The sequence below is a fragment of the Canis aureus genome, chromosome 20, assembly GCF_053574225.1.
Source record: "Canis aureus isolate CA01 chromosome 20, VMU_Caureus_v.1.0, whole genome shotgun sequence".
NCBI classification, from domain to species: domain Eukaryota; kingdom Metazoa; phylum Chordata; class Mammalia; order Carnivora; family Canidae; genus Canis; species Canis aureus.
In genome coordinates, this window is record NC_135630.1 from 38,892,034 (window position 1) to 39,036,212 (window position 144,179).

Below are 144,179 nucleotides of genomic sequence, written 5' to 3' on the forward strand. Positions count from 1 at the left end.
TCTGTGGAGTCCAAGGTCGGGCTCGATCTCATAACCCTAAGATCATGACCTGAGCCAAAATCAAGAGTCATTTGCTTAACCAATTGAGCCACCCAGGTGCTCCAGTTCTTGGTCCTATTTTAAGGTTTCTGTTATTTTTTGGTGAGAACTTTTATTTCTCTGTTTTTTTTTTTTTTTAAGAGTATTTGTTCTCCCTTTTCAGAGCTAGTTAGAATTTTAGCTTTAAAGTTGTTGTATGATTGTTCTAACATTTGTTTGATCTCAGGGATGGCATCTATTGATTGCTTTCCTCCCTGAGAGTTGTATAAGTTTTTCTGGTTCATTGTGTATTAAGAAAATTTGGGAATACTGTCTATGTTGAATATTATGATATTAGACTCTGCTTTCTGTTTAAAACATGTATGTGATGTTGATTAGTTTTTGGTTTAGTAGTCAGTCTGGTTAGGTTCAGACTGCACATCTTGATCCACTTTTTAAAAAAACATTTTATTTATTTATTTGAGAGAAAGAGACAGAGAGAGAGAGAGAGAGAGAGAGAGAGGCAGAGACATAGGGAGGGGGAGAGGCAGGCTCCATGCAGAGACCCTGATGTGAGACTTGATCCTGGGACTCCAGAATCACACCCTGAGCCAAAGGCAGATGCTCAACCGCTGAGCTGCATCCCTTGATCCACTTTTTTTATGCGAGCTCTTGTTCTAATGTGAATTATTTTTTCAAACTCCTTGCAGTGCTAATTCCAGTCAGTTTCATGCATATGCAATTTCAAGGGTAACTCCTGAACCTTATATGCAAATTTAAATATGCCTTTTCTCTAGCTGCCTCCTTTCCATTATCCCCTATACCTCTCTCCTGGTTCCCATAGTTCCCTCTTCCTGGGTTCTATCCCACAGGCTTCACTAAAGAGGAGAAGGAGTCTGCTTCTTTTCCTAACACTTACTTGGTTGTACTACACTACCTTAGTTGCTCGTGGGGGAGCAGAGAGATCCTCATTCTCTGTTGGTGTTTGCTTGGTGTACAGTGAAAAGAACTGATATGAATCGACCCTGCAGAGTTCACTGCCTTCATACCAGCGGGGGGATGCAGGGATGCTGCCTTTTGCTGCCATTTGGTTGGCATGAAGTTAGGAAACCAATAAGACTCTGCCCCACAATGACAGGGCAGGGAAGGAAAGGGATCCCATTTCTTTGCTGGCACATACTTGATTCAGGGTGGGGACATTCTGAGGACTCTGCTTATCAGGGTCCACACCAGGCTTGTTGGCAGAGTGGGGAGAATTATACCACTTCTTTGGTACTGTGCATCTGTAGTAGAGCAGGTAAAGTCAAGAGTTCTGTCTCATGGGAGGCCCCTCTTTCCAGTCCTCTGGCTGGAGAGAGTGAACTTTCCTTGGGATTTTGTTTGTTTGTTTATACTTGTGGACTATTCTGTATTTTGGACTGCTTTAGCACTTGAGCTAGGATATATAAAATGCAAACATGTCTCCAACTAATTAACCACTTGGTTATGCCCTTATTCTCAAAATCCTTTTCTGGTCCACTGCTTTTTTTAAAAGATTTTATTTATTTATTCATGAGACACACACACACACACACACACAGAGAGAGAGAGAGAGAGAGAGGAAGAGAGGAAGAGAGAGGCAGAGGGAGAAGCAGGCTCCATGCAGGGAGCCTGACGTGGGACTCGATCCGGGGTCTCCAAGATCATGCCCTGAGCTGAAGGTGGCGCTAAACCACTGAGCCACCCGGGCTGCCCTGGTCCACTGCTTTTATTACCTTTCAGAGTCTTCTGATAGTTGATTTATGTATTTAAGCCAAAGTTTTAAATTGTAGCTAGTGAGAAAGATAGAGTTGAATGTGCTTACTGCCTTTTGTCTGGAACCAGACATTCCAAACCTCTAGCATGGGTAGACTCTAGTTGCCGACTTCATTTCTTTTCCACTCACTGTTCAACGCACTCCAAGCAACATTTAGTCTCATTTCCCCACCAAATCTTTCACCAAGATATCTAGGATTTCCATAGTGCTAAAGTCAACCAGATTTAATCTTTCAGTAGAATTTGTCATTCTTGAAACAATGTCTCCCTGATTTTTGTGACACAGTAATCTATAGTTTTTATTCTACTTATGTAGTTGTTCTTCCTCTAGCTTCTTGGAGGATCACAATCCTTTGCCTAGCCATTAACAATTTTCATTCTTCAAGGCTCACCACTAGACATTCTTTTATTTTATTCTCCTCTCTGTCTCCCTCCACAATTTCATCTGTGTCCAAAGCTTTCATAACCATCTATATATAGATGGCTTATCAACTTATATCATCAGCTCATATTTCTCCTCTGAGCTCCCGACATTAATGTCCATCAGCTTCCTTGATGTCTCAATTTTAAACTCTTCATGTCTGGAATGGTCTCATGATCATGCATGCAAAGTTTGATGATTTCCAGTGACCCTTATCTATCCTGTTCTGTGGTTATCTGACATTCTTCTTTCTCTCAGTTATCAATATCCAGTGTTTTACAATTGGTTTCACCTCTTAAATATCTCCACGTATGTCCATATCTCTTTATCTTCATGGTGATGATCCAAGTTTAAGCCTTATCATCTTTTACCAGGATTATCACAATCATCATCTTTTAGCATATTGCCCTACATTGCATATTTTCTCTTCCAATCAGGATGAGCTCTTTAATAGACAAGTCTGATCATGCCAGTCTGTGTGCTTAAAAGCAATTTGCTTTTAGGATAATTTTTATCTTAGACCACAAGACCTCTTCTGATTTGGTCCCTGCTTAACTCTCCAGTTTGATCAATTAACTCATTCCTGCACTCATCCGGTAAATATTTATTGATTGTCCATCATGTGTCAGCAAAGTGTTCTTATTGCTATATAGCAGTAAACAGAACGAAGTCCTTGTTTGTATGGAGCTTATATTCTTGTGGAAGGACAAATACACAAAAGGCCCACCCAGATGAACAGTATGGCATTTGTCGATGACTGAGAACATGAGAACCTCTTGATGTAAGGGGATCGTGGGGCTGTTATTTTAATAGGGTTGACAGGGAAGTTCTCACTAGGAAGGTGACATTTGGGAAGGGACCTGAAGGAAATGACTGGGCAAGCATGCCAACACCCGAGAGAAGAACATTTTAGGTTTAGGGAACAGTCTGTCAGAGCTTCTTCCACATTGTCTCATTCCTTCACCATTTCCATGCATTGATTCGTGGCCTGCTTTTGCACCTAATAGTCAGCACCTGTATATCTGTCAGAGGGTTACCCTCCGGCTGCCACAGCCTGCCTTCTTGAAGTGCTTGGTAATTTATATCTCTCCAGGGACATCCTTTATCCAGGAACTGTTGGATGTGATGAGTGCATGAGTGTAGATATTTAAGCTCCCCTGTCCCTAGTCAGGAGAACTCTGGGTGTGACCTACCTTATCTCCAGGGGTTCTTTGCAGGATTAAGACAGTTATCCTCTGCAAGAACTTTTCTTGACATCAAGATCTCATTTGGTTTCTCTTCTTTGGTTTCTCATTTCTCCATTTCCCCACTTTTTTTTTTCCTCCTGAGAATGTTTTCTAGTAAATTCCATTCATTAGGATTATTGTGTTAGGGATTGCCCCTAGAACACCCAAATGAAGTCAGATGCTATATGACATATAACAAAAATCCTGCATTGGTTTGAAAAAGAGAATTGCAAAAGTAGAATCAAATCTTCACATGAAATATAATAGTAAGAATTGTGGAACTAAAGGGCTAATGACACATGTGTCTTGTCATTCAGGGCCATATCTGTGTGTGAATTAAAGATTTGTATGGGTTAGGTCATGGCACATATCAACTTGCAATAAATAGATCACTAGCAGCAGGAGTATAGTAGTAAATACATAACGAGAAATTTTTATGTTCCCAAGTTCAGCAATAACTGCATTAAGTAACTATTTAATCCAGATTTCAATAGCGTCACAGTTCTCTTAGAAATTTGCTTCACAAGGATACTGGAAAACATCTTATTAAAACGCCATTAATAGTATTCACTGGCAGACTTTAGATTAAGTATAAGATTGGGAACAGGGCCTGGAAGTTATTAATATTGTTTTGTAGACTATAGTTATGCATATAGTCATTCTTAACCCAAGCATTACAAAAACAGATTAAAAATAAAATTGGTTTTGGGGTTACATGTCTTTTTCTCTTGAATGCAACAATGGTCCTTTAATTTCAGCAGAATTATATAACATGTTACATTAAAGTTAATGTTAATTTGAATTTTATTAATTTCATACTTCGTATTTAATTTAAATATGGTTTATATTTGTTGCATATGAGCTATCAGCATAAGGACTTTATACCTTATTTTATATCTCCATATTTTTAAAGTAATATTATGATAAAAATAGAGGCAAGGTATTGGTAGTCTCAATAATTTATTTCATTAAAAGGGGTCCATATATTACTGATGTTTGAGAAACACTCTCTAATCCATTTAATTGTAATCCATTTTAATTTAAAATGTGGTCCTTGAGCCAGTTACAAAGTTTTGGTCCCCAGCCAGACTTGCTGAATCAGAAACTCTGCAGTTAGAGCTCCAGCCCTCTAGGTGATTTTGATGAGCACTAAAGTTCCAGAACAACTGCCCTAACCCTTTCTCTCCTCCTCTGTTTGTACTCTCATCCTCTCTTGGGTTTCTCTAACTATACTCCCCTACACAGCTGGGAAGGTAATCTTTCTAGAGCATATTTATCACCCCACTTCTCCTTTATGTACCTTAGTGGCTTAGCCTCTCAAAGACAGTTATCTTTAAAATGGAAATAATAATGCCCTCCATCCAGTTGTTGAGGGTAAGCATAAAGTAGGCATTAATTGTGAGGGTCACTTTTTATTCTTCTCCCCATTGCTTTTGCCATTAGCAGTAGCACCCTGCCATTGCCTAAGGAATTAATTATACATGTTTTGTAAATTTGGGAATTTACGACCATATGAATTTTCATGGAAGATGATAGCCAACTTTCCATCCTCCTTTGTACTGATGTTAGATCTCAGATGTGCCCGCCTCTGACTGAGTTGAGAGTGAATGACTCCAAGTAGCAGAGAAGGACCCGTGTTGGCCTGGTCATGTAGCAGTAGCAGTGGCACTGGTTTTGGGGAGCAGCAATGACAGAGTTTCTAATGGTGTCCACTGTCCGGTACTCGCAGTGTCTGTGGGAGAAGCGATGAGACAAGGGTGTGAGCCTAGGACTAATTTTGAGGATGATTTTGGCGGTATCTCTGGCTCCTTAGCTTCTTTTTTCTTGCTTGCCTTCTGTGCCTGATTTTCCAGGATTTGAGGAGATTCTGTGAGCTGTTCCTCATGTTTTAACCTTAATTTTTTTCTTGGGGGTAAATCGCCTAATCACAGTAACTCTTGCTTCTTTATCTGTGCCTATGACGTCCTCTGTCTGGGAAACTCTTCCTGCCACGTTTTTTGCCTGGAAAAATCCTATATATCTTTTAAGACCCATTAATTCTAGCTAGTGGTAATTTCTCACTATTGATGATTAGATATCTAATAGGTGGCTTTCTTGTTTTCTGAACAAGAACACTGAAATAAAATACCGAGATACTTAGAAAAGCAATTACTAAAAATAACAAAACTTCCTTTGGCTAGTAAACCAGTAGGACCTTTCTTTCATCTATCATTTCTGTAATTGGTACTGCCTGCTTTTTTCCTGAGAGATTTATGTCATTGAGGCAATTGTCATTGTAATGGAAGATAATAATACATTTTAGCGTTATGACATACCTAGCCCACTATATAATGAGGGGCCTGGAATATGATGAAGATTACTGATAAGAGGAAACAATGTACAAATAAAACCACGAGGTCAAATTGTCTCATAATGTACTCAGGCCCAGTTCTGGGTACAGTGCTTGATTTCCAAGATATTTTCCATCCTCTCTCATATGTATCAAGCTGTGGAATTTAGAGTTCTGGCCTTGGACCCTGTTTAGTCTGAGGCAACCTGATCATCAGTGGTTTAGGAATCTAAATTTAAACCAATTGCACCTGATATTATACTTGTCTAAGTGAATATGGCTCAATCAGACTAAAAGACTTGATTCTTGTTTCCTCCCCACTTTATCTATCTATCTATCTATCTATCTATCTATCTATCTATTATCTATCTATCTATCTATCATCTATCTATCTATCTATCTATCTATCTATCTATCTATCTATCACCTATCTATCTTCCTGGACAGGAGACATGAGGCTTCAATGACCGTCATGGACCAAACTGCAACCTCACATTTGAAGCCGACACTATAGACAAGCAGAAAGAAAAGACAGAAAAATATCTGGGTTTGGTGACATTGAACTACTAATCCACCAGCCTTGAATCCTACCCAATGCAGGTCTACTCCACAGAACCATATAATGATTTTACTTAAGCTTTATAAAACATAAGCATAACATAAACATAAACATGAATTTTATTTTTAGTTTATGCATTTTAATTTCTATAGAACAAAATGTGACTGGAGGCCTTGAGGTCCTTAGTCTGAACTTACTGATATTAAAAACAATACGTCACCTTTAATAGTTAAGGCAGTTTGAAATTTGTGTTTTTTTTTTTTTTTAAGATTTATTTATTTATTTGAGGTGGGGAGGGAAGGGGCAGAGGGAGAGAATTTTCAAGCAGAATTCCCACTGAGAGTGGAGCCCAACATGGGGCTCATTCCCATGATCCATAAGATCATGACCTGAGCCAAAAGCAAGAGTCAGATGATTAATCAGCTAAGCCACCCAAGGCAGTTTGGACTTTGAATTTCAAAGTTACTACTCACAGATGAAAAGAGTCTGATATTCACATAACTTGTGCCTTATTTTGTCGCTACAAATTCTTATGGCTTCCTGTGTTGCATTGATACCTGCTTGAGAGTAGATCATATATGTGTCATTTTTGTATAGCTTGGATATGGCCTACTACCTGATACAAAAGGATTCCTGAATTTGGTCAAATTCGTACATTTATGTTCTATTTGTCTGATTGCATTTAATAGTATTTGAGAAAAAAGACAATGTATGACAACTTTTTTATATCTCTGGAACCTATTATAGGAAACACACTTGATATAATTACTTGTTAATAATAATTGATAGTAAAGTTATCATTTATTAATGATACACAGTATATGTCAGTTGTGACTCCGAATACTTCACATATTTTAACTCATTTAATTTCCACTAGTGATTTTCTAAGCAATAATATCTTCAGTTTGCAGGTGAGGAAACAGTCTTAAGAAAGTACTGACCTCTCCATGGTCACACAGTTACCATAAATATAAGACCATGATATCTGGCTCGTTGATAAAGATTATAGTGATAATAATGTAATAGAAGTTTTTCCTCCTATGATACTATATAATTATATAACTTTATTCCAAGAAAATAAATCTGGGCTTCAGGGAATTCATGCTCAAAAAATGAAGATGAGCCCAATGATTTCATCCTTGCCCCAGGCACCACACTCCTACTCAGAAAGTCAGCAAATGGTTCAAACCACCTACTCTCTGAGATGGTCTGAAAACCCAGTCAGCAGTGCTAGATGCCAGAGGGGCAAGAATCAATGAGAGCCAAAGTGCTGATGAATATGTTCATGTGCTGAGAAGTCATTTACCAGGACCTTCTGCTATGCTCCCATATCTCAATAAAAATGAAGCATGAGGCAATCACACCAAGATACCAATGTCATATCATCAGTAACTCAGTCATGCAACAATACTTACCAACTTCATATGCCCAACAGTGGGCCAGGCCCAGCAGGAGGCTGAGGAGAAGTAAATGGGCTTGCAATGCAACTGGGGAGATGAATAAAATATTCAATGGAAAGATTCCTAGCAAACAAATGCTAAATGCTAAATGAATAATATAGGGACGAAATATGAAACTAAGGTGGCTGCAGGCCGAAGTGATTAGAAAAAGCTTAAAAAAATGGTGGAGCTTGACCTGGGCCTTGCCAAGCAAGAAATATGCAGAGAGGCAGAGAAAAAAACACACCAAAGCTCACCATAGAGATCACTATGTGGCAAAGTGCTATTAAGAAAGTGGAGTGAGAAGATCATTGAGTTAGATGGAGGGAGACAGACTTAATGATGTGGAATTCCAAGATAAGGTGTTTGGAGTTTATCCTATAAGAGTGAAGTTTCTAGCAGGTTCAGGGCAAAGAGATAATGTGAGAAAAGAGAAGCAAGACTGACTTGCTAATGGCTTTCTCAGACTTAGGTGTTCCGGTGTGACTAAAACTTTAACAGTATTTGAATAAATGTGGGGTCCCATAAGACTAATACCCCAAATCTGCTGGTATTCCTCCCTCCTAGTTACCTCATTTCTCCATAATCTTTCTGAGTCTTCTGGACTCACAGTGATTTGTTCTGCTTTTCTCCCTGATGACCAGGGTGGCTAGGAAAGGTTAATCTCTCACAACTGCCATTGCTACCAGGGCCAGTACAACAACACAGATGCCTCTGACGTAGGTGTCCAGTATTGTGTTGAGCTCTGCTGGCACTGTTGTTTTTGTCATGTGAAAGCCACTCATAGAAGTGGGCATGTGGCCACCTCCTTCACCCACTGAACCTTTTTCCATCTCTTTATTGAGTGCTTTATGACAATAAGATGGTCATCTTCTGTCTCCAGGCTCAGAAAAATGACTAGATCAGCCTGAGATCTAATATCTCATTAAACATGATCTGGGCTTCTAATTCTAGTCTTTTCCCTAAGGGCAAAAAACCCAAAATGAAAAACATAAAAACCTTGTGTAAATTGGCTCCTGTCACCTTCAAATATGCTTAGGTACAGGTATTTGCAGACATGCCCTCAAGATTGGGCATGTTCTGGTGGGGAATAGTGCTGGACTAGAGACTCAGTGTTTACATTTGGGAACCCTTCTTACCAGGCTCTAAGTAGTCGGAACACGATCTCCTTCTCTCTGCGGCTGTACCCATGCATTTTACAAGCATTACGTCTTCTTCTTCCCAGGTATGCTGTATCATGAAAGTGCCTACATCAAGCAGCACCATGGGCAACTGTCTCCAAACCCAGTCTCCTGCTGGCCTCACCCATAGAGGATTTGCAGGTCTAAGAGGCAGCCAGTCACTGACAACATCATCTCATCATTTTTCAAACTCATGGTTCATCAAATTCCAAGCTCATAGATTCTACTTGGCTTATAGGGAATAGGATGCTCTAAAGGGAAATGAGACTACTTGGAAGAACTGTGGAGATGAAAAAAAAAAATAAACTACATAAAAACACACATTGGGGACACCTGGTTGACTCAGGTGGCAAAGCATCTACTTTGGTAAAAAAAAAAAAAAAAATCTGCTTTGGGCTCAGGTCATGATCCCAGGATCCTGGGACAGAGATCTATGTTGGGCTCCCTGCTCAGTGGGGAATCTGCTTCTCCCTCTCCCTTTGCCCCTCTGCCTGCTTGTGCTCTCTCTTTCAAATAAATAAATAAATAAATAAATAAATAAATAAATAAATACACATTGATCTCTGATGTATGTTTCCTTCCAACTTTTAACTTTGACTTTACAAAAAAGATTTCCGCAGCATCTGGATTTAACCTCATATCTGATCCATAGAGGTTCTCACCTGCTCTGTGTTATCTGTAAATACTTCCTTCAGGCCCTAGAACAGAATTCCCCTTGGCCTTTCAAATGCAGGATCATAAATGAAAAATGACTGGAGTTATATTATCTGCTTATATCAAGGGTCCCATTAGGTTTTATATACTTCTCGTTGGCTTCAACTAAGCATCTACCACCAGTATGATGAGGTGGTTTATATTCAACAGGTCATTAGATTCAAAACTCTCTTAGTACTGACTTTATTTCTGATTAATTTCTGAAATTGGTTTTCAGTTGCTTAGGGTTCTTTTGGGAGAAAATAGGGGTGACTATAGTTGCAATAAGCAAAGATCTTTATCTACCCTAATACTTCTTAAATATCCAACCTCTTCAGTGCCATTGCTAAGAGGCCTGACAAGACAGAGATTACTGTGTGAGGTCAGCCTCTGCATTTCAGGATGACTCTACGCAGATATTTGTCATGGTGGAGCAGGAGGCACACCATAGTGTTGTTAACTGATGGAATGTGACCCATGTGCTGTTTACACTGGCATCACAGTTTTGATAGACTATGAGGCTGGGTCTAACCAAGCAGAAATTTTTTATCAATGGATGGGTTAGCAATCTGGAATTCAACTAATTACAAACAAACAGGGAAGCAGGGATTCAGAAACAGGAGGTAAATAGATGTTAGGTCTGTCTGTCCTAAACTCAGTAGGTGGTAGGAGGAGGAGACCAATAAGACCTGAGTGTAGCCATGTTGTGAGGGAAGCTAGACTATCAAAATCCTTGTATTCTGGTTGTTTTAATTCATAGCCAATACTTTTAGCCAATGAATTAAGGATCCTAAATTTCATGATATTCTTAACTAGGTTTGGTACAGCATGAATATTTGAGTAACCAAAACACACCAACTTTTGAAGTGCTGAGGCTATTGGCTTCTGTATATGTTTATACATTTATACACATTATACAGATATGTACACATATATATGTGTACCCATCCCTCTTACAGCCCTGTTGGCTGATGGAGAAGACCAGGAAGGTTAGAGCTTTATCATTTGCAGAGAAAAAGAAAACTCGCAACTCAGTGAGCCTGCCACCATCCTAGAATCAGGATTGGAGTCATTTCTCTATGTATTACATGTCCCCATTCCATCTGTGATCATTCATCAATTCAACAGATATTACCAAGTGTGTATTACACTCTGGTTACTCTCCTGAAAATTACAGATCCAATTCTGAACAAGATGTAGTACTTCCTCTCCAAGAACTTAGAGTCTCCTGGGAGAACAGTCACATAGGCAGGCACAGGATTGGTACAACATGAGAGCTGGGATGGCGGACAGTGCCCTAGGGACAGGTAGGCAGTTAATTCAGTCTTTGTAGAGTCAGGGAGTCTGGCAGGGGTAGAATTTTGAACACACTGTCCTCTTCCTACTCCCCGTTCTGCTCACCAGTTTCAGGAGGACCTCTTAGATTAAAATCCCAGCTTTGGCCACATTCTACATGTCACACTGGGGAGTCACTCGTCCTCTCTGTGCTCTGCTTTCCTCATCTGTGAAATACTGATGATCATACCACAAAGTGATGTGCAGATTAAATGAGAAAACAGAGGCCAAAAAAAAATGTAAACATGGACGGAATAAACCCTGAATAAATGTCAATTGTCACTGCTGTTTCTCTCACCATTGGTACTACCACTGCCCTGTCTGGGACAGGAAAGACCTCTATCATGGGAAAAATGGTCTATGGATCCAGGTCCTTCTTCTCCAGGGTGTTCTTTCTTCATCTCAGCCTGATTGTCACCAATGCCAGTGTTGTCACCATCCCCTAAACCCCTAACAAAAAGGAAACAGACATTATAACTAGAACAAAATGCTTCCTCAAAAAACATTAAACTACTCCCAATTACACAAAAATTGATTCTTCTGTCTTCAGGGAGATAGAAATAAAATAATGTAGCTGAAAGAACTTTGAGGAAAAAGTCTCTTGACCAGAGTATGCATTATTTTTATATTAGCAACAGGATTGCCACACTTTCGATAGGCATAATACATTCGAAATTCTTTTATTTCTTTCAAAGAGCAGCAGGTCTGGAACAGAGAAACCGAGGAGGAAAACAGCCTCACCCAACCTGATAGAAATTGGACACAGAGGAGCTGCAAAAGGGGATTTGTTCCTGACCCACAAGAGAGCAAAGAGCAGGAACACCTGAGGTTCCAGAGGCCACACTTTTATCAAATCAACTTCTAACAACATTCTGGATAATGGCTTTCCTGAGAATCACAGCTAAAGGAGCTTGGGACGTTAAAAATAACATCAGGACTCCAGCAGCACAAGCTTTGATCACTAACGAATCCAGTGTTCCTGCTATCCAAGTGACTAAGGCGGCTGTCCTTTGAGCCTCTGTGTTTTCAAGAACAGACAGTTGTGAAATGACCCAGCCCCGGTCCGAGGGACATGTGCTTGAAATGCATTCATTCTATGGGAGAAAGGACCTGGCGGATGCTGCTACTGCAATGGCCTTTCTCTGCTGCTTTTGGCATTTCGTAGGCCAGGCTATCACTGATTATCTAGGGATTCAACAATGGCCTCATTCTGGTATCAATCATTTTGATTTTGTTGAGACATAAAACTCTTTTTAATTGAAACTCTGGACTGTGGGACAATGAATGAGGGAAACAGAAGGTTGAACACCAGGCATCCTTACTCTTTCTCTTCTTTGGGCTAGAAAGGAAAGAGCCTAGAAGAGCGCTCTCCATTGCAAACCGGTTGCTTTTGAAAGTCAGGTATTATTCCAATGATGGGCCATAACTCAAAACATTAGTTTTCTGTCTTCATGAACTGCCTTCTGAGTTGGTTTACAACACTCACAAGTGAACCAGTCTATGTCTTTACTAAAGTCACTTCTTATTCATGATTCTTTAAATTGTCACCTGCTGACTCCAGTTCCAAACAGCCTTAAGTTGGCTCCAGGAATCATATCTTCCTTAAAAAATATGATTCAGCATCATTTAAATATACTGAAAAGGAAGTTCTTTAAAGGTAAATGCAGAAGACTAGTTCACAAAAGTCTAGACCACTGTCAACATCACTGGAAAAAATACATAATATATAACCTACCAAGATAGTTACTTTGAAGAGGGGAGCTCTCATTGTTGATATATATGTCCTGGTGTGTTTGGTTAAACAATATTATGTTTTATGACCATATAGTCATACCTTAAATGTTAGTTTGTCTTTGTCTACAACAGAAGGTGACTTATTATTTTATATCTGTTTGCCATGTATATTTCTTGAATTTCTGGGAGTTAGGGACCTGTAGCCTGACATTTTGTAAGTCTTAGGAATGTACTTGTTTCATGGCTATACTATCCCTTTGATGCTAAAAAAAGCTGCTACCATCCAGCAGTGATGCAATTTGATTCATCATATATTTGAGGGAAATTTGAGTGCAAAAAGATAAATTAAGGTACATGATAAAGATGTTTTACCAATTTATTTAGTTATATTCATCTATATTTCTCAGTCTGGAAACAAAGTTGGAGAGAGGGTAAGAGAAAGAGAAGTAGGAGGATGTGGGAGAGAAGGAGGAAATAAATGAATTAATTTTAAGTCTGCAATGATCATTTTATCTTAGAGCATGAAAATTTGATCTCTAATAAACAATGCTTTCATACTTGAGGGATGAAGTTTCAGAAAGCCCCCAAATTATCTATATTATCTATGAGATTTACAGAAAAAGAATTTCCCCATTATCCCATCTTCTCAGAGAAAATATCCTAGACATTTCAAACATAACACATGGTTAATAAAGGAGGAAACCATTCGAATATAAAATACTCTACAAAGAATTCAGTCTCAAAGTTGATAGGAAAGCACTATTGGAATCAATTGCCAGCCAAAAATACTTGCTGAATGCCTACTCTACTTATGCTGTAGAGTCTATGTAGCCACACATGCCCAACATGTGCCCAAACCTAATCAATTACCAGAAATGGCCCCACCAATCTCAAGGATTCCATCTCTGAACACTTTCTATTTTTTCTAGAATATTCTCTGTGGTATGTGTACTCTAACAGTCCTTCCATCTATTACCCTGACCACCTTTCCAGTGTCCATTGCCATTCTTCTGTCATGCCTCCTTACCCAGTTTCTACTTCACAGCTCTTCAACACTTTCTCCTTTCCCTTGCCTTGTACTTCCTGACAAGAGCCTAACTGGTGAAATCCAGCTCTCTTACCACTGGGTTCCTGATTGCAAGCAGCTGTACATGGATAAAAAAAATACATAGCCAAGCGAACTGGTCTAATGTTAAATAATCACCACTAATTTTGAGCTGCTCATTATTAGTCTCACTACATTTCCTTAGTCAATTTACTTTCCTATCCTCCAATTTAAATATTTTATACCATTTTATATTTCCCCTCACTTTAAGTGTTCAAAACAGGCTCTTCAGCACCTTACTCTCAGCTAATATGCTTGCTTTTTTCCCCCTCATCAAGAAAATAGATTATATCTTCTATTGAATTGGCGATTGCTTGCCCTTTGTTTTTGTTGCCAACCTGTAAACAAATCATGTGAACGGTAGATAGACCCAAGACTGCATGTGAGTGAATGTGACTGCCCACTACCTCCATATTTCCTCCCAGAAATCCCTGTTTGTTCAAACAACTTGAACACATGGAGGCATCTATCAAGTCAGAGGAACTCAGAAATAGAAAGACTCACTGCCCCTCAGACTTTTAGCCAGGGGGCAGCCACAGCAATACTCAAGGTTCTATTTCACTAAGATATAAGGAATTTCTCTCACATCTCAGGCTTTACCTTCAAAACACGTTCAAATCTATTATCTCCACTGCACATGTCTTACTCCAAGCCACCATCATCTGTGAACTGGATTATTGCAGAAGGCTATATTTCTATCCATTCCTAGCAGCCAAAATAATCCTTGGAAAGCAGGAGTCAGGGCATGGGCTTCTATTGCTCATGACCTTCCAATACTTTCTCATCACCTTTGAAATAGCACCCTAAGTCATTATGACGGCCACACACATGATTTGCCTTGGTTGTGTTTCAAATGTCATTTCTTACTCTCCTTCTCCCTCTGATCCAGCCATACTGGTGTTCTTGTTATTGCACAAACACACCAAATATGCTTGTGCCATTCTTTGTGCTTGTTATGCCTTTACTAATTAATTATTGTGCCTCAGCTCCTCACATGGCTCATCTCTTATGTAATTAAGATCTCTCTTTGAATATCGCTTCATCAGAATAGTCTTCACTAGCAACTTGTCCAGAAGCATTTCTGCACTCAAATACAATTACTCTCATCTTATTATCCTGCTTTATTATTTTCCTTAGCACTAATCACTATCAATGATTGTATATTTATTTGTTAATTTATTTATGTTTTTCTTATCCCCTAAGATATAAGATCATAAGGGCAAGAACTGTTTAACCAGTGAATTCCTTGCATTACAGTAGTGCCCATAATATCTTAGGCACTTGGTGAAACATTTGTTGAAGAAATGAACAAGTTATTAGCACTTTACTTATTCTGTCATGTTTTCACCAAAACACTTTGAATGAATTATCTTACGTTATTTTTTTTTTTTTACATTATTCTCTTACATTATTCTCCCCACAAATTTATCAGGTAAGTAGTGCAGAGATTATTGTGTTCATTTTTTTAAATTAAGAGAACTATGTCTCAAGATTTAATATCTTGCCACCCAGCTTATAGTGGCAAATCTGGACACCTGTCTCCAGAGTCCTGGTTCAGTTACCATGTTTGCCATTCTGAGCAAGGCTTACTTCCATAGTATATTTTAATGAGCAACTCCAGGTCACTTTGCAGGACAAATGTTCTAGAATGCTACTTGCATTAAAAACATGCTTCTCCACTCCACATGGCTTTTAAATATTTATGGTTTTCTAGACAAAGTATGATTACAATTCCCATTAGAAAAAAAGGAAGGTGAAAGTAGTCTTACCGTTTCTTTTTTTTTAAATAATATAAATTTTATGGTATTAAAGAGCATTTTTAGCATGATAAAGGACCTCTTCTTCCAAAACATCATCTATACCTTAGCCCCTTGTCTCTTCTGTCATGGAGATTTAGTTTGAGAATAGTTATACTCCCAATTTTATTTGTCCATGGCCCTTATCATGTACTTAGTTCAGAAACACTGCTAATTATTGTAAAGTACTTTCTTCAGTTTAATGCCACTTAGCCACATATTGCTGGCAGTTTCCACAGCAGACTTTCGCTTAGAGTTTCCTCTCAACTGTAGGATGCATGAACAGTGAGCTGTTTTCCACCTTGCTGAATGAAGACATGGGAATGTGATTCAAACAACAATTTTAGCTCAGCAGTTGACAATAATTTTGAGGCCACCAGCAGCCTTTGTCTGCCTGCCATGGTGTCCTAGAGTTTTCCAATGCATCATGGCAGTAGGTGGTAAGCAATGTGCCTTTCAGTGCTCCCAATAAAATTTTGACAAAGACAAGGCAGGCTCTCATCACTCATGGTCAAGTCACAGATAATGACACTTGAGGGATGGAATAGTTAAGTATAATAAAATCCTGTGACTTTGCCTTCCCACACAACTTGCTGCTGTGCTCATGTTCACGAACAAGCTGTCCTTCCCTTGTACTCGCTTTACTTATAGCTCCCAGTGGGGAGCAACAGAAATCACATTTTATATTTATACTTCCTGCTGCATCATGAATATTTACATCTTTTTTGCATTTCTCTGCCATTAGCATTCACTGTCTAACTGGTTAATGGATAACAGTTAGTACCACAGAACAAATGCTGAGTGCATTCAAAATTCCAAATATTATAATATAGTAGAAATATGCTCCTTTGCCCTGTAAGTGGACTTTCCTAGGTAATCTTCTGTCATTAGAGGGCATCTATAATTAGTGTTTGATTTTACATTTTACAGCAAGGAAGGATGTTTAATATTCAGAAATGGAGGCTATCAAGGTAAAAATGAATATTTTTTTCCTGTTACATGCTTATATCTGGACAGCTAGTGAGACTCATACTGGTCTCAGGAGAATGTAGTCTTGGTCCCTGCCCTGTATGACAAGGGGACAAATATGATGGAGGGAGATTACTTTTGATTACCAGGGAATAGGGCTATTTGTTGGCAAATATTTTGTACTGTGCTCAAACATTCCTGGTTCTTTTTGCAATTCTGGATGCCTCTATATCCACTGATAATTTAAGAGTGATTTATTTGTCTTGAAAGACTGTTCTTCCTTTCCTTCTTCCTATCTTCCTCTCCTTCTTCCTCCTTCCTTTTTCTCTCCTTCTTTTGAAACTTACATTTCATGGAGAGTCCCAGCTTGAGAAGACGCATAAGTAAGATAGCAACCTCCACTGCTTCAGGACCAGTTCAGCAGCTGGAAGTTATGGATCCTCAAGCAAATCTGTCCACCTCTTTCTTTTCATAGGAGAGATTGAGTCCTGGACTTTGTCAAGGACAACATTGCAAGTGAGTAGATGCAGCTGCTCATACCTCCTTAGCTCCCCAACACCTCCCAGAGGTATTGTAAGTTTAGTTAAAAAAACTTGCATGGATGGAGGCATCTATAAGGTCAGAGGAGTCCAGAAATACAAAGGCTCACTGCCCTTCAGACTTCTAGCTAGGGAGCAAGCACAGCAAAAAATTGCTGGAATGTTTCTTAAATTATTGCAGAGGACTGTGAGAGGTGGAAAATTTCCAATATTTTTTCTCTGAGGCCATTCTCACTCTGATAATATTGCACCATAAAACTACAAAGCAATCTCACTTATGAATAGTAATATGAAATTTTAAAATGAAATATTATATTAGCAAATGGAATTCAGCAACGTGAAAGAAGACCTTACTACAATTAAGAGCAATTACATTAGGAATGCAAGGATGGTTCAACTTTCATAAATCTATTAATAAAATGTGCTGTTAATAGGGATCAGAGGAGAAAAGTAATATAATCCTTTCACTATCTGTGAAGAGTATTCTAATATAGTATTTGATAAAATTTAGTAGACATATTGCATAAATACTCTTAGTCAAATGCTTATAGAAATAAATAAATACTTCCTTTATATCAAACCAGAAACCAGAATCTTGGTTAACAATGAAATATTAGTGGTTAACAATAAAATATTAGTTTTGTAAGTACTAGGTAATACAATTAGATAGGAGAAAGAAGAAGAGGTATAAAACTGTAAGAGGTAGAGACAACATTGTGATTATAGGCAGATGGTATGATTACACATTTGAAAACACCATGAAATTAAATAAAATTATTAAGGGAAAGGATTTAATTATTTAGTAGATTACAAAGTTAATATTACAAGGTAGTATTTTTCTCTAAAGATCATAAATTAGAAAATATAACAGAAGGAAAATAATCTCATTATAATGGTCATGACAGTTATAAAATGTCTTGGAATAAAATTGATAAAAATATACAAAACATAAATAATAGTGAAAGGGAATATAAGGGAAGGGAGAAGAAATGGGCAGGAAATATCAGAAAGGGAGACAGAACATGAAGACTCCTAACTCTGGGAAATGAACTAGGGGTGGTGGAAGGGGAGGAGGGAGGGAGGTGGGAGTGAATGGGTGACGGGCACTGAGGGGGGCACTTGACGGGATGAGCACTGGGTGTTATTCTGTATGTTGGCAAATTGAACACCAATAAAAAATAAATTTATTATTAAAAAAATATACAAAACATATAAATGAAGAACTTTAATTACCTACTGAAAGACATCAAGAATTTGATATTTTTACAAGATTAAACTTTTGTATTCCAGAACAAGAGGGTATGAAAATTTAACAGTGTAAAGATATTATCTTTAAATTGTCCTATGAATGTAATTTAATACATATTTTTAAAATGGCAATATTAATTTGTTTGGGAAAAAGATGCAACTTTTGTATGTTTACATAAAAAAATAAGATAGGAGAATAGCCAAAATATTTCTGAAAAGAATGGTGATCTTGTCATATATTTTTATTAATTGAACTTTGATGCAGATATGCATCACTCATCCATCTCATCTATTGCCTGTTTATTCGTGAAACTATATGAAACTGCTGATTTCCAACCCTTTCTGACCTATGAAAACGGCAGTTTCATATGGTTTAAGATCATATGTTGGTGGCATTATGAGGCACCTGGCTAGAGGTAGAGCATGTGATTTTTGATCTTGGGGTTGTGAGTTCAAGCCCCATGTTGGGCGTAAAGCTTACTTAATTAAAAAAAGATACGTAGGTGGTATTTCACATCAATGGGAAAAAGACATCAGTTCACAAAAAAGCCTTGAATTGCATGGAAACCAATTCAGCCTCACTTATAATTAATAAAACTTGTGTTTAAATATAGCATTTGGAGATGAAGAAAGTAAAGGTAAGTGTAAATACACATTGTGTTGACAAATGCATGAGGAAACAGACAATATTTTACATTCTGGTGTTTAGATTGCTACTGACTGTTAGAAACTGCCATCAATAGTTTCTGTCAAAAAATGCACAGTTTTTTTCCTTATTATTTCCCTTTGAGGAGTGTATCTTACAGATGCATTTAAACATGTGTGGACAATCTATATAAGAATATTAAGTGTTGCCTTGTTTAAAATAGCAAGAAAGTAGAAAACAACCTAAACGTCAATCAATCAGGGGATAGGATGAGTAAATTTGGAGTGTGTATATTATGGAATGATATGCAGGCATTGTAAATAAGGTAAACACATACATGTGCCTTTACATATATATTTCTAAGAAATAGTTAAATGGAAAAATGCAAGATGTAGAACAGCAAGAATAGTAGATCCTCAGTTGTGTACAAAGTTAAAAGGAATAAATATGTAATATATATTCTATATATACATACATATGATATATATACATATGCATATATCTACATATTATGCATTATGTACATATGTATATTATATAAACATGCACATGTGTGTATATTTACATATTATATATTATATACAATACTTCATAATACTTTGCACTACTTTGTAAAGGCTATTTCTGGAAAAAAGACATTGAACTCAGTAATAGTGGTTATTTCAGAGAGAGAACAAGGAAACAAGATCTAGAGTAAGAACGAGACAGGCTTTTCATGTGATTCCTCTCTTATTGTTTGAGTTTTTATAATATTACTGGAAAACACCAATACTTCAAAAGAAAACAAAACCAAAATATATTTGTCATATAAAATTTTGGGAGAAATTTTTGCTTTGTTTTGAACATTAGAAAAGTTTGATGTATATGTAGAGAGCCATTTGTATTTCTATTACAAAATAAAAGGAGTTGAAAAACAATTTTGATATAGGAAATTAACATTAGTCAATAAATATCACAGCTAAAAAGATATGTGTCTTCTCTCATGATTACCACTTCTTGAGTTGGAGGGTGGGGCAGGACATAATGTTCCTAATGAGTCATAGGAAAATTATCTGATCTATTTTCTTGGTGAAAACTTGCTGGCCACAGCATGCCTATTTTCCTGTGCCCCACAAACATTTCTGTGAATGGGGGTATACTGCCCCAGGCATATTCCAAAACCCACATATACAGTTTGTATCTATCCTTGAAAAAAGTGTGTTGGGAAGAAGTCTGAATGTTGAGAAATCCCTTTTTACATTTCCTTCTCACTCTGCAATAGTAGCACCAGCAGGACTGGAAAATAATGTTCGAGTCTGAAGGCACATACGGTAACTACAGAAACCTCCTTTGATACTTCTGAAGTCATTTTAAATGGGCCGTCCATTTGTCTGAGTCGTACAACTCATCCAGAACCTAGTACAGTCATCTATCATCGCCCGCTGATCACCTGTTCCTCCCATGATCTTTGTGTTTGATCTTGGCGACATTAAGCAGCATGGAGAGCAAAAGCATCATTGGGTACCCTGCCACCTGCCCTCGTCAATCGACTTGATGGAGAGAACCTTTTTATTTGCCATTTACCCACTGCCAGAGAGGGTATGCTGGGGTGAGTAGTATATGTCTGAAGAGTTCAGCAGGGGGTTCAGCCTGCAAAAAGATAACCAAGTTAAAACACAGAAAATGGTAATGCTTTTAAGCAAGGAAGTGATGTCAAACACCAGGTGATCCATTTAAAGAATGGAGTTCCACTAAGAGGCTTGTACAATCGCTTCATGGGACATCTTCCCTCTTTCCTTGAAGGGTCAGCTTGGTCTGGGAGCTCCTCTCAAAAGACTCAGCAGGTAGCACCAACAACTCCCTGGCTAATAAAGAGCTTTTTCTATTTCTTTTTTTTTTGTTTCCATCTGGACTCTGATATTTAAGTAATCGCCCTGTGAAAAGCAGTTTATGCCAGGGCACGATCATCTGCCCATGCAGCCAAGGTCAATAGCAAAGGAATTGATGCCTAGGGTAGTCGATTGCTGGGGTTGGGTACACTGCCCAACAGTGGAAAGCTAGACTGGGCTCAGGGGAAATGAGGAGTGGTCTATAGGGGAGAGCCACTGTGGTGGCAATTGAAGAGAACTAGAAAATACAAGCGTCTCTACCTTTCTCATAGTGAAGCACTGTGCTCCATGGCACAAGAAAAATCAGGGCCAGACTTCTAAGCACATGGACCGGAAGTTGTAACCTAACATTCTCCAACCCTGTTTTCTTCAACAGGTTTCAATGAAAATGAAGGAACTTGTGCAGTAAAGGGCACCCTGTCTTCAAGTTTCCAAATCAAACTCAATACATAGAAATATATTTGAAAAAATTTCCAGTTGGAAAACAAAGTTGAATTTATTCCAGTGATACCAAATTATTCTTTCTAGAATAATCAATATATGCTTGTTATATCAAAAGAGATACTATTTGTGGCATATTATAGGATTCAACATATCTAAAATTTAAATGGTTTTATTTTAAATTAATTAAAAGGAATGTGTGTTTCTGCTGTTGCAATTGAACAAACTAACCAAGAAAGTCAGATCATCCATTTTGCAACATAATCCAGGCTACATGGAGATGGTGGTGTAGGTTTTGTCTCTGGTCTCTGGATTAGTCTCTTACTAAAACCTCAGTTCATACATTGTGTAGATGGAGATGGGCACTGACCTCTGTAATTGGACTAGGGACCAATGAAGTGAATGCCCTATGCAGTAATTCTAGGAAAAGAGGGTAATGAAGGGAATTCTTCTTCATCCTTGGCTTAGATACATTATAAGTCTGTTAAGTGTGGACATTTTCCATCTTCTCATTTGGCTATCATCCTAACTGAGACTTCATCAATGCTTCATTAAGAGCATCCAATCTTAATACTTTAATTTGGGGAAATAATATAAAATTTCTTGCTCTTTAAAATATGCTACCCAGAAACGTCTTTATGGATTTTCTAATAAGAAACTCAGCATGATTTTCACATGCCATGATTTCTGTGCCAGAATGTCTGGTATGAAGAAAAGGTTGTCTTGTTTTGTGTAGATATACATAGAAATATACATATATATTTTAAAATATATGTATCAATTATCTATTTTTTATATATGGGTATGCGCACCCAAGCACACACATATGTGAATTAGTCGCTGAAAAGAGCAGCCCCTGGCTCAAAATACAAACAAAATTTCTATCTCCAGAGTCTTCTCCATAGATGGTCCATAATCTTGACTTTCCTGCCATCACTCTGCCTGTTTTACTCCGGCTCAAACAAAACCAATAATTTCTTTCCATGGTTCTGCTGAGTAGAACTGTGACATCGTGGCATTTCTGATAAGAACGTTACCAAGGAAGAAAAAAGCCATGGTGAAAATGTAAAAGCATCCTCTTTCCGGTGGACAGTCTTCCACTCTCTAGCTCAAAGCTGCTGGTCCATCCTTATGAGGTTCTCTCCTAGAAATTACCTTTCTTGATTGTTTGTGAGAAATAGATACCTCTTTCCTCCTACCACAAGGGAGTGACATTTAAATATCATGTTTCTGCTACCTAACGTACCTCTCCAGCTCCAACCTCACCTTGAGGACACCTGATACCTTCATTTAGCAGCCCATCGATCTTAAAAACTCCTTTTCCTTTCTCCCCAGGCTCTGCAGTCTTCTGTTTAGTAAATGAGGCCACTACCTAATTTCTCAGGCCAGAAACTCAGATCTTGCTTTCTCCACTTCCTTCACTGCTCATTCCAACAGTGAATACATGTGTACATGTTCACGTAGACGCCTGCACCTCATTTGTCATCAAGTCTTGGGGATCCCTCTTCAAACACGGATTTTGACCTTGCCTCTTAGCAAGTTCTCTGCACCATTATCTGTCAATTACTGAATTCATCCCCTAACTGTATTCACCCTCTCCTTTGTGTGTCTGCAACCTGCACTCCATCTGAGATGTAAGCATGATCTTCCTGACCTAAAAAAGTGGCTCACTGCATTCTTCTTTCTTATTTTGAAATAATTCTAGGCTTGCAGGAGAGTTACAAGTATAGATGGTTCCCATAAAATCTTACCAAGTCCCCAGCAATGCTCACACTTTACATAACTGGGGCACAATTACCAAGTTGTAGAAATCAGCATTGGCACAAGCCTGTTAACAAAACTGAAGACATTTAAAAAAATTTCTCCAGTTTTCTTACTGATGTCCTTATTCTGTTTCAGACTCCCATCCTCGATAGCATTCTTCTACTTGAAAGCTTACAAGGTTTTCCTACTGTACTTAGAATAAAATCCCAATTTTTAATCAGAAAGCTCTGCATGCTCTCTGCTTGGCCTATCTTTACAATTCCAGTTTTCTGAATTCTACCCTTTATTACGCTTGACCTTACTGGACATCTTTTGGTTCCCTGAATACGCTGAGCTGTTCCGCACTGTAATGCCTTTGCACGTCTGTTCCCTCTGCATGGGATGCTCTTATTCTGGTTCTTTGAGCTCCCAGTTCCTTCTCTTCCTTTGGTCAGCTTAAATATCACTTTTACCAACAGCTCTTATTACATAGGTCCCCTAGGGCCTTCTCCATTTCATCTATTTGCTTATTTCTCACATAGCAATTATTTTACGCTTTGCAATTGTTTTTTCAGCCGATTTCATTGTTATCTGACCCACTGGAATGCGAACTCCAGGAGAGAAGGGATCAGGTCTATGTTGGTTTTCTCTCGCTGCTATAATAAGCTGCCATAAACTTTGCAGCTTCTATGAACATAAATTTATTAGCTCACAGTTTTGTTTGCTAGAAATCCTGTAGGTTCAGCTGTTTGTTCTGCTCTGAGTTTCAAAAGCTGAAATCGAGGATCTGATGGAGCTGTATCCCTTGCCGAAGGCTCTAGGAGAGAATCTGTTCCCAGGCTCTTTCAGGTTGTGGGTAGAACTCAGGTCCATGAGGCTGTAGGACCGAGTTCCTGTTTCCTTGCTGGTGGTCAGCTAACGTCACCCACTGTTATGTTGTAAAAGCCACTTGCATTCTCTGGCCAGTGGTTCAATCTCTCCTCAAAGCCAACAACATCAGGTGGACCCCTGCTGATGCTTGGAATCTCTCCTTCCCCTTTTCTATCTCATTTCTCTGACTTCAGCCAGGAGAGTCTCATCTTTTGAGGGTTCATGTGATTAGATTGGGTCCACCAGGCTAATTCTGGGCTCCATTTGTTACATGTAGATTTGTTTTCAGTTTCTTGAATTGGCAAAAGTTGAAGTGGGGATTTCATTAAGTGTATTTCTGTCACTTTAGCTCTTTCTTATTTTGAAACAAGCCATGTGTATTGCTGAAAAAACAGAAATCGTCTTTTTCTAATGTAGATTTTCTCAGCTATGTACTGTCTCATTCTCTGTGCCATTTGATCTGGGCATAAGACAGGAAAAAACAACAACAAGAAAACCCTAACTTCTTTGGTGAATTTTTGTTTGAGAAAAGCTTTTTAGGCATTCTTTAGTTTTAAATGACTCCCTTTGACTTGGTCTTGACATTTCTTCCTTCTTTTCCATCTTCATCTCAGCAGGTGGTGTCAGTGTGAGAATTAAACACAGGAAGGGTATGGTCTGTTGCCTGTGTTGGTTCTTTGGCATTTAAGTGTGTATCGGAAGCCTTGTGACCTTGACTATGACCATCTACCCACCCTACTCTTTAACCTCATGTACGTATCTTTGGAGGCAGTAGGATAAGTTGAAGAGAATGAACTTTTTGTCATCAGCACCTTAAATTGAAATTATGGCTCCAAGCGTGAACAGCCACCCATCCCTTAAAATGCTCAAGCTTCAATTTCCTCACAGTGACGGTCCTTTTCTCACAAAGATTAGAACATGTCATAGCTCCTCAGTCAATTCAGAAAGAGTCTGGGAATAGAGGTTTTCCCATACATTTTTGAATCCCCAGAATCCATCAAATGCACTTAGACTTGGAGTGGTACATAAAGCTTTGGTCAACAAGGGTTATCGTTTGATCTGGTCATGGGAGAAGACATCTGCTCAGAGGTAAGAATCAGAAAGATTAAGTAGATAGGATGAGTAAAGGAGAGATAGACGCTTGTCCACATCACTGAGTCCAGAGAAGGAAGTAAGAGTGGATCCATGGAGAGATTTTTAATCAGTTCATCTCTTGCTTGAGGAGTTGGGGGTGGGGGGTGGGGCAAAATGTTTTAATTGGGATTCGCACCCTTCCTTGGCATCTCCAATCACGAGATAAATAGATTTTAGAAAAGGGAATACTATAGGGTGGGGGGTGGGGGGTGGAAGTAGAAAACCAGAGAGAGAGAGAAAGACATGGAGAGAGAGGAGAGAGAGGGAATAGCTAACATTTTTCTTTTTTTTTTTTTTTGCCATATGTTTGTTTTGTTTTTTTGTTTGAAAGATTTTATTTATTTATTCATGAGAGACACGCACAGAGAGAGAGAGAGAGAGAGAGAGAGAGAGAGGCAGAGACATAGGCAGAGGGAGAAGCGGGCTCCCTGCAGGGAGCCTGATGGGGGACTGGATCGCAGGTCCCTGGGATCATGACCTGAGCTGAAGGCAGACACTCAACCACTGAGCCACCCAGGTGTCCCTTCCATTCATTTCTGTACCTGCCCACACTCCTACAATTTCGCCTCAGGGAGCACCCTGCTTTTCATCCAGCCTCATGTTGCTAACTTTTATAAGGAAACAACATGAATCCCTGAGGCACTCCTCACCCCTCACTGAAAGAAGAGTAAGCTTCGAGAGGCCAGCCTCATCAGACCTCTTCACAAAGGCACAGGGAACATATGTGGCAGCAGGAGCCCGGAGAAACCCTTCTGTCACCCTTGTGAACAGAGTTGGCCTCAGAAGCCCCAGAGAGTCCTCATCACCACCAGTGTAGAAAGGGGCGTGGGGCTGTGGGGGAGTGAGCAGGTTACAGATCTCTGATTTCTCCAAACGGGTTTCTGGTAATGTAGGAAGAGATTATACAGTTTTGAATAATAAGGCCTGCTGGGGTAAGGTGAGGCCAAGTCAGGGGAGGTGAGTGAATCTGTACTTAGAGCAAATGAGCAGAAACCCTGGCAGCTAAGATACACTAGCGTGTACTTTTGTTTTTCAAAAATAAGCCCATGTCTTTGCTGAAGATCAACACCACAGGAATCAAAGCTCACTGCTGACAGATAAGTATGTTTAGAAGAACAGTGGCTTGTTGAAAATTTTGACTGGGGAAAAAACACAGATGATTTCTTGAAAACAAAAAGAGAGATAAGATGTGTAGATTCAGTTGTTTTTCCTAGACTGACCCAACCTTGAGAATTGACATTATGTCTATGCAAGAACTTACTCAGGGCAGAATTTGGATGCTATCACTATGTCTGTGTATGTTTCAATCTGAAAAATGAAAAATATATTTAATTTTTGGGATCCTTATAAGATACTGGTTTTCTGTGGTAGGATCAGGCGTCTGGTATCCCTTCTCTTCTCAGATATCACCTTCGTCAGCAACATTAGTGCCTGGGAATCCTTTTCTTTCTTTTTTTTTTTTTAAGATTTTATTTATTTATTCATGAGAGACATGAGATCCCAGGACTCCAGGATCATGCCCTGTGCAAAGGCGGGCACTCAACCGCTGAGCCACCCAGGTGTCCCATGGGAATCCTTTTCATTTACGTCTTCTCATGGGCAGAAAGGAAGGAACTTCACAAAATGCAACCATTAGGCTACTGAGCAGGACTAAAGGGAAATTTGTCTTGATTCCAGACAGAAGATTTAGATAAAAATGTTAAGAAAAATATCAAATGTGGGAGTCCTTGTCCCCCTGTAGCTATCCCTTGTGGCTGTCATCTACATGCCTCTCAGGTACATCTGTAGACACGCACACATGTAAATTCAGGACCACTAGGTTCTTGGATTGGAGTTTGCATCAGCAGAAAATAGAAACAGCAATGAAAGCGCAAAGTTCAAGTTCCCATATTCCCTTACTTGTCATTTCTTGTTTTACCTATGATTATCTTGAATAGGCCCCTGAAACCCAGAAACCAAGGACTGATTATGTACCATGGTAGCTCCTGACTGGCTCCAGAGTTACTGGTGTTCTCCTCTATGCTTTATTCCTCAGGGCCACCTTCCTTTTCTGGCAGGTTCCTGTTTGAATTTGACCCTCCTTTAAGGTGGTTTCAGATATGGGAACCTAGCTGGTAGATTTCCTCCTGGTGTGTGCTTGACTTAATTTCTGGAATGACCCTTGGCCTTGGAGACTCTGCCTTAGACCACAACTGTGGATAAAGGGCATGGATACTCTAGATCCCTCACCCTCCCTGTGGCATACTCTTGGGATGGGGTCCCTCCTTAGTCTTTTTAAGAAGGGAAACACAGGTAGAATGAATAGTTACCAGTGTCCAAGGAACTGAGTTGGTGTGAGTGGATCAAGCATTCAGTTTCAGTCCTTTGTTTGCTTTTAGGATCTAGAGGCTTAAACTTATTTATCAGCAGAGGAAAATTGCCAGGAAGAAGGGAAACATATAATGTGAAAAAGAAAGGGAATTATTAATAGGAAAAACTCCCAGAGAAAGCAGATGGGAAGGCATGTCAAGCCGGAATACCCTCCTGAAAAGAAGAAACACACTTCTCATCTAATAGAAATATAGAAGATGACAATGTATGAAGATATAAAGAAATTGAGTAGGAAAGGAGCACAGTAGATGATATTTATTTTGACTAGCCTTAGTATTTCCTAGGGATAGTGATTTCAGATTGATATACATGGAGGCTGCACCAAAATTCAGGATAACTCTAGACAAGGTCTGGAATATCTTAACCAGTATATCCCAGGTTTAATTCATTAGTGAATAAAATGTTCCACAAAATCTAAATGTCACAAGCACCCAACTGTTCCAGCACACGAAGCCCAATCTTTTCCTATAACATCTACATCACTTACTTCTTCCAAAGATGCCTGGGAGGGTCATGCAAGTCCATGATGAGGGCAGGGGTCGGGGGGCAAGAGTATCTTCTCACAGGAATCAAGATGGCAGGCTGGTGGTCCACTGCCACCTTGTCCACACTACTCATCCCTAGGCTCTCCCCTCCTCTACATTCTTTTGCTTTCATTGCCATATTTTGCAGTGGAGTGGTGGCAAACCACAGAGAAGCTGCTGGGCCCTTGTGAATGGACTCTTTATAGCCACTGATTTCTGCTTCTCATGGCACACACAGACTCTAGTGCAGAGAGGAAAGGAGAGTAGATTAACAGAAAGCCAGCTCAGATCAGACCTAGAACTACCAGCTACTTTATCTTCCATACTGGCTACTACTAGTTCAGTCCATTCTGCCAAGCTTTTCTCAAAATGATTTTCCTTAGGAGTCTCATTATCTTGTTTTTTGTTTGTCCTTCAAGAACTCTTATTCTAACATCAGTATATACTCAAAGGATAGGCTAGATTCTTATCAACAGGACTCCTTGACTCATGTCAATGGAAAGATGTGGAAAGATATCTATCTTAGGGACTCAGACCCAGACATGGAACAGATTCCTAAAGGACCACCATTGTTTTGACTGAAGAGTGTGCTAACAATGCTAATTCTCAAATGAGTATGATGAACTCATGTAATTTGGTGGGTGGGAGTGAAATGAAATGTTGCTGAGCTTAATTCTGACCCCTTCTGAGAAATTAAACTTTTTAAGGGTTAGGAATGAGATACTTTCTTCTGAATTAACTGGATGTTTCAGTCCTATGGAGTGGTTCTCGAAGCACTCCATTATTGTCCATAAGAGTTGGGAGAGCAGTGTGGAAGAATGCCACAATTCCAAGATTTAGCTCTACACAGGTTTGGAGCTAAAATATGCACTTCTTTTGTGTTCTGGAAAATCCCAAAGACATTGACATACTCTCAAACTATGCCATCTCAGGTTCCTGTAGAAAAAATATCCCATCCCCTTAAATGCACAATTCAGTATTTCGAAGCCCATGATGAAATGAGCCATAACTCAATACAATATATTAAAACACGTGATGAAACAGCCATAGTGAGTGAGTCAGTTCATAAAACACAATAATGGAATGAGATTCAGATGAACTTGAGGTAATAGAATTATCATACAGGATATTAAATAAGCCTATTTTAGAAATAAGACAGCAGAAGACATGGGAAGGAAACAACATATTCTAAAAACAGTGGGAACACATTTGAAGAGAAACCTAGAAGATACACAAATGGAAATCATCATCATTCACATTAAAAAACTTAGTGGATTAGATTATAGAAACTAAGGAAAAAAGCAACAACCTGAAAGTTAGATCTGAAGTTATGAAGATTGGAGCACAGAGAGTCAAATGATAGCAAACATGAAAAGGAATTAAGAGATATGGAGGATGAAATGAAGACAAACACACATTCAATTGAAGTAAATGGCTGAAAAATTTCAGAATTAATGGAAGACATGAGTCACCACATTTAGGAAGCTAGAAATCTCCAGTGTATTTATTGTAGATTTATTGCAGTAAACTATAAAACATTGAAGACAAAAGAAGCTCTTAAGAACAGTCAGAGGGAGACACAGATTACCCGTGATAGAAGAAAAAACTAAAATTAAAGCAAACTTCTCAAAGTAACAGAAGGCAGAACAATGTGATGATATCTTCAACTTCTTGAGAAGTAAATGCCAATCCACATTTTTGTGCCTTGACAAATTGTTGTTTCAGAACAAGTGAAAAATAGAAATATTTTCAGAAAAAAGAATATGAGTTTTCCTTGAGTTGATCTTTGACAATACAGCTTTCAAAGGATCGACTGTGGGAAACTGAGTCCAAAAGGAATAACTAGAGGGTGAAAGAAATGGTGAACAAAGAAACTGATGAAACATGGGAAATCGAATAAGCGATGACCATAAGGTAATAGTAGTAGTGGCATAATAAAAAAGAATAACATTTAATTCAGGAGTTAAAAAACAATATTACAACAAAATATATCACTTGGCAACTGTGACAGATATGAAGAAAAGGTGATCAGAGTTGAAGTATTCTAGTATACTTAAATTGTGTGGTAGGAGATGTTGTTTCGGATCAGACTCTGTTGGGTTAAACATGTGTGGTAGACATTTAGAGTGCTCCACAAGATCTCAGCTGTCCTTCCCAAATACTTACTTACTTACTTACTTCCCAGTTCCTTCACAGTTTGGAAGGGCCAAGTGATTACTGCCAGGCAAAGAAATGTGACTGAGTGTGGCGTGTATGTAATCACTTCAAGGCTAACTCCTGCCAAGTCACTTGCACAACCTTTTTCCTCCTGTGCCTCCAAACGTCCTCCTGGCAGCCTGGGCGGTCTCTGCATAGCAACAAATGAATTTTGATGGGTTAAATCACTGAGATCGAAGGTTACTTTTTTTGTAGCATTGCTAATTTCACCCTGATGAGTACCGGATGAATGTTTAACTTTAACTGTAATTGCGAAAATAATCTAAATATATGATACAAATTCAAAAAAATATGGGGAGATATTTTGAAATGAAGATGGAGAGGGAGGAAAACTGCAAAGAAATCAGGCTAATATGTATAAGCTTGAAAATATGGTAAATTCAAGTTTTTTATGTACATAAAATACATAAAAATACGTAGAGAAATGAAAGCACATGTTAACTGGCAAAACAGTCCAGTTAAGAGACAAAGGTTATCAAGGGAGTGTTAAAAATTTAGCTATCTGCTGTTTATGTGACACTTATCCAAAATATATTGAGGTAGAAAAATTGAAATTAAGATTCAAAAAATGACATATCATAATGAACAAGCAAACAGACAAAGACTGGTGTGGCTCTGTTAATATCAGGAAAAATAAAATTTAAGGGAAAAAAGTTATTAAGGATGAAACAGTTACTACACAATTATGAGTTTCAATTCAAGAAGATACACAATTCAAAACTTTAATACCATAGCAACAAAACAAACACTGTATGATAAATTATGAAAATATGAAAAATTGATCATCCTGTTAGGAGCTTTTATTTATTATTATTATTATTTTTTCTTAGAGAGAGAGAGATTGAGAATGGAGGAGAGGGCATCGGAAAGGGAGAGAGAGAATCCTAAGCAGGTTCCATGCCCATTGTGGAACCTGACATGGGGTTCTGTCTCATGACCCTGAGATCACAACCTGAGCCAAAATCAAGAGAAGGATGCCCAACTGATTGAGCCACCCAGGTGCTCTCTGTTAGGAGCTTATAATACATCTCTCCAAGAAAGGTTAGATCAGATGAACAAAACAATATCAATGACACAAAAGTTTGGATCACCCAGTGTACAGAACTAAAGTAATGGGTGCAAAACTTGATACAGAACAATTAGAGAATATTCCTTTCTCTTACATGCTCATTAAATATGTATGCAATTTACCTTATGAGGCCTTAAACTGTCAAAAAATTAATTCCTGGCTTTCTACAGACTGCATTTGCTAACTAAAATAAAATTCAATCTGATATCAAAAACTAAACTATAACTTAAAAGAGACCTAAAAGTTTAAAAGCACACACACCTAAATAATCCATTACTCAAAGAAAAATTCATAATAGAAACTAGAAAATAATGAAAACAATACCTTACAAGACTGATGTGTATAGATGCAGTTTTTAGGGAGAACATATGGACATATGTCTTTGTGTTAAATGACATCTCATTACTTAGGAAAAAAGAAAGATTGAAATTTAATTGGAAAATCATCCTAAAAAAGGAGTTTTATAATAAAAGAACAAAAAAACAATACAAATACTGTAGAAAAAAATGTAATACAAAAATGAGGAGAAATTAACAAATTAGAAGAGAAATTAATATCAAAATGTTAAAAGTTAATTTCCCCAAATCACTAATAAAATAAGTATCTTTGTGACAAACTGGATCAAAAATTAAATGAGCTTTAAGAAAGCATATGTTTATAATAATAGTAATGAAAGAAAGACATAAGTATAGGTAGAGTTGTGATTCAAAGAGATTAGAGGATATTAATGAACAATTTACCCCAATATATGAAAATGTATACTGGATAGTTTCCAAAAAATTCTTCAAAACTGATTCAAGAAGAAAAGTGTAGTTACCATTTTTAAAAATTTTCATTTGTTTCTTTTTTGAGAGACAGTGAGAGCGTGAGCAGGGGGAGGAGCAGAGTGGGACAGAGAGTAAGCGGGAAAGAATCCCAAACTGACTCCGTATTGAGTGTGGGGCCTGACATGAGGCTCGATTTCACCACCCTGAGATCATGACCTGAACTGAAACCAAGAGTCGGTTACTCGACTGACTGAGCCACGCAGGTGCACAAACGTAGTTACTTTTTTTTAAATTATAGCTATATCCAGAATTAAATACCTATCATGTTAAAAAGGTTAAATATACCAATTAAGACAGTTTTACCAGTAAATTCTTCCAAACATTCAAGGAAGAAATAATATCAGATTATAGGGGAAAAAAAATCACACAATGTATTTGATAAAGTTTTTTTTTTTTTTTTTTTTTTTTAAGATTTTATTTATTTATTCATGAGAGACACGGAAAGAGAGCCAGAGACACAGGCGGAGGGAGAAGCAGGCTTCCCGGGGAGCCTGATGCGGGACTCCATCCCACTGATAAAGTTTCTTAAGCTGGATGGCAGATCTAGAAAATGACATATTAAGAACTTCAAGAAACTGTACCAACAAAACTAATAACATGAAGCTCAAATTATTTCATGAACATAGGTGCAAACTCAAGTCAACCACGTAGCAAATACTTCTATCAATATCTGTATCAGATGCTGCCATTTATCTCTCAGATCCCCCATTCAAGACTAACACTATTTTCCCAGCTATCAGGAATGTTAGCTTTTGACAACCCACAGCTGAGTTGATGCTTCACCTAAGGTTATGTACCCTCATTCTGGTGTCAGCCCATATCCGATGACTGGTCAGTGCCGCGCGGTACAAAGGCCCTTACCTCACCTGGAGACAAGTCTGGAGGGCAGTCCTGGCTCCAGCGCCATCTGCAGTTAACTTCGGGAATGGAAGATGAGTGAGAGATGCGGATTGGTACCTATAGGGCTCCCAACTGTACTTTTAAGATTCTACTTCTTAAACAAAGTGGCCAGTACTGAGATCTTCATTATATTATATGCTATCCCTCTGTGTGTTTCTGAAATATTTAATGATAAATAAATAATTTTAAAATAAACTGATATCAAGAGCTTGTGTTTTTAACCAAATAGATGAGTTCACATTCCACTGATTTATCTCGTTGTCTCATTAACTTGACAAATCACAACTCACTAATCCTCTGTTTCCTTACCTATCATAAGAATAAGAATTCTATTTGCCTCTTTACAGTGTCTTTAAAGAAGCTCAATGTATGCAAGTTAGAAAATGAAATTTGGGGGAAGAGAAGATCAGCAGAATACAATGTTGAAGAGATGGGAACAGATATAAAACCAGCTAGTGTGGAATTTATTTATTTTTAAATTTTTATTTATTTATGATAGTCACAGAGAGAGAGAGAGAGAGAGAGAGAGAGGCAGAGAGAGAAGCAGGCTCCATGCGCCGGGGGCCGACGTGGGATTCGATCCCGGGTCTCCAGGATCACGCCCTGGGCCAAAGGCAGGCGCTAAACCACTGCGCCACCCAGGGATCCCTAGTGTGGAATTTTAACCAGTAAAGTTCATGGAGAGATTTGAGCTCTGTAGTAATTATCTGAAAAATTCAGAGAAGAGCAATAAGCGTATGCATTGGATGACGGTAGAGTAGTGGTCTCCTTTGGAGACGCTTTTTTTTTTAAGGAAAATGGGTGCCTAGGGAAAATTCAAAACACCGTGTGGATGAGATGGTGGCAAAACATTTATAGAAAGACAGGGGATCTCAGGAGGATTGACTGGCTGATTGATTGATTGATTGATTTTTAAAGTATAATTAACATTAGCATTAGTTTCAGGTATATAATATAATGATTCAACAATTCTATACATTTCTCAGTGCTCATCAAGATAAATATACTCTTAATTCCCCCCTTTATCTATTTTATCATCCTTCTACCCCATCCGCTCTAGCAACCACCAGTTTGTTCTCCATATTTAAGAATCTACTTTTTTGTTTGTATTTTTTTCTTTGCTTGTTCATTTGTTTTGTTTCTTTAATTCCACATATATGAGTGAAATCATAAGGTAAGTGTCTTTGTCTAACTTATTCGACTTAGCATCATACCCTTTAGGTCCACTCATGTTGTCACAAATGGAAAGAAATCTCATTCTTTTTTTATTAGCTGAAGTTTAAAAACAATTAAAAAATGTTTAGATTCTTAATTTAAAAAAATTGGAAAAATGAGTGGGTCCTGCTACAACAAAAACAATACATGAAAAAAATAAAGTTTAATTTACAATGAAAAAGGCTTTACAGAGAGTTGGTGCAAGAATTGGTTGGGAGAGATATGATCTGTAGAAGGTATATAAGGATGAGTTTGTAGGGCCCTGGTGATGGCAGGAGGTTGCACACAGAAAGATAAGTTTGGAGACCCAGGAGGGCATATGTGAGAGGTAGAAGGAGGGGTTAGGGATGTGTTAGTGTTAGTTTTGAGATAGTGGTAGGGATAGGGATGTGTTAGTGTTAGTTTTGAGATAGTGGTAAGATCTGCATGGATTGGACTGGGAATGGTGTTGGCTATCCACCCCTTCTTCCTCAGAGTCTAGACTGGAAATTTCCTTTCTTGGCTTGCTTATCCTGTTAGGACAATGCAGACATTCAGAGGTAAAAACTGTAGTCCTATTGGTTACCTTTGACTTTCATGTCCTGTGATACTAACAAGAGAGAAACCTAGACTGTCAAATACCTCTCAGGACACTGACATCACATTCTTTAACTTGAAGAGATATCTTTAGGCTACAGAGATTCTCAACCCTGGTTACACATTAGAATCCCTTGGATGTTTAAAAAAAATAACTGTGCCTAGGCAGCCACCCTCAGAGATTCTCAAATATTTGTTCTGGAGTGGAGTTCTACAGTTCTATTTAAAAACTTAGGGGATCCCTGGGTGGCGCAGTGGTTTGGCGCCTGCCTTTAGCCCAGGGCGTGATCCTGAGACCCAGGATCGAATCCCACGTCAGGCTCCCGGTGCATGGAGCCTGCTTCTCCTTCTGCCTGTGTCTCTGCCTCTCTCTCTCTCTCTCTCTCTCTACCATAAATAAAATAAAAATTAAAAAAAATAAAAATTAAAAAAAAACTTGGCAAGTGATTCTAATTTGCAGCACTGATAGGGAGACACTGATTCAGAACCTCTCAACTCTCAGTCTACCTGCATATAGCTTCTTACATCTGATCCTGAAACCATAAATTCAAAAACTTGAAATCTGGGGACTGGATCTTAGAATTGTAAGTGTCCTCATGGACTCAAAACTTGAGAACCACTGCCTTAGGACTGAAACATCTGTTCATTCAGAAGAAAGTATTTTAGTCTTAACCCTTAAAAACCATTTAGATGGGGAGTACCTGGGTGGCTCAGTGGTTGAGCATCTGCCTTTGGTTCAGGTTGTGACCCCAGCATACTGGGATGGAGTCCCACATCAGGCTCCCCCGAGGGAGCCTCCTTCTCCCTCTGCCTATGTCTCTGCCTCTCTCTCAATCTCTCTCTTTCTGTATCTCATGAATAAATAAATAAGTACAATCTTATAGAAAAAAAGTTTAGATAGATTTTCCAAGAGGAAACAGAATGAAGCCCAGCATCATTTTATTTGATTCCCACCCATCAAATTCCATGAATTCAGTAAGCTCCTTTGGGAATTAGCATGGTCAGCTCACTCTTCAGTCAAACTGAAGGATGGTCCTTTGAGAATCTGTTTTCAGAGATCTTTGAGCTTGGCTACAATAAAGGACTTTGGCTCTAACTGGCATCCTGTTCTCTGATTTCTTTTCTCAAACAAACATTTGACTTCACACAGAGCCTTTACTGTTGATCATAAAAAACCTCTGCTTTGTTGGTTGGCTGCCTAATTGAGTCTCTCTTCTCATCAGACAATCTGTTACTTCCTAAAGAGTGAGACTTTTGAAACACACACATGATAAGAGCAATTGCCTTTTCCTCAGGAGTCCTTGGATGTGTAAGCTCAACTCACAAGACAAGACTTGTCTATATCGAAAGGACACACTTCGGCAATAAGCTTCAGTCTAGCAATGGAATGACTGAATGACTTGTTACACACTCCAGAAATAAATGTCAATATAACAAATAGAATTGCTGAAGTACCTTCAATAATATTTTAAACTGTATCTATACAACAGCTCATATAGGAAAATAAGCTCTAACATATTTCTTTGGTGAATGAAGAGTATGAAGTTTGGAGAGGTAAACTAATTTAGTCACATAAGCTCAGAAACATAGTTGTGTGATTGAGACTTGAATCTAGTTCATACTGAAACAGAGTCTGGGTTCTATTTACATTAACACATTGCCCTGTGCAATATAGTGAGGATTCCATCCTGAAACTCAGTTCCTGAGTTTCTTTGTAGAAATTGTCAGAGTTTCAGTTATCCTATCTATAAAAATGCAACTGTGTCTAGACAAAGGATTACAAACTAAAAACTTTCCAAGTACATCCAAACTAAAACCTAATTTTATTTGGAAAACTCATGTTATGTATGCACTTAGGAAGGGTGTGGTAGTCAATACTACTACTTTTTTAAAAAAAATTTATTTATGATAGTCACACAGAGAGAGAAAGAGAGAGAGAGAGGCAGAGACACAGGCTCCATGCACCGGGAGCCCGACGTGGGATTCCATCCTGGGTCTCCAGCATCGCGCCCTGGGCCAAAGGCAGGCACTAAACCGCTGCGCCACCCAGGGATCCCGTTAATACTACTATTAACCAAACACATCTAACTCACCTCCTCTGACACATAATTAGATTGCTCTTCTTCACTCCCTTGTATTTATTTATATCTGTGCAAGTTGCTTTGGCCAATTAAACACAACAAAGGTGAGAGCCAGTGCACAATTTGACACGTTCTTGTTTTCTGTGTGTCACGGTAAGTGACAGCATTTGAGATGGTGGTTGCTTCATTAGTCTGGGTCAAGGAGTGAGAAACATGGATCAGAGTCCATAGCCAACTCATAGCAAACATGCAGCATCAATAGGAAATAGCCATATACTGTTAGAAGTTTCTAAAATTATGGAGGTTGTTTGTTGCAATAGCATATGCCAGGCTATGCCTGACTGCCATAGATAGAGATTGCTGCCTAGTAGTGAGTTCTACATTACAACATCAAAAATCCAAAATTAACAGCAATCATAACTGAATATCCGTTGCATTTCCCCTGGTTATTTGGCAAGTGGTAAGTAAACGTCTATCAAAAGCTAGAGGACTCGTTTTCTATCTTACTCAGTAGCAATCATTTGGTAAAAATATTACCTGCAGTAACTGGAAGAAGTCAGAAGACAAATACTAGTACCAAGCTATCACATGAAAGAAGCTCTAAAAACATCAAGTCGTTTGAGAAAAGAAATGAAAGGGAATAGAAAGAGTTGTGAAATTCAAGGATTTGTAGCATTGGAAGAAGTAGTTGCTTCTTCATCCAGAAGAGCTGAAGCATAAAACCTAAAAAGCTTTTGAAAAACAATTGGCTAAACTCAGCCTTACAACAAGGATCAAATGGAGAGCATGATTGGACTAAGATGATTTGGTGGGACTCAGTATATCCCTTAATTGGACAAATTGGCTCAGAGAAGAGTGGACAAGAAGGGCTTATTGAAACTTGCTGTGCTTAAATTAAGGTCCCTACAAATAAATCAAGAATGCAGGAGTAAGAATCATGGGGTTGAGAAAGTGAACACGCACACACAGAGACCACAAACACACACACGTATATACATAACCTAGGAAGTATAACTAGAAAACAACTCCAAAGAGTTCTGATTAGGATATAATACATCATTGGCTCTCCTGACTCTCAGCTTTGTGTTTGTAGATCTTAGTATTTCTCAGCCTCCAAAATTGTGTGAGCCAATTCTGCATAATAAATATTTTTTTCTTTCTCTCTCTATACATCTTATTGGTTCTATTTCTCTGGAGAACCCTGACTAATATTCCTTACAAATTTTTATGAGAGTTATATAGCCAAAGAAGCTTGCAGCATGTACTAAGCAATGTGTGATCATATTTATTGGAAAATGCAATAAAATGTAAGCTGATTTTGAAAACATTATCACTAATTATATTATTGTTATTTAAGAATGCTAGCCAGGATCTCAGAGTTCTGGGATAGAGCCTCATGTCTGGTTCTCTGCTCACCGGGGAGTCTGCTTCTCCCTCTCCCTCTCAAATGAATAAATAAAATCTTAAAAAAAAAAAAAAAAAAAAAAAGGAATCCTAGCCAGTCTGTGAGTGCTTCCCACTTTCTTTGGTCAATCCAAGTAAGTGTGTTTTTTTGGTAATATTAGCAAATATTATTACCTAACTAGTTGAATTGAAGGTTCATCTTCTAAGTGCTTTGCTAATATCTGCCTGAGTTATATTTAATAAATAAAACAGCAAAGTCATTCTTTCAATTTTTTGAATGATACTTCAAAAACATCAGAAAATCACCATTTTAAAATGTGTACTCTGTGTATCTAGTAATGACTTCTATATTCCATCTGAGTTGTGAAGAATATGTATTAAGGGTATGTCAAACAACAAAAATGTACTTTTCTGAGGAAGAAATTTGTTTACTGTGGTTTTTCTTGAGTAGAGGTTTAAATCACCTCAATTTAAATCAAAATCAGCTGCCACATATTCTTAAGTCTATGAATAAAATATTGGACAGTGTACAGAGTGATGTCGATTAAAATTACTTTTGTTCTTTGCCTCAAACTTCTCTGAAAATTTGCCAACCTCTATTTGCTCATTACTTACTGTACACTAACGTCATTTATTTCACATCATCAGAGAGTGGGGCTTGACCCCCAATAAACCATGTTTCTAAAAAAGTTAACTAACATCTTTTTATACTAAACTTTTTTAAAAATTGCCATTCCTTTCTTGGATGGGACGCTTATTAACTACATAGCACTCTAGCATTCTTTAAGTACTGAAGATACGTAAGCACTGCAATGCTTGTTCATGTTCTTGCTAGTTCAAGGTCAACTTTGACAAATTTTCACTTTCATACTCCACAGAATTACAATGCAAGAACTCTTTTTTTTTAAATTTTATTTATTTATTCATGATAGACACACACAGAGAGAGGCAGAGACACAGGCAGAGGGAGAAGCAGGCTCCATGCACCGGGAGCCCGACGTGGGATTCGATGCCGGGTCTCCAGGATCGCGCCCTGGGTCGGAGGCAGGCGCCAAACCGCTGCGCCACCCAGGGATCCCCAATGCAAGAACTCTTGAGGTAAGTGCAGATCTGCTTGCCCTTACTCTAAATGATCCCAAGCTATTGAGTGTTGCATTTCTTCTACTAGATTCATTGTTCCTTACCCTATTGGAAGCAATTTTTTTTTAAGACAAAGAGAGAGTGTGAGTGGGGGCAGCAGGGGGTGGGGAGAGAGAATTTTATTTTAAGCAGACCCCATGCCCAGCATGGATCCTGATGCAGGGCTCCATCTCCCAACCTTGAAAGCATGATCTGAGTGGAAATGAAGAGTTGGATGCTCAACCAACTGAGCTACCCAGGCACCCTTCTACTGTAAGCTATTTTATCCATATGCTGTCAGTTCATCCAGATTTTAGTCATAGATAAAAATCAGTATGTTTACTGTGGAGAAAGAAAGCAGAAAACTCAGTGAGAAAGTGCTGAGAAAATTTTTCTTAAAGATTTTATTTCATGACTTATTTGCCAGATTGTTGCAGAAGCTTTAACTGTGGTATTTTTGTGTTAGTTCAAGATGACTTTTGTTGTCATTGTTATTATAGGGGTGGGTTAGTTTCTTTGTTATTGTAAAGTTTTAAGCATGTAGGGTCCTTTGCAAAAATTGTTTAAGAACTGTTGGTCTAACACATGTATGTCCTACAGTCTAACCTCATGATGCTAGACGATGCTAGTTTTACAGGATAACCTAGACGATGCTAGTTTTACAGGATATTACTAGGTGATATACAAAAATAAGGCTTTGTAGTCAAAGAAACTTTGAAAATATAAAGTTAAAGTTATTTTATTACAGGACACTGATATGCAATTTTGTACTACACATTTCTATTTGCAGAGTCATGAATATGATGATGCACATCATAGATTACCAAGAGAGATCACTGCTAGGATACCCATATCTTGTTGACCCAGTATAGTCTTGGATCATATATGTTATCAATAATAAAAGCCCTTACTCACTCTTTAAAAGAGTTTTTAATAAATTTTGTACTCCTTCACTCATTTCTCCCACTCCCAAACCCCCACCTCTGGAAACTACCAATCTGTTCTCTGTACCTATGAGCTCGTTTTTTAAAAAATAATTATTATTTAGATGGCACATATAAAAGAGATTATATAGTGTTTGTCATTCTCTGTCTTATTTTACCTTAGCATAATACCTTTGCAGTCCATCTATTGTCTCACAAATAGCAAGATTTTATTCCTTTTATATGGCCAAATAATATTTCCTGTGTGTGCCTGTGTGTGTGTGTGTGTATGTGTATCACATAATTTTTTTTAATCCATTCATCCATCAGTGTACACTTAGATTGTCACCATATCTTGGCTATTGTAAATAACGCTGCAATAAGCATGGAGGGGCATGTATCTCTTCAAGTTAGTGTTTTAGAGTTTTCAAAAAAATAACCAAAAGTGGAATTGCTGGATCACATGGTAGTTCTATTTTTACTTTTTGAGGGCCCTCCATACTGTTTTCCATAGTGGCTACACCAATTAACATTCCCACTAACAGTGCATAAGTGTTCCTTTGCTCCACATCCTCCCCAACACTTGTTATTTTTATCATTTTGGTCCTGGGTGTGAGACGAGAACTGACTGTGGTTTTGATTTGTATTTCCCTGAGGATTAGTGATGTTGAGGATTTCTTCATGTCCTATTGGCCAGCTGTACGTCTTCTTGGAAAAAATGTGTTTAGACTTCTGCCAATTTTTAAATTGGATTTTCCTTCCTTCCTTCCTTCCTTCCTTCCTTCCTTCCTTCCTTCCTTTTTCTTTGCTCTACCCATTTTTTAAGGTTTATTTATTTATTTGAGGAGAGGGACAGGTGCAGAAGGAGACTCCACACCAAACTCAGAACCCAATGCAGGGCTCAATCTAGTGACCCTGAGATCACAACCGGAGCCAAAAACCAAGAGCTGGATGCTTACCCAACTGAGCCATCCAGGTGCCCATTATTTTGAGTTTTTATTATAAATGGATGTTGAATTTTGTCAAGTGTTTTTTCTGTATCTATTGAGATGATCATATAATTTTTATCCTTCATTTTGTTAATGCAATGTATCACATTGCCTCATTTGCTGATTTTGAACTATCCTTGCATCTCTGGAATAAATTCCATTTGATCATGGAGTATGACTTTTGGAATGCATTTTTGCATTCAATTTACAAATATTTTGTTGAGGATCTTTACATCCATGTTCATCAGAGATACTGGCCTGTAATTTTCTTTTCTTGTGGCATCTTTGTCTAGTTTTGGTCTGAGAGTAATGCTGGCCTCATAAATTGAGCTTGGAAGAATTCTCTCCTCTTCTATTTTTTGGAAGAGTTTGAGAAGGATTGGTATTAATACTTCTTTGAATGTTTGGTAGCATTTATCAGTAAAGCCATCTGATGGTCCTGGACTTTTGCTTGTTGGGAGGTTTTTGATAATTGGTTCAATCTCCTTATTTTTCATTACTATATCATAATATTAATTCAAGATGACTTTTTGATATTATAGTGGTTGACTAGCTTTGTCTTATTTTAATATGGTAAAATTACCTAATGTAAAACTTAACATTTTAACCATTTTCGAATGTATAATTTTGTGGCATTAAGCACATTCATGTTGTTGTGTAACCTTCACCACTATCCACCTCCATAATTTTTCATCATCTCAAATATAGAACTCTGTATCCGTTAAACAATAACTCTCACTAGTCTTCCCTCTAGTCCCTGGTAATCATTCTTCTACCTTCTATCTCTGTGAATTTACCCATTCTAGGTGCCTCATATGAGTTAGGACAAAGTATTTATTTCTCTTAGCATAAGGTTTTCAAGGTTCATCCATATTGTAGCATGTATCAGAATTTCACTCCTTTTTAAGATTAAACAATATTGCATTGTATATGTTTACTAGATTTTGTTTAGCCACTTATCTATCATTGGATATTTTGGGTAGTTTCCACATTTTGGCTATTGTGACTAATGCTGCTAGTAACATTGTAGTACAAGTCCCTAGTTTCAAATTTTTGGGGGGGTTGTATATCCAAGAGTGGAATTTCTGGATCATATGGTGATTCTATGTTTATCTTTTTGAGAAACTGCCAAACTGATTTTCCTAGCTGCTGTATCCTTATACATTTTTTACTTGTGATGTCTAAAGGTTCCAATTTCTCATCCTCATTGATACTTGTTATTTATTATTTTTAAAATATCAGTTAACATATAGTGTAATATTAGTTTCAGGTGTACAATGTAGTGATTCAATCAGTGCTTGTTATTTAAATTTAAAAAATAACAGCTGTCTTAAATGAGTGTGGAGTGATAGTTTAGATGACCTTTGAGTAATATAGTTTTAAATGTTAATTGATCAGGCTAAGAGTTATGAGGATATACAGCATCTGAACAATGTTCAAATTCAAAGTTCAAGTTTACTCATCTTCAGCTAAAATTTCCCAGATATAAAATAAAACTAAGATGTACCCAGTAACTGTATAAATATTGTACCATTCACTGTGTTGAGAGACCTACTAGGCATAAGAGTTGTCAAATGCTCATGATGAATTCCAGCGTATTTGGGAAATTAGGCAAATGGCTCTTTAGATGTGAGTGATATTATCTTATCTTGAATTCTTCATTTCAGAACTTTTAAGGTAGTTTGACATGTACCATCACATTTGATAGAGTCTTTTCTTTGTGTGTAAAATAGTGATGTTTATTCTGAGAGGTCAGTATGTAAAACCGAAAAGTGTATCAACTCAATTATTCCTAATGGCTCCATCTAACTCACAAAAATCCTTCAACCTCCAGGACATCTGACCACTGTATTTTGTATGGATATGCTCTTTGGAACTGAATGGTCTTCAAATATAACATCCTAAATGTTCTACTTCTGTCCTCACCCTTCCTTCTCTCTTACAGTGAGAAGGAAGAAATCTGGCTTGGTCCATGGTCTGTCTCCATTAATTAATCATCCTACTCTACCTCTGGGCCAGGAGACCACACCCTCCTCCTTAGGACAAGCTTCAGCAGCCACTAGCAATGACTTCTATTTTGGTTCCAAGCTCTACCTGTCAACCTACCCTGGATTAATATAACAATCTCAAATTGCAGAGGTTCAGAAAGTTGGTCTTTCTATTAGTGCTCCTATTATGTATCTCCTTTCAAAGAGAGAGTAATCCAAGGACAGATAGAGCTGAGCTTCTTGGTTAGAATTTCAAGTTTCCTGAATCTTAGGTTAGTGGTCCTCCTATAAGTATAGAAAATTTCTTACAACAGTAGAATTCGTCTTTCTTTTTTTTTTTTTTTTTTCTGGGCCAAGACTAAAAGCAAGAAAGCTATGCTAAAATAACTTTTTAAAATCACTTTTTAAAGATTTTATTTATTTATTTGAGAGGGGAAGAGAGAGAGGGAGGGAGAAGCAGGCTTCTTGCTGATCCCAGGACCCTGGGATCATGACCTGAACCAAAGGCAGCCTCCTAACCATGTAACCAATGAAGCTACCCAGGTACCCTAAAATCACTTTCTTATTTCCTCTGTAAGGCAGATGTCTTTAATTAGGACAGTAAAAGTTAGAACAAAAGTTCTGACTATAAATTTAGATTTTTCTTTTTTTTTCTGACTTAATATTTGTTCAGTACAAGTTTATCCTGAGATTTGCTACTAATATTGTGCTTTTAAGCCTCATTGTTTTCTCATGTATCTTTTATTTAACCAAATAAATTAAGAGGATAGATATACTTATGAGCTGAAACTCCAAATGTAATCCCCCATAACTTAATAATATTGCAGTCTGGCCATGTCTCTCGAATTCCAAATATTTATCTTAGGGACAATCTTTCTTTGCCTAGCAAATCAGAGCCAGACTTCAAATTGGCAGGCAACCAAACTCTCCTAGGTGACTTTGATCCCTGAAAGAATGACTGCCTTTAAAAGGCTCATGTTTTATTAGAAGATGTGATTAAAACATGAAAGCAAGTGGTGAAATCATGGCCAGGGAAACCGTCTGAATATACGGTCCACTCTCTAGAGAGGACTGATTTGAGGTCTATTAAAATGAAATTATGCTGAGCCATAATGCAGGGCAGTTGTGCTAGGAGGCACATTACAGAGCATTTCCATATGCACTGCAACACTATATCCATGAGTGATCACACTGGCAGGTTTGTATGGACCAGCCCATATATATAGAGAGGTCGCTTCTGCCCATAGAACAGTCTCTTACCTAGCCTTTAATAAACAATCTTTGGTCTCTACCTTCAGCCTTCAGCCTTCTCTGATCCTTAGGCGGGATATTTAACATTCTCCCACTGTCCTCTGTGAGTATCTTTGCCAAGACCCTTACTATGCTTGAGTGTAAATGTTAACTTTCTTGTATGTCACACTTGGGAGATTGTGAACTCCTTAAGAACAGGAAATAAATTTCATATGCTTTTATATCCTTAGTTCCTAACATAAGAGAAGGTACTCAATAAATATTTGTTGAAGGAATGAGGATAAACTGTGGGCAAAATTCCATGAATTGATTGGCTCAGTTGGTCTCCTGTCTGTGCACTATCTTTTTTATGGTACTTAGCATATGCCTTTGTAAATATTTAGTGACTTACCTGTCACCTTGCCATGCTGTAAACACCTGCAGGGCAGGAATGGTAAGACATGCATCCATATGCTCCACATACCTCCTGATAGTAAGGGCTCAGCCTGTGTTTGTTGAAGGGCATCATGACCTGCTGCCACCTCCACCCCAGCATGATTTTGCATCACTTGTCACCTCTCCTTCTATGTTGGGTTACACAAAATATCTTCCAGGTGGCTCTCTTTTGCCTCTATTTGCACTTGCTATTCCCTCTTCTACCCTGAATGCTACTCTCATTTACTCCTCACTGAACTCCTAATTTCCCTTAGGTCCAGCTTATACATTTCATCTTTCATATGGATTTGCCTGGCAGTCCTCTCAGATTGAGCTAGATGGTCCTCTGGCACGCTCAGGCAGTCACTTGTGTTTGCACTCTCATCACCTTTATTCTACTATGACATTCCTTTGGAATGAAACATCTTTTTTTTCTGAACTACAAAGTCCATGGACCTTGCTCTTCAATTGCCCAGTGCCCACCACATGTATTACATATGAAAGAAACATTTTTTGAAGAAAACATTCAGGGGTGCCTGGGTGACACAGTCGGTTAAGTGATGTGGTGCTTTGATGGGTTGTGAGATCAAGGACAAGCTTAGCGTGGAGTCTGCTTGAAGATTCTCTCCCTCTGCCCCTCCGCCCACTTGTGCATGCTCTCCCTCCCTCTTGCTCCCAAAATAAATAAATACATCTTTAAGAGAAAAAAAAGAAATAACATTCAAATTTTCCCACAACCTGGCCCCACCCTTCCATTTGCCGAGCTTCCCACTGTTCTCCAACTCAATGGCTGTATCCCATGACATTATAGTCCAGTTCCTCCCTTACAGTTCTGCCTGGAATGTCTTGTCACTTCCTTCTAACTCTGCTTAAAGCCTGTGTCTCCAATAAATTTTCCTTGGCTTCATCAGCACCCATTTATTACTTGATCTTCAGAAATCTATTATATTACTACCCATACCCCATATATTATATCCTAAGGATATTCCATCTGATGCTGCTTGTTGAATGTGGCATTTGTCTTCTTGACCAGAACATTTGCTTTGGTAGCTTCCATGTGGCACTGGCTCTTCTCTATGGCTCCCCTTCACACACCAGTTAGTTCAAGCTGGGCTAGACCAGAGTCCATAAACACATAAAAATCCGGTATTACAATATATGTGTGAAGGGAAATAGAAGGCATGAAACACCTTGTAAAAATTGTTTTTGATATTGTGAAAGAAACATCAAAATAGTTGTCATGAACAAAAAATAAGCAAACAAAAACTTCAGGATTTTGTTGGACTTCTCTGCCCTTGTTTTATGGTTTTGTATTGCTTTATACTTTTTATTCTTCACTTTTTTATTTTACAGTATCTTTTGTTTGTTTGTTTGAGACCTTTAAGTTTCTAAATCTAGCCCAGAGACAAGTTATCTTTGACATAGATTTCAGACTATTGTATACCAGCCTGGGAAACAAGAGACCTGAATTCTAGTCCTAAAAGTGTGTCCTTAAGCAGGTGTGTGATCCACTGCAAGTCACATATTCTCTCTGTGACTCCAAAATGGTAGGCGATGTCTGGCTAAATGGCTAGAGTAAAGAAGACACACCTCTCCAAGCCTTCCCTTCAACATTCTCCTCTCCCACACTTATCTTTCCATGAAGCTAGTTACTACAGTTTCATTACCACTTGGGCCAGGCATAGCCTGCATCGAGAAAGCCATATTGATTGTTTTCCACTAACAGATGTTCACTTCCCTTGCCCACTGTGACCCAAAATTTGCTTCTTCAAGATATCATTAAGTATCCCACAAGGATGTCAATTATCTCTTTGTACGTAGTTCATTTGATAAGAGTCTTTACTTTCCTAGTATTCCTTGGTTCCTTGCTACAGACTTCTTTTAAATTATCCCCAAATTGTCATCTCAAATTTTCATCAGATCTCTGTCCTCTAATACATCATAACCTGTACAGTGTGTAACAAAATTCTCTCCCAATAATAAGAACCAGAACACAAGGTTCAGGAAAAATGATAAGATGGCAAAAAGGGCTTCATTTAAGTTTTGATCAGAGAGACAATATGGACAAGAAAAAGACTGACCTCTTGCTTAAGGAGGAGGATGTCATATTAAAAATGACAAAAAGCTGGGGCACCTGGGTGACTCAGTCTGTTAAGGGATGGACTCTTAGTTTTGGCTCAGGTCAAGATTTCTGGGTCCTGAGATCGAGTCCCGCACTTGACCTGAGTGTGGAGCTTGCTTATGGTTCCCTCTCTACCTCTTCCTTTGCCTTTCCCCCATTGCTCTTGCTCAAGCAAGCAGATATGTCCAATTCTTTCTTCCTGCTTTTGTGTTAAGGATCTGGCTTGCTATTTATTTATTTATTTATTTATTTATTTATTTATTTATTATTTTTATTGATTTATTCATGAGACACACACACACATACACACACACCCACGGAGGCAGAGACACGGGCAGAGGGATAAGCAGGCTCCATGCAGGGAGCCTGATGTGGGACTCGATCCTGGGACTCCAGGATCATGCTCTGGGCCAAAAGCAGGCGCCAAACCTAGGATCTTGGCTTTAAACCACTAAAGCTTGAGCAGCCACTCAGTGTATCATTGGGAAGAAGGTATGAGAGCATCCAGTACATTTAATAATGAAGTTTTCATATTGATATCTGTGAAATCTTAAGGGTAGAGGGAGTAAAGGATTGCATGTGTATTTTAAGTTGCTGCTGAGAAATCATGAACTGGAAGAGAGCTATGGGAATGAAGGAGGAAACTGGCAGAGAACAGGAACTGTGAGTGTATTCAGAGGTAGCAGCACACCAAGAAGCCAGGAAAAGTTGTGTGGAGTGACTAGGAGGATAGGAGGATACATTTTGGCACCAGCTGGTCCTGGTTTGCATCCCTGGTTCTACCACTTTCTAGTTGTGTGGCCTTAGGCAACTGACTTACCTCTGTGTCTTGGTTTCCTGACTATAAGACAGACAATAGTTATCTTTTGTTGATTGATGTGAGCACTAAGTTAATTAATATTGCCAAGCACATGAGCTAGCACCGACCAATGGGTGAACACTCAAGAAATGTTGGAAATATTTCTATTGACATGGTTCTTCTTCAAAATTCTTGAGTGGACAAATAAATAGGTTGCACTTCAGTGTTTAGGAAAGAAAAAGTTGATTTCTAGGCAGCCACATGGTTATCTCATTACCTATTTGGTAATATACAAGGTGACAGATGAGTGGAATTCTATAGTAAGTGTCTGCCTACATTCAAGTAGGCATGAAATGGCCCTTCTCATGGTGACTGTATAGACATAGAGAAGACACCTGAAAAACTTATTACAATGTGATATGGAGATAGAACAAATTTCCAAAGCTTATTGATTAATAAAGTGCCACCAAGCTGCAGAATCTTTATGTGTAAGACACAGGATTCTGTTCTTAGTCTTCTCCTGCTTACAGTCCTATCCCATGACCTAATTGAAACATAAAAACAAGGTGATTGGGTCTACATCTTTCACCCAAAGGAGAAGGTTATCAGATAAAGAAAAACAGCTCAAAGATTCTGATTATCTGCAGTGTTAGGACAACACCAAGATAGTTTTAGGGGTTAAATGTAAAATGCTCCTTTTTTTTTTTTTTTTTAAAGGTCAACCGGGATAGAATCATTCATTAGAGTCGCTAGAGATTCTGAATTTAGAAACCAGGCTATATAGCTCAGAGTTAAGTTTGGGTTTCATGTGAAATGTAAAATGTTACATGTAGATTGAAAGATGTGAGAGGTATGGCTTGGCACCAATTCTTTTTTTTTTCCAATAACCCAAGTCTAATATTAGGGAATGATATCACATATCAGGGCACTAACAGAAAAACTCCAGATGAAGGAAGGATATACTCCCTCTGTGTTCCCCAGAGGTGGTTAGAACACACATGCAGGCAAAGTGCAACCCAACCACTCCAGCACTTGCTATGTGCAAAGCATTGTTTGGGCCACTCTGTACATACGTTGGTGGATTGGAGAATATTGAGTGCTTGATGAGACATTTTAAAACAGAGGCTGAGAAATCAGACAGAGCCCAGAGGAAGTAATCAGGATTGTAAGGAGGTAAGATGCCCCACAAGGGAAGTAAAGATGAAGAGAATATGATCTCCTTTATTTTTAAATATTACCTTGGAAAGGAGAGTGAGGATCAAGAGATGGGTGTCAAAGTGAGGTCTGACTTTAAAAAAATTTTTAAATTTATTTATTCATCATCATCACACACACACACACACACACACACACGTAGAGACATAGGCAGGGGGAGAAGCAGGCTCCATGGAGGGAGCCCAATGTGGGACTTGATCCCAGGACTCCAGGATCACACCCTGGGCTGAAGGCAGGGGCTTAAACCCTGAGCCACCCAGGTGTCCCATGAGGATTGACTTAAAGCAGACCTTCTAGTTAAACCAGAGAGAGTTCTCTGACCGCCCAAGGGCCCGGAGCCAAGCTCGAGCATTTCTAGTAGAAGAGCCTGTGACACAGACCATGTGTGATTCAGGTTGGATGACTCCTGGGATTCCTTTCAATTCTGCATCCTGCAGCTCACTATTAAACAAATAGTAATTGAATACTACTTTTAAATAAAAAGAAATAAGATTTAGTGATTTATGACATTCCATCAAGCCATAAAATCTATTCTCACTCTAACACTTCACCAGGTTCCCAAACCACAAATATGCTATTGAAGATAAATCACAATTTTAGATGAAAGCAAAGTAAAATAATGACCTAAAAAATGTATAATATCCAGGAAAATGTACCTCATAACCATTCTTTTTTTCTTCAAGTCCACAAAAAAAGAGACTTCAGGTCTAGCTCCATCTCTCATCTGATTCCATAAATACTCTGTCCCAGGGAACTGAAATAAGGAGCTGCAGTACGATTCCTTGCCCCTGTTTCTCTTTCATCTTCACTGAGGTGGGTTAGTGAAGGAAGGTGATCTGTGCCATCAGGCGCTTCTAGAATATCAAAATCTGGCCCTCCTTAAAAGTCCTTTTTCCTCTTTAAGGTTATAATGCACAGAATAATTTTTTGACGTATGGCTTCTCTACAAACTTTTCTCTTCACTCACTCTATTCTTACAGACCCAGGGTAGAGCACAGGTTTTCAAGCCTTTCCACTGTTACCTGTCACTTCATACTCCAGCCAAAAATGTTTGCTTCCAATGTCTTTTTAAGATAAATTTGCTGCCTAAACTGTACGTGTTCCAAAAATTACTAATAATTCTTCACTATCCTTTTTTCCCTTCTGAAGTAAATAACTTGTTGCAATCAATGAAACTCTGACTCTATTTATAAGGAAGAGGCTGCACCTCTTCCAGCAGATTTTATGATCCTCTGGCATGAAGACAGACCGACAGGATTTTCAGCAAAATTGTGTTCGCATAACTGCTGAAGTAATTAAGCTCACACTGGGACTATCTGTCCTGCTGTCAGGGACTTGGGGGAAGTCCATGGCCCAATTTAACATGGGAATTGCTGGCACTGAGTCTCGGGAATATACTAGATTGTGGGAGTCATTTTTCCTCTGGTAGGTCATTGTCACCCGTAATGAAGTCCGGCCTAATTTGTAACAAAGCAAAGCACATTGAATTCAGGCAGAAACCAGAGCTGCCAAAAGTTCTGTATTCACAGATCAAGAGAAATCAGAGGAACCATGATAACACGGTTCATATTGCGAGCCCTTCCAAGCAGGAGGCCTATAGGATAGCGGCAAGAGTGTGGGCTGTGGGTTTAATTTCTGCCGATGGACTGAGTCTCAGGTCTCCATGATGCTAATGTCTGTACTGTGTCCATGACATTAAACTGCCTGCTACTCCACCTTTATGCTTACTTGAGAACCTGGAACATAAAGTTTTCATAAATCTGTGTGGAATAAATGAAGAGCCCAAGATGTTGCATGTCGGATTAAAAAGATACCAGCTTAATTCAAGTTCCTGAGCTCTACCTTTGCTGATAACTTCTTGTGGCCTTAGACAAGTCACCTTGGTGGTCGGACCCTTTTTTGTGATCAGTACAGTGGGGCTAACACCATTAGCTCTAATGCATGGAGTTCTTTGAGCACAACATGGAGGCAGGGGTAGTGCAAGCACCTTTGATAAAGCTTTTATTCCAATAAAGGCAACAAAAGCTATTAAGACTCCCAGGCATGGCTAGATGTGGATAGCAGCCTGGGATGTCAGTCTGCTCTGCCAGGGTAGGCTGACTCTGCCCAGGGTAGGCTAACCATGTCCATGTGTGTCCTCTGCCCTATGATGAGGTGCATAAGAAGTGTTTTTTGCCAAAACTGAGGATGCCTCTGCATTAGAGGCATCTTCTTTTTGATACTTCACATATAACTCTTGGACAAGAATTTCCAGCAAAAATATAATAATATAAACACACCTACTGTCACTAGTGTTTCAAACCTACAAGAAGGAGCATTTCTGGAAGAATGGAGGAGACAGGGTACTTGTCGCATAACCAGTGGTAGGAGATGGGAAGAGCAGATGGCACTTGTGTGTGTGTCTCATCCAGCCTAGTTATGTGGTGTGGGCAGCTTCTGATTAGTTAACTTCACGGTCAAAGCAGATCGAGTGTGGACATATGCACAGAAATGCCAGGATCAAAGTTAGCTCCGTGCAATTTTTATTTACTCACTCATTGATTAAACAATTGAGTCACACATTCAAGAAATATTTTTGTTACCTAGTATATTTGCCAGGCAATGTTTTTGGAACTGGGCATGAAATATTGAAGAAAATAGCAGGATCCAATCTCAGGTTGTACTCGCCTTAGAGTAAGGCAAATAGGCAGCAAAGCAAGCCCACAAACAGAAAAATGTATTTCATATATTCATAAGTTCTCTGATGAAAATAAAACCAAAAAAGTGTCACTTAATTTCTTTCAAACTCAGGTTCATTATCAGTCAAATGGAGTTTCCAATATCAAATCTGTAGGATTCTTGCGAGGAAAGTACCGAGCATGGTGCTTGGCACACGGTGGGTGCTTAATTAATATTAATTCCTTTGAACATTCTCTTTGTTATGATTTTCCTTCTTGCTCTCAATTTTACAATATGCGTGAAAACAATCTGAAATAAAATTTGAAAGATAAAACATCTTAGGAGAGTGGTGAATAGTCTGAAAGATACAATGTAAAGGACAAAGAGTGGTTGTGTCTGTTTGAGTTCTATTTGCCAAGTTTTGAGTTCTGAATTTGAGAATTCAAATGTCTGCTGTTTTGAGGGAGAGAGCAATACAGGTGACTGCCTGTACATGAGTGTCAAGAAGGAGCTTAAGTGGGAGGTGCTTGGGTGGCTCAGTCAGTTAAGCATCTGACTCTTGATTTTGGCTCAGGTCATGGTCTCAGGGTTGTGGAATCAAGCCCTGTGTCAGGCTTCACTCTGGGCATGGAACCTGCCTAAGATTTTCTCTCTCCCTCTCCCTCTGCCCCTCCAACCTCATCCCCCATTCTCATGCTCTCTTTCTCTCTCAAAAAAAGAGCTTAAGTGGAATCTGGCAACAATTATCTCCTGTTCCCTTTTTGGAAATTTCCCTGAGTCTTCCCCAGCTATGGGTAATGAAGGCAAGGTCCTCACTTTTATCCCATGACTCCCCCAAATTGAGTCCATTGCTACACATCTAAAAATTGCTTACATCAATTGCAATAAGGATAGTGGTGCCCACCATTTACTGAGCCCTGATTTTGTGCTAGACCCTGTGTTTTACACAGATGATTTCATTAATTCTTCAAAGAGCCCTTTGAAAGATATACAATCCATCCTTTGTTATGGATGGAGAACTTGGGAGAGGATTTAAGACACTTGACCTATTAAGGAGGTAGCAGAGGCACTATGTGACACCCTCTAGGAATTACCATGATGATTTTTTTTTCAGTTTATCATCTTTCTCTAGACTGACCTGGCTCCAGACCTTGATTATTTTTTTTTAAGATTTTATTTTTAAGTAATCTCTAACCCATCATGGGGCTTGAACTTACAACCCTGAGATCAAGAGTCACATATTCTACCAAATGAAATAGCTAGGTGCCCCTAGATCCTGATTCTTGATCTCTGGTTTGGCTTTTGCCTTTAACTCTCCTAGCATCCCTTGGCTCTGCCAAGTTTATATGTCAGCTCTGTCTAAGTATCCACTTCCCTCCTACATCCCTGGTGTGGGCAGGTTTAAGCAAGGTTAAATTCACTCTAACCTGGATGTGAACCCAATATCTATGGTGACCTAGGCAAACACAGCAAGGCCAGTGTATAATGTTAGGAAGTGGTGGGGACTGTGGCATGGGAAGCACACACTCCACCCTAATGGGGCAGATGCTACTTAGCTTATTTTTAGTTGCCTTATGAGAAAGCAAGTGTTGTCAGTGATGCTGAACCTTGGCTTTCCATGTGAAATTTCCTTATTTTTAAGACATAATGCAGTCCAATAAAACACATTCACACATTGATAGGCTGCCAGGTTTTGAGTTCTGAATTTGAGAATTCAAATGTCAAAACATTACTTGGGGGTTGGGGAGCTCAGGCATATAGTTCAAATGCTTGTGATGGCAGGTGTCTCGGCTTTTAGTATGATATAAAGAGGGAAAGAACTATTTATGGTCTTGTAGCTGATCAGTGGCACAGCTGGGATGCCAGGCCCATCTCTCAGCTCTCAAACCAGTGGTTCCTCTGCAGCACCTGCCAACTCTCAGTCACAGTTTAGGCCAGTGCATAAGACTAACCAGAAATAGCCTTCCACACTTCTGATTGGATTTGGAGGTTAAAGAGACAGGGTAAAAAGAAAGGATTGGATTTAGAGGGATTACATGATTGATTCAATGTAGTATTTCCTAAGCTACTGTGTAATTGAAATCATCTTTATAATGTGTTCACTTCTTCAGAAGTACTCAACCTTTGAGGGCCATCACCATTCCTGTACAAATTTAAAAAAAATGTGTTGTTGTTTTTTTTTTTTTTTTTGGTATTACTTAGAATGAAAAAAAGTTAGCTATGATCTCCAATAATGCTAAAAATCTGAATAGTGTAGAGTAAAACTTTTTCCTTCACACTAATTCCAATGCAGAGATTCCTGGTTGAGTAGAATTTCTCCAAGATCTCAGGAACATAGACTCATTTCACCTTGGGACAGTACTATCCTCACATGTGGCCAGCAATGAGGAAGATTCACACCTGGGGGGCTTTTTGTCACGGTCAGCCTGGGAAAGGAATACATTACTTCTCCCACATTCCGCTAGCCAAAACTGGTTAAATGGCTCACACTTAGATGCAAGGAAGGTAGGAAATAAAACTTTCCTATGTTCCCAGGAATAAAAAAGAAATGGATTGGCAAGCATACAATATTATCTCTATGAAGGAACAATAAATAAATGGAAAAAAGGAGAAGCCAGCATAGTTTCACAAACATGATTTTTTTCCCATTGAAAACTTGGGATTGAATTATAAGGATCAAGTTATATTGCTGGGAACAGATTTATTACTGTAAACCATGCTCAGCAGCAGGCAAAATGCAAGAGGCAGAGGTTGAGGACATAGAAAGCTTCTGTTGGCTGCTTTCAGAAGGACATTCACAGGGATTGTTGGCCCAGACTTTGCTATGTGGTCCTCTGGAGGTTGACTAATGAAAATATTCCAGAACCTGAAAGGCCAACAAATCAGAGACACTTTCTATTTCTATCTCAGCTCCTTGTAGGGAGCAGGGTGTGGAAAAGTTGGCCATTTTCAGAGAATGAACCAATGTCTCCTTCCTGACATTCTCGATTTCTAAAGACACTACTCTGCCATACTGTGGGCTGGGGGTAGGAGTTGTCGGGGGTTTGTTTTACAATTACAAAATATCCCCCCACCAGTTTTTAGAGGATAAAGAAAAATTAGTTAAGAAGTAATGGAAATAAAATGCCCTTTATGCAAATATGATGACTATAACCAGAGGGAAAACATCAGACACACAGTGGTCTTTAATTAAAGAATAGAACAACTAAGCAGACTTGTACAAGAATATCGTCTTTGCAATTAATATTCAGATTAAGTCTTGAGACTCCAGACATATTCTAAATTGAAGTACTTCCTACAAAATTAAAATATCTGTAATTCAGCTTATCCTCAGAAATAGTAAACTGAATTTACTCTGACCTACCTCTAGGTCAGGATATTAGGCACATGATGAACATTTCTCCTCATTTCATTGTGTCTTGGTTCTCAGGCAGAAATTCTCTCAGTAATAGTCATCATCCAAGTGCTGAGAATTCTTAAATTCAGAATCAAGCATTAGAGAGCCTTTAGGAATCTGCTAGGGTGGCTGTAACAAGTACCACAGATTGTGTTGCTTAAACAACAGAAATTTACTTTCACAAGTCTGAAGTCCAAGGTCATGGTGTCAACAGGTTTAACTTCTTCTGAAGGCCTCTCTTTCTGGCTTATAGGTGGCTGCCTTCTCCCTGTGTCCTCACACATCTTCCCTCTATATGTTGGTGTGTCCAAATTTCCTCTTCTCTGAAGGACACCAGTTGTACTGGAATGGAGCCCATCCTAATGACTTCATTTTAATATAATTACTTTTTAAGACCATATTTCCAAATACAGTCGCATTCTGAGTACTGGAGTTGGGGCTTCAACATGTGAATTTTGAGGGGACTTAATTCAGTCCATAACAGAGCCCTATTTTCCAAACTGTAGACAGTATTCTGTGAGTTTTCTGGGGGTGAGGAGAGAGTTAAAAGGTCAGACAGAAGCTGTGTGTATGTTATCTTCTTGAAGCTTCATTATAGATGACAATGCCTAGAGAAATTCCTTGGGTCCATTAGTTCTCTGAACTGATACAATGTCTATTAGCTAAAATGAGTTTGAATTTGGTTTATTTTTGCTTGCTACTTGAAGAAAACTGGCCTGTTTACCCACTGTATCTATAGGGAGCTCTGACCCTAACACTTTCCTGTATTGACAAAGACATCTGTTGTTCACTCTCTTCAACCAGAACTCTGAAGTGTCTTATATCAGGGTTTTCTCTCAGGTGTCCCATCTGTCTCATCTGTCTCTCTTTCTTGAGGACTCTTTTCCACTCTTGTCCTAAGTTTCTTCCATAATATCTCTTTCCGTTATGCTTGGAGCAAGCATGACATCATTATAGAAACCTTTCCCTATTCAGACAACTGGGGATATCTTGAGAAAGGAAATTGGGGTGCTAGGGGCTTTGAGGAGGGCAGACACACAATGCAGTTATTTACAGACATAAACTATGCTCTCTTTCAAAATTTTGTTCCAAGTCATGAGAGATGACCAAATCATGCTGTCAGATAAAATCACACTTAATAGTAATATTTTTGGCACACAAATCACTGGAAAGTCAAATAGACAGACACTCATGCTGCCATTTGGTTCCTTTTCACCCCTATGTACTCTCTGCATCCTCTCAAAACCGTATTGGCTCTGCCAAATTGTCTTTGATTATGTGTGGAGGTGGGACGTTGGATGAAAATTTTGCGCTCATTATTATATCTTTGCAATGAGCTTTCACCCACTCCTTTCTGACTGGTGTTTCTGTTTTCTTGTTCAGAATTTGCTACTACCCTTTGCCTGTGGTGCTCAGACTTTATTTTCTTGCATTGACTCTCATTCTCTCAAACAACTTATTTTACACCCCTTAAGTATTTTGGACCAGACTGAAGCTCTCTGGTTCCCAAGATAGTTTACCTAACATCACTTATAGTAAGAATACTATTCCCATAGCTACTGAAAATTCCTGATGACTACTACTCATTCCATTGAAAAATGTATCACAGGGTCACTCTTTTACCTATATTCATTGTCAGCCTCATTGCTGCCTTTATACACATTATTCTGTTTTACCAATGAAGATACTGAGGATGAAAAGTTAACTAGGCCAAGGTCACACCATCAGTCCTGCACAAGTGGGAGGGCCCGTATCCAAACCCAAGGTGGTCTGTCTTTCAAGCCTATGTTTCTCTCTGCCGCTTGTCCCAGCTCGTGGATGGCAGACAAGGCCAACCTACCCCATCTACCAGTGGAAAAGATTCAGGCACTACTATGCCATCCAGCCCTTCCCGACTCCTGTAAGGGCTTTCAAGGGCCCCCAAGAATAACCTGGTCCTACTAAGAATGCATTTCTCCAAACCTCCTGAGTTTGGCAAAATTAGACAGAAGTTAAATTATTGAAGGGCAGGCTGTTGTTTTTAAGAATCCAAATGGTGAGCTGGCTCTTGTTTTCAGCAATCTTAAGATTAATAAAGGGCAAATTGCAAGGCATATTTTACATGCCCCATTAAACTGGTGGGATTAAGTGTGCACGAAAAGTAATTGCCTTTTGATGTGAATAAAGCACAAAAAGCCCAGACAGAGGAAGCAAGCCCCTAATTTACGGCCCAATAGGAGACTTTCTCCGCAATTATCATCTTAATGTCGAAGAGCATAATATACAGTAACGCTAAAACGTACACAGCACAAAAGTCATTGCATCTTTTGACTCTTGTAGGAGGGCAAACTGTTCTCCCTTCTGGTCAGGCCCTGCTGCTTCTCCACAGTGTGACAGCATTCAGAGCAACAGAAGTCTGTCAGTCCTGGTAGGCTTGTTTGCTTTTTGATCCTTTCAGGAGGGGAAGCAGAGGGAATCCTGGACTGCTTTCTTGGCATCTCATTTCCAGGAAGGCATCCAGGTTCCCTTCTGAACAGATATGACTAATCATAGCCACGTATACCGATGTTTCCAATTACTTGGAAATCATAGTGGTAAGTCAGAGTCTTGTAAATGACTGAACACTTGGATTTCTCCCCCCACAGTCTTAATAACTTGAATTTGCCTGGAGAGATCCTAGGGGATTAGCGCAAAGGGATGAATAATAGCCCAAAGAAATCCTTTAAAAAGGAATAATCCCTGGAACATTTTAAAGTGCGGTAAGAACTCTATAAAAGGAAGTTCCTTGAGAAAGAAAAATCTGAAGGGTGAGATAAATTCAGTCAGCAAGATTTTGCCAGAGTGTTGTTTGGGTTTCAATCATTGTTACTGGAAATTTCTCGTCCTTCATAAAAATATAGCTGAAGTTATTAGCCATTATGTCATTGGACATTCCTTATCCAAGGATTTGGATAATAAATTTTCTGCTTAAATTTGTCCTCTCCTTTCCCCCCAGTCTCCCCAAAGCACTTTTTGACATAAAAATTAAAAGATTAAAGACACATTTACAGTCCAACAGTTTCAACATACTCAGTTCTGAGGCTTAGAAAGACCCACTTCTGTCAGATGGACTCTCATTCTTTTTTTTTTATTCTCTTGAAATTAAACAATAATTTTCAGAACAAATAAAGTACTGCTGCATATGGGCTGGAAAAAGTATATGGGGCGTGCGGTATGATGTATACTAGTTTGGAAATAGAAACACTCTTTAACGTCTTATCTTGTACTGGGTCTAAAATCTATATACTGGCACAGCTTTAAGAAATCAACAGAGTACAAATATATTTTTTAATATTTTATTTATTTGAAAGAGAGAGAGAGAGAAAGAAAGAGAGAGAGAGAGAGAACACAAATAGGTAGAGTGACAGACAGAGGGAGAGGAAGAAGCAGGCTCCCACAGAGCAGAGAGCCTGATGAGGGGCTCCATCCCAGGAATTTAGGATCATGACCTGAGCTTAAAGCAAATGCCCAACTGACTGAGCCACTCAGGTGCCACCAGAGTCCAAATCTTAAATTCAATTTGTTAAGAATCTACTCTGCAGCAGAAGTCATGGAAATAAAAGGATTGGGATGGGCTCAAGATGTCACTTAATGTAGCCCCAACTAGAACCCTGGAGTCCTTTGATGCATCTTTGCCAAGAGCCTGCTCCTTTATGTCTGAACAATGCGTGCATCTCCACTCATTCTGTTTTGTGTTGCACCTGACTTTTATTGGTTTATTTTATAAGTTTCTTGATGGTGGGAGTCAAAGGCCATTGAGTCAAATGCCAAGTTTCCTGGCCAACTCAACTAATAATCTTGGAAATATTCTTCATGATTAATTATGGCAGGCAGAAGACTGGCCCTCTGTGATGTATACGTCCTCATCCTTAGAATCTGTGAATAGGGACATCTGGGTAGCTCAGCGGTTGAGCGTCTGCCTTCGGCTCAGGGTGTAATCCTGGGTTCCAGGATCCTTGGAGGGGGCCTGCTTCTCCCTCTGCCTGTGTCTCTGCCTCTCTCTGTCTATGTCTCTCGTGAATAAATAAATAAAATCTTAAAGAAAAAGAATCTGTAAATATTGTCTTATGTGGCAAAAGAGATCATGCTTATGTGATTCAGTAAACAATCTCTAGATTGGGAGATTGTTCTGAATTATCTGGATGGTCTCAATATAATCACAGGGATCCTAATAAGAGGGAAATAGGAAGGTTGAGTCAGAGAGAAGATATGATGATGGATGCAGAGATCAGAGGAGAGGTTTGCAGATGCTATGTGGTTGAGTTTGAGGGTAGAAGGGGGCTACTATTCCCAAAATGAAGAAGCTGGAAAAAGCCAGGAAATAGCTTTCCTTCTAGAGATTCCAGAAGAAACATAGCTGTGCTCTTTAACATGTTTCTGATGACCAACCTCTAGAGACCTCTAGTATAGCAATATAATAAATAAATTGTGTTAATATGTTACAATGACAATAGGAAATTGATAAAATAATCTTGTCCAGCCCAAGATTATTTTAAGTTTGGGCTGGCTACAAAGTCCTAGGTGAAGAGATAAAAATGAAGCCAATGGAGTGAAAATTATACTAACCAGAGGACATAGGTGAAATGTTTTTAGTTCTTCTCTAGAAACTTATTAGTATTTTAAAAATATTATTTGTCTCTTTTTCTTAACTGAGAATATAGAAAAGTTTTGGGTATTTGAATATTCTGGTTGAATCATTCTAGACTTTAGTATATTGTGTATGTATATATATATTTATATATATACACAGAATATATACACACACATATATAATATGTATCATATGTATGCATATACAAGTGAATACTAGGCAGGAAAAACCATATATCTACAAAACATTTAAAATTTCTAAGACTGAAAGTAAAAGTGGCAATGCCTCTTAAAATTCTAATGAGTATTGTTAAGTCATTTGCCATCTGTAACTATATATTATCAGACGGAAGATATGGATATAAAAATAATTCCCTCAGAAAATTGCTAGTTTACATTTCAAAGTATATCATTCAGTTAACAAAATTAATTATACCAAAATGATATATTATTTCACGTTTTTGTCAAAATCAGTTACATTAAGGAGAGCTGTTTACAAATGGATAAACTGTAGGGGGTGAGTTGGCAGCTACTGAAGGTGACAACTCTGAGCTGACCTTCAACATCTGAATGTGGTTAAGCTGAGATTTTTTATACATATTCAGCCTCACTGACAAGAAGATGTGAAATATGGAATAATCTGGAAACCTATGATTCAAAACCAGACTTGTGATTAGGCTTGTTTGCCTTGATACAATCTTTGAAGAAGAAACTACAAGGCAAAGACATTGATGACATGATGCTTTAAGTCATTACATAGGGCTGTTCTGCTTCAGTGGTCAAGAAGCTCATCTTAAACCTTATAATGTCCCTCTCATAATGTGAGGTAGGTAAGAATTTGAGAGAAGAAGAAATTATCCATAGAATGTGGAGTGACTGGTCTAAGGTTGTGCAGAGGCAGTAACCAGAAACCAGCCCCCCCTCCCACTTGTCCTTTCTGGCATATCATGATACCTCCAAGGAAAGAAATTCTGTTGATGCTCAAGATATCAAGTAGTATAATCTTGCCTGTCAAAAAGAAAGCATATATTAGAGAGATGACTTTGAAAGAAGGAAGAAAATCTTTTGCTTTTCTGCTTTCTGGTGCTCTCCTTCATAAGGAGACTGACTATCTTCCTTCCTTCACTTCGGAACATCTCTATGTTTCCTCCCCACCCCTAGTATCCACATTGTTTCCCTGCCTGGAATCTTCCAACACCGTATCTACCAGACCAGATTTCCCAGCTTCCAAAAACTAGTCCAGGTTAATCATCCTCTAGGAAGATTTCTCTGCTCTCTCCCTTCTCTGATTTCCTGAGGAGCCTATGCTTTGGATCACACCCTTTGGAAATTGTTGTAGCTTATTTGTGATGCAATCACCACTGGGGAACTGTCCCTGCCCACAGTGCACGGTAAAGGGGCAGGCCCAAGTAGTCATGGAGTGACAATCAGATTTCTTTCTTAGGAAGTTGGACTTGGAGGCTAGCATTGAGGTCAATCACGGGGAGAGGGTTCAGATGAAAACTCTTCTAGACTCAGTAGTGGCTAAGCCATACTTGGCTAACAGCAAGATAAAGAGATTGGGGGATGAAAGAGGGAGAGGAAATATTTTGAAGAGACAATAAGATATTCTATAAGAGAGAAGAAATCTGAGAAGTGAAGTTGTGAGAGAAATGGAAAAACACTCTCAATTCCTGGTTGTCCACTGCCTACTTTAGTCTCTGCAGGCTCTCGCTACCCATCCTGCCCTTAGACGAAACTTCGACATCATACAGACTAGGTTTGCATCCCAGCTCCACCCTTTCCTATCCCTGCAAATGTAGACAAGTTTCTTAGTAATTATAGAGCTCAGTTTTCTCATTTACAGAATGGGAATATTAATAGAACATGCCTCATAATTTGCTTATTTAGAGCAAAAGAGAATTTAAATGAAGTGTTTAGCACAGTGCATGACTCATATTAAGCACTCAAAAATAGTAGCTACAACTATTGATATTTTTATTATGATTTTATCCACATCTCATCTCTGAACCTCTCTTTCACTTGTAGTGTCTTGTAGACTTCTTTTTCTTTCAACCAAAGTACTTGGTTGCAAGACACATGGACACGTGGATTTGTAGTGGCCTCTAATTACTATACTTGCGTTTCTAGACAGTTTTTTTTTTTGTAAATGATTCAGTGGCAGATGCCGTGTTTCTAATTTCCCCGAAACCCTTGAACAGTTAAGGTGAAATTGCAGTGGATATCCTGCAATCAACATTGAATGGATATCCTGACATCAAGTAAACAATACCGTTTACAGAGTTTTCAAAAAACACTTGGTTAAAATTGACATGTGAGAATAATTCACGGTCTCTACCTTTCACCTTATGATTGTTTTTTTTTTTATCTGTAAGTGACAAATAGAATAACCATGATTTTATACATGAAATAATGTGTCTATAAAACTGGCTTTTAAAAAAAGATTGAGTAGTGGTTTGTTCAAAACTGTTGGAAAGGATAAGAAAACAATCCATTTATTTAAGTCTTACATTGTATGTTATTTTGCGATAAGTAAATTTTCAGAAGCAGTTTTAAAAAATGATACCATCAAGAAAGCCTGACATAGAAATTAGGATGTAGTAAAGAAATAAGTAAATTACTAGGAATTTTGCTGATACCCTCGGTCCTTATTTGCTGACACTGGTGTCACATCCAATATTCATTGTTTCCGTTTCCCACTTATCCCAACAGAAAGAATGGCCTTAATCTGAGATAGAGTACCTGCTTCACCAACACTGTTGTTACTAAAAGACCTTAGTTTTAGGCCAGCCTCTCTAATTTTGGACCTAAAATCAAGACACTCCCTTCCGAAGACCCCTTTACTTAGAGCAGGATTTTTTCTCTTCAGCCTACCTAGTGTCATCTACAAGCCAGAAGCTAGGAGGGACCAATTAACTCAGCTTGGGAAGTGCCAAGTGAGACCATTCATCTCCAAAAACTGCCACCTTGACAGGCAAAACAATTCTAAGTGTATGGGCCTGTCTTCCTCATCCACCTTCCCTACTACCCTCAATCCACAATTGCCTGAAAGCACATACAGTTGGGGTCCTTGGTGTTAAATATAAAAAGCATAACTCACAACTATCCAAAAGGAGATACTCCTGAATAGATCAGGTATGGCTGGATCCAGATATTCAAATAATCTCTCCAGGGATCTCTTTCTTAGATTAACTCTATTTCCCTCCAGGTTGGATTTATTCTTCAGCAAGCCCCCACAAGTAGTGTCAAGAGGGGCCACCAGCAAATCTAAGCCTATGCTTAATCAACTTAACCCTCCAGTGAAAGACTAGAACTCTTCTTAGTAGCTCCAGAAAAAAAATCCATGAGATGACTCTCACCAGCCTGGTTTGGGATTGCATGTCCATGTTTGAGCTCAAAGTCTAACCCTGAGCTGCCAATCCCAGAGTGTGAGATCAAGTCTCCTGAAAGCATGTGGGCTAAGGCTAGGGGAACACTGGTTCCTGAAGACAAATCAGAGTGCTGCTCATGTGAGGGGGGGGGGAGAGACAAAAACAAGGGTTCAATATGCTCTCTCCCACCCACTGCCCCTCCTCTTCCCTGACACTAACTTCATCTTGACGCTTGTTATCCCTCATTTACTTCTTGATCACTCAACTTCTTTTTCAATCTTCCTATTTTTTTTCTTTGCCTATATTTTCTTTTCTCCTGTCTCTCTGACTCCTTTGGTACTTGCTTCTTGGTTCTTAAATTTTTGCACCTATACCTTTCCATCATCTTTTCCTTCTTCCAAACAGTGGGAATTGAGTCCCCTTCCGACTGCAGCCATCAGCTTCTTAATATACTATATACTTCAACTTTTTCTTTCTCATTTTGTTGGTCTTTACTATTTTTGATTGGTCTTCTTTGCTAAACTGGAAGCTCCATGAGTGGTGAAGAGATCATACCTTGGTCAATCACCACTGAATCACCAGAACCTTGCAGAACACCTGCCTTATAGGAGGGGACCAAATACTCTTTGTCCAATAAATAAATGAGTAACCCACTGAGAAAAGTTTATATGAATTTGACATCACACATTTTGCTTTCCAAGATATTCTCCTAATGAGCCCCAGAAGAGGAAAATGAGTGATTGGGGTCAGGACCAATGAGTTCTTACAGCTATTCTAGTGAATTCATGATTTCAGAGGAAATAATAAATCAGCAAGCATCTTATGGAACTGTAAATTTCTAAACAAATATGTGGATTGAGAAACCAAATGTGAGTTGACTGCTAAAGACTTGTTAGAAAAACACAGCTCTTCTGTATTGCCCCCATGCAAGTGCACATATATTATTCAGTGGGGTTCTATGTAAAATCAAGACATGTTTCTATTTACTAATTAACGTTTGGTAACAACTGGACATTAATGAGTTTGACCTGAAAACAGAGGCCAGGCAAAAGCAGTTCACAACATCCTGTACTTCAAGCAACACTTTCATCCAGGTATTTGCAAAGACGATTATTTCAAGTAGACTCAGTTTCTAAGTTCATTTTCATCTAATAAGACTTGAAAGTTTTCTGGTAAGTCACCCCTATAATTACAGGTATTTAGACCACAGACTCTTAAATGTTACCTCTCTAGTCCCTCTACTGGACAAAACCAAGTACATAAAACCTGTGGTTCACTTAAAAATTAACCGAGCTTCTACAATATTTTGGATAAAATAAGTCTTGGGTTATTTCTTCTGCCCACCAGAAAGCTCACTTTACTTTTCCAGGGAGCGCTGAGGAGATGCAGCGACCTTGCAGGCCATGCATACACATGTGTGCAAGCTAGGATTAGTTATAAATATCTGAGCAAGGGGAAAAGCTAATTAGAATAGGCTTGCTGGCTCTGCAGTACTGTACAGTCTCCTTACATTCTTCCTAGCCCACGTGGTGGTCATAATCATGAAGCAACACACTGTGTAATGTCCTCATCAGTTGGTTTGGAGTAGAGCATTTAGAGACTGAGTTTTGAAAAGAAAAGAGAGAGAAAGAGGGAAAGAAATAACCTCTTTATATATATATATATATATGTGTGTGTTGTATGCATGTATATAATATACATATATATGACGTGTGTGTGTGCCTTAAGACTAGAAACTAACACTTGCTGTGATTTAGAAAGAAAGCTAGGGGTACCTGGGTACTGAGTCAGTCAAGCGTCTGGCTCTTGATTTCAACTCAGGTCATGATCCTGAGGTTGTGGGATCAGCCCGCATCAGGCTCTACACCAGGCTGTGTTCTCTGTGCTGGGCATGGAGATTCTCTTAAGATTCTCTCTCTCCTTCTCCCTCTGTCCCTGCCATGTGTACTCTCTTTCTATAAACAAATAAATAGCTAAAACACTTTGGATAAGAAAAGAATAAACCAATTATGCACCAATTTCCAACTTTCCTGATTAGACCAAAACCAAAATTAAGTTTTAAAAAAGGAAGTGAAGGAAATCCAGAAGACCTGGATTCAAGCTCCTGCTACACTACTGACTATACCTATTTTACTGAGCCTCAATGTCCTCATCTGGGAAAATGAGGTGGGGAGAATCCCATGAGAAATATTAGGAAATATTTAGTGAGCGTAATGTCCCATCCAAATCCTAGGAGTCCCCAAAGAAGGATGGGTTCAGAAAGCAGAAGATGCACTATCTTTGAAATAGAAATTTGTCATAAATAAGCACAGAACGTAAAGTTAAATTAAAATGTTGTAAGGTTTTTTGTGAACAACAGAGGCATATCTATATCTGTATCCAAATATCTGTATCTTTATCCAAAATTTATAACTGGAATTCACTACTCATATAAACTAGGCAACTAACTAAATGTAACATAACATATCATTTATAAAAGTAACAATGCTTGGCTTGTTGATTATGGCAGATCTCAAAGCTGATGATAAATCCCAGGGGGACTAAAAAAAAAAAAAAAAGAAACCAGGAGTTGTATAGATAAGATCACTTATTCTGGTAGAAAAAGCATTGAGATTCAGACCCAAAACAAAAATTCAAGTTTCAATGTTGTACCACCACTTACTTCCAGTAAAATTTCAGGCCAGTAGTTTAGCCTCTGAACTTGAATTTCTTGATCTGCAGAATCTTTGCTTACTTTAGTGCAAAGAGTATTTACAGGAAAGAAGGAAGAGCTTAATATGATAAGACCAAAAGCTCCAGATGATGGCAGAGAATGAAATTCAACCTGAGAATTCAGATGTTCCCAGGGAAGAAACTGGAACAGAGAAACTAAACCACAGATAAATAAAAAAGATGCTTGAAGAAGACATAGGAAAGTTGAAAAAAAAATTGAGTTACTGATGACACATGTCTATGATTTTAAAAGCACAGTTAATGTAAAGGGACCTACCTATTCACATACTGATAATTTTTTAAAATTCTGGATAATGGCAAATAAATGATACACATTTATTCATAGATCATATGTTAAAACATGTATTTAACATCATGGAAAATATGAATCTGGATTCAAACCTATCATATTGGATGGAAGACACAAATTATTTAAGTACATGTTTGCAAAATGTTTTTTTTTTGCAAAATGTTTTTAATAAAAGAATTTTGGGATGCCTGAGTGGCTCAGTGGTTGAGTGTCTGCCTTCAGCTCAGGGTGTGATCCTGGAGTCCCAGGATCTAGTCCCACATCGGCTCCCTGCATAGAGCCTGCTTCCCCTTCTGCCTGTGTCTCTGCCTCTCTCTCTCTCTCTCATGAATGGATAAATAAAATCTTTAAAAAATAATAAGAGATGGGATCCCTGGGTGGCGCAGCGGTTTGGCGCCTGCCTTTGGCCCAGGGCGCGATCCTGGAGACCCGGGATCGAATCCCACGTCGGGCTCCCGGTGCATGGAGCCTGCTTCTCTCTCTGCCTGTGTCTCTGCCTCTCTCTCTCTCTCTCTGTGACTATCATAAATAAATAAAAAAAATTAAAAAAAAATAATAAGAGATTTATAAAGGTAAAATTATGCTGTTAGCTGAAGTAAAAGTCAAAGCCATAAAAAGAAAGAAAGAAAGAGAGAAAGACCAGAACAAAGAGTATCTCCTTATATTGCTATGAAAGACAAGCATCTTGAGTCTTATGAGCACCCAAAGACCATCTTTAAATCAGTCAGTAAGGGCAAACAAACTTCACTGAATTCTCTATATTCCCAACTTATCACTATGTACTTTACATGGCTCCAAACACACCATAAAATGAAAACAAGTAGAAATCCTGTCCAAAATGAAAGAATACACAGAACTGAGAGTAATGCTAAGTGTTCTTACATGTGCTATTTCTTAATTGTCACAATAATTTTTGAGATATGGCTGAGCATGGGGGAGCGTGAGTGTAAACTGTATAAACACACCAATGTCTACTTTTTGGGATTCAACACAGTGGGGTAATAGGTACTAGGAGATCAAGTAGAACCCAAGTGTTAGTTTTATTGTTGGGCCAAGCCATTCCTAATGAACAAGACCTCATAGTTGGATGGAGGGCATGGCTGGGAAATGAGGACAAGGTGAAAGTCTCTTCTCCTTGTTCTTTCACCTAATGTTGGGGGCCCATCTATAGCAAGTGCTGGGTCTGCAGAGTGGACTCTGACTTTCCCATTCAGCTCTGAGCAGAGCAGGCAGGCGCACCTTGCAGACTCACATAAAAGTGCACGCAACAACCCTCTTCATGCAATGGCCTTGTCCAATGTGCTTGTGGCTTGGCAGTAACAAATTCAGGTACAGGCCCCACTTCACCTTTGCCATGTTGTCCAGGGGAAGATAACATGACTAAGCAGTAACTTCCAATATGCTAAGTCAACACAAAGGTGAAGGATGACCCAATGCAGCTGAATTTTTCTGCTGTAGAGACAGATCCTCTCTTGGTAATGACAGGAAGTAGACAGAGAGCTAAATAAAAGACCTTTCCTAAGCATTTTGGATCAAGAAAAAAGGGGGAGAGGGACGCCTGGGTGGTTTAAGGTCGAGCATTTGCCTTCAGCTCAGGGTGTGATCCTGGGTCCGATGATTGGGTCCTACATCAAGCTTCCTGTGAGGAGCCTGCTTCTCCCTCTGTCTATGTCTCTGCCTCTCTCTCTCTCTCTCTCTGTGTCTCTCATGAATAAATGAATAAATAAATAAATCTGTAAAAAAAAAAAAAAGAAAGAAAAAAGGGGAAAGAAGGGAGAAAAGACCAAATTTCATTTCTTTGGAGACCAAAGTAGGAATGTGACCTAAAGAAGAGATGTCTTCTTAAAGAACCCACCAAAATCAGTAGAATTACTTACACTTTCCACAGCAGGAAACAGAAGCTGAGGACAATTATGTGATTTGTCCAAAGTAACATATCTTATAAGCTATGGTGTGCACAAGAGACAATTATAAAGCAAATCAAACCTAAACTGCTTGAAATTGACTAGAAGTAAGGAGTTTGAGGAAAAAAAATTAATCTGGGGTACGTTGAGTGGAAGGAAAATTTAAGCTGGCATTGAAGCCAAGATTAAAATAGAAGGTGCTATACAGTTAAGTTCAGCACGAATGAATGGGATGGATACCATGTCATTTAGAATGCTTCCAGGTAAGCAAATACCCCAAACACCTTGGAGCTATAGACACTCCAGAAAATTCAAGAGATAGAAATCTCAATGATCATAACAAATAAACAAATGGTAACTATTGACCATACAACTCAGTGAGGAGTTTAAAAAAGAACAGTAGAGATAAAGAGGCCCCGGCCATCCTCTGACACTGATCTATTTCACATTGAAGAAGTCACTGCGTATTTTTCCTTTAATTCTCTGTGTAAGACAAAATCAAGGTTTTCTTTCCTCAGGTGGGTCTGAGCTTCTCAGAGGCTCTTTATAGGACTGGCTAATCAGACCCACTGAAATGTGGAAATGATCTTTGTATAATTGGGAGACTCAAAGACATCAGAGCAAATGAGAAACAACAGAAAAAGAAAAGAAAATGAAAGAAGTGCTCTATTAAACTTCCCTCTATTACTTTATACATTGAAATAAAGGAATCCACTTAAAAATTTAACATACAAATGATAGTACCCTTTACAATAAAAAAAGCAGTCCCCGATATTGTCATGGGAGAAAGATAATATTTCTATAATGGTCACTTATATCATTTTTAATACATACAAGTGGTACATTCATTACAGGAACATCACAGCAAAATATGCCATAATGAGAAAACACAGGCACATTACGCCCACAATCCATTTCATTATTATGATTGCTTTGCAACTATTCCATATTTAGAGGAAACATCTCTCATCCTAATGTGCCGTCCTTCTGCTTTAGGACAAGATAGTCCATGGATGGCAGCAAAACAAAAATAGTAAAACTAGCCAAAAAAAAAAAAAAAAAAAAGAAGAAGAAGAAGAAGAAGATGTGGTTATCGAACTTTGGTTATATGTGTAATATCAAATTCTGAAAGCAGCATCATAGCATTCCAGGGTCCTTTAGAGGCCAACAAGAGTCAGTATTCATAACTCTCGTCTCTGCATCCAGCAAACAGTCAAGTGAACACAATCACTGTGGAATTAAAATGTGACATGAAACTGAGATCACATCAGAGTCCAAAACAACATTTAAAACTTCTTCAAAGTACAAAATAGGTGGTGGTTGCCAGGTCAGTGTCTCTGCTTACTCACCATTTGATCCCTGATGCTAGATCCAGGGTGGTACATAACAGCCCCTTCCAAAAGTCTTTGCCAAATGGATGTTGAGATGCTAACTTGAAACCAAAGTTCACATAGAGCTGCAGGAACAGGTGGGCAGAAGATGATACTTGGGGCTGGAAGCAGAGCTGATGTCATGCCAGAATGAGGATCGGGTGTGGGAGGGTGGAATAGGGCTTATCAAGTAGGGCAGCAGCTATGATACTGTTAAGGCAATGGAATTTAGGTCAGTAAAAGGTAGAAAGGAGTGAGAAGTACTGTAAGTATTATAGATCCAGGCAGACCCCTTCTGGAATTTGTTAAACCCAGTAAAAATGGACAGTGTCCTGTTCAGCTTAATATAGAAACTTTTATTTTGTGTATTTACTATTTATAAAGTATTACTACTACTAGTATACACAAAGATAAATCTAATATGTGTCTCCCTGTCCTTGAGAAGCTATCAGTCCTGTAGGCTGGACAGGCATTTAATTATTAACCTTGTAAAGGTCAATTGACATGCAAATTGAAATGCTTTCTTGTTATAGGGTCAACCAAACCAAGATGGAAGTTGAAAGTAAAGATTAATTTGATTTTGACCTAGGAAACATGCAGTGTCTCTAAGAAGCTTATGGCATTAGCCAGACCTTAAAAATAAGAATACATAATGTTACCTAAAGATGGTAATAGGACAATAATCACTTGAGGCTGAGGGAATAGCATAATGGTCTTTAACTTCATGCAAGTCATAGGCCCCTTTAAGAAGCTAATTAAATGCACATTTAAACTTGCATATAATTTACACGAAGGTACCAAGAAGTCCTGGGCTTAATGAAGTCCATCTTTGGATGCTTAGCTCCATGGACCCCAGATGAAGAAATCTTTGAAAGATTAAGAATTGACAACCAAATGCAAGGTTCTGAAAACACAGGTGACTGAGTATAGTGCCTCACGAAGCTAAGGGAAGTCTGGGGCCTGGTCATGGATTGTCTTGAACATCACATTAATGGTAAATGAAAAGAAAATTAAATTTAGATTTGCTAATAATAGCCTCACAAAGCTATCACCAATTAATCAGCCCTTGATGGAAAGAACTTCATGTTGAACAGATATATCTCGTTGACCTAATCTCAAATCAGCATTCGAAATAGAATGAAATCAATGAGGTATGAGTATAGAAAAAGATACAAAGAGAGATTTCTTTTTTAAGTTTAAATTCAATTAATTAACATATAATGTATTAGTTTCAGAGAGAGAGTTCAATGATTCAGTGTTCATGACATCATATGCCTTCCTTAATGCCCATCACTCAGTTACCCCATCCCCCCACCCAACTACCCTCAGCTTGTTTCCTATGATGAAGAGTCTTTTATGGTTTGTCTCCCTTTCTGATTTCATCCTGTTTTATTTTTCCCTCTCTTCTCCAATGATCCTCTGTTTTTTTTCCCCCAAATTCCACATATTAATGAGATTATATCAAAGAGAGATTTCTATGAAGCCATTTGCTTTTCCCTAAACCCTGCTCCAGCTAACCTGCCAAAGTTCTGGCAGGTAAGTTCTTGTGGCACACAGAGTCATCAGGGAACTTCTGACAGAGGACCTGTAACTTTCTTGACACTCTGACCCTACCAGTTGTTGCCCCCTCCTGCCTTCTTACTCAGGCCTGGCTTTCAGCAAGCAGGCTGTGAAGGTTGGTGGCTAATACTGGGACCACATGCAGGTCAATTATCTGTTGCCCTTGCTTTTGTGTATTTTCCCCGACCTCAGGATTTTCTATTCACACTCAGCATCTACTGTTTGTTTAGGTCAGCTGCCCCTTTGACCACCTACCTTGCTCCATGATTTCTAGGAGAATGGTTACCCAAGAAGGATGCTACCCATGTGCTCACTCATTCTTGGATTCTTTCTTGATTGTGCTGCTAAGTCTAGCCTATGTGTTTGTTACCTGGACTCTGAAAACCCCTTAGACTATTCTTTTCCTCTTCAGTGTCTTAACGTCCCTGTTGCCAAATTCTCTCCCAGTGACTTGATCCTGCTTTTACTCACTCCTGGTGTAATGGGCAGAAACAGCAGCTCTGTAGATGTTTGTGCCAAAGCCCAACCACAGTGAGGGTGGTTAATGCCAGGCCAAGTGGACACACTCCTCATAATCAGATCCTGATGCAATGAAGCAGAACCTGGATTCCACTGAGAGTGTATCTGCGGTTACCTTAATCAGGAGGTGAGTAAATTAACAGATGCTAGAGGAAGGAGGCACTGGAGGAGTTGGGGCAGAGATTTTCTTTATGGGGGTCAGAGGAACCAAAGGTTTAAATAAAACAGGTGTTTAGAAGAATCTGGGGTAATTTTGGGGGAGAAAAATAAATATGCACACTTAGAAAAAACATAAAGTGACATCCATTTGCCTTGCCTCCTTTTTAGGTGTGTTGAAACCTGCAAAATGGCAAATTTTAGATTTTTGCAATCAATTTTTTTTTGAGTGCTGGCTATGGGAAAGGTTTTTCTCTATGTCCTGCTTCATCACAGTGAAGATCCTTTCCTTCCTGGAGCTTTCATTCTAGTCAAATGCTCCTTTCCTGACTCTATAGTTCCTATCACATTTTAAATGAATCTAATTGGGTTTTGGAATTAGAAACCTGGACTCTCATCTTGATCTTCCATTTTTCAAGTAGGTCGATTTGGATGAGTCAGCTTCCTTACCTGTAAAATGGTCTAGTGATGATTCCTCATGGGTTGTATAAGAGGTACCTGAGTTAGTACAGGAGCTCTCTACACAATTCCTGGCATCTTTTGAGCACTCAATAAAAATTATTATTATTATTATTACTATTATTATTAATCTCTGCTGAGACAATTTCTAATTATATCTGTGATCCTGTTAACTTTCTTAAATGCCACAAAGGGTGTGGTATATTTGGGTCATAGAGAATAGAATAAGCTTTAGAAACAAACAAAAACCCCAAATGTTTTACCATTGCTCTACAAGGCCCTCTGTGATCTGGCTCTTTCCTTCAGCCTGCTTCAAATAATTCTTTTTGACCCACTCAATTCCAGCCACCATAACCTTGCATTTCCATTCTCTGAGTTTTGGCACTTGTGGCTAACTTTGCCTGGCACTATCTCTCTCTCCTCCTCTTTTAGTGATTTTTTTCTTTACGTAACCATCTTATCTGCAGCCCCTCATGCCTCTCATGCCCTACCCTTTGCCCTTCTTTCTCACATTCATGTTTTACTATCTGTGTAGCACACGCACTCCCTGAAAATTTTATCACTTATCATTCAATCTTTGTTTACCTGTTTGTTGCTACTTCACACCCTCATGTAAGCCCCATGCACACAGAGGGCTTGCCTGTGTTACTTGCCCCTGGTGTCTAGAAGAGTGCTTGTCACATAGTATGCCAAAAACGTTGAACAGATACATGAATAATGGATGGATAGATAGATAGATAAATGGTTTATTGGGAGAGAAGCTGATATTCCTTTGACCCCATTCTCATCTCAACGTGCTGTGATTATGATATTTTCTATCTGGTGCAAACATGGGAATATCCTACAGTTAAATGTTAATCGTTTCTCTTTTTTTTTTTTTTAAATTCTGTTTACTTTCTCTTCCTTTTGCACATTGTCTTGCCATTAGTTACTTATTTTACTTGTCCATTTACTTATTTTGCAGAAAGTATGCATGCTTTCGGAGGAACCATGTGACGGCACCATGATAAAATATAAAATTAACAATACTTAACTGTGCTTTTTCCAAAGGCCACAGATACCATCAGCTTGTCACCTCAGCTCTTTAAAAAACATAAAATTTGGGGAAGGTCAGCTGTTAGCCATTTAATCACTTTTTTTTTTTTTTTTTTTTTACAGTCATAGAATGTTGCCCTTAAAATGTCCTCTGAGGTTATCTAATACAGATTGCTCATTTAGCAGGTGAGCAAACTGCAGTCCAGAAAGGTCAGAGATTGCCAACAATTGCAAGTCTCTTAGTGGCAGGGACAAGTCCAGAACCCTCTCCTCTTGACTCTGAGGCCAGGGCTACATTTGCCCTGTGCCAGAAAATGATGAAATGATATTAATGTTGTTTTACTGCCTAAGGAGATAAGATTAAGGAACAGCTGATGCCAGCTAGACACCTAGGACAATAGTGATTGAAAATCATAATGAAATGAAAGGCTGAACCCTGATGGATATTGATAAATATTCAAACTCTTGTGGGCCATGACTACTCAACAAACATCCATTTATATAGTATCTATAATTTCCAAATGTGCTATGAAGAACTCTGTCTTTATTTCTAGTACTTAGATAACAAAGCATAATAAGAAATTTCACTTGTGTAATTTGCAATAGATTTGCTTTCATCAGCAGGTGAGGAAAAAAAAGGCCAGATTTCTCATGAAATACCAATCAACATTTAGAAACTTAGTGCTGTTATAAGTGAAAAAAACCACTGTGCGTGTTCTGCTTCAAAGACAAGTTGATTTTTAAAAAGGGTTTTTCATGAGTAGAAAATTGCTAAAAATTAGACCATTTAATGGGTAGGAAGCCATAAAAATTAGTCCACTTTCAACCCTGGCTTTGTGTAAATTTCTATAATTATATCTTACATACATTATTTATTATTGACAGTTGAGCTGCAAGCAAAAATGGTACAGACCAAGCAAAACCTATTCTATTTGAAAATCAGAAATGGAAAGGCAGTTTATAAACCCTTTTCTAAAAGTGGAGGGATGGTATGCTTAAGTTGAAATATTTTGTGTACTGAAGTTTCAGTTAGTGGGAATTAGAATAGCTGAGTTTTAACTTTACCTTGCAGGGTGGATAATGAAATGTCACCAAACCTTCAAGAAGCTGAGTGTTCCAGCAGATGATCTAACACATAGCTGGGAGGTAGTTCTTATCAATCTATCTAATTGTGCTTTTGTATTCACTTAAGGGTTCCCTCAGCCTCCTGAATATCTTACAGCGTGTGTGAAGACACTTGGTCTTTTAATCAAAATGCCAGCTTGAAGAAGCAGGACTGACTTAGTAAAGGTCTCATTTCAGTTTGTGATAGTAAAAACCAAATGAACGAACATAACATGGAACTTCAGTTCTTTATTTAAGGGATAAGAAAGATACAAACTAGTGACGTAGATATTTTAGACTTTTGTTCTACTCTCTTCTCCACTGAAATGTCAGCCATTTAATCAGAGATGTGACTATCACTTTCTTTATCCGTAATCTTTTTTTCTTCGACCATTTCCTCTATCTTTTATGCATTTACTCAAAGAGTTTCTTAAAAAGTAATTTTCTTTTATCTGAGAGACTGAAAATGCAAATAGACAATGGCCAGACCATGTATGACAATGATCTGACCCATAGTCTCTGTGGCCCACCATCCAGAAAGCCCAAACCACAGCACCAATAGCAGTTGCTTAGGATAGTTAAGGCTAAGCCAATGGATGCCAATTTCCTTATTTTATGCCATGGTTTGCAACTCAGGGCCAACCATGGGAAGACAAATATGTTTCCTAAACCATCATATAAGAAGCCTGTCTCAGTTAGCCAGCCTCTACCTTCCCCCTGGCCAACAGCCTATCTTCAGGGCATACCTAAGGTCTCCCCTGACTTTTTTCACTGTGAAGCTTTCCTACTCCTTTGCTGGGCTTTAGGTGTCTTCCAAACTCAAGATGTTGGCTGACTTTCTTGCTACAGCCAGCTCTAAACAACTAGCCTCTGTTCTCACTGGCATAGTCTGTTCATTCACACATCTCCCTGAGACTGAACTTCGCACTCTATACCTTTGCTCTTCCAAATATGCAATGTGTTCTAACAGAAAGAAGCCTGATGTTCCCCCACTCCCAGTCATGAAAATTAGAAATAGAACTACCCTATGATCCAACAATTCCACTTCTGAATATTTTTCTGAAGAAACAAAAGCATGAATTTGAAAAGACATATGCACTTCCATGTTCTATGCAGCCTTATTTATAATAGCCAAGTATGAAACAACCTAAAAATCCATTGATGGATGACTGGATAAAGAAAATGTACATATATATATTTACACCCACACACAATGGTCTATATCAGGGGGAGCAAATTCATGTGTAAAGTGCCAGATAGTTAATTTTTTGTGTTATGGAGACTACCAGATTTTTGGTGTAACTATTCAGCTCTACCTCTGTATATACAATAAGTAAACAAATGGAGGTGGATGTTTCAATAAGACTGAATTTACAAAAACAGGCAGAAGGCCAAATTTGGCTCCAGAGCATAGTTTGCTGAATCCTGGTCGATGATATAGGACACATGTTCAGAACACAGTGTATGTCAGAACATAAGCCTTACACATTGGAAGAGGTCCATAGATATTGTGAAAAACTCCCTTTATTCAACAAGTATTTATTGAACTAGATACCAAGCTAGAGGATCAGCAAACAAAGTAGACACAAAACCTTGCCTAATGGAGTTTATATTGCACTAGGGATAGCTGATAATAAACAACCAATCACATAGACATGCAAATGCTTTTGTATTTAAAAAGTTACACTATCAAGGGAAAATAAAGCATATAAGGGGAATAGAGAGTGTGTGGGAGGGAGTTATAAGGAGATCATTTATGGTTAAGATAGAATTTGGAGAAAGTAACATTTGAATGAAAATTTGAAAGAGGGGTGGAAATTAGCCATGTCTGAAAATGATGTTGGAAGACAATGAAGGACAATGATTTTAACTTTTGTTCTGAATCAAATGAGATATTCCTGCACAGTTTTGAGCAGAGGACAGACATGATCTAATTGGTATTGTGAAGTGATCACTCAGTTGCTATGTTGGGAGTCACTTTTAGGCATCGAGGGGAGAAGTGAGGACCTAATTGTCTTTTCTTTTACCCACTGGGAAATCTCTGGCTCTTAACTGTGTTTTTAGACTATTTTTTTAAAGTGCTTGCTGATATAGTTGGATCAATATTTATCATGTTGTAACTGTAGTATTCACTATTTATTCTCTTTACTCATTTGTCTCCTGCTTCTTTTTTGTCTTCTGTGCTATAACTGAACATTTTATATGACTCTACTTATTTTCTCCCTTAGCATTCGTAGTATGTCAACTATCTTTGTCTTTTTTTTCTTTAATTAATGGTTGGTCTAGAGTTTACAAAATTCATTTTAAGCTAATCTAAATTCTTTTCCAAATAAAATTCTATTGCTTCACTGATAGTGCAGATATTTATAGCTGAACACTCTCTCCTGTCCCTCAAGACATTGCTGCCATTCATTCTACTTTCAATCTGCTGTAATTACTCAATACATTGTTTCTATTATTGCTTTACAGAATTATACTTTAGACTAAGAATAAGAAAAATAAAGGGTTTTATTTCACCTTCATTTACATGCAGCTCCCTTCTCTGATGCTTTTCTCTTTATAATGCAGATCTGACTTACATCATTTCCTTTCTTTTAAAGAACTTCTAGCATCTTTTGTTGGAAAGGTTTGCTGCTGGTGAATTCCCTCATTTCTTTTTGTTTAAGAAAGTTGTCTTTTCTTAAAGATTTTATTTATTTATTTGAGAGAGAGAGATCACAAGCAGGAGGAGTGGCAGAGGGAGAAACAGACTCCTTACTGAGCACAGAGCCCAACTCAGGGCTTGATCCCAGGATCTTGAGACCATGACCTGAGCTGAAATCAAGAGTTGGATGCTTAAGTGGTTGAGCAACCCAGGCACTCCTGTTTGAAAAAATTTTTATTTCTCCTTCACGTGCAAAGGATAATTTTGCTGGATATAAAATTTTTGGTTGGTAATTTTTTTTCTTCCTTCAACTCTAGATATTTCACTCCCTACTCTTCATGGTTTCTGATGAAAACTATGCTATATTTCTTATCATTTTCCATTATTTTTACTTTTTTTCCCCCAAATTTTTTCCGTCATTGGTTTTGGCAGTTCAAGTCTGAAGTGCCCGAGTATTTTTCTCTATGTATTTCTGTTTGGTAATTTCACATAACCTGTCTCCAAGCTCATTGATTCTTCCCTTGAATATATTGAGTTATTGATGAACCCATTGAAGCTATTTTCCTTTTTTTGTTACAGCGTTTTTGACTTCTGATATTTCCTTTTGATTCTTTCTTTGAGTTCCCATCTCTCTGCTTGTATTCTGTTCTTGTACCCTGTCTCTTTTTCCATTAGAGCTCATAGCATATTTATCATATTAAGCTATGTAAAGTTTTCTGTCTGATAATTCCAATATCTACATCGTATTTCAATTTGGTTCTGATGATGGCTTTGAATCATCAAACTGTTTTACTTTCCTTGTCTTATGGTATGCCTTGTCTCTTTTTTTTTTTCTTGAAAGCCAGACATGTTGTATCAGATATTAGGGAATGGGTGAATCTTTGGTGTGAAGATTTATATTAATATCACTAAGAGTTGTGTTGGATTTAACACTTGCTCTAGATATAAGTGGCTTTAAGTCCCTCCAGTGAGCCTGATTTTGTCTTTCCTTTTGATTTTCAGCTTCCCTTGGAGACATTCTGTGTATTGCATCTTTGTCAACTATAATTCACTCTGTTATACTGGAGCCCTCTTGGCATTGTAATAGGTGGAGGAGGGAGGACATTGTATAATATTCCTATTAAGTTCCAATCATTGGAGCCGTGACTTTCACAAGTGATTTTTATAGTCATATTACTTTAGTCCCACTTATTCCTTTTCCTTTTCTTGGTTGCAGTATTCTCAGTCTGTTTCCTTGACCCCTGTTGATAATCCACCTTTCCTTTACACTTAGATGAGACAGGAAGGCTGGAAAGGAATAGAAGATGAGAGATATCCTTCCTCTAGTGGGGATAGCACTCTAGCAAAGTCCTTTACCTTGGAGAATAGGCTCTTGCTATGGAGAAGTGCTCTGGGCATACTTCACAATGATTATTATTCCTTTCCAACTGCCTGAGCCATGAAGAGGTCCTTCTCAGATCTTCATCATGAGAACCTGGTGGGGTTTTAGGAGGTAAACCCCACAAAAATATACAGGCCTCCTAAAACCATAGCCTCCTAGGAGTTACTCATTCTCCAGCTAGTCCACCTCAGCCTCCAGCAACTCTTCACAGTGACAATTTAAGTGTCCCTATCAGTTTATAGTTCTAGTAGCTTCTGATCCAAATAAACTGTGGTTCTCTGAAAGGCCTGAAAGTTTTATGATTCATTTAAGAAAAATAACAGTTTGTTCAGCTTTTCATTGTAAAATAGGAATAATTACTTTCAAGATCTTTACATGTCAGATCTGAATTTGGAAGTCTTATAGGGCCACTAAAGATCTAGGTTCAGCACTGGAAAACTTTAACTTCCACCCATGTATCCTTGGGCAAAGAAAGCCAATCCCAAACCAAAAAATGAGGCTGTAGCAAGTCTGTGGATGCAGAGAGGGCAAAGAATTGAGATCGTTCATTTAGTGAACTGCAGGGAAGTGGTTTCTCAGTATTACTGATCTCTGGGTACTTTCATCATGCCCTGAGGTTTTCATTTCTCCCATCACCTTTGTAACCTATTTGTTGTATGAAATCTCTCTGTTTGAAATTGCTAAAATGTTTCTTTTTCCTGACTGGACCTGACTGCACAAGAGGGAGGGAATGACATGCTATTTACCATCCCTCTATAACCCCCATAACCTTCTCAACAGTGTCTTAGTTAAGACTCTTTTTTGTTGGAAAGAAGAAAAAAAGCTACACAATTGAGTTTAAGGCAAAAAGAAAGAGAATCAGGTTCAGAATGTATTAGAAAGAATCTGGAATAGTTCACCAAACCCAGGACAGAAAGATCATCAGGTCTCTCCAAAGCCTGAAACCTAGAAGTGGAAATGACCAGACACTCAACATGGGGCTCTATTGCATCTCTCTTCTCTGTGTGTGTGATCATCATAGTGTTTCTGCACACTGGATTTCTCTGTTTCAGGAGCAGAAGTAAGTTGGAGACACTGTCCCATCCTTCCTGAGTATTCTTCCCCTTCATTCAAGAGTCTTGTTGAAGCACATTGGCTGGATTTCCTTTTAATTTCATATTCTCATGGGGTAGAATTTGATTGGGTTGGCCTGGGTTGGTTTCTCTTTCCTGCTGTAGTCAGATGGCATTGGAGTAGAGCTCAGGTAGCCAATCTCTGCCTGCCTGGTTGGGAAGGAACAGAGACTGGAGAGAGGAACTCACTGGGTGCTGAATTGTCTCCGTTGTAAAGTGGGGGCACTTCTGTTACCTAGGAGAAATTTCACATGTCTAAAGACATATTTTGTGTCACAACTGAAGGGATGCTACTCTTATCTAGTGGGGAGAGGTCAGTGTTGCTGCTAAGTATCCAAAAATGTACAGGAACAGGTCCCGCAAAGAAAGAATTATCTGGCCCCAAGTGTCAATACCGTCCAAGATGAGAAACCATGGGCTGAATTAACTTCCCAAAGTGAGAATGGTGAGTACTAGCCTAGTACTGGGAATGAGAAAGAACATGAAAAAGATGGAAAAGAAAGACAAATAAGTAATAATTGCAACATTTAGTGAGCATTTTCTGTGTTCCAAACACAATATTAAGTGTTTGACCAGCATCTTTTTTTTTAATATATATATGCTCCTCATGACAATCCTGCAAAGCAAGTTAGTGGCATCATTATCTTTATTTTATGGAAAACCACACAAGGACTGTCCCCCTAAATCTGATGTTCTTAACTAGTAATTAAAAAGTGAAAAGGAAAATCACCGTATTCTCTGGATCTATATCTGTAGTAGCTAAAAAAATACAAACAGATTTTTAAGTTCTGAGCTTGTGAGTCTAACAGTAAATAATAATATCATGGCCATTAGCTACTCTGAAGCAACATGACAGTGACAGATTCATGCTGTCTCTCAAAGGGATATGAATGTAATAGAAATAACTATGCAAATATGCAAGCTGGTGTGAAGAGGGAACAGAACATAGAAATCCCAGGCATGAGGTATGTTGAAGCAAAATAAACCATCCCAGGACAATGTTCTCACACTTTCTATCCTTCCAAGCTTGTTGGCCCTGGATTCTGTTCATACTGAGTCCATTTCCACACCTTCAAATGAGAAAAAACACATTAAATTTGTAGGATTGTGGTGATTAAACTCAGAACACATGTAAAGGAGGGATTGGCAATCGGGTACATCATTTTAATTCTGCCTAACTTCTTAGCTGTGTGACCTTGGGCAATACACTTAACTTCTCTGTGCCGGAGATCCCTTATATACAACATAGATTTGATAATAATAGTACATACCTCAAAAGGTTGTTCTGAGGATTAAATTTGTTAGTACAAATAAAGTGCTTACAACAAAGATATGGAAAACTTGAATAACATTTGTAAATAAAATTTTAAAATATATTTTATTATTTATTTATTTATTAAAGATTTATTTATTTATGTGTATGAGAGAGAGAGCACACATGTGCATGCATGGCGGGGGCTGGTAGGGGCAAAGAGACAGGGAGAGAGAGAATCCTCAAGCAGACTCCTTGCTGAAGGTGAAGCCCAAGATGGGGCTCTATCCCAGGATGCTGAGATCATGACCTGAAATCAAGAGTTGGCACTTAACCAACTGAGTCACCCACTGCCCCTAAAATTAATTAATTAATTAATTAATTAATTAATTAGTAATACATTTTAAATAACATTCCTGTCATGCTCTTTTATTTATGTATTGGTCTATGGCTGCTTTTGTGCTATAATAGCAGAGCTGAGTGGTCTCTGAGTGGTCAGAGATTGGGGTATGGCCTGTAAATCCAATAATATTTACTATCTGCCTATTTCCAGAAAATATGCACTAACACCTGGAATAATGTGATGGTTCTGGCACACAGTGTGGTGTCCTGCCTTCTCTGACCTGAGGGATGACTGGATCCTTCTATCCACACTGGGAGAATTTCCTCTGCATTTGTTTGCTCACAGATTTGTTTAAGGTGTTCCAGCCAAACTAGCCTCTGTCACTTTCCAAATCATGGCTGAACACACAGAATTAAATGACACAGTGAAAGATAACCAGATAAGAACATGTTTACTCACAGGAGATGCAGATGGTTTGCTTTTGGTTTGGAGTGGGATGTGGGCAGGATGGGGAGTTTGGCATTGACAGTATCATTTACAAGGCAAGTAATGAGATGAGGAGAGAGGGCTGTGGAGGGAAGAGTTTCAAACCTTAGCTACTCTGCACATCAGTTGTGTGACACTTCTGTCATATTGGTGAAATCTCTGGTCATCACTCTTCTCATCTATAAAATAGGATGGACAGTATTACCTTTTTTGTGGATTAAATGAAATAACTTCTAGGAGAACTAAATGAACATTAAAATGTGGAAAATAAATGTCCTACAAATAATTTGTTCCATAGATGCTTACTGAGCACTTATTATAGAGATACTGCAGGGAAGTCTGTCCTCACTCCCCACCTCCCATGGTACTACAATGACAGAAATAAGAGCTAGGATTTACTGAACATTTTCTATATAGTCTGTCTTGTCCTAAACACTTTCTTCATTTCGTAACAAATTTAATCCTACAACAGTCCTTTGAGGTGTGTTCAGTTGTTGTGAAATCCATGTTGGAGATAAGGGGACAAGGCACAGAGAAGTTAAGCACATTGCCCAAGGTCACACAGCTAAGGAGTTAGGCAGTTAGGATGATGCACTCATCAGATCTGCCTGCAGAGCCCAGTTTTCAACAGCATGCTAAACTTCAGCTCAGTAACATGTTTAGCAGTGATTCATTTTAAGTCCGGATAGTCTTTACTGTTGGGCATTCTGGTGTGTGTGCTGAACTCACATGGCACCAGGTGCAACTTTTGGCATGGGGTCTGTGAGGTCTCTGGGAGAAAGAAGCTACTGCCAACACAGGAGTAACACAGGCCTAGCTCTCAGAGGTGTAGAGGAATTCTCAGTGAAATTGAAAGTGAAAGAATACTTTCTCTATGATCTGAATTGCATGGCTATTGTTATAAACTAAATTAGGTTCCCCTAAGGTTTATATTTTGAAACTCTAACCCCAGAACCTTCAGACGTAACTATATTTGGAAGCAGGACCTCTTAAAGAGATGATTAGGTTAGATGAGGCTTCTAGGTGGGCTCTAATCCAGTCTAATTGGTATCTTATAGAAGAGGACATTTGGACATGGAGAGAGACACCAGGGACATATGCAAAGGGAAGACCATGTGAGGACACAGTGAGAAGATGGCCATCTGCAAGCCACAGAGAGGCCTAGAGAAACTAATCCTGCTGACACTTTGATCTTGGACTTTGAGTCTCCAAAACCATGAGAAAGTGAATTTCTGTTGTTGAAGCCACCCAGTCTTGCGTACTTTGTTATGGCAGCCCTAGCAAATGAGCAGCCCTTTATTGAGTCACTTTACCTGAATCCAGAACACAGAGTAGGAAGTCTTTCTCTGTCACTCTGCCACACACCACAGAGCAGATTTGACCTTTGGGTGTTCAGAGGTTCCAGCAGCCGAGAAATGCTGAGCTCAGGGGTCAGCAAGAGATTTGGCACCCAGAGGAGGAACATGATGTAGTGACAGTGCCTGCCGTGGCCAATGAAGCGACAGTAGCCATTTTCAGGAAATTGCTACCCCATAAACAGCAGTGACAGAGAAAAACAGAGCCAGCAGAGCACGGGAGGAAGTGGCTGTGGCCAGCGGAGTGGCACAGAATTCAAGAAAGGGCAGCATATGTCACACATGCCTCTGGAGATTCTAAACATTCTTAAGAGGGAATTTTCAGGGAGCTGGGGTTCATACATCAGCAATTTGGGGAAATGAGCCAGAAAAATTAGGTATTAATATTAGCATTCCCACATATGTACCCAGAGGGTGGTGAGGCTTGGGGAAATTACAGTTCCACACAGTTGACCCCAGAGCAGATGTCGATGAAGATCCATTTGGGAAGTGAAAGAAGATGCATAGCAGAAATGGAGTGACAGGCAAATAATGGTGAAATGGGATAAAAAAAAAGTGGAAAGATTTGTGCATGAAGAACCCAGGGAGATAGATGTAAACTGATCCAACCATTTTGCAGGGTGATTAAAATAAAACCTAGTTAAAAAGACTTTGTACATAGAACATGCTATATGGATGGTTTATTTAGACAAAAAAAAAAAAAAAAGGCCCAACTCTGTTTGAGATAATCACAAGCAGGAATTCAATGGCATGAATAGAAATTTCACTTGGAGGAAAACAATTAATAGGTTGGGGAAAGAAAAAAAAGAACAAATCAAATTGGGCAGTTTAAAAAGAAGGCAGTTAAAAAAATGTTCAAGTTTCTATGTGAATGCTTTCAGTGTCAAGTCTTTGGAAAATCATTAGTGCCTCTTGCAACTTGAAGATAATGACAAGAAGTACAGCTTTCCCATTTCTTCTTTCCAAAATCATGCAAATGGAAAAAGGACAAGTGAAACTACAAATTCTTCCTCAATGAGACTAGAAAGGAAATAAAACTGTGAATGGCAAAGAAGTAGAAGGAAGGCAAGGGCCAAGAAGTAGGAGGAAGGCAGGGGCCCAGGAGCATGACACAGATCCTGGAGCCTAGGGATAATTTTCCTAGATAACACAGGCAGTTGGAATATGATGGAGAAGGGTTCAAGAATAATATAGAAAAAATAATAAACTCATGGAAAATGTGAAGGTAAATTGGAAGCCATGAAAGGTGAGATAAATAATGCTGAAGAAATTAAGACAAAGGTAAATTTTAAAATAAATAAAATAATAGGCATTTTATTTTCTCAAGTCAAATTAATGAAGATGCTGAAAATTATATTTAACCCTCTTGGGAATGATTTGAATTCTGTTATTGAAGTCATGTGCTGTCCTTTTGAGGTGACATAGGATGTCTTCAGTGGCCATTGGGATTTTCAGCTGATTGCTGTAGGGCATTATATCTGCCATTTCCTTTGATTTAGATTTTCTCTCTCACAATCATACTTTACCTATCATCATCATACTTTATCTTATCATTTTTCCCTATGTATCTGCTTTTTGTATATTCTCCTCTACAGTTTTTAATTCAATATTTTTAATACTGTTAAAAAATGCCATATAGCCAGATGTAACCACTATATGATAAATAAAAGTTGATAATGATTTAGTAAGGACTTTTGTCCCTAGTTTGTTTCTTTAAATTGCAAAGAAGTGTGAATATGGTATTTGTTACAGCAAAGAGCTTCTCAGTGCCACTTTTGCTTGAGATGAGGTCTTAGTTTGCTGAACTCTCCAGAAAACTGATCTCCTGAAAAATTAAGTACTGTTTTCTTATGATCATATTTACTAACAAAAATGTATCAATGTATTATTCTGGTCATAGTTTTTCACTGTTGTTTGTCTTTGCCTTTTTAAAATAAAGAGGGTACCTTACTTTGAAATCACCAGGTTGATATGCTTAAATTTATAGAATGAATCTTTAGAGTAACTCGAATGTAATTAATTACTTGAGATAGGGCTGGGTAAAATACAACTTGGAACAAGGCTGAATAATATTGTGGTCATGTATAAAAGTTTGAGACCCAAGCTGTCTGGAGTCAAGTTCTGGTTCTACCAGTTATTAGTGGGAAGACCTTGGGTAAATAATTAAATATCTCTAGGTTTCACTTTCCTTGTCTGTATATGAGGAAAATAGAGATGTCTACCTATGGTCACTAACTGTACCTCAGAGGATTGATTGTGGTCTCTAACTGTTGATGCATGTGTAGCACTTAGTAGGTCTACTGTGTAGTCATGGGAAGTAATAAATGCCCATGTCAACTACTCAAAATATTGCAGTATAACTACAATTCAAACTACTAATATGAGATAATATTTTAGAAGTAAAATGATGTTGTGAAGGTTGATAAATATGTGAAAAGTTTGTGCTCAGAAGAGTTAATGGTTAGCAAGACAGAGTCATAAATCTATATTAGAGAAAGTTTGGGCAACACTTTCAATTCTGGTCTTGGGTCTTGGAATATGATTACTGCCCATGAAGCACAAAATCTTCAGGAAGAGACAGAACAGTGGGTGGATTCAAAATTGTGAGCTTTCTTATTTGTTCTAAGAGCAGCCTTTTTATCTGTTTTCTTCTTGATTGAGAGAAGAGATGAAAGGCATGGGAATAAAATTAATCCCAATAATATCTTAGAAGAGAAAGCAGCTTAATAACAAGCAAGTCTAATGTATGAGTGAGAGCAAGGGAAAAAGAGAAAATCCTTCAAGAAGATAGCTCTGTGTCTGACAAGATGAGGAGAGAGGAGAGAGCTTATGTAATGCATTTTGCATCAGAGTCTTTCAACAGGCAGCTGAGCTGTGCTATTGTTGCCTCATAGAAAGAAAAGAGCTGATTCTTACTCAGCTGGCTGAGAGGGGCAGAGACCAGAGCATCCACTTATACTTTTCCCTCTTTTTTTAAAACATTTGAAGAGGAAGCAGGGACTTGAAGAATGTAATCTTAATCTAGTTGAATGTAATGCTTAGATAGTAAGGCAGGATACCAGCCCTCTGGGTGGGACGGGGGGCAGGGGCTGGAGAGGAATCTAAAGATCTCCATCAGCAGTCACGGCTTACAGATCTTCCTTCCTTCCTTTATTTTTTCTCCCTCTCTTTCTTTCTTTCTTTCTTTCTTTCTTTCTTTCTTTCTTTCTTCTTTCTTTCTTTCTTCTTCTCTCTTTTTCACGTAGGCTTCATGCCCCACGTGGAGCCCAATGCTGGACTTGAACTCATGACCCTGAGATTAAGACCAGAGCTGAGATCAAGAATCAGATGCTTAAGGACTGAGCCACCTAAGAGCACCTATTCTGCATTTTAAAAATCTTGAGAAGAGGGAGGCAATGAGACGGGGGAAGAAAGCTCTGAAGAGAGAATCCTGTGCCTCTGATACCAACAAACTGTACAGCACTGTGTAACCTTGGGCTCTTTCCTTCAGCCCTGAGGTCTCAGTTTCTTCTTCTGTACAACAAAAGGGTTGAAAGATTGGCTTGTAAGATATCTAAATCCCTTTTCAGCTCAAAAATCCTGTCATATATTGTAATGTCAAGAGAATCAACCTGTGTTCCCACAATTTGGTCCGTATTGTTTTAGCTGCCATCCTATCTCACTATTCTTTTTCTGACCCTCCCTGTTACTGGCAAACAGAATACAATTTTACCTCCCTGCCTTTGCTTTATTTGCACGCTTCACCTTCACTGCTTCTGCTTTAACATCTAAATACACTTGTCTTTGGGACTCACCTTAAATATCTGTTGACATAAATTTCTAGGCAAAACATGGAGTTGCTCCTGCCTAGGGTGCCATGTCAGCAAACATAACTTTCACATTCCTATAAATGCTTTACATGACCAGAATCATGGAATAGCCAGTCAGCCAATCCCCAAACCCTAAGCCAACTCTTAGTGCCTTGTTTCTTAATCTTTCTAAATAAGGTCAGATTCACATCCCCAGTCAGTCATGCTCTGTCTCCACATTGCTGCTTCTAAGACTCGATAAAACTCACTCTTGCCCCAAATATCTTGGGAAGAGTGTGCCACTGCTTATGAGACACTGTACTCCCCACTGCCTAGATTGTCTTCTCTAGAGTAAAGGACATAGAACTCATAACTACACTGTCTTGTTTTTTGTAATTTTTCATATCCTTATCCTTCTCTCCAAAAGAAAAGATCTTCACTTCCCAAATTTCCATAAAACTTCCCCTGTGCCTTCTTGAGGAACTCATTATATTCCACATGATATTGTGATCATTAGTTTGTATATTGCCTCCATGATGAGCAAGTGTAATAAACTCTCTCATTCTTGGGACCCCTGGGGATTGAGACACAAAATTTCTCACAATATTGAAACATGCCTAAGACATTTGGTAAATAGTCACTGTTCCATTCCTTTCACAGAGAATGCCCATGCCACAGATTTCTCACTCCTTCCCCCAGGACACCTTATGTCCCCTCAATCAAATAACTGAAAAGTTGGTATCTCAAACAGCAGAGCCTCCAGGGTACAGTCTAGGCTATAGCTTTGTTCTTTCAGATAGGTCTGATGTTGTACAAATTGTTAAATATTTTGAATGTCATCCCTGCTCTGTATATCCCATGGCCACAGTCTTGGATATCGTGGCTTGTACACAATAAATGATGAATAAATGTTTATTAAATAAAAGAACCCTGACTTGTTCCAATACCACAAAAATTATAGGAAACATGTTAGAGGTGGGTCAGGTTTAGAGATAAGATATGATTGCTTGATGAGTCATTGTTTAGGGCTTGTCCCTTGACTTCAAAAGAAACCCAAGAATTTTGAAGGGAAGGCAATGAGTAGAGGAGCTAAAATAAAGATATTAAGTAAAATTGAAGGGAAATAAATGCATAATTGAGTAATGCACTGGGCAGTAGGTTTGAGTTTTTCAAGAGTTTGATTTAAGGCTGCTTGAATTAAAGAGTATTAAACATACTACTTTCTCCTGATTATTCCTTTTACATTTCCATTCCTTTTCTGCGTCTCTCAGGGCTGGTCTTTTTACTCTGGTTCCAACTGAGATCCCTCCCCAAACTTTGGCCCCTTTACCCTCTCTTTGTACATTCTTTTGCTGTAATGAATAAATAACTTTAGCAAAACTGTAGAATATACAGAAAATATACAACAACCAATTGGGATTCTATAAAATAACAATGAATAATTGAAAAATCAAAAGTAAAATAAAAATGTACCATGTAAGTATTGGGAAAACTAGAAGTCCACATGCAAAAGAATGAAACTAGACCACTTTCTCACACTGTAAAAACCAAACCAAACCAAACCAAACCAAACCAAACCAAGAAAATAACCTCAAAATGGATTAAAGATCTAAGTGTAAGATCTGAGGGATGTTTGGGTTGCTCAGTTGGTTAAGCAACTGCCTTGGGCTCAGGTCCTGGTATTGAGCCCTGCTTGGGCTTCCTCTTCAATGAGGAGGCATCTGCTTCTCCCGCTGTCTCTACCCACCATTGGTGCACTCTTTCTCTTTCTCTCTCTCTCAGATAAGTAAGTAAAGTATGAAAAAAAAAAAAAGTAAAACCTGAAACCAGAGGGCTCCTAAAAGAAACCAGGCAGTAAACACTTGGACATTAGAATTAGCACCATTTGGGGGGCCTGTCTCCTCAGGCTAGGGCAACAAAAGCAAAAATAAACAAATAAAACAATCACTAAAAAGGTTCTGCGGAGAGGAAGAAACCATCAACAAAACAAAAAGTTAACCTATGGAATGGGAGAAGATATTTGCAAGTAATATATCTGATAAAGGGTTAATATCCAAAATACATAAAGAACTCATACAACTCAACACTAAAAAGATAAACAATCTGTTTAAAAAGCATGCAGAGAACCTAAATAGACACTTTTCCAAAGACATACAGATGGCCAACAAGAACATGAGAAGGTGCTCAACATCATTAATCATCAGAGAAATGCAAACCAAACAAAATGAGATGTCATTTCACATCTGTTGGAATGGCTATTATCAAGAGCCAAGACATAACAAGTGTTGGAAAAGATGTGGAGAAATGGAACTCATACGCGCTGTTGGTGGGAATGTGAATTGGTGCAGTCACTCTAGAAAACATTATGGAGCTTCCTCAAAAAATTTGAAATTGAAATACCATTATATCCAACAATTTCATTTCTGGATATTTATCCAAAGTAAATGAAAACTAATTTGAAAAGATATATGCACCCTACATCCATCAGAGCATTAGTTACAAAAGCCAAAATATGGAAGCAACCTAAGTGTCTATTGATAGATGAATAGATAAAACAGATGTGGGCGATCTATCTATATCTATCTATATCTATATCTATATCTATCTATATCTATCTATATCTATATTTCTATATCTATCTATATCATCTATCTCTATATCTATCATCTATATCTATCTATATCATCTATCTATCTCTCTAATTCCATTCTTACATATAAAATATACAGAATGTTCAATTTATATATATATATATATACACACACATATATATACAAAATATAAGAATGGAATATTATTCAGCCACAAAAAGAATGATATCTGGCCATTTGTGGCAACATGGATGGACCTAGAGGGCTATTATGCTAAGTGAAAAAGTAAGACAGAAAAAGACAGAAACCATGCAACTTCACTTATACATGGAATCTAAATGACAAAGCAATGAACAAATAAAACTAAAACACATAAATACAGAGAACAAACTGGTGGTTGCCAGAGGGGAGAGAGAGGAGGGTAGGCAAAATAGGTGAAGGGGGTTAAGAGGTACAATTTTCCAGTTGTACAATAAATTAATCATGGGAACATAAAGTACAGCATAGGGAATATAATAAATAGCTTATAATAACATATGGTGAAAGATGATAAGTGGGATTATCATGGTCATTTCATAATTATATAAATGTTGATTCACTATGTTGTACACTTGAAACTAATATTTCATGTCATCTACAATTTTAAAAATAGTGACAATACCAAATACTGGCAAGGATATGGAAAAATAGAATCTCTCATATATTGCTGGCAGAATGTAAAATGGCATAACCGTTTAGTTTGTCAGTTTCTTACAAGACTAGGCATACACTTAACATATGACCCAGGAATCACATTCCTGAACATTTATGCTGGAGTAATGAAAACTTATATCCACACAACTACCTGTATACAATTACTTTTATATTACTAATTTTTAATAGCCAAGAACTGGAAATAATCAAAATATCTCTGAATCCGTTAGTGGTTAAATAAACAGTGTTGTATCCATACCATGGGATTCTAGTCAGCAATGAGAAGAAATGAACTAATGATAAAAGTAACAACCTGGATGGCTCTTAAGAATGTTATGCTGATTTTAAAAAGCTAATATAACAAGGTCACATACTATGTGATTCTATTTATATTACATTTCAAAATAGTAAAATTATAAATGTGGAGAAAATTGGTGGTTGCCAGGGATTAGGGATATTGAGAGGGAAGAGGATGTGCATGACTACAAAGGAGTAGCACAAGGTGATTCTTTGTGGTGATGCAATAATTCTGTCTCTTGATTGCAGTGGTGGTTACATGAATCTACCTACTATAAAACGACAGATAACTATAAACACATATGGTGCCATGTCAGTTTCCTGGTTTGGGATATTGTACTATAATTATGTAAGATGTAATTATTGAGGGAAACTGGGTAAAGACTACATGGAATAGCTCTGTTAAAAAAATATCCCAGTGTTTTCCAGTTCTGATCTTTGAGAATGTTCCAACAGGTCAAGGCACACCTGTGATTCAAACATCTAAAGGAGAACTAAACAAAGTAACCTCGGAAGTATATTCCAAACTGGACAAGTCAATGAATTAATAAAATCATCTGGAAAACCCCTTAAAAAGTGCCATTTAAGATATCACAAAAGAAAATAAAACACTTAGGGATAAGTCTAATGAAATCTGTGCAAGATCTCTATCCTGAAAATTACAAAAGACTGATGAAAGTCATCAGTTAAGACATAAGTCAACAGAGAGATATATTGTGTTCATGGATTGGAAGATGCAAGATTGAAGATTTCATTTCTCACAAATTGATCTACAGGTCCAGTGCAATTAAAATACTGTTAGAATTTTTTGTAGATATCAATAAGCTGGTTTTAAAATTTATTGGAAAAGGGAAAGAGCCTAGTATAGCCAAGATGATTTGGAAAAAGAAGAATAAAGTTGGATGGTTTACATTACCTGATTTTAAGATGTAACAATAAAGCTGTAATAATCAAGACAATGTTGTATTGGAGAAAGAATATATGGATAGATAAATGCAACATAATAGAGTCTAGAAACAGGCATGCAGAAATATGACCAATTGATTTTTGACAATAGTGCAAAGGAGATTCAATGGAGAAAGGATAGTTGATCCCCCCCCCCCCACAAAAAAAAAATAACTGTACTGGAATGATTGGACATCCATATATAAAAAAAAGAATCTTAGCCTATCACTTACACTGCATGTAAAAATTAATTCAAAGTGAATTGTACAATTAAGTGTAAGATCTAATACTATACCATTTAAAAAAAATAAAAGGTAAGAGAAAAATCTTTGTCACCTTAGGCTAGATAGAGTTCTTAGAGGGAAACATCAAGAGTATAATCCAAAGGTGAGAAACTGATAAATATGACTTCCTCAAAATGAAATGTTTTTAGTTTGCAAAAGACATCTGTGAAAAGAATTGGAAGGCAAGTCACAGACTGGAAGAAAATATCTGCAAATCATACATCTGATAAAGAACTCTCAAAACTCAATGACAAGAAAACAAATAACCCAATAAAAAATGGACCAAAGGTTGGAGCAGACACTTCATCAAAGAAGGTATTTGGACAGGAAATAAACACATGAAAAGATGCCAATATCATTAGTCACTAGGGAAATGCAAATTAAAACCACAAGGAGCTGTCACTACACACCTCTTAGCAAAAACAAAGAAAGCAAAGCCCAATAATGCCAACTGGTGGCAGCATACTTAATAATAGGAATCTTATGCACTGCTGATGAGAATACAAAATGGAAAAGCCACTGTGAAAAGCGTTTTTCAGTTACTTATAAAGTGACACACATGTGTCCTCTATGACCCAGACATCCTATTATCCGTGTTTAACCTACAGCAATAGAGCCTGTGTCCACACTAGTACCTGATATGAAGGTTTACAGCGGCATAAAACTACTATGATTGCCAAAAACTAGAAATAGCCAAATGTCCCTCAACTAGGTAATCAATAGACTTGTAGTACATAAAAAAATCACAGTTGTTATACATTTCCACAACCTCCATGAATCTATAGTCATACAACTACCACCACAGAGCAGATATAGAACAGTATCATGACTGCCTCCCCCAAAAGGCCTTATTTGTATAAGATCTTGGTTTTATATCTTATTTTAAATTAAACAATTTTTATATCTTATTTTAAATTAAAAAAAAAACTAAAGTGAGGGAAATGAATGAAAATTCCTCTGGAAATACTTCCATCTAAAATTTGGCATTTTTGAAAAACAGTAAGGCAGTATCTAATAAAACTGAGTGTATGCATATGTGTATGTGTATTTCATATACATAATCTATAAATTTTAATTCTAGGCAAGTACCTAGTAAAGTGCACCCTGAGGCCCACAAAAAGATTTGTGCAAGTATGTTCATTGCAACATCATTCTTAACAGTCTCTACCTGAAAACTACTCAAATTCCCATCAGTAGCAGAAGGGATATAATGTAAGAATGGAATAGATATTGGAAGAGTGGGATTGTGATGTTTTCCTATGGTAAAGTACTATACCATAAAGAGAATGAACAATCTACAACTATACATAATATGGATGAATTTCACATTCATTTGAGTGACACAGCCAGACAACAAAGAGTATATATTCTATGCTTCCATTTTTCTATCACATTTGAAACAGGAAAACTGGTCTCTGGCTGTTAGATGTTGGGATAGTGGTGGGTTTTCCTTGGGTAGATGGGTAGTGAGCAGAAAATGTGGGAGGCTGTCTTCCTGAAACTGAAACTGGCCATGACTGGGTTCCACTTACATGATCATGCTTAGTTTGAGAGATTCATCAAGGCAAAAACTAGTAATTTGTATATTTTTCTGAGCATGCATATGTCGATAAAAAGTTTACATTAAAAAATCAGCAAACAGGGCAGCCCGGGTGGCTCAGCGGTTTAGCGCTGCCTTCAGTCCAGGGCGTTATCCTGGAAACCCGGAATCGAGTCCCGCATCAGGCTCGCTGCATGGAGCCTGCTTCTCCCTCTGCCTGTGTCTCCGCCTCTCTCTCTCTGTGTCTTTCATGAATAAATAAATAAAATATTTAAAAAGATTAAAAATAATAAAAAAATCAGCAAACATCCTTTCATCTTTTTAAAATATATTTGGGGGTGCCTGGGTAGCTTTGTTGGTTATGTGTCTGTCTTTGGCTCAGGTCATGATCCCAGGGTCCTGGGATTGAGCCCTGGGTCTAGCTCCCTGCTCAATGGGGAGTCTCTTTTCCCTCTCCTTCTCCCCCACTGCTTGTGTACATGTGTGCGTTCTCTCTCATAAATAAAAAAATGTATCTAATTTACATCCAGCTTTACAGGAATACAGGAGTTGCATAAAAGTCACATACATCTTCTTTTGATGTCATCCTTTTTCTGTCTTTTTTTCTTTTAGAGGTCATTTATCTGAAATTCAAATATTTTCTCAATTGCAGAGTTGTTCCTAATGCATGCAGTTTAATACTGCTCAAAGAGTTGGTTTGCTGCCTCCATCAGTTGGTTGTCCTTCCCTAAGACCTGTGCCCTCCTGTCAGTTCTAGAGACCAGGCCAGATGCAGACTTGGAATGAAGGACTTTTCTGGAACATACCTGCTGTGTGGTAAGGATATTGCTTCACTTCATTTACTGCAGGCTGTGCCTCCCATCAGACTTCTTATGGCGTTGCTTATGCATTCAGCTATTCCTCCTGCAGTCTCCGTGGATACCTCATTATATCTGGAAGTATTTTATAAGATATTACAACCCAAGCTAGGCAGGAAGTCTGTCACTAGAAGGGTCTTATCATTAGACGGTCGTGCACCAAATCCTGGGAATCGTGGAAACAGCCCATTAGTTCCTCCTTCTGTCTCCTATTCATCCATACTGAGCCCACCTCAGAGAGGCATAAAGGAGGCCTCCTCTGTGATTTCTTTCCTTTTTTCACAGTCTCTTGATATTCCTCTCCCCAACCCTCTTCAACAGTGTCCCATTTCTTCTTCCTTTCTGCCTCTAACCTGACTCAAGTCTGGTGGTACAAACCAAAAGTTTTTCCCTCAGTGAATGTAGGGTTGAGAGAGGTGGCAAATACAAACAGGTCTTGCCCCTATCTGATGAGTTGAAGAGAAGTTTCCTTTTAGACTCAGCTTTACGGTGAGATGTTAAAAAGTTGAAAGGGTAAGACTGACCAGCAGTTACCCTAAGTGCAACTCATTATTTTGCTCACAGAGTCTAAAGCACTTTCTTCCATTCTTTTTGCTTTCCTAACCATCCTTAATTCTAGATTGAGAAAGGGAGGTGGTATTCATGACAGCCAAGTAGGGTAAAGTGGATACAAAAACCTCTTTTTTTTTTTAATTTTTATTTTTTTAAGTAAGCTCTACACTTAGTGTGGAGCCCAGTGCAGGGCTCGAACTCACAACCCTGAGATCAAGACCTGAGCTGAGATCAAGAATAGGACACTTGCCCAACTGATCCACCCAGGCACCCTAGGTACAAAAACTTTAATGTCATGTCACTAGGATTCAGGAATTTAAATTCATAGAGATGAAAATTTGTTTGAAATATTCCATTTATAAAATAACATAAGCACCAATGTTTCTTTCAGTCACATCTAATGTAATATACTTCAAGGAATTTCATACTCAAATAGAATATTTTAATATAAGTAATATAAGTCAGAGTTTATTGCCAAACTCAGTTTCAAAGGATTTGGCAGGACTTATTACTATACCTGACTCTGACATTGAAAGTCCCTGAAAACTATGAACCTACACTGATGGCATCTTTATTTTAGATTGCTGTCTCCTCCTGAAGTGTCAGTCAGTTGTCAGTAAAATTGACATAATATGTATGAAAACCCTAGTGCTTGTTGGTGATTGATCAATATTATCTTGCTTCCTTCATGATACTAATGTGTCTTCTTTTATCGTCTTCTCATGTTACTTTTGGCTTCTAATTTTGTCAGGACTGGTAAAATTACATAATCTCTAATCATTTGGTAATTTGTTCTTAACCTGCCTTCTTTCAAAAATGATCCCAAAAAACAAAAGTCAGGTTGAAAGGATAAATCAATTTGGTTGCATTGAAATTTAAAATATCTGTAATCCCAATAATCACCATAAACGAAGTTAAAAACCAAATGTCGAATTGGCAAAAAATTTGCATCGCATGTAGCAGAGGGTTACTAAGCAAAACAGTTGAAGAGTTACTACATACCAATAAGAAAAAGATAAATGAAAAAAATAGAAAAACGGCAAAAGATATTAGGAGGTAGTTTACAAAAAAGGGAAAAAATGCCTAATAAATATATGAAACATTGCTCAAACTCACTACTAATTAGGAATATGCAATTTATAATTAAAATGAAATAGATTTATCCTCCACCAGATTAAATAATTATTTGAGTAAGATATAAAAGGCTAGTGAGTGCATGAGGAACTAACTCTGTAATATACTATTTCTCATGGTATAAATTGGTATACTTCTTTGGGAGATTTAGCAACATTTCCTCAGGTTAAAAACATGTATCTTTTATACACCTGGCTATGTTTTTCTTAGTCTATACCCTTTAGAAACATTTGCACACATGCATGTGAGGTATGTAAAAATATGTATCATTTATTGAGAACTTGCTTCCACTGTTCTAAGTGCTTTGCATGTTTAAATTTTTTTAGTCCTCATTAATTTATATTACTATCCTCTTTTCATAAATTTGTAATCTAGGATTTGAACCCAAGTAGTCTGGCTCTAGAAACTGCATTCGTTTCCTTGTGTCATATTATCTGTCAAGAGAACTGTTCTCTTGTGCAAGGGTTCTTATTGCAACAGTGCAACAGAATAAAATGCTAAATGATTTGGAATGTAATGCAGTAGAAAAAGGGGATGAAGTCTATTTATATCATTGGTTCCAGTCCAGGGGCAATTTTGCTCCCCAGGAGACATTTGGCAATGTATGGAGACAGGTATGGCTGTCACAGCTGTGTGGGAGGAGGGAGTTGCCAATGTCATCCAGTGGTTAGGGGCCATATTAATATCAATTGTTCTCTAAGAAATAGTGTTCATTTAAAAAACTAATTTGTAGATTATATCAATTATTTAAAGAAGGCACGCACAGACACAACAAACAGAGCAGTCTATATTCTGCTTACATGTATGAGTATATGCATAGGAAATAGTCTAAATGCATACAAATTCTTAAATGTGGTCATTCCTGAAGGGTGGTAGAGGGGGCATGGTTTGTGGGAAAGACGTGAAAAAAGAGAACTTTCAAGATAGAACTACTGTTTTAGAAGTGTTAAGAGAAAAATATACGTATGTATATTTATAGAATTACAATTAATATTAAAGTACCACTGAGTACTATTTGCTACCTGTCAATCTGAAGAGAGATAAACAAAAGACTATGAGCAGTTATGACAGGTAAAGAAAAACAAAGGCTGCTCCAAACCTCTGACCGAGTATGTCTTCTGGGAAATAATTTCTATGAAACATATTTTTAAGAGGCATATAGGATGTTCCTATTCATATAAAAATAAGTCCTAGAGCCATTTACTCTATACAACTATGTGTCAACATGAAAAGATCTTGAAGCAAAAATGCCAAACAGGACTCTAGGGAGAGAAAGATGATTCAGCTGGGAACCAAAGGGAATTCCCTTTATCTGCTTTAAAGGTTTTACAAGAAGAATTTTTTTACCTTGTTATGTCATTTATTAAAAGTAAAAAGTAGGGGTTCCTGGGTGGCTCAGTGGTTGAGCGTCTGCCTTTGGCTCAGGGTGTGATCCCGGGGTCCTGGGATCGAGTCCTGTATCAGGCTCCCCACAGAGAGCCTGCTTCTCCCTCTGCCTAAGTCTCTGCCTCTCTTTGTGTCTCTCATGAATAAATAAATAAATAATCTTAAAAAAAAATAAAAAGTAAATCAGTTAAGAGCGTGTACCTACACAAATATATAGGGGTATTATTGGCTTTTGTTGCTATTAAGTTAAAAAGCCAAAACAAAAACAATGAAGCAATGTAAATACCCAAGAATGAGAGATAGGGCAAAGAAAAAAGTCCTTGCTCATTTAAATAAGCGCCCTGTACTTATGAAGAATAACATTCTGGAAGTATGTCTGTTAGCATGGACAGATGGTTGAGTTACCTGGTTAGATGAAGAAATAACAATTATAAAACACATACATGGAATCAGACCCCATTATTTCAAAGAGAAAGGTAAACATGAGTTTAGGAGGAAAACATTTGGAAGGAGAGTTACCAACATTTTCAGAAGAATCATCTTTGGAGCTGGAAGTAGATGTACTTTTGTGTTCTCTTCATTCTGATTTGCTCATTCATTTCTCTAGATCCACAAAAGTGATTGAATAGCTATGTGTTAGAGATCACTTTCCAGTAAGTACCTGGGAGACAGTTTCTAGCTTTGCTACTCAGTGATGGGGGCTTGTTGGAAATGCCAAATATTGACCTACCTGAGACCCCGAAGTCAGGATCTTCATGGTAGCCTCTTAGGAGATTCACAGGGACACTGAACTATTTAATGCCAGTTAAAAATAAAATCCTGTGTTTTAATAGTCAGCTAGACTAGGTTTGGACTGTCAAACACATGTGAAAATTAAGGCATCTAAAAGAACCTGTGACTGGTGAGAAAGCTGTCTCCCCTACAGTCACAATGACCATATTACTCATTTTGGTCTCAAGGTTAATAACTGCCAGGTAACTGATGAGACGCTGTAGAATACTGCCACAGAATATGGCCACTCGTGGGCACAATTTGATCAATAACTCATTCCTTCAACACAAAGGAAGGCACATAAGAAATGCTCAGAGAGAAACAGAGAGGCTCAGTAGAGCTGATCAATATGTGGTAAAAGCCATGGTCTTGGGATGGGCAACTTGGCATTGAGTCAAAGTTTCTATTTTCACAGCTTCTGGGTTTTGGGGAAGTAGATATTGCATTTACTGTATTTGCAAGAGGTCACAAATATCAAAGCTCATCTTATTCTTCAGACATGGTCCATGTGTCTTTTTACTTAAATAAGGGCAGCATAGAGCTCCTCCAAAATCTGTACAAATCATGCTTTGGTACCAGGCTGCCCTGACAATGGGCATAGCCATCTGGAATCTAGAAGAAAATGGAGACCTTGTAGCCATTTTTTTTTTTTTTTTAAGAATTGTTGTCGTTTTCATTTTTTTTTTTTTTTGCTGTGTTCTCATGGACTTTGCATTCTTTGTATATTTTTTTATTGGAGTTCGATTTGCCAACATATAGCATAACACCCAGTGCTCATCCTGTCAAGTGCCCCCCTCAGTGCCCGTCACCCAGTCACCTCATCCCCCTGCCCACCTCCCTTTCCACTACTCCTTGTTCATTTCCCAGTTAGGAGTCTCTCATGTTCCGTCACCCTCACTGATATTTCCCACTCATTTTCTCTCCTTTCCCCTTTCACTATTTTTTATATTCCCCGAATGAATGAGACCATATAATGTTTGTCCTCCGACTGACTTCACTCAGCATAATACCCTCCAGTTCCATCCACGTTGAAGCAAATGGTGGGTATTTGCCATTTCTAATGGCTGAGGAATATTCCATTGTATACATAGACCATATTTTCTTTATCCATTCATCTGTCACTGGACACCGAGGCTCCTTCTACAGTTTGGCTATTATGGACATTGCTGCTATAAGCATCGGGGTGCAGGTGTCCTGGCGTTTCACTGCATCTGTATCTTTGGGGTAAATCCCCAGCAGTGCAATTGCTGGGTTGTAGGGAAGATCTATTTTTAACTCTTTGAGGAACTTCCACACTGTTTCCAGAGTGCCTACACCAGTTCACATTCCCACCAACAGTGCAAGAGGATTCCCCTTTCTCCACATCCTCTCCAACATTGGTTGTTTCCTGCCTTGTTAATTTTCCCCATTCTCACTGGTGTGAGGCAGTATCTCATTGTGGTTTTGATTTGTATTTCCCTGATGGCAAGTGATGCGGAGCATTTTCTCATGTGCTTTTTGGCCATGTCTATGTCTTCTTTGGTGAAATATCTGTTAATGTCTTTTGCCCATTTCATGATTGGATTGTTTGTTTCTTTGCTGTTGAGTTTGATAAGTTCTTTATAGATCTTGGATACTAGCCCTTGATCAGCCCTTTATCTGATAGGTCATTTGCAAATATCTTCTCCCATTCTGTAGGTTGTCTTTGAGTTTTGTTGACTGTTTTCTTTTGCTGTGCAGAAACTTTTTATCTTCATGAAGTCCCAATATTTCATTTTTGCCTTTGTTTCCCTTGCCTTCATAGATGTATCTTGCAAGAAGTTACTGTGGCCAAGTTCAAAAAAGGTATTGCCTGTGTTCTCCTCTAGGATTTTGATGGAATCTTGTCTCACATTTAGATCTTTTATCCATTTTGAATTTATCTTTGTGTATGGTGTAAGAGAAGGTCTAGTTTCATTCTTCTGCACGTGGCTGTCCAATTTTCCCAGCACCATTTATTGAAGACACTGTCCTTTTTCCAGTGGATAGTCTTTCCTGCTTTGTTGAGTATTAGTTGATCATAGAGTTGAGGGTCCATTTCTGGGTTCTCTATTCTGTTCCATTGACCTATGTGTCTGTTTTTGTGCCAGTACCACACTGTCTTGATGACCACAGCTTTGTAGTACAACCTGAAATCCGGCATTGTGATGCCCCCAGCTATGCTTTTCTTTTTCAATATTCCCCTGGCTATTCAGGGTCTTTTCTGATTCCACACAAATCTTAAAATAATTTGTTCCAACTCTCTGAAGAAAGTCCATGGTATTTTGATAGGGATTGCATTACATGTGTAAATTGCCCTGGGTAGCATTGACATTTCACAATATTAATTCTTGCAACCTATGAGTATGGAATATTTTTCCATCTCTTTGTGTCTTCCTTCATTTCATTCAGAAGTGTTCTGTAGTTTTTAGGGTATAGATACTTTATCTCTTTGGTTAGGTTTATTCCTAGGCATCTTATGCTTAGGAATATTGTAAATGGGATGGACTCCTTAATTTCTCTTTCTTCAGTGCAATTGTAAATGGGATGGACTCCTTAATTTCTCTTTCTTCAGTCTCATTGTTAGTGTATAGAAATGCCACTGATTTCTGGGCATTGATTCTGTATTCTGCCACACTGCTGAATTGCTGTATGAGTTCTAGCAATCTTGGGGTGGAGTCTTTTGGGTTTTCTGTGTATGGTATCATGCTATCCGCAAAGAAGGAGAGTTTGACTTCTTTGCCAATTTGAATGCCTTTTATTTCTTTTTGTTGCCTGACTGCTGAGGCTAGGACTTCTAGGACTATGTTGAAGAGCAGTGGTGAGAGTGGACATACCTGCCATGTTCCTGATCTTAGGGGGAAGGCTCCCAATGTTTCCACATTGAGAATGATATTTGCTGTGGGCTTTTTGTAGATGGCTTTTAAGATGCTAAAGAATGTTTCCTCTATCCCTACACTCTGAAGAGTTTTGATCAGGAATGGATGCTGTATTTTGTCAAATGCTTTCTCTGCATCTATTGAGAGGATCATATGTTTCTTGGTTTTTCTCTTGATATGATCTATCACATTGATTGCTTTACGAGTGCTGAACCAGCCTTACAACCCAGGGATAAATCCCACTTGGTCATGGTGAATAATCTTCTTAAAGTATTGTTGGATCTTATTGGCGAGTATCTTGTTGAGAATTTTTGCATCTGTGTTCATCAGGGATATTGGTCTATAATTCTCCATTTTGGTGGGGTGTTTGTCAGGTTTTGGAATTAAGGTGATGCTGCCTCATAAAACGAGTTTGGAAATATTCTGTCCCTTTCTATCTTTTGGAACAGCTTTAATAGAATAGGTATGGTTTCTTCTTCAAACGTTTGATAGAATTTCCCTGGGAAGCCATCTGGCCCTGGACTTTTGTATCTTGGGAGGTTTTTGATGACTGCTTCAATTTCCTCCCTAGTTATTGGCCTGTTCAGGTTTTCTATTTCTTCCTGTTTCAGTTTTGGTAGTTTGTGGTTTTCCAGAAATGCATCCTTTTCTTCTAGATTGCCTAATTTATTGGTGTATAGCTGCTCATAATATGCTTTTAAAATCGTTTGTATTTCCTTGGCATTGGTTGTGATCTCTCCTTTTTCATTCATGATTTTATTAATTAGAATCTTTTTTATTTTTAATAAGGCTGGCTAATGGTTTATCTATCTTATTAATTCTTTCAAAGAACCAAATTCTGGTTATGTTGATCTGTTCTACGGTTCTTCTGGTCTCTATTTCATTGAGTTCTACTCGAATCTTTATTAACTTTCTTCTGCTGGGTGTAGGTGTTTATTTCCTTTTGTTTCTCCAGTTCCTTTAGGTGCAAGTTTAGCTTGTGTATTTGAGTTTTTCCAATTTTTTGAGGGATGCTTGAATTATGATGTATTTCCCTCCTAGGACTGCTTTTGCTTATCCCAAAGATTTTGAACAGTTTTATCTTCATTTTAATTAATTTCCATGAATCTTTTTAATCCTTCTCTAATTTTCTGGTTGACCCTTTCGTCTTTTAGCTGGATGCTCTTTAACCTCCACATGTTTGAGTTTCTTCCAAATTTCTTGTGATTTAGTTCTAGTTTCAAAGCATTATGGTCTGAAAATATGCAGGGGACAATCCCAATATTTTGGTGTCAGTTGAGACCTGATTTGTGACCCAGAATGTGATCTATTCTGGAGAAAGTTCCATGTGCACTTGAGAAGAATGTGTAGTCAATTGCATTTGGATGTAAAGTTCTGTAAATATCTGTGAAATCCATCTGGTCCAGTGTATCATTTAAAGCTCTTGTTTCTTTGGAGATGTTGTGCTTAGAATCTGTTATTTGCAGAAAGTGCCGTGTTGCAGTCTCCCAGTATTAGTGTATTATTATCTAAGTATGTATTAACTTACATTAATTGATTAATTGATTAATTATTGGCTATTAATTGATTGACTATTAAGTGATTGATAACTTGGCAGCTATTAATTGATTGATATACTTGGCAGCTCCCACATTAGGGGCATAAATATTCATGATTGTTAGGTCCTCTTGTTGGATAGATCTTTTAAGTATGATATAGTGTCCCTCTTCATCTCTTACTTCAGTCTTTGGGATAAACTTTAATTTATCTGATATGAGGATTGCTACCCCAGCTTTCTTTTGAGGACCATTTGAATGGTAAATGGTTCTCCAAACTCATTTTCAGGCTGTAGGTCTCCTTAGGTCTAAAATGAGTCTCTTGTAGACAGCAAATAGATGGTTCTTGCTTTTTTATCCAGTCTGAAACCCTGCATCTTTTGATGGGATCATTTAGCTCATTCACATTTGGAGTTACTATTGAAAGATATGAATTTAGTGTCATCATGATACCTCTTCAGTCCCTGTTTTTGTGGATTATTTCTTTGGGCTTCCTCTTTCTTTTACAGAGTCCCCGTTAATATTTCTTGCAGAGATGGTTTGGTGGTCACATATTCTTTCAGTTTCTGCCTATTTTGGAAGCTCTTTATCTCTCCTTCTATTCTGAAGGAGAGCGTTCCTGGTTACTGTATTCTTGGCTGCATGTTCTTCTCATTTAGGACCCTGAATATGTCCTGCCAGCCCTTTCTGGCCTGCCAGGTCTCTGTGGAGAGGTCTTCTGTTAATCTAATATTTCTCCCCATATAAGTTAGGGATTTCTTATCTCTTGCTGCTTTAAGGATTTTCCCTTTATCTTTGGACTTTGCAAGTTTCACTATTAAATGTCAAGGTGTCAAACGTTTTTTATTGATTTTAGGGGGGGCGGGAATCTTTGTATCTCCTGGATCTGAATGCCTCTTTCTCTTCCCAAGTTAGGGAAGTTCTCAGCTATGATTTTTTCAAATACGTTTTCTGGTCCTCTGTCCCTTTCAGTGCCCTCTGGAACCCCAATTAAATGTAGATTTTTCTTTCTGAAACTGTCATTTATTTCCCTTAACCTTTCCTCATGGTCTTTTAATTGTTTTTCCCTTTTTTTCCCCTCAGCTTCCTTCCTTGCTATCAACTTGTCTTCTACATCACTCACTCTTTCTTCTACCTCATTAACCCTCATTGTTAGGACCTCCAGTTTGGATTGTTTCTCATTTAATTGATTTTTAATTTTGGCCTGATTAGATCTAAATTCTGCAGTCATGAAGTCTCTTGAATCTTTTATGCTTTTTTCCCTAGCTACCAGTAGCTTTATAATTGTGCTTCTGAATTGGCTTTCTGACGTTGAATTGTAATCCAAATCCTGTACCTCTGCGGCAGAGAGTACTGTTTCTGATTCTTTTTTTAGTTGTGAGTTCTTCTTTCTAGTCACTTTGCTCAGTGCAGAGTGGCTGTATGAGTGGGCTCCATCAAGAATATCAACCACGACCTAAGTAAATTTCACCCTAGATGATTCTGCTGAGGTCAGAGACCAGAAATGGAAAATAAAGATCAGAACAAAATAAAAGGACCACTAAAGTGAAAAACAAATTTTAAAACTAAGTAGTAAAAAGTAAAAGGCCAGGAATTCTAAAGAAGAAGAGATTAAAAAAAAAAAGAAACAGAAAAAAGAAAAGAAAAAGGAAAAGAACAAAAGAGGGTACTGGGAGATGGTGATGAAGAAATTGTAGTGGAGGGAGAATGTAGTCTACCTGAGGGGTTCTGGAGGGTGATCTTCTTGTTTCTGAGTATATTAAGTTCTGTATGTTAGAAGATGCTCAGTCACAAATTTATATAAACCAGAAGTATATGTAGAGGGCCCCAACATGGACCACCAAAACATAAATGAGATAAAAGAGGGAGGCAGAATGGGAATGAGGAATCCACAGAATGAACCAGCATGGTATACCACTTGGTTCTGGGTGCATACTGGTCATGTTTTAGTAGGTATTAACTTCCCCCATTGTAGAACAAAATGAGGCAGAGAAAAGAAAAAACACAAAACAACACAAAACAAAACAAAAAAAACCCATATTGTGTATATCTCCCAAAACTAAGTTGAGTATGTTGAAAGGAATCTAGAAGTGGAAAATATATCTAGGAGCTAGAATTATAGAAATATGAAAGTCAAAAAGGAAAAATCTTAAAAATGAAGAGGCAGTAAAATATTGTACTTACGGTGGGAAAAGAGAAAAAAACCTAGATATTTACAGTTTGATATAAAAATGAGTTGTACTGGAAAAAGGAAGAAAAAAGGAAAAAAAAAAAAAAAAAAAAAGGAGGGATACCCTCTGGTTCTACATATTGTAAATCCTTCAAGTTCCCCTGGAACTTTCCAGGGCTATTCCTCCAAGAACTTGCTCTTCCCTTGTCCTTCTAGCTGGTCTTCTGGGGGAGGGGCCTGCTGTGCTGATTCTCAGGTGTGTGCACCTGGGGGAGCTGCCCCGCATCCCGCCGGGGGCTGGGCTCAGTGGGAGCTGCTTACCCCGTGAGGCCCCTGCTCCCCGGCGGCCCTGCTCCGTCCCAGGCACACGGTGACACCAGGAGGAACACCACCACTGGCGGGGCCAGCTCTCCAGCCCTGGAGTCAGCTCCCGCAGTAACTCCCGCAGCTCCCAGTCCGCTCGGGCCTGGATGCTCCAGGGGCGGGTGCGCCGATCTGCACAGCTCGGGGGCGCCCGGGGCAGGAGGGTCCTCGCCGTCCTGGGCCCTCCCGGCCTCCGCCTGTCCCGGGGAAGCTCAGGATCGGGGGCTGTGTCCCCCTGCGCCCTGGGCTCCCGCCCCGCAGCCCCCTCCATGCGGAGCCGCCGCCCGAGCTGCTCCCGGGGCCCCGCCCGGCGCTCCAGCCCTTTACCCGCTGGGCCCGCGGGGTGCGGGGCGCCCTCCCCCGGGCGCACCTCCTCTGGTAGTGACCCCGGGAACCTGGGGGCTCCACCGCGCCTCCTGCGGTGCTGCCCGAGTTCCCTGCCAGCGCCTTTCTGTCCAGGAGGAATCCAGTGCGGATTTTTCAAGTCCCTGCCTCTCCGGGGCTGGGCTCTCCTGTCCCGAGGCTCCCGCCGCCCCCCTTAGCCCGGCTCCTCGCGGGCCCCTCCCCCACTGGATTCTTTTTTATTTTTTTCTGCCTTCTTACCTTGTTAGAAGCCTTGTTAGAAGATGGAACGCTTCTCTTTGTAGCGTTCCAGCTGTTGTCTCTTTAAATCTCAGGTCAAAAAAAAAAAAAAAATCTCAGGTCAAATTTGTAGGTTTTTCAGGATGATTTGAAAGTTATCTAGGTAAGTTGATGCGGACGGGTGACTTGGGGACCCTACTCCTCTGCCATCTTGCCCCCACCCCGAATTTGCATTTTTGAGGTTTGTCTTGGGGTCTCTTCCAAGGAATGCATGTTTTGAAGGAGTGGAGGAAGGGAATGCAGTTAGTGGGCCATCACTGAGGGACTGAGAAGGCTGAGAAAAATGCAGGCCACGGAGTCTGGCCTGGAGGAAAGCGATGAAGGAACAGATGGGGAAAGTGAGTGGCAGTAACTCCACCTCCCTTCCTGGGTGCACACCTCCAGTTCTCTCCTTTGTCCAAAAGCAGTGCGGCGTTGAGCACGGGGCTTGGGGTTTGAAGTCAGAAAAAAGTAAATTCATATCTGTGTTCTGACCCTTTCTGGCTGTGTATCCTTCAGCTCATGGCCACTCTCAGTTTTCTTTCTTTTTTTCTTTTCTTTTCTTTTCTTTTCTTCTTTTCTTTCTTTTCTTTTCTTTCCTTTCCTTTCCTTTTTTCTTTTCTTTCTTTTCTCTTTTCTTTTCTTTTCTTTTTCTTTTTCTTTTCTTTTTCTTTTTTCTTTTCTTTCTTTCTGATTTTATTTATTTATTCACAGATCCGGGGATCATGCCCTGAGCCGAAGGCAGACACACTCAACTGCTGAGCCACTCAGATGTCTCAGCTCTCAGTTTTCTTATCTATACATTGAGACTCACACTATCTGATGCATGCAATGGTTGTGTTAACTTAATTAAAATGATAAACTGCCTGGTTTAATACCTGGCACATTTGGGGTATTACATACATAATAACTAGTAGTTGATTTCCTCTCTTTTAGAGACCAGTCAGGGACTCTCCCCAGGACTCCTGCAAAGCTCTCATCAACAATCCCAAGTGAAGTTACTGTACTCTGGTGACCCCTCTGGTGGTTGTACAACTTGCCCTGGTTATTGCACGTTATTTTATAATGATGTATTCAAAGTCTACCTCCTACGCCTCCTGGGAACTCCTTAAGTTTAGTGACTGTCTTATTTCTCTTTGCAACCTTAGTGATTCCCACAGAGCTGGGCAAGGTATTTACCAAAAAATGCCGTTAGATTCATTGTATCAATGGATTTTGAAATTGTGACCATGCTATAGGATGAATCTACAATATAACTGAAGGACCTTAGGATGAAGCCAACTCCAGAGCAGTGAAGCACTCAGGATATCCCTGCCAAGAGCTTTGGGTAACCAAGTGTGCTGTGGAGTAGCTATGGCCAGTTCCTTAAAAAAATGAGGGTTAAAAGGCCACAAACAGGGAAGCTTTTTGCCATATATCATCAGAGATCAAACTTAATGTTTTCTACAGATGGTGCTGGAACGAATTCAAATCAGGTGGAATATGAGAGGCTTTTTTCCCCCCACAGAATATTTTGTGGGTATTTTGACTTGATACATGACTGCAGCCTCATGGGACCCAAATCCAAAATTCAAGGTAAAGGTTGTTTTTCTTTCTGGAGTCTTCCGAGGCCTCATCCTCCACTAGAATGACATCTAAGTGCCTTTATTTAACAAAACCCAAAAATCATTAAGCCTAGAGCAGTCCCACAGCTCCAGGATGCCTCATTCTCAGATAACAAAAGCAGCTGTTGCACACCCACCAGCCCAACACGGTTCAAAAATCTGGCAGGTTTCCCTCACACCCCATCTAAGATAAATGAAACCCCTTAGCATTCCCAAACTTTACATTAGCTGCCCGTGCTGAGTTGGCCACTGGCCACAGCTATGGCTACTCCAGCCAACATCAGAGGAAACATTGCCCTGCGTGCTGATTGATGGTTGGACCGGTTCTCGTCACCAGTATGCTTACCTGACTCTCTTTCAAATTCTGAGCACTTTTTATTTCCCATTAGACTCAGGCTTTTGTGTACTTTCCCTTTATTGGAACTGGCAACATGAAGCTATTTAAACACAGCTCCATCTGTCAGCGCCAGGTCCTGCAGGTAGAGTGTCGTGTTTGATTTCAGATTATCATTTGTCGTGTTGTCAAGAAAGGTTTGGGGGAGGAAGAAAAAAAATGCCTGCATCCAAACCATTCTCTGGTTAAAATACACAAAGAACTGATTTGCAACTTTGGCCACGACTCTGAGCCATGCTCTTCATGTTTCCCTACAGTCACAGCCAGCCTCTGTGACATTCATAAGGTGGCCTCCCAAGAGTTACCCACAGTGTAAAGCAGACCTTTACTCTGAGTCTTGGAGCCCACTTTGGGTCATTCCTCATTCATAAAGCAACCACAAGAGTAAGGCTGGTTCTTAGAAGGAGGAACACAAGTGTAAACAGAACCGAGGGACCCTTGTTTGACCCACTGACATGGAGTATCTAGATGTGGGGAATGGGATAAGCTACTCTCAAAATTCTGCTTCTGGGTATCTGTGCCAAAGAGATGGGATCTACATACAGAATATCTCTTGAGCATCGTTTGTCACAACATATTTACAATCGCAGGATATTAAAAACAAGATACACATTCAACAGTTAACCAAACAGCAGAAGGTTGATAATCCTTGAAGCTGAAGGATAGAGGAATGGAAACATGTGTGCTGTTTTCCTTTCTGCTAAACATAATAAAGACTATGCTCAAGGAAAAAGAATATAAAAATTATAGATACGGTGCGACTCATGTACATTAAGAATACAAAGAAAAGTGACAAAGAATATAACAAAAGGTTCTGGTCACCAACAGCACATATGACACAGTGGCATGTGGCCTGATTCTTAGTGCCACCACATGGCCACACTGTTGAGAATGCAAGTGGGCCCTCAAAAAATAGGCACTGCAGGCAGATCTTGCATTTGACTCATTTGCTTGAGAATTGACTGGTATCAAAATGATCGATACCTTGGTATATGGTATCAATATCTTGAAAAGCAGACCTCAAGAACTGACTGGATTGGTGAGTGGACAAGTAAAGTTTGCCATGGCGTGGAAAGTGGAGAGACTTGGGCAGACCTTGAGACAGCTGTGCAGGAATGTGAAGGCAGAGATACTGGAAATACAGTAGAAGGTGAACCTGATATGACATCTGATCCAGAGTGGGGAAAACAGCCCCTTCTCAGACTCAGATTTAAGGAACGGGCTTTGTCTTTGGAAATAGGATTTCTCCTTCCCCGCCCTGCAGCCGCCAGCATCCCTCTGCCACCATCCAGCACCAAATAAAAGTGGATCCGTGCATGCTCTCTCTGTTGACAGCCTGAAAAAAATGAGTTCTGATCCATTCCTGTTTCTCACTCTAAGATTTACTTTCCCCTTTGGATTTTGACTTTAATGCTCAACTTCTCATTTTTATTTATTATTATTTTATTTTATTTTTTTAAGGATTTATTTCTTTATTCATGAGAGACTACAGAGAGAGAGAGAGAGGCAAAGACGCAGGCAGAGGGAGAAGCAGGCTCCATGCAGGTACCCCGATGCGGGACTCGATCCCAGGTCTCCAGGATCACACCCTGGGCCTAAGGCATGTGCTAAACCACTGAGCCACCCAGGGATCCCCTCAACTTCTCATTTTTAGACCACAGATAAGAATTGTCTGCAGTTGTGATTCTCCTCCTTCCATAATTCAGGTTCTCTTTATAGGCGTGCTACATCACAATGTTTTGGGGCAAAACACCTTCCTGTTTGCCCTCATTTCTTAGCATGACCTCATGGTTACCTAAACTACTCCAGCATGATAAATAAAAATCATGCACACAGAGAAGTGAGGAGCGATCTTCACTTATTCAGGGCACTAGACAATTCTACTGGTTCGGTTCTTGATCCCATGATGACAGAGTATGGCGACAATGTTTCAGAGAAATCCCAGAGGTCTCTTTATTTCCATCAGGACTTCTGATGGAGTCATTAATACTGTCAAAAGGAGCAACAGATCTAAGGAAAAACATATAGAATCTTTCAGAAAAAAATTAGAGTGTTTTTTGCCAGTGAAATAGAATTTTGATTGACAAAGTTCCAGAATTGTGGCAGGGAAGTGTAACCTGTTACACCAGGAAAATGAATGGGATCCAAAGAAACTGATCTCAAAGACTAGTCTCTGGGGGAACTGACTTGAAATATGCCATTCCTTAAATTACAAAAAATATTTTGGTCACTAGTTTTTAAAATGACTTTTAATATATGTGTATAACTAATACTTATCGACGAGAATAAAATCCTAGAATTCAAACAATAACCAGTAATTTAGAATAATGTATTTGAATAGCCTTTCACAAAGATGTGTCAGTCTTCTCACCACCCCTCTATATAGTGTTAAGATTGTCACTGTGGGTTGGTATAAATTTTTATGATTGGATTATTTGATGTGGAATTTAGCTGAAGCCACATAACAAACTATTTCATTTCCACGAATTCCAGCTGTCATTTAAAATTTTACCCTGAGAAGTATTTGGCATTGCAAATAAGAATATGACTCCTTATCCAACTTTGATTCTTACTTTTAAAGTCCTTTTGTTTAGCCTGAGATACGACTGGCTTAGGGACGCAAATCTGGCAACATGATTCATCACAAACTTCTAGAATTAGGGGGCAATGAGAAAACTCAAATTACCATCTTTGCCAATTTGGTGATGTTCATTTGCCTCAGTTCCCATATATATCAAGGAAGAATATTAATAACTATCTTCAGTTGAACGTTTAGAGTACACCGTGATTTCAATGTTATTAACTTGTGTATTTCTTATTTAAAAATTCATGTAGTAATGACTATTATTGCCTCTATTTTACAGGTGAGGACACTGATAAAAATGCATCTTGAAGTCAGCTAGTTGGTAAAGTGAGCTAAGAGTCAGATGGAGGCCAGAACTCTTCACCAGGAGTCTACTATGTCATGGGTATTCTGAGTATGGTGTGTGGCAGAGATTACTGACCCTCACTGACGTCCAATCTATTTTTTTTTAAGATTTTATTTATTATTTGAGAGAGAGAGAAAGCATGAGCTGTGGGGAGGGGCAGAGAGAGAGGGAGAAGAAGATTCCCCACAGAGCAGGGAGCCTGACCTAGGGCTCAATCCCAGGACTCCAAGATCATGACCTGAGCTGAAGGCAGATGTTTGTTTAACTGACTGAGCCACCCAGGTGCCCCAAGTCCAGTCTAACAGAGCACACTCAGTTGTAGCTGGTCATGTGGCTGCCATAAGCAACATTTTCCAAGCTCTCTTGTAGCTAGGTGTGGTCAAGTGACTAAGATAGGGATGTGAGTGGGAAGATATGAGCAACTCTAATTATCTTAGAGGTAATTGCCCTGATCTTCCTCCTCTCTTTGCCTTCTGCTATCTTCAAAGACTTTTTCTAGAACTCGCTTTGAGGCTCTGCAGTTCATGATGGTAGAGGTGTCCCTCTAGCCTGGGTGACAGGGAATTTTCAGAAACAGAGATCTCAAATTATCCCAGACTGGTATGTGGAAGAGAAATAAACTTCTCTTATTCAGGCCACTGCACTTTAGTTTCTTTGTAACAGTAATTTATCACATTGCATTTGAATGAATAAAGTTTCATAAACAGTGTTGTGCTGTAGAAAACTTGTGTAAATTCACAACAGACAATTGTTCGATAGGGATTTTTTGAGCTCATTGCTAAATTATTCATGGGAGTGCTTAAGATATGAAAATTGGCAAACATTACAAATCAGGGCTATTAAAGTTAAGTTAAATTTATTTATTTATTTATTTATTTATTTATTTATTTATTCATTCATTCATTCATTCATTCATGAGAGACAGAGAGGGAGGGAGAGACACAGGCAGAGGGAGAAGCTGCCTCCCTATAGGGAGCCTAAAGGGGACTCGAACCCAGAACCCCAGGATCACGACCTGAGCCAAAGGCAGGCGCTCAACCACTGAGCCACTCAGGTGCCCCAAATTAAGTTAAATTTAGTTAAATTTTAAAGGGCTGGTTACTAGCATACCACCAGTTTTGAAGATTCAATAAGATAATCCATATGAATGCTTGGCAGACTGACCAGTATCCAGTAAATGTTCAATAAGTGCTAATTACATTATTCACAACAATAGATGGATTAAAGTAAAGATCAATTTGTTAATTCTTCAGACTCAAAGAAAACCATTAATACCTTGTCTCCTTGCCCCAAATCACACGAGGTCCTCTTGTGCAAAGCAAACCCAAGGACACCATAGTCTCTGTTACCCTTGCTGAGTATAATTGGCCCATGAGTCTCATAGAAAGTTTCCACTTTTATAATTTTCAGAGTTGATTATCAACTTGTTAAAGAAAATCCTTTTTCTTTCCTCATTAATAAGAACAAAAAAGCAAAGTAGAAGAAATTTTATGTCAAAATGTAGTAGTCTTTACATCTCCTTTAAATTGGGATTTTTATTTTCCCCAAGTTTTTAACTTTTATCTTTTCCATTAATACTTTCAGTTTTTGAAGAGCCTTCTTAATCACTGAAGTTTTGAGCACAAGCATCTTATCCTATCCAGTTGTTAGAAACCCCAGAATTTCTAAAGACAATTTAATTCTAAATTTGGTAGGCCATTCATATTGGAAAAAAAAAAAAACTCCACCTTGAAACCAGTGCGTACTAATTAATAAGGTCTTTCCTTCTTTGAACATGTCCAATGATGTGATCTACTCGCCTCCTTCCAGAACAGACCTAATGGTCTTTCACATCACTGGTGAAGTGCAGGCTCCTCCCTCCCAACTCTATAGATAGTGCTTTAGCATCTTCTTCAACAAAGCATTTCCAGGAAACCTCTATGAATCAGAGGTGAAAATTCCTTAACAACTCACTATAGTCTAATCTCCACAACAGGAATCCAGGGACTGAAGTCTTGACCAAGTACTCATTTCATAGCAGAGTCCCTGATCCTGGCTGAGACCTGATCCCAGACATTTCCTTAAGCTGCTGTTTAGCCTTGACATTCTGGTTTCTATTGTTGTTAATAAAATCCAAATCCTTTAACATGGTAAAAGGCCAGCCTACCGGCTCCTCCTTCCCATTCTGCACTACCCTTTTCCTTATGCTGTTTGTTCTCTACTAGCCCCTCTGGGTAGATTCTCCTGTCTCAACTCTGCTCTGTGTTCTGGGATGCTGGCCTCTGCAAACTATTTCATTGGGATTCTCTTAGGGTTTGAGTGGCTGTGGTTTACTACCTGTGGCAACAGTTCTCATGAAGCAAGTCACATCCCACGTCTACCTCTGTCCTGGGATTCCGAGTATCACTCTCTATCTTGGCCCTTCAGGCTGCCACTGCTGTGGATTCATGTGTCCTCAGATACCCCTGGTTTTCACCCTGCCTCCACCTCTGTACTCTCTTCACTAAATTCTCTTCAGCTACACCTTTTGAATATCTTTTACCCTACCTTCCAAGACTGGAGGATATACCTCCTTGACTCCGACACACACACACACACACACACACACACACCCCTTTTGTCACCTTCCTCTCATGCTTGAGTTCTTAGCTTAGGTGTCACACATTCAGGGTTATCATCTCTAATCTCCTTCAGCCTAGATCACTCAACAACATCTTCCTTTCCTGCAGTTTTTATCTTAGTAACTATGCATTCATGTTATAATTTTTTTATTTATATCTGTCTTCTTGAAGGTTGTCAGGTTTTACTAACCATGATGTCTCTGTGTCAAAGACAAACCAAAGATGGACAGTAGATAAAGTGATAAAAACCAGATTTTATCCAGGAACTGTTGCAGTAGGGCAATAAGACCTTGATGTAGAGCTGGGTCTGCATATAGCATGGACAGAAGGGGATTTGTAGCCAAGGAGCAAGATGGTGGCCCATGGGTGGAACATTCCTAAGAGGGTAACATTAGGAGTAAGGGCAAATTCTGGCCAATCTGATGCAATAGGATTCTTGCTAAGCACAGACTGGAGACATCAGCTCTCCAGGGTGGGGCTTCTTGTTATAAACTGACAGCAGAGTTTTTGCTGCACAGACTGACTGACACAGGAGTCCGAAGATTGAGGCCAGCTTGAGAAGAGGAGTTCGAGAAACCTAGGTAAGGTTGGTCAGGGAGAGAGTTTTCTCCACCAGCACCTTCCTGGCACACAGATTAGTCGGACCTAGGAAATAATGATTCACCAAACTCCTCCTAATGCCAGGACCTTGGACCGCAACCCACTTAGCCTTAAGGCCTGTCTGGTCTCTGGTGCCTGCGGGTCTACTATAATTAATCTGATCATGCCATCGGGTAAGTCTCCATCCCAACAGTCTCTGTTTGGATGCATTCAGCAATAGAAAACTCACTCTCCCCATAAATCATCCAAAGGTAGGGTAGCTCCACTGTAAAAAATTTCCTCTGTGTTGAAATGCAATATGCTTCCCATTAGAAACCTTAAATTCTCAAATTTTTAAAGACTGATATCAAGCTCATGTTTTGATTCTTCCTTTCTTTAGGCAGGGTCACCCTTCTCTGCAACCCATTCTTCTTGCTTTCTGATACTGCTGTGCCTTGTCATACCCGAAATTCAGCATTTGCCCTGCTGGGCTGATTATTCTCAGTTCCAACTCCCAACCAATTTTCTATCCTCTTTGCCCTGCTCCTTGCCTCAGGAGGCTGACCTCTATGCACTTCATCATCCGAGCTCTGTTCTCTGGCACAGGGATCCCTGCTGGCTAGAAATGACAAGTTCCTGTAATATGACTGTGCTCGCCGGTGGTTTAGGATCTGCTCAGGCAGCACGTGATCTTGGTTTGAAAGCCAAGGCAAATCCTCAAGGCACCCACAGTGGGAGGCTGTCAGCTAGCTGGGCTTCTTATGGCAGGTTGATTCCGAGTAAGGATCTGAGTGATGCACCCTTATGGCTGCCCCAGGATGATAATCATTGAGATGTGTTCAACAGGAAGGCATTTTGTTTGAATGGCAAGTGTAATCTGCAGATCAGCAGTATCAACATCACTTGAGAACTTGCTAAAAAATGTAGACTTTCAAGTCCCACACAAATGATTGAATCCCAATCAGAACAAGGCTTCCAGGTGATTCATAGACAGAATATAGCCTGTGAAGCACTGATGTACAGGATATTTTGCTACACTCCTGAAGCCACGAAGACTCTTTCCTTGAGAACTGCATCCTTCCATCCTGTCAATCTTCTGTGGACCCCTCTTTAGCCACAGTTGTTGGCTCCCGGGGGAAGATGCTGGACCTAAAGCAAGACAATCAAGTTCTCTACCTTTAGAGTTTGGGAAAGTGGATGAGAGATTTCAGTTTTTCCTATATTGAGTGTGAACTGAGGTGATACAAACCCAGGAATTAGGGGGCTGCCATATTCTACTGTGTGCATGGAGACAGACACAAAGCTAATTTATAAAAGGAAGAAATGAATCATATACACCTCACTTGTCCTCAGTGGTTGTTTTATTGTTAGTATTTGTGTGTTTTGCTAATTTAGTCAACTCAGTTTTTATTATTCGTAATCAAAGGAGTCTAAGACTGATAGTGAATGGTTTTAGAATAACATGAATAAGATGACATAAATGGTAAAGTGTTAGAAAAAACTAGAAGGTATTTTATGCTAGCACATGCAACATTTTTACCCGTTTAAATCATCCAGGTTTCAGGGTCTGCCAACATATTGTACACAAAATAAAACCTTCTTTTTCAATTCTTTAGGTTCTAACAGGTCAAGAAGTTGAATCAAATTGATCAAAATCACAAGATATTGATTGGCCAATCAAACACTATAGAATTCTACAGAAAAATATAACTGACTGTCATTAAGCCAGAAAAATAGTGAAAAAAAGAATACTTTATCTGGCATTTGCACCATATTCCCACAGCATTTGTTGCAATTTTGTACCTAAGAGACCCCATTGTTGGTCTATTAGAAAATCTCTTATGGAGAGCACTGGGAAGATTGTGCTCCTTGATTCTCTTTAGTCCAGAAGCCATGATGATCTCCACATTGATCTCCATTGATGATCTCCACTCTTTTTTTTTTTGCATTTGTCATTATGTGCTTCAGCTACCAATTGAAGTTTGAGATTGGTGTTATCCTTGTGGATTTGATGGAAAACTGTGCTAGTTTAAAGGTGATTCATAAGTTTGGTTACTGTGAGGAAGTTTCCCACTTGTTCTTATGCAAATTATTATAATTGTCATTATTATTCAAGTTAGAAAAATACCACATTGGTCTTCAACATGGTAATGTATTTTGCTTGAGTCCTTCTCTGCTTTTTAAAAAATAATATATTTTATGGGCACCCCGTGACTCAGTCTGTTGAACATCTGACTCTTGATCTCAGTTCAGGTCTTAATTTCAGGGTCATAAGGTCGAGCCTTGCATTGAACTCTATGCTGGGTATGAGGCATACTCATTTTTGAAATGAGGTTCATGTTACTTGGGTGTACTCCTTGAAGTATTAACAAGAATAAAATGATGAAAGGTGACTCTTCATTCGTTGTTCTCTGCTCAAGCCTCCTTGTTCACGTGACTTCCTCCAGTGGGTTAGTAGAACACCGTTTTTCTGCATTCAGCATTCTTTCTTGCCTAAGATTCTATTCTCCCCTTCAGTAGCAATGCTGGGAATGGTGCCTTCCACACTGTTGAAGGACTGTGCCTTCCAGATGGAAAGGATACTTTTTCACCATCTTGAAATTCTATTCTCCTATGGATGTTCATTCCGTCTTTTTTATTTCCTTCGACAGGACAGATGCCATTTGGGAAGTGAGCAATTTGATTTTGTCTATGCTATATATCAGCATTACACCAAAGGCCCCACAGAGCTTATCTCTGATTTCTTTGATCTTTTTCTACTATGAATATGACATTTCTTCGTCTTTAACCTTATATGCTCAATTGAGATTACCCCCTTGGACACTATATGTATAGATGAAGCCACTGTCTCCTACTGACCTTGAGTTATAAGACCTTACTTTCTCCTTTTGCACACTCATTACCTTTTAGCCTCAGTGCTCACTGGGGGGTTACCTGGATATATACATTAATTTTTGGTAGCCTATTAGGATCATTCCTATTTGAAATAAACTAGGGTTCAATTTAAATATGAACTCTCTGGAATATCACTTATTCTTCTCAAACAGAATAGATGATAAGTATTTTGGTAGAGAGACACAGCCCATCGTCATCATGCAATTTACCATTTATATAAGATTCTCCTACCCAAATAATCAGTAAATATATATCTTTAGTATCACCTTTGTTAAAAAAAATTCAAACGGGTAAATTTTAAGATCTAATTGGCTTTATTAAGCAATTCATGAATAGAGCAGCATCCCATCCATCCCATCTAACAAGTGGAGAGATCCTCTGAGTTGTATAAAATGGAAGGTTTTTATAGGTCAAAGAAAGGACAAGGATTGTTTTAGGCTAGGACATTTTCTTCTTGAGGGGAAGGGAAAAACAGGGGTTTTTTATCATGGAAACAACCTCACTTTTGATCAGGAAATTTCAGACTGACTTTTAAAAAAAATTATATTTTAGAAATCATTTAAAAATTTTTATTTAAAATCAATTAATTAACAAATAGTGTATTATTAGCTCCAGAGGCAGAGTTTAATGGTTCATCAGCTGTATATAACACCCAATGCTCATTACATCAAGTGCCCTCCTTAATGCCCATCACTCAGTTACCCCATCCCCTCACCAAAAAAATAAAAAAATAAAAAAATAATAAATTAAAAAAATAAAAGAAAATCTTACCATTTGCAATAATATGGATGGAACTAGAGGGTATTATGCTGAGCGAAATAAATCAATCAGAGAAAGACAATTATATGATTTCATTCATAAGTGGAATTTAAGAAACAGGACAAATGAACATAGGGGAAGGGAGAAAGAAATAAAATAAAAGGGAATCATATTGACTTTTAAAAGGTCACATTCCTGAGAGAGGTTGAAACTGTACTTAAGTCTTGATTTACTGTCATAGGGGACAAATGACTCCATTTTGGGATTATTGTTTCTTTTCAACATCTTCTTACCCCAAAACTTTTTTTTTTAATCATTGAAGAAATTAAGATGAGGCTCAGAAATTCACACAGATTAAACTAGCAGAACCAGGTCTAGGATCCAGTCATTTACATCCACTTTATCTCCCAGCCACCCCTCTTTAAGAGGGTTCAGTAAGTACTCTCAGGTCTCAGACAATTTGTCTCATTTCTCCGATCAAGACCCATCAGATGGGTCAAATCAGTCAAATGACAGTCAAATGGGAAAAAACCCCAAGAGAAAGAATCTGGAGACTAAGTTGACAAAAAACTTGTCCCTGTTGATTCAGAACAGGACTTAGGTCCACACCTTTATCTTCAGAGTCACACTCTGATGTCACCTGTGTTTTTCTATTCACACCTTGCTCCCCTCTTAAGGGTTGTTATTTTTCCTATAAAGTATCCTTTCTGCTGTTCCCCCCAGACCTCCAGGCTTGTGGTATTGACTTCCCAAGTCAACATATTGTGCCCTTGTACAGCAGCTCCTTAGACCACTTTGTACCAGAAGTCTTTTAGAACTAAATAGAGATTCCTCTTGCCATTTCCTGACCTAGGTGTCTCTTCTACACTTCTTTTCCAGTCACTTACCTAAAACCCTTGCCTTAAATTGGGGAGTGATGGGAAGGCTGTGTACTTCATTTAATTCATGGAGGCTGGCACTGCATTTCTTTAGCAACTGAGTTAGGTTTAAAGGCCCTCCTAGATGATCAAGGTCAATTTGTGTGTAACCAATTAGCAATCAGTTCTATTTTCTGGACTTTTCATCCTCTTTAAAATTAGGTTATTGGACGAGATGTGTTTAACATTCTGATCGTTATGTGATTCTTTAATTCTCTATCTCTTTTGATAACAAATCAAACATTGCCTTATAAAGTCTTTTGTATTATTGTAATGAATGAAGTATACTTTACAAACAATACAATTTACTGTTTTCAGATGTGGAATTTGATGAGATTGGACAAACGTATGTAGTTATGTACACACATCACAGTCAAGGTGTAACACATTTCTGTTATCCCCCCCAAATACCGTCCATGTCCCTTTGCAGTCATTCCCTTCCCCACAACTTCAGCCCACTGACATATCTGCATTGCAATCACTGATCTACTTTCTGTTCCTATAGGTTTTCTTGTTCTAGAATTTCATACAATGAAATCACATGATATGCATAGTATAGTATTCTGTATGTGGCTTCTTTCATTTAGCACAATGCTTCTGAGATTTACCCATGTGGTTACATGTATTAATAGTTTGTTTCCTTTTATTACTGAGGGTATCAATCCATTATGTGAATATTCCACAATTCTTTATCTATTCACAAGTTGATGTGATGAAGGAGCAAGGCAAGCTGAGGGCAAAGCACAAGCTGACTCCCTGTAACCCCTACCCCCACTCTCTTGTGGGATATGTGTTACATTCCTCAGGCATTCTTGGTGGTCCTAAAACTAAAGGAAGGAAAAAACCCCAAATGATAGAAATCACAGTCCTGCAGGACATGAGTTTCCACCAGTTTACCAATATTTCAATGATATACAAGGAGAAAGCATTCTTATCCATAGCCTAACTTTCAGAGACCCATAGTTCAATTTCCTGGAGCCCTAACCTCACCCTCCCCTCCATGAGTGAATGATGTGGGAAACAGAGACAGAAGGGAAACTAAACAAAATTAAATTTCTACATGACCTGCAGCGCATTGACAAGGACCTGAGATAGGAAGTCTATAACATTCCTCCAGAAACTCCCAACTACCTAATGTTAATGCCTCACTAGAAAGAAGAACAATCTTAACTTGACAATAGCAAGGTCTCCAGTATCCTGTGAGTCTTCTTTAGCATATGAAAGTCCTTTTGGACACCTCTCTTTTTCCTTACCTCCCCCAACTCCCAAGTGTATAATCAACCATTCCTCACAACCCTGGTGCAGCAGCTCTTCCTGCCCACTAGGTGCTGTCCCCATGCTTTCACAAAATCACCTTTTTGCAACAAAGACATCTCAAGAATACTTTCTTGGCCATGGGCTTGGGACCTCAACACACTCCAAAAACTATATCAGATGGACATATGGGTTGTGGATTTCCAGTTTGGGGTGATTATGAATAAAGCAACACTAAACACTGGTGTGTAGTTCTTCATAGACATATATTTCCAATTTTCCTGGGAAATGCCTAGGGGTGGAATATACATGCTTAGCTTTGTAAGAAACTGCCAACCTTTCTCCCAAAGTGGCTGTACCATTTTATATTGTCACCAGTTGTGAAAATCAGTGTTAAGGATTGTTCCACATTCTTGCCAACACTTTGGATTTTCAGTCTTTTGAATTTTAGGAATTCCAGTGGAGGTTGTGGTATCTCACTGTTGCTTCATTTATTTATTTATTTTTAAATTTTACTTATTCATGAGACCTACATGGAGAGAGAAGCAGAGACACAGGCAGAGGGAGAAGTAGGCTCCATGCAGGGACCCTGATGCAGGACTTGAACCCAGGACCCGGGTTCTCTGACCTGAACCAGAGACAGAAGCTTAACCAGTGAGCAACCCAGGCGCCCTCACTGTACCTTTAATGCTTTAATATGCATTTACCTAATGATCAATCACACTGGTTATCTTTACATGTGTTTATTTGCCATCCATATGTCTCTCTTCCTTTTTTGGTGAAGTATATCTTCAAATATTTTCCCCATTACTTTAAAATCAAATTGTTTTTGTCCTTGGCCAATTGTATTTTCTTTTCTCAGTACCACATTGCCTTGGTTAATGTAGCATCATAGTAAATGTTGCAATCAGATAGTGTGTGTTTTCTAGATTTATTATCTCTTTTCAAAATCGTTTTCCTTTTTTTTTTTGCATTGTTATTGTTACAATAAAAACAACTAATATTTACTAAATGTCAGATATTCTGCTAAGTACACTGCATACATTTGTTTATTTATTTATTTATTTAGAGAGAGTGTGTGTGTGCATGCACACGTGGTGGGGGCAGAGGGAGAGGGAGAGACAGAATGCCAAGTAGGCACCACGCTCAGTGGGGAGCTCAGTGGGGTTCTTGGTCCTATGACCCTGAGATCATGACTTGAGGCAAAATCAAGAATCGGATGCCTAACCAACTGAGCCACCCAGGCACCTTGCATTTGTTTATTTAGTCCTCATAACAACATTATAGAATACATAGATTTATTATTATTCCCATTTTCCAGATGAAGAATCTGAGGCCAAGAGAGATTAGTAAATTGACTGAGGTCACATTTAATTAGTAAGTAGCAGATCCAGGATTGTTAATCCAAGTCTGTAGATCCCCAGAGGTTGAGTATTCATCTATTATTCATCAATTAAGCTCCATCTATTCCACCTCATTTACCTTCTCACAATTTTTTTCATCCACCATTAGACAGCCAACTCATGGACAATGGCTTGTTGGTAGATGGTAGAAGCTAAATAAACATTGTGATTGATTAATTCCTCCACAATGTTTAGAACAAGGCTCTGTGCCCATTTATAAAAACTTTGGGTTGAATTAATTGAGATGTGGTCCCTGCTGTGGTGTTGTAAGGTAGGGTCAGGAACATTTTCAATATTCCCATCTTTTTACAATCTTTGACACTCCAAAGCCTGGGTTGCAATGGGAGGCTCTGAAGCAGAGCTGAAAGGGCAGTAATGAAACTCTAATGCTAATAAAGTCCTGGGCCAGGGGCATTTTTGCCCTAGAAGAGTGTGATCTATATTTTCAGTGGCCTCCAATGCCCTTTTCAGCAGTCTCTTTACAGCTCATTGGTGGGTAATAAGTCTTGACCAGTATTGGTCTTTGACATAGGTAGTAAAATACAATCTAAAAAGCACCCAATGGAGTATAAAAGTCAGCATCAGGACAGTGGAGATGATTTCTGATGTAATATCTTTCCCATCCTGGATCACCAAGTACAGGATCCAAGGGGCAGGTTTTTGCTCACCAGGCTAAAATATTAGCTGAAAAAAAATCACTTACTGTTTCTTGGATGTGAAAGTTTACAAATAATCTTTTTCTAAAGTTCTTTTTAGTAATTATGCTCAAAATAACTAGAATTATCTACTTAGAGTTCACAATGTAAATTTATGGAATACTGAAGGAACTTGGCCTAGGTGGTGAAGGTCTGGAAACAATATAACTTAAGGAGATTTGGAGGTATTTGGGGTGTCAGGCTAAAGAAGAGAAGCCCAAGGCAGGAACGTAACATCTCTGTTTAAATATTTGAAATAGTCTTTTTAGTGGTTGAGTAATGTCCCTTCACCACCTAAAAATATTCATGTATACTTGCAACCTCAGAATGTGACTTTATTTGGAAATAGACTCTTTCTAGAAGGGATTAAATTAAGATGAGATCATACTGGATTAAGATGGGTTCTAATGGCTGGTGTCCTTATAAGAAGAGAAGAGGATACGTGGAGATACACATAGGGGAAAAAAGGCCACTTAAAGACAGAGGCAGAGATTGGAGTGATGTAGCTATAAGTCAAGGAATTCCAAGGATTCCCAGGTGCTGCCAGAAGCTAGGAAGAGGCAAGGAAGATTTCTTCTCAAGAGCCTTCATAGGGAGCACGGTCTTGCCAATATCTTGATTTCAGACTTCTGTCTTCCAGAAGTACGAGATAATAAATTTCTGTTATTTTCAGCTATCCACTTGTGGTCATTTTTTATGACAGCTCTAGAAAACTAATGAAGTTCTGAAATAGAATTGACAAAACTTTCTAGGTAGGGGCAAGGGGAAGAAGACTGCCTGCTGTGGACAATGGAATGAGCTGCCTTCTGAAGAGGTGACCATCCCACTACTGGAAGTATATTGTAGACTAGCTGTTTATCTATAAGGAATGTAGGAAAATAATTCCTGAACTTGATTGGGCTTTGGAATAAATGGGCTGTGCAATACTTCCAGCGGTAATGCCTTATGACATAAATACATGTATTATCCCTAATTTATCTTTAAAAAATATAAACCACAGTTTCCCAAAAGTATTTACAAATAAGTAAAACCCTTTGATTAGATCTCTTTATTAGTCTGAACTTCCCTGATATTAAACCACAAAGTAATTTTCCTTTCTTGTAGGAAGCACATAAAATTAACCAGCTATTACCATCATCTTCTCTTACAAAAAGTAAAAAAAATAATAATAATCATGCAGCTTTATAAAGAAAGCTTTTTGTGTAGAGATTATGCTCTTATGTTTTTACATATTTCTATAATAGAATGTGTAACAGTTGTAACAATTGTCTCTCCTGCCTTAAATGGGAAATGAGTTCTGTGTTAGATACTGTCATTGAGCCAGCTTATGATAGATCTGTTTATTAGCCTCAATTCTTTCCCCTACTCTGTCTCTACATGTTTCCTATGTGTCTTTGGAGTTTCTACTTGAGGAAGTAGACTGGGTTTGGGCTTATCCATGTGACTTGTTTTTGTCAATAGTGCTTTAGCAGATGTGATACTGGTAGAGGTTTGAAATATGCTTGCATGGGTGGACATGGCCTTTTGTGTTTCTGCCTCTTTGTTGGAAAGAACTGGTATGGCCAGTCCCAAGGAGAATGACAGGCATGTGGAACTGATATGACTTTACAGTGTGGAACCAACATAGGCAGAACTCAATCTACATCATCCAAGATGTAAGCAATGCACAGATATAGAATGAAAATGAATGGTGGTTGTTTAAGGCCATAGAGTTGTGTTACACAGTATTACCTTGGTAATAGTTGCCTTTGTCAATATGCTAAGAGAATAAACTGGATGTCATCAACATGACTCAATATTTTTTCCGCCATAGTATGTAGTAAAAGGGATCACACAATCTCTTCCCACCACACTTCACTTGAACTCAAATGCCACCCCCCACCCCCCCAAGACTTGGCTGTATTTCACAATACAAAATCTTTCTATCCACTTTACCAAATGTGTTATGCTAGCTTGGGGTTCAGAAATGGTAGCAAACATTGTTACATGTATAATAAATAACCATTCTCCTTTCTTTCTTACTAAGAGATCCCCAACATTGCTTGGAAGTAACCTATAAAATTAAAAATATCTCCCTAACTCTCTTATGACTCAGTTCTGTAAAATGCAAGGTTTTGACTACTACGTGAAGATGGCTGAGCAGAGGTACAGGAAGCCTGATTGCATCCTGATGGCATCATCAACATGCCATGCTGCTTTTTTGTCTCATAAGATACAATATGGTTAAATCATTGTTGTTAAGTTTCTGATATGTGTAGCTATATGCAATTTTAACTAATATATAATTTGATATTAAATGAGGGGTCCAAAAGGTATAGAATATAGAATTTACAATTGGTGAGTGAAAGAGAGAGGCTATGGGTGGTGAGTACCCAGATATTGCAAGGTGCTGTTGGCAGAAAAACCTTTGGCCAAGTTGTCACCTGTAGTATATGGGATGTAGACTATACCTTTCATTAAGTATTTTCTACTAACAGGTAAACTGACAGACCAGGAATGATGTTCTGAAAGGAGTTTATTTTGGATTGCCTCAAGGTAACTATTGGTTACTACATCAAGGCTAAAGGGATAAGCAGAGTTCAAAAGTTTATTGATTAAAGATATGAGTCTTCAGGTTAAGAGAGAAAGTTTAGGCAAGATTTCACCTGTACAGAGCATGATATTTATTAAGTTTTAGATAGAATCTAAAAAATTCAGTCTTGCTTCTGTATGTTCAACTCTTGTGGCTATACCTGGACCTCTGAACTTACCCATAAGAAGAAACTCACAACACTTCTGAAATTTCTAAGAGAGGCATTTACTGTAATTCTCATTTTAGATGTTGCCTGGGAATTTAACACACTAGAGGTATCCTGCCCGGAGGTCAGAACCAGGACAGTGATATATGTAAATGGACAGGACAGTAAATGAGGGAGATTTGTCCAGATAGCAGAATGGAGTCCCATCAGATTGACTAAGCGCATCCTAAAGTCCTCGCTGTTCTTATCTAAGAAACATGTTGATTTCCCTTATCCCCTTTCCCCAATAAGAATAGTTGCTATTGTAATCGGGTTCCTTTTCTGCCATTGTATATTGAGCATTTGGGAGACATAACTTGTTTTTCAGTCTTAAAGATCAAGAAACCAAGAGAAACCTCATCCTGTGTAGGCAGAGAGATTATACAACATCCAGAGATCTGGACTTTGAACAGAATTAAGAAACTGAGTGACACTTTGGACTTGACTCCTTTGTGAGGGAGCCTATTGAACCTGAGAGGTAGATTGTGTTAGACACTGTTACTTTCTTACCCTACCTTTGAGCATTTATTTATTTATCGATTTATTTATTTATTTATTTATTTATTTATTTATTTATTTATTTATTTATGATTTTGTTTATTCATGAGAGTGAGAGAGGCAGAGACCTATGCAGAGGGAGAAGCAGGCTTCCTGCGAGGAGCCTGATACAAAACTTGATCCCAGGACCCCTGGGATCACAACCTGAGCCGAAGGCAAATGCTCAACCACTGAGCCATCCATTCATCCCTGAATTTGTATTTATTAAGAAAAATTCCCTGATATTGTAGGGGAGGGCAATGTGTTCAGTTTAAAACCAAAACTCACTTTCTCAGACTCTCTTGCAGATAGGGATGACCCTATGTTTCTGTTCTATGTTCTGGCACCTAAATGTAATAACTTAGTAGAGATTCCAGGAGAACTATTATTTTCCTGAGAAAAAAGGATGACTTTGCTATCATACACATTTTTGCTTTTGTGCTTACCCCCAACTTCCTTCCTGGAACATGTATGCAGTTTAGCCATTTTTTTTTACTATGGGATGAGAGATGTGCTAAAGACTGTGGAAAAGAAAGATAAAAGTACATGAGTTCCTGGTAACATTGCATAGCCACTGCACCTGTGTATACCACTTACCTCTCCACTGCTTGTCACATCAGAAATAGAAACCCCTATTTGTTTAAGCTGTTTCCAAGCCTCTCTTAAATGGAGATGGATATAATTCTAACAGACAGGACTTTTTGGATATTCAAAAATTTGCCTCTTCCAGACACAATGAAACTTTAAATATTGTTTAGCAATTTAATTTACAGGGGATAATAAGAAAGTGAAAAACAAATACAAAAACAATACTCAACATCTTTCAACTAATATTTCTCTCATGATAGCCACTGGTTGCAAGTTAATTAGAGTTTGATTTCCTTCAAGAAGAGGAATGAGATCTCATGACAGATCTTAAGATGCCTTCATAACTACTCTTATCTTTCTTAGATTCCACCAAGTTGCTGTGCCTTTTAAGTGCAGAAAAAGGAGATGGGGGCAGCCCCGGTGGCGCAGTGGTTCTGTGATCCTGGAGACCCGGGATCGAGTCCCACATTGGGCTCCCTGCATGGAGCCTGCTTCTCCCTCTGCCTGTGTCTCCGCCTCTCTCTCTCTCTCTGAATAAATAAATAAATTTTTGAAAAAAAATTTAAAAAATGAAAAAAAAAGAAAAAGGAGATGACCTTGAGGCAGCATTCCGAGCAATTCAAAATTGACTGGTCTTCCCTCATTACCTTCTTCACAGAGCATGTCTGCTTTGGATCCATAGAGCAGAGAGTTTCTTTCCTTCCGGCGACATATAAACCAGATATCCATTAAACTAGATAACATTATTAGCACAAAATGAAAAAGAACATTCTTACATTCTCACTTTCTGAAGTCCAGATCTGTAATATCCAACATCCTTAGGCCTTCATTTCCAAATGTCTTCTTAATCTCTTTAGAGCTCTTTAGTGGTACAGAGATGATAGCAAACTGTGGTGACTGATCTGGCATGGTCTAAAACTTTTGCTATACCACTTTTATTAGAAAATCCCCCCAAAAGCTTTAACATGGGACAATCTATAAACCACCATGTATTGCAAATCTATAAAAATCAATTTCCAACATCCATGATGAATGATAGAATGAGAAATCTCAGAAAGGAGGCTCTCTTTGTCATGGAATGAGGCTATAGAAACTGGAAAAGTTCTCCAGAAGCAAATAGTTAGCTGGCACTGTTGCTATTGTTGGGATTTTCTTCTTCTTCATAATGTTTCCTAGAAAAGAGTTAGATAAAAGCAGATCAAATTTAACAGATTTAGAAGATTATGTTTGGCTACAATGGATCTTTAGCAAACAGTTGCTCTCATGACTTTACTTGATGGGATGGATGTATGGAATTAAATGTGATGTCCCCGCTCCTTATGTCTTTACATTTTCTTCCAATAGGGTTTGGCATCTGATTGCATTGTAAGTGAAACCAGGACTCCACTCATACTTGTTTTCCTGCCTCAGTTCACTACTTTAAAAATCGCATTGGATAATCTTCTGCAACACCTAATTTCTATTCAAACAAATTTGGCAATGTCTATAAAAAGAATACGCTAGAGCTAAAAATATACCCTACGGTTAGGATCGGCACGGAAATGTAGAGGTGTGTTAAAGAATAGGAATCGGGATCCCTGGGTGGCGCAGCGGTTTGGCTCCTGCCTTTGGCCCAGGGCGCGATCCTGGAGACCCGGGATCGAATCCCACGTCGGGCTCCCGGTGCATGGAGCCTGCTTCTCCCTCTGCCTATGTCTCTGCCTCTCTCTCTCTCTCTCTCTCTCTGTGACTATCATAAATAAATAATAAAAAAAAAAAACTTAAAAAAAAAAAAGAATAGGAATCAAGATTCCCACACAGATTTACAGATTTATACAACCTAGTGGATTTTAACAATATACAACTCCTGATATTTAGGATACATAGAGATCAGTCAATCTAGATTTGTCTGCAAATCTGTCCCATCTATTAAACAATGGGAGTTAAAGGAAATATACTCCTTTCATCAAATGGAATGTGCAAAAATTATGTAAGTGAAACAAAACTTCTTTTGTTTGAAGGGAGAACTGGAGAAGGGAGACTTAGCCATCCCTTGATTCCTGAAGCAGGTGTAAGGTACTCCAGAAAACATTAGTGTTCCAAGGATGACAATTCATAAATCATTAACTTAATCAAAGCATCTCAGTTTACAGAGGAGGCACTTGAGACAAATGGATACTCAACAATTACTTAGTACTTCGAACCATTTCATGTGTCTATGTGCATCAGGACCAACACCAGGATTTGGTAAGCACTCATAATAGCCATCCCTTTTGATCATCTCCCACTTGGTCTAGGCAGTGGAGACCATGATGAGGAAGAAAATCAAGTGTTAGAAGTGGCTTAATGTGGAAAAGAGGGAGGACATTTTCTAGGGCTGAGATTTCAGGGTTTTTGACAGAAAATAGGATGCCTGTCATGGTGAATATACATGACAGAGCACCGTGGATCTTTGGATGGCCTAGTCTAAAGTCAGCATGAAGACCATTGTGAGACCATTTCTGAGCCAGTCAAGAGCATCAGGACCTCAGAGAGTGAAATATACTGGGGGCAGGATCTCCAAGTGGCAGAAGAAGCAATGATGAGGTCAACAGCTGAGGCCTAAGAACTAGATCCTCCTCCCATACCACCAAAGCCCACTGGGCATTTATATGAGACAAAAGGTAAGGACGCCTAAGATGACATGATGAATTTGTTTTTCCTACTTGACTGGGGAGGTCTCAGTGTTGGTTGGTTTGCAATTCCTCCAGTGTTTCCTGGGTATAATTTGAAACTGGCTTCTGAATGCAGAGTGCAAGGAGACACTGAAGAAAGAAGCAGGGTAATCCAGATTGGAAGGTGGTAGGTTTAATAAATGAGGGAACTTCTATATGAGGCTTGTCTTTGGTGACTGCAAGATGAGTAGAGCTTTACGCTTACCCACTAAATCATATAAATTTATATATAGGACTTATCTGGGTTCAGTTATGTGTACCATCCAGATGGTCTCAACTTCATATCACTATCTCAAAGTTATATTCTTGGGGCACCTTCTGGGAGTGGGGAAGGCAAGTGGATTCCAAGGACTGGGGAGCGGAGCCTTTGGTTGCTGGGGCTCAGCTCACAGTTCAACTGGTAGTCACATGCATCCACTGAATAACTGTCTAGCAATCTTGGGCCAATTTGAACAGTGTTGTGAGGCAAATTCATAAGCTATGATAATGTGAGTGGCAAGAGAAATATGTCAACTGACCAATCCTTAGTCATTCTGATGTAAGTCGTGCCATTAGGGACTTAAGATTTTGTATTTTCAACCTGGAGTTGTCCAGAAGTGTGCCCTGGATCCTGCTTGTCTAACTTGTTTGATCCAGTGGGTGTTTACTGAGCTCTTTTGAGGATAATGCCACCTGTAACATCCTGGGTTGTCTCAGGGGGCTTTGTTTGGGCTATATTACACTGAAGGACAGAGACATTATGTGTATACGAGGTCACACAGGCAAGACTGTGGGAAAGTAACTCTGTGTCTCCATGACAGATCACCATAAAGACAAAAGGGATTTGTTTGCAGTATTTCTATTAAACAATGGGAGATAAAAGACCTGTACTCCATCTTCTCCAAATATTCACAAACTCACAATGTTTAATGGCACAGATAAGTTATGGGGACAGGAGGAATGACAACAATGCAAAACTAGAGAAACAAAGAGCATTTAGCGGAAGTCATTTGTTTTCTGAGCAATGAACTCATTTATCTCCATCTAGCAATGTATCATTGATCTGTTGTTTTCCTCCAGGGAAAAAGGAGAAGCAATAATCCATGACCAAAGGGGAAAGAGACCCCAGGTGCACAGCTGATCTTACTAGTGGTGGCAGGTGTGCTGGCCTGCAGGTTTCTCCAGCGGCTTTGGAAGATGAGTTACTGGCAAGGGTGGGGACACCTCTGTACTTTTATGCCAGTCTCTAAAGCTGCAGATTGTTATTGCCTGGGCAGAGAAAGACAAAGAATCTTCATTCCAGCAGGAGCTTGCAATACGCCCACCCACGGTGAGAGGTCAATGCCATTTAAAATTTTGTTAATACATACTTTCCCTTGTAGCAATACCTTTTCTTTTTTCTTTTTTCTTTTTTTTTTTTGGCAGTAAAAGCATTTTGAAATATTACCATATATGAGAAGCACAGAGACAAATAAAATGAAGTCTGCTTTACCCCTGAGCTTTATGGAATCTCAGCATTTTGTCACATTTGCTTTATTTTTTTCAAAGAACATTTTACAGAAGCAGTTTGTCCCCCATGTTCCCCTCCCTACTCCCATTCTCTGCCCATCTTCACTTCCCAGAGGTCATCCTTGAACAATTTGTTGGCTATAATATTCATGAAACTTTTATACTTTTATCTACTTATGTATTTACTGCTACATGACATACATGTTTTTAAGCCTTTTAAAACGATAAAGCATTATATAGAGCCACCCTGTAACTCCGTAATTCTGTTTCATATTGTTTTTAATATTGGTTATTGTCAATTATATATAATTGATTATATATGATTACGATTGGTATATAAGGATATAATTGGTTTGTGCCTCTAGCAGTCTTGCTAATTGCTATTAATATCAACAGTTTATCTGTAAATCCTTCCTGGATTTGTTATAGCAACAATCACAAACTTGTGGAAAAACTTTTGTTTTTCTTTTCAAATTCTTATTCCTTCCTTTTCCTTTCTATTGACACGTGGCATTGGCCATGGCCACTGGTATAATCCTGATTCTAGGTGGAAATGGAGGGCATCTTTAATTCTTTCCTGGCTTTAATGGGAATGATTTTAATGGTTAAAGAATTTCTTTTCTATTCTTAATTTGCTTACAGTTTTACCATCAACAAATGTTGCCTTATAGTAAATACCTTTTCCTCTACTGAGAACATTATGTGATTTTCTCTTTTTACTCTCTTAATGTGGTACTAATAGATTTTCTGATGTTGAAACATGAATTTTATGTTTACTATGGTGAATTATATTTAATAGCATTTTACTTTAGGATTTTAATCTTTAACAGTGTCATTAAAATTCATGGTTCTTTAAAATAAATATTACACATTTAAGTAGGCCATTTCTGAAGAACATATAGCATATTTTGAAGGCTATAAAATAATATAATTTTGAATATATATAATAAAATCTAAGATTATAAGTGATGATCGTATTTACATGAGATTATTTAACACTTTTTTCTTATTTTGCTTTTAAGTCATTCTTCTGTCTTTTATTTTCATATTTTCTACAATAGTTTTTAACACAGGAAACATCATTCTGTTCTCTTATGGCTTGATAAAGATTTCTCTATAAGATTGCCTGGTTCTAGTGTTCTGAATCTTTTTTTACGAAGTATTCCAAGAAGCTCTAAACTTTCAGTTTATTTATTTGATTCATTAATTGATTAAAAAATTTTTTTAAGATAGTTGACACATAATGTTACATTACTTTCAATTGTATAACATAGTGACTCAATGCATGTATATATTATGCTATGCTCACCACAAGTGTGGCTACCATCTGTCACCATGCAATGCCATTACAGTACCACTGACTATATTCCTTGACTCTCAGTTTAGATGCATAAAGGTGAAGAGAGGATTTTATTAATCTATTTCTGTGTTATATCTGTCCATTTTAAGACATGATAAAGATTCCAGAGTTGAAAACATAGAATGAATGAGGATAAATTACCTAATAGGAGCAAAGAGTCAGGTTGGTTTTAAGGATGTCTTACAAAAACTTTCTGGGCTTTTCTTCCTTATTGGAATTCTACTTTTATAAATTGGATTTATTTTAACATATGGAATTAGCCATTAAAATATAAACATTCTGCATATGCATAAAATGCATATGGGGCGCCTGGGTGGCTCAGTTGGTTCAGTGTCCAACTCTTGGTTTCAGCTCAGGACATGATCTCAGGGTCATGGGATCAAGCCCTGCATGGGGCTCTGTGTTCAGTGCAGTCTGCTTCAGATTTTCTCTCTTACCCTCCTGCTCCTGTCTCTCATAAATAAATAATTTTTTTAAAACATGCATATATATAATGTTTGTTTAAAAATGTAATATAAAAGAAATTATAATTGTATAGGAATAAAGAGATGAAATGTGGAGGTTAATTCTTGGCATGAAGTAAGGAGAACTATGCTCATATGCTCATATGCTGGTTAGTATTTAGCACTGTGATCCCTGGCTGAGTAACTTTTACCTTCTTAACCCCCGTTACTTCATCCATAAATGAGAGGGCTGGAACACTGCTTATGCTTTCTAGTATCTCAAGGGGTTCTCTAAAGTCTACCCAGGAATTGTCATTGTTGAGGATTCTAGTTATATTCAACATTCTTCAACCATGGACATGCCCTAAGTGTAAAGCTCTGCTCTGCCTACTTTATAGGTATTATTAACTCAGTAAGTTGAATTTGTTTTTCAAAGCTCTACAATGTGAGCTGTGTCCACAATCTGCAGATGAGGAAAGTAAGGCAGAGAGAGAGGATAAGTAACTTGCTTAAGATCACATAACCAGGAAGTGGTAGAGCTGGACACCTGCTGCCAGACCTCCAAACTCAAGTCCTGTGCTGTCCTGATATTTTCCTTGTAAGTGTTATCTTGAATAAATGATTTTGTACCTAAAATATAAAAATATAGAACCATCAATAACTCTAAGATTCCATAGTTTAAATTGTGCAAGTCCATTAGAGCAAGGAGGACACTATTAATCCTGCAACATGGGAAACTGCTCTGGCTCTGGTATGATGGACATGCCCATGACTCAGCTGGAAGTTGTCTGATTTTTTTTCCTCTAGAGCAATGCAGGTGCCTTTTGAGGCCACGAAGGTATACATGTTACACTATTGTTCTTATTTCTAGCCACCCAATTTTATTAGTCACAGTGGTCTTGGAAACAAGAGGCATTGAAAAAGTGAGAAAAAAGTGAAAAAGTGAGGCAGACAGAAAGTTAAGGACTTTTTTTCAAGCAAGATTGTGTTTAAGTCTTAGCTTTGCCTACAAGTATTAGTTTTGTGACTTGGGGAAAACTAATATTCTTTTGATATCTCAGTTTTTTTTCATCTGGAAAAAAGGAATAATAATATTGTTTACAAGACTGTTATGAACAATAAGAAACAGAATGCACATGAAAATCGCAACATAATACCTGATACACTATCAATAGTTAATAAATAATGTTCTCTTTTTGCCTCACAAAGGAGACTATGTGCCAGAAGCTTTATTTCCTCAATTCTCCTTGTCAGAATATGTAATTGACTGAATGACTTCTGCTAGACTATTCTCTTTTATTTTTTGTGGCTCTTTGCCAGTTTTCTGAGTAAGCCAGGTATTTATTTTCTTTATTGTTACATTTCCTTAGATTTCTCTTCAATATGGAATTAATAGAAAAGTCAGATTTTTGTGTGTTGTGCTCTGTTTCCTCAATTTCCCTCTTACTTCAACCCTTCCTCTTAAATTTCTTATTCTTTTTGAGCAATACGAGGTCCTTTGCCTATAGCCTCCAAAGTACAGTAGTTGGGAGCTGAGCACCAGTCTTGGTCTTTGATGGGAAATGATCTAAGTGTCATGGCATGAGAACTCTCTCTTTTGTGGATACAGTCTGTGTTATTTTATCTCTTTTCCCTAAAAAAGAATATACTGAACAGAAAAATCAACCTTTTTCTTTCAGGTGGAAGATAAACCATGAATTGGTCAAGAACACATATTGTTTTAGAACCTTTGCAAGTGCAAAACATGACTGTTGCATTATGATTCCAGGATCTGAACCTGAATACTTACAAAAATATGCATTCTGTAATTGAGATGGGATCCTCAACCATAGGTGACAAGTATAAGCGGGAGTCAAAGGATATCGTTTAAGGTTGACAAATAAAAAGTAAAGACCTAGGTAAGGGGAATTAGAGTATCATAAAAAGTAATATGAAAAAGCAACCACCAGAACAAAAGCACAAGTTTTCCTAAGAATCAAAAGAACATATAAGAAAGCATAGTTAATATAAACTAATACGGTAAAAATAATTTGACATCATCTGAGTTGAGACTAAATATTTCAGTCACATAATATGTTTAAATACTTAACTGACTTATTAAAAGAAAAATATTTCCAAATTGATTTTATAAAGTAGAACCAAACTCTATGCTACAAACAAAAGATATACCTAACACAAAATTACTCAGGCAAAAAAAATCAAGACATGGACCAATGTATATAAGATAAATGGAAACAAGGAAATACAGCTTGCAGTCTTGACATCAGACAATGCAAAATTCAGGCTAACAAGCATTATGATATAAAGAACACATGTGTAGTGTTAAAGACCACAAAGCAAAGATGAGTCTGTAACAGTTATGAATACTATGCATCATTTAATACGGTATTTGCACTCATAAAGCAGAAACTATTGGATCTGCATAAATAAAAACGAACAGAAATATACTAACAACAGATTTTAAGAAACTATTCTATGTCCAAGACATGTCAGTAAATTAAAAAATAAGTGAAGCTGTAAAAACCCTAAACAACATGGGTGATACACTATATCTGTTATGTTGGAAGTTGGAGCTGCCTCAGGCAATGGGATCCCTTACATTTCTCCCTAGCTTCTTGTTCAATGACAACACCGTGGTATCTCAAAATATAAAGGGACCACTATTCATTCCACAGAAATTGGAAAAACCCTATAAATCAGGGCTTTTTTGTTTCTCTTTTTCTTAGGGCCAGTTGATCAGCCTACCTATGGATATACATCAGCTTACCACTTCATAATTCAAAATACCTCTTCTCAAATACAGATGGATCACTAAAAAAAGTATTGACTATATATTAGGCACAAAAAACCTAGAAATAAATAACAAAATAAATGTCAAAACTATCATTTCAAATCATTCTCTGGTAACAGGGTAATATAAAACATAATTGCAATTAGAAAATAATGCAAAACAATATGTTAAAATTTACAGGATTTGATTAAATCAGCAATAAAGGAAAAATTTATAGCCTTACATACCTTATATCAACTGATAGTTCCATTCATAAATTGAATAAATAATAAAAACGAATTAAATTAAATTCACAAAGTTAGTCAAAGAAAAATTAAATTTCCCCAAAAGAAGAAATGGTAACAGAAAAACTAATCAAAATATTGGTTCTTTTAAAAAAGTAAATATATAGACAAACCACAAACTATTTTAATGTTGAATAAAAGGAGAAAGAACACATAGAATATAAAATGGTAAGAAGTAATGGGAGGAAATGACAAAGAATAAGAAATAATTTGTAAAACTCCATAGAAATGAATTTGAAACCTTGATAAACTATATATATATAGAATAAATTGAAAGCTCAGCTACACCGATTTCCATGAAAAGAGAAAGAATGTTATCAAACAAACAAGAGAAACAGCAAAGTCTCTCCTCCAAAAATGCTACAGTCTCAAATGGTTTTGAGTAAGGGACCTGGGAAGCTAGGTAGGGAGAGAGGTAAGGGGTTATATGAGTGGGCTTATGCAGGGGCCACATAACCAGGCTCACAGAAATCCCAGATATGGAGAAATGCTATAAATGAGATATTAACCAGAGAGAAGGGAACAAAATAATTCCAACTTGTTTATTCTAATTATAGACAAGATATTTTCATAGTATTTACAAATCCACCTTGTTTGTCTTAAATGTTACAGACAAGATATTTATGAAGATCCCTGGTCAGTGTTCTAAGACAGACTAACTGTAAAAGCCCTCAGTGGCAACCCATTTGGACCCTTCTCACTCTAGAGAGTTCTTTTTCTTTCTGTTCTCACTTTCACTTAATATACTTTCACTTCACTTCACCAAGATTCATTTTTTGACTCAGTGAGACAAAAACCCTGAAATCCTGCAACACTATAGCTGTCACATAGTTTTTCATATGTTATAATTCTACAATACAGTATTATTTTTGCTTTAATGAGTTAATTCAGTTTTGAAGAATTAAGACAAGTAGATGGTTTGTTTGTTTATTACCCATATATTTCTCAATGTACTTCCTTTCTTCCTCTAGATCTGATTTCCTATTTGGTGTCATTACCCTACTGAGTAAATGCCTTCAATATTTTTTCATGATGGTCTATTAGCAACAATTTTATTTGTTTTAGTTTATTTGATAATACCTTTATTTTGTCTTTGGTGTGTACAAAATTCTAGTTCTTTTTTCTTTTAGTATACTAATGATGTCAAAACATGATTTTTGGGTCCTCCATTGTTTCTGATGAGAAATTATCTATCATTCTTCTTGTCATTTCTTGGTCAATAATGTGTTTTATTTTTCTCAGGCAAGTTTTTAGGAATTTTGTCTTTATGCTTACTTAGTTTTATGCTTTGTTGGTGTGGGTCTATTTTAGAATTTCCCAGAGTGCCCTCTGGACCGAGGATGCCATCTGGGGAAAAACTGGATGAATTTGGGTCTCATTCAGTGTGCTTCTCACCCTTCAAGGGTCCCATCCCTTCTACTCGCTGCCCTCAGGGATTTCAAACAATTGTTGTCTAGTTTTTCCCATTGTTTATAGTTGTTATCCCTGGAAGGGTTACAAAACGAGTTACCTTCCCCTTTACTGGAATCAGAAATTGGGTTATAACATATTGAATAAAAATAATGTTATGAGCCCTAGTGATAGTCAAGATATGTGTGTATGTGAGAGGGAGAAAGAAAAAAAGAAACTTTTTTTTTCTTAACAGAAGGAATAAACATTTTAGAAAATTGCTACTTTGCAATTACCCACTATAAAAATTGCTTCAGACACAGGCCATCAAAGGTAAAAGGATGTCAGAGAACAGGATGTGTCCACGATGATAAAGTCCACAGATTCCTTGCTCATTACAGTTTTGGGGGTAAAAAAAGGAAAGGTAAAGAAAAAAAGTGAATGTAACCAGAATCTGATCATGACAAAACGGTCACACAAATTTTGACTGTTCATAATATCAGAAAGCACAGGATAAAAAGAAAGCAAATGTGATTCACAGGGGATTAAGAATTAGATCAATAGCAGACTGAATATCAGTATTCCAACACCTTTAATATATGATAGAAAAAAAAATGAACCTCAAATTTTATTTCTAGGAAAGTTCTCAAACAAACTGAAGAGCAAAATACAAAAACTATTGTGGATGTAAAAGAATGTGGAAATTATTTCTCCTAAATATCCTCTTTAGGACTTGAGGGCAGCCTAAAAAGGATATCCTTTTTAGACTTTAGGGCATGCTCCAGGAAAAAAGCCAAGGAAACATTAATCCTGGGGAAAGAATGATGTTAGAGACCAGAAGCAGTGTCGGTTAACTACAGCCCCCCAAAAGTGAAAAAGATGAGAGGAAAAATGTGATTTCACAAAGATGGAAAATTGCTCTTCTACCGATAAACTGCTAATGGCCTGATCACAAAGTCATAATAATGAAAATACTGACTGATTTTCTGGTTTTATGAGTTTTAGTCACATCCTAAATATGAAGTATAGGAGACTAAATATAGTCTCATATTAAGATATAAATATTTTAGACATTGAAAATATAAATATAGTGGCACTGAGGGCTTGGCAAAGGAAGGTAAACCGGGCCTCACTTTTGGTGACAGGGCAGCAGTGAATGCTCTGAAGTTGGCAAATACCAAAGACATGACTCAGTCCTTTGTACAAAGCTATAAGGGTGAAAGCTAGATGAATTGAAAACTGCCTTGGCAGAGTCTTGGCAGAGTTATCCCTGGAGAGTGGGCACAAGATTGAGGGACAGGACGATAGTTTCACTTTCTTTTTACTCTTTTTTCAAAGTGTTTTTGTTAATAAGATCATGCATCATTTTTATTTTTAGAAAAAGGTTAGTTTTAAAAAGTAAATACATTATATTATAGCTTAAAAGAGTAAATATATTAATTATAGTGATCCAAACACCGAGATATTATTCAGTGACGAAAATGAGTAAAGTGGGGACTCCTAGGTGGCTCAGTGGTTGAACATCTGCCTTTGGTTCAGGTCGTGATCCTAGGGTCCTGGGATCGAGTCCTTCATCGGGCTCCCTGCATAGAGCCTGCTTCTCCCTCTGCCTGTGTCTCTGCCTCTCTCTCTCTCTCTCATGAGTAAATAAATAAAATCTTAAAAAAAAAAAAAGAGAAAATGAGTAAAGTAGATGCAGATGTATGTCATAGCATGCCAAGATAGCCATGCTCATTGCCTGGTGAAATGAGCAAAGCTGCAGAAGAGAAATGCATATTCCCAGTGTGGGAAAACAGCACCTATATGTATATGCGTGTGTGTTTATATATTTTGTATAATACAAACATGTCAGATAAGAAAAAAATGAAGCTCAAAGGTAAAAACTGAACCAAGTGGTTCTCAGAAACTCCAGCACTTGTCATCAAATTATTAGCAGCGCTCCAGACACGCTGCTCGCATCCTGAACCCAGCCTAGGTCTGATTGAGATACTAACAGCACTTCCCATGGGAGTCCCTCCTCCTTACCTGTTCCTACATTTTCCTTCTGTTTCCATGTTGCACACTAAGTTACTCTGCTTGTGGTAAGCTAGTAGCCTGCAACTCTTGCCAGCTTCATATAAATTTGAACCCCTGTTTTGTCAAGTTTACGGAATTATCTCAGATCGACTATTAATTGTATTTTTGCTTTAATTCTCGATGTGCCCACTGGGAATAATTAGGGTACTGGTTCAAGAAGTGCCTAAGGGCGCTGCCTAAGTCAGCTCACCTCTACGGGCTCTCGTTTCCATCTGACAAACCAGGGGTCCGGGCTGGAAAATTCTTCAGGTCTTGGCTGGCTCTTTTATACTATACCTGTAGACTTTGTTTTGTGAATATCTTAAGAGGGCAGTTGAGTTTTTGAAGGACATAGTTTAAAACGATGGGAAGGTTGGCTGAGAGCAACTTTAAGCATTGCTGAAAAATTCTACCAGGAGCTCTTCAAATGTCCTGCAGGAGACATAAAAGGGCTCGGACACAGCATGTTACATCCAGACCAGAACAACATCATGAGGGGAAAGACTTGGCTCTCCCAGTGCTTGTTCAAGCTGCATTAATTTGACAGCGTGCACGAGCTGTTGACTGCCTGCTGAAGTCCTCCATTGTCTGCGGCTCGTTGAGTGCACAACTGCTCTGATCGAGAGCAATTCTGTGCCAGGCAGCCGTGGAACGAACAAGTTATACACAGCCAATGAGACCTGAGGCCTCATCAGCTCATCAGTGGGTGCCTTGGGAGGGAAATTAGAGTGGAGGAGGGTGCATATAGAAGGAGGAAGGTGATGAAGGAAAGAAACTGGTATTAAGAGGTGGCAAAAGTCACAGGAAAATGTATGCCTTCCAGTTAGAAACAAATGAAACCCATTTGGACACAATTGCAGAGTCCAGGGCAGGGAGAGGAAAATGAATTTGGTGAAGGAAGGCAATGAGAGGCTTCTGGAAGGTGAGAGAGAGTTAATGAGGTTGTTTAATGAATGTGCTGATTATAAAATACATGAGACACCAGGGGAGACAGAAACCTGGGCTGGACGGATTGTACATTTTACATGTGTTAGCTGGTTGCCAGTTGAGACAAGAAGGGACAGCCTGGGCTCTGAACACAAGGGTTTGACGATGTCTTACAGCAAAGATCCAGGATATATGTAGTAAGAATATGCAGGAGTTAGGAGATGCAGCCAATGCCAATACTTCAGACCGTAGCTGGGCTGTCTGGGGATTCTGACTCCCAGAAGCATTCTCTCTGGAAGGCCATGCTTATGGCTCGGCTATTCAGGAAAAAGTCAGCTACAGGCATCAATTTACTCCCTGCTTGTTCTTCATGGGACATCTGTAGGCTCTACACATGTGTCATCATCCCTTCTTCTTCTTCCCCATCATGGAATCCCCAAATAAGAAAATGAAACCAGAACAAAGCATCTAAGGGATTGTCTGGTCCAATCTTTTCATTTTTTAAAAAATATTTTATTTATTTATTCTTGAGAGACTGAGAGGCAGAGACATAGGCAGAGGGAGAAGCAGGCTCCCTGCGGGGGAGTCTGATATGGGACTCGATCCCAGGACTGCTGGATCACAACCTGAGCTGAAGGCAGACACTCAACTGCTGAGCCACCCAGGCATCCCTAATATTTTCATTTTTCAAATTAGATTAAGCTCTAAAGGAATTTGCCCCAAAGCATTTAGCTAATTAGTGGTAGGGCTTGAACTTATTTGGGTCTCCTTCTCTTAGCCTGATGGTCTTTCCTATTTATGTTGCCTCACTTTAAGAGTCAGAGATACATTTCAGCATCATCCTTTAAGAATCCTTTGTAAATTTTTGGAATTAATTTTTTTATTTATTAACTTGATTCACTTCATCAACAAATAATTGAGTGACTACTATATGTTCTTATGAAGCTTAAATACTAGAACTGGAGACAGACAAAGAAAACAAACAAATGTCAAACATACCAGGCAAGGATAGGGACTATGAAGAAAATTAAGGTGGGGGAAGAAGGTACTATGGATTTTTTTTTTTTGAGGGGGTGCAGAGGGAGAGGGAGAGAGAGAATCTAAAGCAGACTTCCTGCTGAGTGTGGAGCCTCATACGGGCTCTATCTCACAACCTTGAGATCAGAACCTGAGCCAAAATCAAGAGTCGTTGGCTTAACTGACTCAGCCACTTAGACACCCCAAGGAGACACTATTTTCCACAGGGTTTAAGATTTCTTGGGATTAAGTACAAACTTAAAGTATGAGAAAGAAGGAAACATATAAATGTGTCTTGAGGATGGACCTCCAATGAGGAGTATAAGAGGTGTGAGGGCCCATGTACAGTGAACCGAACTGTAATAAAGCAATCCATATTTTCTCCATTCATAACATTTCCTTCTTTTTTTCTAATTTCAAAACACATTCCTCTTGCATCCAACACAGAGAGATCCAAAGTGGAAACAATGGCAGCTTTCTGTTACTTTTGGTATTTGGCTACGTCCTCCAGCCTATAGGGTGAAATAATCTTTTTGGCCATTTATTATGTGTCAGAGCCAGCACACTAGCCATTATCTTATAAACCTCCTATATTACCTCTTAATCTTCTCCATAACTATACAGAAGAGGCTTTATTACATTCATATCACAGTGAGGAAACGAAGGCTTTATAGAAGTTGAATGACTCAAAGTATTGCAGTCAGGAAGTGGTGAAACTGAAGCAAGATCCAGGTCTGCTGGAAACCAGAGCCTGTGTCTGTGCCATGGTCCAGATGCCTCCAAGGCCTCCCTGAAGAACACTTGGAGTCCCCAGACCTGAGTCAACTGTCCCTCCTTGGGTTTTCCATACCCTTTTGATTGAATCAAGCAAAACTGGCTTAATTAGTTGGTTTCTTAGGATGGGAGTATAACTTTGAATTCATCCAATGGCATTGTCCATTTATCTATGATGCCATTATCATCAGCAATGCCCTATCAGTTGCAATTTGTGGCACGATTTCTGTTGTCCAAATGGCTTTTTTCTGTACTTCATTTGGACCCCATTCCAGCTAGCCTGGACTGAACTAGCCTTTAAAATCAAACTAGGCTCTTTTTTTTTTTTTTATTGTTTTATAAACAGGAGTTAGGAGACATACTCTTTCCAAATGAGCCCTGTCACTTTCCAAACTGAAGTTTCTCGGCTGTGCCCTCAAGGCAAGGTGCTCACAGCTTATTTGGGAACTCTGCTTTTGGAGATGCCCTCACGGTTTCTTTTGAGTGGCTACAGGGATGGTGCATTTTAATTCCTTGTGATTTCAGAAGTAGTGCTAGGTGGATAAACAAATTTGGTACCAAATAGTGTGGTTATAAAATAGGGAGCTAATTTTCTTGTGGGGTTTAGAAGTAGTTTTAAATTCAATTCCAAAAGAGGCATCTCATAATGTTGTGGATTGAAAATATTGCTTATTCCCTTGCTGTGAATCCTTAATGTGAATGTATAAATTCTAGTATATTTTTGGATTGAAGAAAAAATCAATCATTATTTTATTCAATTACCTCATGCACTGTCTTAGCCTTAATAAAAGAATGATTACGAAGGCAAAGCAGTCTCCTGAAACTGGTCTGTAGTCTCCACGGGAAGCATTGATTGACATCAGCAGATTCTGGCTGGGTCAGACCTAAAGATAAGAGGTTGGGGCCTGGATCTGCAGGAATGGCTGCTAGGTGCAATGATTTCTGGGTGAAAGTTCTGTGTGGGTTTAGCACATACATGAAGGACCAACATCTAATTTCTCTCCAGGATAAATAAAATATCTCGCCAACATATGAAGAAACCAAGCCTATAAACAAAGCCATTGGAACATGTTGATATAGTAATGCTGGTCAACTCTATAGAACTGGATATATTTTTATATTTAATTTACACCCTCCTCATCCCAATACATTTATTCTCTATTGATTTATGTGTGGACTAGACTTTGCAGCAAAAAACATGCTTTAAAGTTAATCTGCATGGTTACAGACTTCTTTTTCATACACACTACATCCTGGGTAACTTTTCTTTATTCCTCTTCTTCAGGAAAACAAACACACTAAAAGGAAAAATCCAACCTATCACACTGAAATTCAGGAGTAGAGCCCAACACACTAGTTGTTAAGGCAATTGTTAAAGAAAATCTTTGGCTGTTTGGTCCACAGTTTAAAAGTCTCTTCATGTCTTTCTGAACCTATTATTCTAGGAGAGCTTCATCCTAACTGACAAGAATTTCCAAATATAGAATGGACATTTGTGACTGTAACAAGCAAGTAAAATCATGCTCTAGAAATGAGGTAGGCATCAAGGGAAGAATATTCAGCCGCTGAAAAGTTTGAATTGCCCTGTACTCTGGTCTTTACATACAAAGATTCTGTAGAAGTGTCAATGGTTTTCCTTTCTTTCTTTTTTTTTTTTTTTTTAAAGATTTTACTTATTTATTTGAGAGAGAGCAAAAGAGAGAACACAAGTAGTGGGGGGAGGGACAGAGAGAAAAGGAGAAGCAGACTCCCCACTGAGTAGGGAGCCTAATGTGGGGCTCGATCCCATGATCCTGAGATCATGACCTACGCCGAAGGCAAATGCTTAACTGACTGAGCCACCCAGGTGGCCCTTCTTTTCCTTTTTCATCCTTCCTTCTCCCCCTCTTTCTCCTTCCCTTCTTTCTTTTCTGTCTAAGACTGATCTCCGAAGATAATCTGACTCTCTAAATAAAAATCAGAGCATGTGTAAGACACTGAAACTGAGTTTGAATGATTGTTCCAGTTACAAATGCATATGATATCAAGGATGCACTTAAACTATATGAAAACCAGTTTTCTCATTTGTAAAAGACAAGTAATACTTATACACCACAGGGTTCTTTTGAGAAATTATAGATGATAAAACACTTAGCATAGTTCTAGGGCTTATCAGTGATTTAATCAGTTTAACTTCCATTGCCTGGTCAATTAGTCACTTCCAACACTTTTACTTAGATATAGTATTGTGGATATAAATACTAGGTTCAAGAAAAAACAAAGACAAGAATAAAACAGGACATTAATCTCTATTTGCTATATAATCTCCAGCTCTTCAGACAAAAGAGGCCATCTTCTTTCCATTCAGAGTGGATTAAAGCTGCCTTGTTGTTGCACAAAATATGGACAGACTTGAATTAAATAGAGTATTTGGCCGTGGTTCTCACACTTTATTGTACAACTCAATCACTTGATGTGTTTGTAAAATATGAAAGCCTCCTTTACAGGTCCTCAGTGAATCTGGTTCATCAGTAGGTATGGGATAGTATATATAGTAGAGTGGGGTCCAGGAATCTGCATTTTCCACAAGTATCTCAGGATTTTCTATTGAAGAAAGTTCACAGAGCTTGTTTTTAAAGAATGAGGAGAAAAAACCTTGAATTTCATGGATAAAATGTATAAGTAGAATCCCCCTTTTAATAACCTTTTAGTGACAAACATTTTGATATATTTGAATTTGTTTTTTTGCACAAATGAGTAGAATCTAATTATTAAAGCTTATAGTGAGAAACCTCACCATTCACTATGGTAATTTTATTTAGAAAAATGAGCAGTTGGCTCTCTTAGGGACAAGTTGCACTTATTTTAATAATTACATTAAACTTTTTCCTTGTCTTTGCACCACATTCTATAAATATTGAATGAGTGATTATCATTCTGAATCTAGATGTTAGAAGAGAGTCAAATATGCCTTCAAGGAGGCTACATTCTAATTGTAGAGAATAGGACCAACACTAGAGTACATAGGTATAAAATTTCCAGCCCGTATTGCAATTGTTGGCACACTGGTTCCCCACAGACCAATTGAAGGCAATGGGTCCCAATTATTTGGGACCATATTCCTTCTTCATCATCAGTCACCAGTTCCAGGGAATGTTAAATTAACATTTACCCCAAAGGCATTTATCCCATGGTAGACATAAATTGTATCTGGACTTGATTCAGACTGAAATTGAGGAAGTCTGGAGATTACATGGAGGGCATGGGGTTGAAGCAGGCTCATGCTATTCCCCATGGGGATGCATACCTGTGCATGACTCCAGGTTGTCTCTTTTTTCAGAAAGAATAAGTGCATTTATATTATATAGTACAGTGGGTTATGCTGGTCAGGAGACAATTTGGGAATTGTAGTCATGGGGATATATTATTTCTCACTCTTACTAATCTGAAACATCTCTATTAAAACAAATCTAAACTCATTAAAACTTTAAATCAAAATATTTTTTTGGTAACTTTCTAAACCTTATCATTCCAAGTTTTTCTTCAACTGACATATCCTTTGCTGCATTTTATACTTCATTTTATCCTTTACTCACAGTCTTTTCACTGTCTACAGAGCCTCTTCTTCATTTTTTCCCTTCTCCCCCCTTTTTTTAGAAAGAGGGAGTATGTGTGCACCTGTGATCAGTGGGAGGAGGGGCAGTGGGAGAGGGAGAGATTAAATCGTAAGCAGGCTCCCTGCTGAGTGTGGAGCCCGATGTGGGGCTTGGTCTCACAACCTTGAGATCATGACCTGAGCCAAAATCAAGGGTCAGTC

The 144,179-nt window shown here is 38.4% G+C and overlaps 1 long non-coding RNA gene across 5 annotated transcripts; it reads right to left on the minus strand.

The window, feature by feature from the left end:
• Positions 1 to 30,204: 30,204 nt before the first annotated feature.
• On the minus strand, positions 30,205 to 105,170 carry LOC144291959 (uncharacterized). Of its 5 annotated transcripts, none has more exons than XR_013359499.1 (6): positions 104,980 to 105,170; positions 93,772 to 93,897; positions 81,578 to 81,651; positions 73,150 to 73,197; positions 69,401 to 69,631; positions 30,205 to 30,329 (listed from the first exon to the last, which is right to left on the minus strand). It is a non-coding gene; the product is annotated as an uncharacterized LOC144291959 (long non-coding RNA). The 5 variants fall into 5 exon arrangements; XR_013359501.1 differs by lacking the exon at positions 30,205 to 30,329 and adding an exon at positions 45,914 to 46,068; XR_013359498.1 differs by lacking the exon at positions 30,205 to 30,329 and adding an exon at positions 51,606 to 52,058.
• Between the last annotated feature and the right edge of the window lie 39,009 nt (positions 105,171 to 144,179).